This window comes from Mustela nivalis (genome assembly GCF_964662115.1).
Source record: "Mustela nivalis genome assembly, chromosome: 12".
Lineage (NCBI taxonomy): Eukaryota > Metazoa > Chordata > Mammalia > Carnivora > Mustelidae > Mustela > Mustela nivalis.
In genome coordinates this window covers 30,056,464-30,200,642 of record NC_139031.1, presented here as the reverse complement: position 1 = coordinate 30,200,642, position 144,179 = coordinate 30,056,464, and positions in this window count along the sequence as shown.

Here is a 144,179-nt window from a genome sequence, read left to right as displayed (position 1 = left end):
AGTGGAGACCATGGTTTAATGAGGGCTCTTAAGAAAAAGAAAAAAGGGATTTCATTAATTGTACTTCACTAAAATGTATAAGCTCTCTGTTCAGTTTATTTGCCTACAACACACCCTTATACTCAATAGATACTTATTAAATACTAGATGAATGCAAAAGTAAATGAATGAGTGAACTGTAAGCTCTAACTGCTACAAAAATCATTTAAATCTTGGACAACATTAACAGAATTGCAGGTAATACAACAACAGAGGAGACAGCCCTGGTCTGCTCTCTAACACTGACCAGAACTGTAGTAGGGTTTTTTCTGAACAATGTACTTAGAGTGGATGTGTAAAGCCAGATATTCAAAAGGAGGTTGCCAAAACAGTGATGACACTGAGAACCCAACAGGAATGGCAGAAGATGTGACTGGAGGTGAGGCAGCAGGGTCACTGTGTTTTTTTGTTTGTAGTTTGAAGTTTTTGTTTAAATTCCAGTTTATATACAGTATGATATAAGCCTCATGTATTAATAAATATATAATAAATATATAATATATAAATAAATATATAATAAATCTATAGTACATATAAGTATATATTTTATAAATATATACACTTTATATAAAACAAATATATGATATATTATAAATATATATAAATATTTATAAATATGAAACACCCACATATAAAAATGGAAAACACACACACATATGTATGTGTGTGTGTATATATCTGTGTGTGTGTGTGTGTGTGTGTGTGTATTTATATATATGAAATGGAATATTACATACCTCATCTTCTTTACCTCTTTATCAGTTGGTGGACATTTGGGCTCTTTCCATATTTTGGCCATTGTTAATAATGCTGCTATAAACATCAGGTTACATGCGAATCACGATGTTTGTATCCTTGGGTGAAATACCTAGTACTGCAACTGCTGTATTGTAGGGTAGTTCTATTTTCAATTTTTTGAGGAACCTCCACACTGTTCTCCAGAGTGGCTGCACCAGTTTATATTCCTGCCCAACAGTGCAAGAAGGTTCCCCTTTCTCCACCTCCTTGACAACATCTGCTTTTCCTGTGTTGTTAATTTTAGCCATTCTGACAGCTGTGAAGTGACATCCCCTCATAGCTTTGATTTGTATTTCCCTGCTGATGAGTGATGTTTAGCATCTTTTCATGTGTCTGTTAGCCATCTGGATGTCTTCTTTGGAAAAATGTCTGTTCATGTCTTCTGCCCAATTTTTAACTGGATTATTTGTTTTGGGGGTGTTTAGTTTCATTATAGATTTTGGATACTAATCCTTTATCTGTTGGGTCATTTGCAAATATCTTCTCCTGTTCTGAAGGTCGCCTTTTAGTTTATTGATTGCTTCCTTTGCTATGCGGAAGCTTGTTATCTTGATGAAGTCCCAATACTTCATTTTTGCTTTTGTTTCCCTTGTCTTTGGAGATGAGTTTAGTAAGAAGTTGCTGCCTATATTCTCCCCTAGGATTATGATGGTTTCCTTTCTCACCTTGATGTCTTTCATCCATTTTCAATTTATTTTTGTTTATGGTTTAAGAAAATAATCCAATTTCATTCTTTTGCATATTGCTGTCCAGTTTTCCCAATACCATTTATTTATTGAAGAGATTGTCTTTTTTCCAGTGGAGGTTCTTTCCTGCTTTATTGGAGATTAGTTGAGCATAGAATTATGAGTTCATTTCTGGGTTTTCTGTTCTGTTCCGTTAATCTATGTATCTGTTTTTGTGCCAGTACCATACTGTCTTTATTACTACAGTTTTGCAATAGAGATTGAAGTCTGGAATTGTTATGCCTCTAGCTTTGCTGTTGTTTTTCAAGACTGTTTGGCTCTTTGAAGTCCTCTGTGGTTCCATGCAAATTTTAGGACTGTTCTAGCTCTGTGAAAAAGTCTGGTGGTATTTTGGTAGGGATTGTATTAAATGTGTTGAGTGCTTTGGGTGGTATAGACACTTTAAAAATATTTGTTCTTCCAGTCCAGCATGGGATGTTTTTCCATTTCTTTATGTCTTTTTCAGTTTCTTTCACAAGTGTTCTGTAGTTTTCAGAGTACAGATCTTTTACCTCTTTGGTTAGATTTTTTTTTTTTTAGGTATCTTTTAGTTTTTGGTACAATTGTAGATGGAATCAATTCCTTGATTTCTCTTTCTACTATTACATTATGGTGTATAGAAGTGCCACAGATTTCTGTATGTTGATTTTTTATCCTGTGACTTTGCTGAATTCATGTATCAGTTCTAGCAAAGGTTTTTTTTTTTTTCATATTTGCTTTTTTTGAAAAGATTGCTCTGGATGCTGTGTGATGACAGATTACAGGGTTGCTGAAATGATGCAGGTGGACTAGTTAGAGGCTATCCAGTTTCCCCAAAAAACATCCTTGTTACATTGGCACCCTAAAGCTTTAGCTTCCTTTAGTTTAGACAAATTGCCTTCCCTGTTGATTTTACCACTTTCATATCCTGTAATTCTATCTTCAGCTCTTCCACTATTCTTATGAGTGACGACGTCTTCCTTAATCTTCTTTCTGGAATAGAGTATAGCCTAAATTCTCCAGCTGCATCTACTATCTAGAAGCATTCTTTGCCCAAGATATTTAGTCTGTATCTCATCCTTTTACAAATGTGTATCCCATGAAGAAGCATTTCTTGCTATTTTATTTTAATTGTGGGTCACATGGTTACCAGGTAAAATATAGGACATTCAATTAAATCTGGAATTTAGATAAACAATGAATACATTTTTAGTTTGTCTCCAAATATTGGGGCATACTTATACTAAAGTATAGAGTGTACAGTATTTCAGTTATGTTGGTACTAAACATTATTTTCTGTTTATCAGAAATTTAAATGTAACTGGCCATCCTGTTTTTGTTGTTGTTGATAGATCTGGCAACTCTAGGGGGTAAAAGCAAATGAATTTCTACTAATCCAAACCATGAACCTGAGTGACTAAGCTTTCATTTCATGATTGGTAGGAAAACAGTGATACAGACATAAATCCAAATATGTAGTAAGTTAAAATTGAATATTACATTTGACCATATATAATCATTATTTTTCATATAAAGAAACATTTTTAGTAAGTGGGTGATCAGTTTTTTACTTTAAGTAAGATTGAATAAAATATTTAAAGAACATTGTTTTGGAGGGAAACCTGCCCAGAATCTCACATTTGTTAGGTTCAAACCTGCCTTCAGTAAACACCTCACTTGGACCATGTTTTGTTCTGATTTCTGTTCTTGATTTTCTCTGTTATTATGAGGGGAGATTTATACCACCCCTTGATGGAGAAATGATCCAACAAAAGTTCCTTAGGTATAAAGATATCTCTTTGTGAAAATTCCAGGAAGTTTTGTAAAGTTAACATAAAAATGTCTACTGTTTGCATCTTGCTTCTCTCTCCTTGTACTGTTCCATTTATGTTGTTTCTAAAACAAGCTGGCAACTTATCATATTGAAAAGAGGATGGAAGTTGTGCACTTAAAGAACAATTCAAAGGACATTCAGTGCCTTATTTTAATATAGAAACTATAAAATACTTATGAATAAAACATTTTATTTAACTTGAACATACAGTTTTATCAATGTAGGATATTTTGTAAAGCTCTGCCTCTTAAGCCTGCTAAAAATGAATCATGAGAATGCCAGTCCAGTTTGATAATAATTCTGAGAAGTTCTGTAATGTTTTTATGCAAATAGTTGCTCTTGCTACTCTGATTTCATGAAGATATTATTTATATCACTTAGGTAATACATGGGCATTTCGACTACTTCATAATGCATAGTATTAAAATTGTTACATATCAAGTAGTGCTTTGAAATTTCACTCTATTAGAATACTAGAAATATTTCAATTTATCAATTTAATGTATATAATGTATAAAATGAATTTTAAATGAAAATGAAAAAGTTAATTTTAAATGCAAAGGCAGTGTTAATTTTTTCACTATTATAGAGTCATGGTTGTGATGCTAAAAGCCCTTTTCTGCATTTTGGAATTTAATTTTTTATGGATATTGAACTATTATTATACCTTTAAAATTTTGGTTTCTATATGTGACACTTAAAACCTTGGGGAAACTATAATTATGCAAATGAAAATTAGAGAATCAAAGTAATAGGTTTTTATTAATATAGTATATTTAAGCTTATAAGCAGCTGCCTTTATGGCATCCAATAAGAAATTCTTTTAGGGCTGTGGGGTATAGCATATCTCTCATGAATGTCAGAGATGAGGGAATGAAGATGGATATATCTCAAGGTGGGAATGACTATAATTTATGTGCAATGAAGATTCAGCAGAATTTCTGCTGAATAAGTGGTCTTTTAAGGAGCAAATATTCAGTACATTGGGTCTAGGAAGTGAATTATGAGACAAGTTTGTTATAAAACCAAAACAAATTTTGAATCTTTAAATAAGGATCTGTATGCCTAATGGGTGGGCTCTGTTCACTTGCTAGAGATACATAGTGTCCCTGCAAGTTTTTGGCAGTGTTGGTGATGAATGAGAAATGCCAAAAGAGAACATTGAAAAATTAAACTGACACCAAGGAGGATTATGTTTAAGACACTGTAATGGAGAATTGATAGAAGTACTGTTTTCTGTGTAGACTGAGCATGGCTGAGTTTCATACCTCTCCAAATGAAATTTGGTCAGTATTCCTTTAGAAGAGCCAATCTTAAACAGAATTGGGTTTTAAGTCACTTAAGCAAAAGCCAGTTTGCCCAATGACCACTTTACTTGTTGCTTGTGAATGTATTAGTTTCTGTTGACCGGTTTTCCTTTGACTTCGTAAAATCTTTTAAAGTAATATTTAATGTGTTTCTCCCAGCCATGTGGAAGTAGCTGGAGACCTAGGGACAGTCAAAGAGGGAGATTGAAGGGGAGAGGAGCATATTTTTGTATATAGGTAATTCTTACCAGCATTGTCTTTGTGAATATATTAAATACACTTTTATTCTTTATTAATATATTCCTCATATATATTTATCTAAAACAAAGAATTATTTTATACTAAGTAGAATTGATCTGTTAGAGAATAGATCATTATAAAAATATTTAGAACTTTATGTCACTAAATAGTATGTTCACATGTATTAATACTATCTTATGAATATTTTAGAATATCAACAATTTCATATGGCTCATTCTAATTTTGTTGTTCTGTCCCTCAATACCTGCATGTCCTTCTCTATTTCTCTCTCTCAGCCGCTGTTCCACCTCTTCCTTCCTTTCAGTGTTCTGCTTCTTAAAAAGCTACAATGAAGAGAAAATGAGAAGATATAATTACACTTCTCTATGTGTATATAGAATGTATTTGCATGTTATAATTATATATGTATATTATAATTAGAAGATTAGAAGAAACAGGTGAATTTGGTGACTTACATATTGGCTAGCTTCTGTGGAATCCCACACTGGTTGAAGGAAGCTGTATGCCTGTATTGGCGATTTATTCATCAGGATTCATGATTTTAATGCAAGATTAATTTAGAGTTTTTATTACTATTATGCAAAATTTGTAATACTGCTGTGGATTTGACAGTTTACCCCTCATTGAAAAAAGAGATCTTATGCAATGTGTGGGGCTTGGGGGGTAGGAAAAGAATAAATGAAACAAGATGGGATCGGGAGGGAGACAAACCATAAGAGACTCTTAATCTCACAAAACAAACTGAGGGTTGCTGGGGGGAGGGGTGGTGGGGTTATGGATACTGGGGAAGGTATGTGCTATGGTGAGTGCTATGAAGTGTGTAAACCTGGTGATTCACAGAACTCCACCCCTGGGGCTAATAATACATTTTATGTTAATTAAAAAAAAAAACTTAAAAAAAAAGAGATCTTACACATTAATGCATAATGTATGATTAACTTTCATAGTGCTTGTGTGTATGTGTACAGCCAATATTTACCTAGTGTGATAGGAGAAAGCAAGCTAAAAGAGTGGAGAAAATGCATACTAAAGTAAAGAACATATAGAAAAGTATTCATATTATTTTTGCATACAGTTTATGATTTTTCAAATAATACATGCCACTCATTATGTAAATGCTGAAATTTGAAGAAGGAAATTTCTTTTATTTTCTTTAAGAGGTTTAAGGAAGTATCTAATAAATGTATATATCAAAAGCAGTGTGTTCCCTAATACTTTGTATAGCATGGCCTCCTCAGAGTTTCCCACCCATGGGGTGATTGAGTATACACTCTTGTGCTGAGAACAAACTTGTTTGGTTATCCCAGTGTACATTAAGAATATGATTATATTCTATATGTGACATGATGGGAGGGACACAGGAGACACTGACTAATTGGCCCTAATGATAAATAATTTTGCTTCAGGTTTCAAGGATTGGGTGATCGATCACCTCTTTCATTCTGATAACTCCTAGGAAAAGTCACTGAAAGACTGAAAAAGAGCTGCTTTTTAAAAAAATTCTTAAATTTTTTAAATTTTTATTTTTTGAGAAAATGAGTTACTGAGGGGGTAGAGGCAGAGGGAGAGGGAGAGAGAATCTGAAGTGGGCTCCATGACCAGTTATAGAGCCTGATACTGGACATATCCGGGGATCATGAGATCATGACCTGAGCTGAAATCAAGAGTCTGATGCTTGACTGATTGGGCCACCCAAGCAACTGTAAAAAAAGAGTTTCTTTCTTTTTTTTAAGATTATTCATTTATTTATTTATTTGACACAGAGAGTGAGATCACAAGTAGGCAGGGAGGCAGGCAGAGAGAGGCGGGGAAGCAAGCTCCCTGTTGAGCAGAGAGCCAGATTCAGGACTCGATCCTAGGACCTTGAGATATTGATCTGAGCTGAAGGCAGAGACCTAACCACTGAGCCACCCAGGCACCCCTCCCCCCCAAAAAAGAAAGAGCTTCTTAGTAACATTTATGTATTCTGTTTTATTGAAGTTCACAGAATAAGGATTGTGTTCGAAAAGGTGACTGAACATTGTCAGGGACAACTCCTCTGCTTCCATCACCTGAAGTTATATATGATAGGTAGATGCCCTGAGCAACATACAGAGAAGCTTGTTGTACTGAGACTCATTGGGTAACAAAGGAGGGTATTAATGGGTGAATTTTTTCATTGACTAAACCAGAAATGAAATCTTCTGAAAGAGCTAAATAGTTGGTAGTCTGCTATTTTCTTGACTTCCAGCTCTTCTATTACCTGGCAGTTCATTTTAAAGTCAGGAGGTAAGAATTGACATTGATCATTTCACTAAAAAGAAAAATGCCTCTAATTTGTTAAAACTTTGGTCTGGATGATGAATATACTGAATTGCAAAAAAAAAAAAATCAAGAAAAGGCAATTTGTTCATTTTAAAGGCATATAATTACTTAGATTGACTTAATAAAATAAAATACTCATATTTATTACTAGATAGTAGTGATTCATGAAGCAGTATATTTATCCACCAACCTATGCAATCAGGTTTCAGCTTCCACTGCACGTGCAGTTTTGAATTTACAACACCCATAATATTCCCTTAATGTTTGGTATTTTTTTTTGTAATAAAGGAAATTTGTTATTTCCTATTTCTTTGCTAATTTCTTAGTTACTCTTTATGACCAATGTGGTAAAAGTAAGTTTTAGTTCACTCCCTTTTTTAATTCATCACAAATTTCAAATTTCTAAAATTACAAAAAAAGATCAGTTATTATACTATAATTGTTCTTAGTATTCACTAATGTGTCATTTACAATAATGTCCCAGTGTTTATTTTAGAGAATAATAATCTACTACTAAACAATGACAAATAGAATATGTGTATCAATAGTCAGAAAGGTTATCTTCAACTAAACAGTATATGACTATAATTGTCTAAGGCAATATGCACTGCCACAAAAAAGGTTTTCTTCCAAAGTATTTTTGCAGTTTTGAAACAGTCGTTGCTTCTAGAAAAATAAACCATCAGGTTGAGTTAAAAGATACAAAATTTGTTTTCCCTGTATCTCCTAGTCCTCTGGTTTATTCAGGCCACTCATTAAAAAAAAAATCCAGATGCAGTGTCTTAGCATTCATATACCTTACTTGGAAATGTTCTTTGGTGTTTTACCTAATATCTTTTGTTTTGGGGTAACATAGAATAGAGGTTACATTTAACGGATATCAACCAATGTTTGCCTCCCTCTCTTACTATTATTCTGAGCACTTGCCACTTGCTCTCATTTTTCATTGGCCTGGCCAACTTCAACTCATGCTGGACATCACCCTTTTTGTAAGGTTATGAAGAGTCTTAGATTTTGCTCAACTTGTAAGCTAACAAGTCATTTTGCCACAGTTTCATGGGTACTGGTAGAATATACGAGACTCCTGAATCACAGACACATGCTAGTTTATTATTCACAGTAATATCAATGACCAGAATAATACTGTTTTCTTATGTCAGTTCTTAAGCCCCAGTTACTCTCATGGTGACATGATGAGTACGGTGCATTAAAAGAAAGGAATGCTGAGTTTAGGAAGTCCTAGTCTTACCCAGAGGGCTCTAAGAAAACATGCACAATATTTGTCCCAGAGGGTAACACTATGTTTATTACATTAGATAGCAAATAAAGCAGCTCTCTCCTATGCAGGGAGTTATTAGTTCATATTTCAAGGCTGTGCATTATTCAAATACCCTTGAAAAGTTGTCCGGAACAAAAGGTTATTAGTATCCTGCACCAATGGATAGTTGTATCCCAATAGACTCTTGCCTTCCTCAGTATTTTCTCCAACGATGTCATATCTGGCAGCCTTTTATTGAAGTTTTGGTGATAAAAGGGAGCTAGAAAACAGTTTTTTTTTTTTAAAGATTTCATTCATTTATTTTGACAGAGAGAGATCACAAGTAGACAGAGAGGCAGAGAGAGAGAGAGAGGGAAGCAGGCTCCCTGCTCAGCAGACAGTCCGATGCGGGCCTCGATCCCAGGACCCTGAGATCACGACCTGAGCTGAAGGCATCGGCTTAACCCAATGAGCCACCCAGGCGCCCTAGAAAACAGTTTTAAAGTCAATCTTCATCCACTGTTATTAGCAATTTATTTACCCACCAGAGAGTGTTTCCTTTGTCATGTCCTTTGAATACTTCTCTCATCTTACCATTTTCATGGGGGCTTGTTTTTGCTCTGCTTGGTTCTGTTTATCCTCCTTCTTGGGTTATTTCCAGAAAATCAGAATTTCTCCTTTTAATTCCACAGAGCATTTCAGCTTTCCCTTTGTTTTACCCTCTTTCAAACCACAGCTTGAGCCATAACTGAGGTACTGATGGAGCAGTAACCCACCACACTCAAAGAGGTTTATCAACTAATTTCTAAAAATAAACAAAAGTACCCCCCAAAATAAGACAAAAGGAAACAAAAAGAAATAGAAGGTACCACCTCAAATTCCTATTGAAATTATTTTGAAAGTGAAAAGCACTACATTTAGTGAACCTTGAACTAACTCTCAGACCCCTCTTTGTACTGACAAATAGTTTTAGGCAACTGAGGACAAAGGGTTCTTCTAAACTTTAGCTTTAAGGCATTGTTGTGAGACATATCCTATACTTTTTTGACCTTTTAATTGAGGAAAGGAAATTTACATTATAAACTATTAGTATAAAATAGAACTTTGATGTTATAATGTGGAAATGACCTGTCTCTTGAATAATGTGATCATATAGTCAATTTTGGTTCTTACGTGTTCCCTATCTTGGGAGCCATTTTCTTTTATTATGTAGGTCCAAGAGATATTTTTTTTTCTCTTGCTTGATAAACAGTTTAGGTGGAATTTATTTAGAAAAAAAATCCTTGGTAAAATTACAAAAGAAATTTATGTTACCCAACATTATTGTAAGGTATGTTATCCATATTCAAATAAGTAGGTAAAAGAGAAATTGACTTTTAATATACATATCATGTTAGTGGCTCAGTTGAAAGTAAGATTAATAAGTTATAATTTCTGATTTACTTTTCTCATCATCAGGTAAGGTTTATTTCTTCCAAAAGGCAAACAAAATAATGACAGACTTTTTTTTTTTTTTTTTTTTTGCAACTAAGAATTGAGGAAATAAGGGAAAATGAATCTGGTTTGCAAACTACAGTTAAAACATACACAAGTGAAAAATTAAATTCAAATGGCTTAGGGTAAGTGTCTTTAAACTTCATAAACAAGTTTTGTACATCAGTTAAATGATGGGTGGGTAAAAGCGTCTCTATTTACAGATCTTGGGTATCAGCCCTTTGTCAGTAGTGTCATTTGTGAATATCTTCTCCCCTTCCATGGGTTGCTTCTTTGTTTTGTTGACTGTTTCCTTTGCTATCCAGAAGCTTTTGATCTTGATGAAGTTCCAAAAGTTCATTTTTGCTTTTGTTTCCTTTGCCTTTGGAGACATGTCTTAAAAGAAGTTGCCGTGGCCGATGTTGAATAGGTTATTGCCGGTGTTCTCCTCTAGAATTTTGATAGATTCCTGCCTCACATTGAGGTCTTTTATCCATTTCAGGTTTATCTTTGAGTTATGATGTAAGAGAATGGTCAAGGTTCATTCTTCTATACATAGCTGTCCAATTTTCATTTGGGAAGAGACTTCCTTTTTCCACTGGGTATTTTTTCCTGCTTTGTTGAAGATTATTTGACCATAGAGTTGAGAGTCCATATATGGGCTCTCTACTCTGTTCCACTGTTCTGTGTCTGTTTGTGTGCTAGTCCCATGCTGTGTTGGTATCACAGCTTTGTAGTAAAGCTTAAAATCAGGCAAAGTGATGCCCCCAGTTTTGTTTTTCTTTTTCAACATTTCCTTAGCAATTCCAGGTCTCTTCTGGCTCCATACAAATTTTAGGATTGTTCGTTCTAGCACTTTGAAAGATGCCGGTAGAATTTTGATCAGAATGGCATTGAAAGTATAGATTGCTCTGGGCAGTATATACATTTTAACAATGTTTATTCTTCTAATCCATGAGCATGGAATGCTTTTCCATCTTTTTGTGTCTTCTTCAACTTCTTTCATGAGGAACTCCTCAAGCTCAGCACTCAAAAAACAAAATCACGTCAAAAAAAGGGACAGAAGACATGAATAGACACTTCTCCAAAGAAGACATGCAAATGGCTGACAGGCACATTAAAAAATAAATAGCATTGGGGCGCCTGGGTGGCTCAGTGGGTTAAGCCGCTGCCTTCGGCTCAGGTCATGATCTCAGGGTCCTGGGATCGAGTCCCGCATCGGGCTCTCTGCTCGGCAGGGAGCCTGCTTCCCTCTCTCTCTCTCTCTCTCTGCCTGCCTATCCATCTACTTGTGATTTCTCTCTGTCAAATAAATAAATAAAATCTTTAAAAAATAAATAAATAAATAAATAAATAGCATGGAGGACAAGGGGAGTTAGAGAGGAGAAGGGAGTTGGGGGAAATTGGAAGGGGAGGTGAACCATGAGAGACTGTGGACTCTGAAAAACAATATGAGGGGTTTGAAGCAGCGGGGGGTGGGAGGTTGGGGGAACCAGGTGGTGAGTATTATAGAGGCCACGGATTGCATGGAGCACTGGGTGTGGTGCAAAAATAATGAATACTGTTATGTTGAAAATAAATAAAAAAAGAAACCTTTGATAAAATATAGCATCAATTTAAATTAACATAAAATGAACAGCATTCTCACAATAGAAGAGAACTTTCTTCATCTGATAAAGGATAGATGTAAAAGTCCTATAACAAGAGAAGGTCATCCTTATGCTTAAAAAAATCCAAGAAAATTGAGACAGGATGGTGGGGAAGTAGGAGGAGGCTCCGTTTCAACCTGTACCCTAAAGTGAGCTGATTACCTACCAAAGAACTCTGGTCACCCATGAAACCAGCCTGAGATCAGAATTATACACGTCTGGATCTCTACAGGGGCAGAAGACGCCAGTGGGCAGGTAAAGCAGAGTGAGAACGTCTGACTGATATCGGAAGATTAAAAAAAAAAAAAAAAGTGTTCATCATTAGCCATCAGGGAGATTCAAATCAAAACCACAATGAGATTCTACCTTACAACAGTTAGAATGACCAAAATTAACAAGACAGTAAACAACGTGTATTGGAGAGGATGTGGAGAAAGGGGAACCCTCTTACACTGTTGGTGGGAGTGCAAGTTGGTGCAGCCACTTTGGAAAACAGTGTGGAGATTCCTTAAGAAATTAAAAATAGAGCTACCCTAGGACCCTGCAATTGCACTACTGGGTATTTCCCCAAAGACACAGATGTAGTGAAAAGAAGGGCCATCTGTACCCCAATGTTCATAGCAGCAATGACCACAATTACCAAACTGTGGAAAGAGCCAAAATGCCCTTCAACAGACAAATGGATAAAGAAGATATGATCTATATATACAATGGAGTATTATGTCTCCATCAGGAAGGATGAATACCCAACTTTTGTATCCACATGGACAGGACTAGAGGAGATTATGCTTAGTGAAATAAGTCAAGCAGAGAGAGTCAGTTATTGTATGGTTTCACTTACTTGTGGAGCATAAGGAATAACATGGAGGACATTAAGAGAAGGCAAGAAAAAGTGAACTGGGCAAAATTGGAGGGGGAGAAGAACCAAACTGAGGATTTTGGAGGGGAGGAGGGTGTGGGGTTAGGTAAGCCTGGTTGTGGATATTAAGGAGAACAGGTATTGCATGGAGCATTGAGTGTGGTATATAAACAATGAATCTTGGAACACGAAAAAATAAATTAGAATCAAAACAAACAAATTAAAGGCTCTGTATTTATATATTGCTCCCAGTATGGCAAACTGTTCATTTCTTATTCACGAAATCTCTACTCTTATTTTGGATGCATTTAGAACATAATTTCTTAGCAGCCAAATAGAAAATAGTCAGGAATATGTAAACAATAAATTAGTTTAGATTGAACTAACTGGTCATGAATTGAGAATAATTAAATTACTTAGTATTGCATCATCTTGCTAAAACCATAGGGAGTAATTCAGTAAACACAGCAAAGAGAATAAGCTGTGATTTAAACCGGTTATAAATATAATAATTTATCACCAAAGAAAATTATTTATAGCAGTGATGACCTCAAGTTTCTCTTGAATCATATTCACACAGTATCTTCTCTGTTTCAGTGGGGTGATAAATGTAGTCTTCTCATACTTTTCAAGTAAATACTCTTAAATATGGTGACATAGTAATACACCTTGCAGTTTCTGGTATTTAGTAAGGGAAAAATAAACATTTGGTTTTCATTACCATTGCTTACACAATTTTTAAACAGTTAACTGTTAATAAAGCTTTGTATTAGAACTGTGGAAAAGTCAAATAATTATTCAAACCTTATGTAACTTTTCCAGGGTATTTTTATTTTTAGCATTTTTAATGAATAACTTTTCTAAATTAATTGGTTGTACTGTGTCCTTGGTGTTAATTAATGAGAGCTCTGTACTGAGTATTTTTTCATTTTTGGCACAGTTATAGGTGACATTTGGATTTTGGTTTGTATTTGTTTAACAAATATAAATGCAAGAATTTCTGAACAAAAATTCTTTCTGTTGGAATTCTTTCTGTTGGAACAGAAAAACTGAATGTGTGTTTCTTTTAGAAGGCAGGGTATAAAGTACTACCCACTGAAAAAATTGTGACTTGAAATTAGCATCTCCTTTCATAGTGTGTCACAGGAACATTTGTTTCTTCCTGACCTTACTACTTGGATTTTTCTACATACCCTTATTCATATTGTACATTTGAATATATGAGTCAAAAAGTAATTTTACATATATATATTCATATATATATAAAATTCTGTTTTACTCGTATATTTAATCACTTACCCTGATCTTCCTTTTGCTTCTGTCACTGAATCCCATTCACCTTTTAATAGTTGAAAATGTTATCTGCTTGTTTTTTTCTTAATTTTTTTTTTAAGATTTTGTTTATTATTTATTTGACAGACAGAGATCACAAGTAGGCAGAGAAGTAGGCAGGGAGAGAGGGGGAAGCAGGCTCCCTGCTGAGCAGAGAGCCCAATGACCTGAGCCGAAAGCAGAGGCCTTAACCCACTGAGCCACCCAAAAAAAAACTATGCTTGTTTTTTTCTGATGCAGGTTTACTTCTAATCTTTAGTTAGTGAATTTTGGACTATGAAATTTGTTTCCATCTTTAACTGTTATTCACAGAACTCTCTATGAGGTATTTGTTCAAAAAATTATTGTTTTGATTTTATGACTCTCCAAGTTCTTGATTCTTGCTTTTTTATATGGCAACTTTGGGAATTTGATGGTGCATTTATCTGTGTTATTAATATACCCATAGTGAGAGAAGAGGGCACAAGAGAGGAGTATCTATTTCTGATAAGTGGATTCTCACTGATATCCCAAGTCTTTTTCCGTTTTTCTCTTTTTTTAAAAATTTTTTTAATGAAATGATGCATGCTCATTTTAAACTCAAATGCATGCTCGTTTTAAATTCTACATTTTTCTGTTGTTTTTTGTTTTCATTTTTTTAATTTAAATTCAATTAATTAACATTCAGTGTATTTTTAGTTTCAGAGGTAGAGTTCACTGATTCATCGGTCTCATGTAATAATTGGCGCATATTACATCATGTGCCTTCCTTAATTTCTATTACCCAGTTACCCCAACCCCCACCCCTCCCCTCACTTTCTTTTCCTTTTTTAAGATTTTATTTTTAAGTAATATTTGCATCTAACATGGAGCTTGAATCCACGACCCTGAAATCAAGAGCCCTATGCTCCACTGATTGAGACAGCTAGGTGTCCCTCTCTTTCATGATGCTTATTCACTTTGTGCCTGTATTTGGTAGTGAGAATATTGCAAATCGAGCATGGAAGAGGTAATTTCTGTATACGAAATGATAGCATCCTATTTTCAGAATAAAAGAAATCAGTTCATCAGTTAGTTTTTTTCTTATATGCCATACCCATGGGGTTACTAAATATTGGTGTTTTAAAGTCAGTTTGTAGAAATGACCCATTTTGTTAGCCATGTGGAAGTATTAAACTAGCAGATTTTTTATTTGATGTGGCTATTTTCCACACCAAATTTTAGTAGAAAGATATTTAGAATTTTTAAGCCTGACCATAGCAGTTGTGAAGTCTTTACCTCACAGGCCTCAGAGAAAAACTGCCTTCCAGACATCACATTTGATGCACAGTCATTGTGATCTCTGAGGGAAGTTGTAGTGAATGCTTCAGGCTCTGCTGGCTGGTCATGCTCTTTCACATAATTTTGTTGCTAGAACAGATGCCTCATTCATAGGTCTTTTTATCTGAGACCCTGGGGAGGGGATCCATGTCAGGCACCTCCTGAGATTTCCTTAAGGGGCAGGAGAGGAACCTGTATAAAAAAAATCCACCTGTCCCCATTCTGACTCAGGATCCAGTACTTTCCCACTCTTAAACCTTCCTCCTACCCTACTTCCAGCCCATACGATTGCCTTCCCTTTTTATTTGGGACTCCCTCAGTAGTGAGGTGACCTCCACATCTATGCTGATCCACCTGATCCTTGAACAGTATGACTGATCTGTGGGGAGAAATAGGACAGGGTAATCAGTGTTTTTTAGGATATAGTGTTAGACTCTTATTTACTCACTGCAGTGATTAAAGTCTTCACTCACTTATGGTTTGTTTTTTTAATAGGCTCCTCCTCCACCTGGCAGCTCAACTCTTTCTGTCCTGGCCCAGGCAACTCTTGACGATTATATGATATATATATCTATATAGATAGATATAGATATATAGATATACATATATAGATATACATATATCATATATATGTAATAGAAATAATTCAATATGTACATAAAGATATACATTTAAAAATCATCTATTTATCTTGGGGCACCTGGGTGGCTCAGCCAGCTAATCATCCAACTCTTGATCTCAGCTTAGGTCTTGATCTAAGGGCAGTAGGTTCAAGCCCTGTGCTAGGCTCCATACAAATTCATTTTTATATTAAAAGGAATTTGAGCTTAAGTAAAGTAGCTCATAGTTTGTTCATATCCGCCTTTAAGTCAATTATATTTTCTAAATTAAGTGGTTTATAATAATTTAAATTTTCACTAATATTAAAGAAGAGTCCAAAAGAAGATATCCTATATTAACCAAGCTGAGCTGGTGATTTCAAAATAAAATAATTAGGGGTGCCTGGGTGACTCAGTTCATGACTCAGTTGGTACAGGCATTGTCTGACTCTTGATTTCGGCTGAGGTCTTAATCTTAAGGTGGTGAGATTAAGCCCCATTTTGGGCTCCACTATAGGCGTGGCACCCGCTGAAGGTTCTCTCCCTCCTTCTCCCATTGCCTACCCTCAAAAGAATGAAATAATTAGAATTCAGTTGATATTTTGCATTTTTAGGTAGCTAATAGCAATATTGCTGTCATAGATTTAAAGAAAACAATTATATGTGCAAAAACTTAGCTTCTTTCAAATGTTCTCTGTTTAAATTAATGAATTATTAACTGTTGAGCTATTTAAGGGGAATAATTTAACACATTTTTAGTGTTTACCATGTGTATGGCTATAAACATGAAAGTTAACATTGTCTTCTATTGCTATCCCAATTTTGTATGATTATCCCTCACCTTTTTAGTTTCACTCACTTCATGTTGCTACTGACACGGCTACCTAGTTGATCTCTCTCTTAATGAAAATCTGAATCCGTTGTTTATTTTTTATTTTTTTTAAAGATTTTATTTATTTATTTGACAGAGAGAGATCACAAGTAGGCAGAGAGGAAGGCAGAGAGAGAGGGGGAAGCAGGCTCCCTGCTGAGCAGAGAGCCTGATTCGGGGCTTGATCCCAGGACGCAGAGGCTTAACTCACTGAGCCACCCAGGTGCCCCAATCCGTTGTTTATTTTAAGCTGGAAATATTTTGAAAGCTTTCAGACCAAATCTGTTTAGCACAGGACACTAACACTCCCTGACCTACCCCAGTGCTCACTAGTAGCCTCATCATTTATGATGTAGTAACGAGAGACCACTGGGATTATGTCACACTTCTACCCTCTTGCTCTTTCTTTCTTTCCTTTTGAAAAATCTTTGTTCTTCCTTCTTCTGGCTTAATTTATTTTCACCACACCTTCAGAAAACTTTCCTGAATCCCAGTTGGAATAAGAACCCCAATCTCTGCTTACACAGGACTCTTAGCATTTCTCTGGTTGGTCGGGCAACAAGCCTAACTGATAGTCTTGGCCTCAGACTGGTCTGGGTTTGATTTTACAATCTGCCCTTTACTATTTGGATAACCTTTGCCTCTCTACAAGCTTCCCCTTCTTCATCTATAGTTGGGGGATATTTATAATAATAATAGTACTTATTGCATAGAACATTCAGTGAGTTAATACATGTACTTTGGCTTAGGGGTGCTCTCAGTCAATTAAGCCTCTGACTCTTGATTTTGACTGAAATCATGATCTCAGGGTCTTGAGATCAAGCCCCATGTCAGGCTTCGCTTTGAGCATGGAGCCTGCTTAAGATTTTGTCTCTCTTCCTCTGCCCCTCCCCACCTGCTTGTGCTCTCTATCCCTCTAAAAAATAAAGAAGTAAATAAATAAAAACAAAAAACCAAAAAAGTACTTTGGCATAATTCATTACACAACTTAAGCATGTAATAGTAACACCATTATTATTATTATTATAGTATCTGTCTCCTACTAGATTGCTTTCTCTTATAAGACAGGGATCCTCTTTGCTTATCTCTGATTCCTCTGTGCACTGTTCTGGTTCATAATGTGAAGTCAACAAATGTTCGATATTTTACCAGATTTATCAGCTTTAAAGTATAATAAGAAAATAATATTAGTATGTTTTTAAATTAATATCATGCTCATTCTACTGTAGAATGGCAGTATAATGAACTTTTCTTTTTAGGGACGATAGAAGGTCAGCTTCTCCTACTATTTTCTAGGGTAATCTCTCATGAGTAATCTTCCACTTCCCTCAGCCATTTGTAAGGTTTGGAAGAGAAGTAGCACCACGATACTTTGAGCAGTCAATTAAGTGACTGTGATCACTTCTGAATATTTAATTCTATACAAAAGTCAAAATAAGCAATTAGAAAAAAAATCACATTCAAAGATCTCAAGGTTTATGCATTTTTCATTTATCCAAAGTCAGTGCTGCTCAGTAGAGTAAATCAATTTTGTTGAATATTACTTTTGCATCTTTTCTTTAATAATACCATGTTTTTGTAGTGAAGATGGGAGTGGTGCTGAATGGCAATGAGTCCCCTCGGCACAAATCCAGGATTTAAATTTAAAATCTGAATTAAGTATACTAGATATAGATAAAGATTTACTATAAAATTCCATTACCTCAGAATCTAGGAGAATAAAATATCATTAGGTATTTTTAATAATGCCATGCCTTTTCTAGCCATTTTTGTACAGCTTTATATTTCCTTTGTTTTCCATTTTCTTTGCAGCAAGCATTCAGCATAGAATAGTAGAATACATAACTTTATGATGCGTATCTATAGTATTTCATTTTTCATAAAGCTATGAGTGATTAATTTTAAAGGATTTGCCATTCTTCTATAATAACATCTAATGTATAGAAGCTTTGGTACTTTGAAATTATTAGAAAAGATACTTATCAAAAAATAAAGATATTTATCATCTTGTTATCTTGATTCTAACATTTCTGTATCTTTCCCATGCATGTGTCTTGACATTTCAGTTCAGTCCCATAGGGAAATTCCTCTCTGCCCTTTCCTCTGCTTAAAACTTACAGTGAGTTTAAAAGGAGCCATGGATACAGAGGAAGTGCTCCCTTGGAGAATTTAACCATAGTTAATAATTTGAGTGCATGATACATATTTTAAAGGAAGATGTGTGTAGCACTGCAGGACATAACATCAAGTGAATGTGAAAAGGAGCATTTCATGAGATACTCAGTGGGATGGCATTTGCTGCTTATCTAAATAATGTCATTATAATTTTTCTGTTCTGTTGAGGTTTATCAGGGAATGTTAGAGTATGAACTTCGGATTTAATCTGCAATGGGTTCCATACCTCCTGGTATTGCTTTTTACCTAGAGAATTACCTTGGCAAGTTAATTTAGGGATGGTTTTGAGTAGTGTTCCAGAAGTTGTGATTGTAAGGAATCCTTAATCATTGGATGTAAATTTTAAGGTTTCTGGGAAGATCTTATTTTAACCTACCTTATCTCATTTATGTGTGTCTGGATTAAAAAAAAAAAAGAAAGGGATATATTTATTGAGTGTTGTAGACAGAGAAAAACTTGGGACTAACCATCTGCTTGCCCATATTCTCTTATCCTTTCCCAAAAGCAAGGTAGTTTGTGGCCTGAATGTCTTCCTCCAGATTCTGTGGCTGGTGTGTTTTCAGTTTCTTTTGAGACAAAGACTATACTAATCTTAGTTCCTCCCTGCCAAAGATACTACCTAAGAAATACTGACTCGTTAGGGTGGTTTCAGAGTTTTGTCTAAATAGGAAGTACACAACAAATGCATTATTCTCCGTTTCTGACGAGGCTTTTATGCTAGTTCTTACCTCCTTTCTTTTACTATCAAAAACAGTGTAATCTTTCTGGCATGCCTGGGTGGCTTACTTGGTAAAGCACCAGTTCTTGATACCTTTATACCTTCCACTTAGTTTTGCTATGAATCTAGAGAAGGAATCTTTACAGATTAAATTCTATAAAAATATAACAAGAGTAATATAAATATTCTATATTTTGATTTTGAAATTTCAGAATCATCCTATCCATGATTTAGAATAGAGTATAAAAATATAATAAACCTTCATCTTGTCCTGACAAGAATTTTCTATTCAGAATGGTGAGTTAAGATATACTGACTGTGTTGAATAGTAAGAGAAATATAGTTTTAAATATGCCTTTTGAATTTAAAGAGTTAAACAGTTAAATTAGTGATAAAACAATATTATCAGAGGGAGAAAATATTAATGGTGTAGGACAGGGATCCCTTACCTTGTTTATAAGGAAGTCAGTAGGAAATTCCTGAAGTTGACAAACCATAGTTGTATAATGATATTATTTCAAGATGTGGAGGTAATCAACAAACTAACTAAAAAACAAAAGATGAAAAAAGTTAACTCTAAGGGGAGAGGAAATTGAATTGGGTTGGGGGTGAAAAGAAGAAGATTTTGATGGGAATTTGTCACCCTTCATTGTAAATATTTCTGTGTTTGACTATATGATAACCACCTATGGCATATATTACTTTAACTTTTAAAGAAATGAATGATGCAGCTCATTTTGAGAGGATAAATAATTGCTAGAAATGTGTGTCTGTCTGTTTGGATCTATGTGTATTTGTTATATTTTGGTCAAGTCCTCTAGTATAGTTAATAACCTGTTTGAGGAATGAATCTATTATAAAAACAAAACAAACAAGTGTTATAAACTTCTCACATTATATATTAAATGAGAAGAAAACAATGAATTTAGGGATTCAGGTAGCACTCACTCACTTTCAAGCTAATTATTTAAGGAAAATATTTTTCTGAACTGAAGGCAACAATCTGATAGCATATTTGATTATGTTGAATATCATCCAGCTTCTGTGTGTAGGAATCATTTGAACATAACCAGGCAAATCCATTCATTTAAAACTTCTTGGGAAACACACTTTATTGAAACTTTGAGTGCCTAATTGAATAAAAAAAAAGTTTAGTTGAATGATTCTTCTTTTTTGGGAGTTGCTATATGGTATTTAATGTTTGGGGGCAGTTTGACATCAGAACTATGTCATACTCAGAATATGATTTTATATATACGTATGTATAGAAATATTCTCTCCTTAAACTTTTAAGACATCACTAGGGGGCGCCAGGTGGCTCAGTCAATTGAGCCTCTACCTTTCCAGGGTCCCGGGATCCGGCCCCGTGTTCTTTCCAGATTTTTTCTTATGATTGATTTCTAGTTTTATACCATTGTGGTCAGAAAAGATGCATGATATAATTTCAGTCTTTTTTAATTTTTTGAGACTTGTTTTGTAGCCTAATGTGCTCTATTCTGGAGAATGGTCCATGTGCATGCAGTTAGAAAGAATGTGTATTTCACTGTTTTGGATAGGATATTCTGAATGTATCTGTTAGGTCCATCTGTTCCAATGTGTCATTCAAAGCCACTGTTTCCTTGTTGATTTCTGTCTGGGTGGTGTATCCATTGATGTAAGTGGGGTGTTAAAGTCCCCTACTATTAATGTATTATTAATGGTTTCTTCCTTTATGTCTGTTAATAGTTACTGTGTGTATTTTGATGCTCCCATGTTGGGTACATATATTTTTTTTTAAAGATTTTATTTATTTATCAGAGAGAGAGGGAGAGAGCGAGCACAGGCAGACAGAATGGCAGACAGAGGCAGAGGGAGAAGCAGGCTCCCTGCTGAGCAAGGAGCCCGATGTGGGACTCCCAGGACGCTGGGATCATGACCTGAGCCGAAGGCAGCTGCTTAACCAACTGAGCCACCCAGGCGTCCCTGGGTACATATTTATAGTTGATATATCCTCTTGTTGGCTTGTTCTCTCTGTCATTTTGTAGTGTCCTTCTTTGTCTCTTATTACACTCTTTGGTTTCAATGACCTTGTGTAACATTTACAGAATGTGTAGCATTTACTCCATTTACATTTGAAGTAATTATTGATAGGTATGTACTTACTGCCATTTTGTTACTCATTTTATGGTTGTTTTGTAGTTTTCTCTGTCGTTTTCCTCTCTTGCTCTTTTCCTTCATAGTTCAATGACTTTCTTTTGAAATAGGCATCCATTCCTTTCTCTTTATTTTTTGTATAACTTGCAGGCTTTGATTAATTGTTACCTTTAGGTTCATATATAACATGTTATGCATATAATAGTCTATATTAAGTTGATGGTTGCTTAAATTTGAGTTCATTCTAAAAACACTAAATTTTTACTCTCCCCTCTCCACATTTTATGTGTATGATGTCATGCTTTACATCCTTTTGTGAATCCTTCGACTGATTTTTATAGATAGAATTAATTTTACTGCTTTTTAAAAATTTTTATTTACTTAAGGTTACCTAATTAATGTATACAGTATTATTAATTTCAGAAATAGATTTCAGTGACTCATCAGTTGTATGTAACACCCACTTTGGTTTCTGTGCCATTAAGGGCCAGTCTGGGGCTGCCATGGGCTTACAGTTGTGCAATGTCAACTGTCAGATCAGATGCTAGCCTTCAGCCTTTTTGCCAGGGCTGCAGTGGCACTGAGCTACAGGGTATTCTCCCTGCCTTGTCCCTTGAGGGCTTTTTGTAGGTAGGCGGAGCCTGCAGAGAAACTAAATGCCAGACTTTAGTTTCTCAGTTTTTGTTGTAGTAGCTCTGTTCTTCAGGGTATTATCCCTGCCTTGTTCCCTGAGAGGCTTTATTTGGTGGGCAGGGCTGGTCATCAGAGCAGATGTATGCCCCTAGTTCATCTGCTGGGGCTGCAGATGGTACTCTCTCTCGCTGCCAATTACAGGATTCTGCTGCTGGGGCTGCAGCCAAACTGGTATATGTGTGGTTGTCTTCTCCTTTCCCCAAGGCAGGAGTCACTTTGGATTTGCACTAGTCCCTGCTAGGGCTGCTCGCAGAATTAGACAGGGACAGAATGACATTTTAGGGAAAATACTCATTGATGTCCTGAACTGAACATGAAGGTTGTTTGATAAGATTTCATTATGGAAGTACCTCCTGACAAATATATTGGCTAATGATTTAAAAAAAAAAAAAGTGACTAAAATAAAATACATTAAAATTGTATTGAGCATTAAATGAATTTGTACAAATTACCTGACTGAGAAGTCCAGCTGCTGCTATCTCTGGTATTTATCCAGGGGGAATCTCTGTCCAGATGTCCACATTTTTCTGCCTCTCAGATCATGCATGAGGTTTTTGATAGGTGTTATATGCTCCCTTGCTCTAATGATATGCTTTGAAGCATTATATTTAGGGGTTGTTAAAATTTTTGTCTGCCACTTTCATAATATGATTAATGCAAGTGAATAACATTTAGCAAAAAGTGTGTTTAAGGGAATCAAAATATGAAGTTAAATTTTGACTAAGCCATTAGCAGCTGCAGCTAAAGTAATAATACAGTATGAAAATGACTTTAATATTTCTGAATGCATGATAGCTAACACCCAAGCTGGGATTAGATATTCCAGTATGTTGACTCCTAAACCTAAATAATATATAAAATAGAATTATTTACTATTAATTACTAGAGTAGTAGTAGCAGCAGCTTAAAGCTCAAAGGATTTGGTGCTATTATGTATGGTTCTAGAGAAGCCCATTTGTACTTCTGAGGTGATGACCCTCAGCAATTCTTATCAGACATGATCCTACTGGACATCTTGCTCTAGGTTTATCAGTCATTGTTCTATGTCAGAAACACTTGTCTTCTACTAGCCTCCCTGCAGGAATGGCAAATTGAAACACAGTCTTAATGAACTAGAAACATTATATATATGCTCAGGCACAACCCCACCATTTGCAGACATTTGGATACATTTTTTCCATTTCTCTTCTTTCAGGAAGCCTTGTAACATGGTCACTGAGTCAGACATGTTCAAATTCTAATGGCCTACTTGGTACCTCTATACCCTCAAAAAATGGTTAGCCTCTTGGAGGCTATTACTTATTGGTAGAAAATTGTAATTATACATATCCTATGGGGTTCTTGTCATGTCTGAAAGAAATGTGTGGTTAGCAGTATTTGGCACTGAGTGGAAACTATTAAATGTTAGCTATTGTTTTATTTTTTTCTTCTTTCAATTCCTGCAGATATTACCTAGAGGCATCTATTATAGTCTATCAAGGCAATTAAAAATACATGGAATAGCTAATAGTTACAGTTGATGCATGAAAACTTCATCTAAAATGAACCACTGGGTTAAAGATAGTCGATAGTGCTTGTACTAAAATATATCTTTAAATATACACTTGTAAGATGTCCATTTAATGTAGATGGACATTGTACTGATGCAGTCATTTGATAAAAAACAATAGGTGGGTAATAAAAGTATCATGCATATAAAAAGCTGTCACCAAGTTCTGTATTCTATTTTTCTTCAGACATTATTACTTTCAGTATTTTGAAAAGGAGCAGCATTTAGTCTCTAATATGCCACTGAAGTAGAACAAACTTCTAGTGAGTGTTCAGATGGTTAAATTGTTTTAAAAATCTGTGATAAATATATTTAGGTCCTCTTTGATGTATTTTTTTTCCCCTGCAAGTGATTTTTGTCCAAATGTGCTTTTGGTATTCATTTTCATGGCAACTAAAATGCTGTCACAGTGTTCCCAAGATGCTGTCAATGTGGCTTTGTAGTAAATAACATTATAATGTCAGTGCACGACTAAGGAAGTGACATGATGTCAAGAATGCACTCAGTGTGGTTGTATCATAAATTCAATGGAAAATGCATATTTATGGAGACCTTCTTAGGATGTCAGAGGAGAGTAATGCAGATGTTATATTACTGAGTGAAAAGAAATCAAGGCAGAGAATCTTTGTTAAAGATGATGTAAATTCTACTGAATAAAGAGAATTTCAAGTCATGGCAGTCAAGGTGCCTTCGGATTATAAAATGCTATTACATTTCCCTTGAGGACTCTGAGGACTAGTTACACCCTGGCTGCCAAAGCCTGATGGTTTAGGTCCTGATAGGGTCAAAGGATGTGAATTTCAGGCTCCTTTTAACTTGCATTTCTTAGAGTGCTAGGTAATTTCTTTCTTTATGAAGGAAATGAGGCACTTAGGCTGCAGTAATTCTAATGCTGGCCCTCTGTGAAGATTCCTTTCCTCCACTCCTCTCTTTCAGAATGAGAAGAATGAAACTGAGGTCTTGAAACTTGGAAAAATAGACATATATTGTCAGTGGGAAAAGAGACGGGGTAAGTCCAGTGGAGATGAGGTCTGAAATAAAAGACCAAGGCAAGGAGCTACATATCTGGATTCACTAGACAACTAGTTATTCGGAGATGAAAGACCCTAGAACAGTGTAAACAATCATTAGGACACCAGTAAATTGAACAGATTTTCAAAAGGAAATGACAGAAAGCAATAAAGATAAAGTTTACTTTGTATTTATCTGAACAATGTAAGAATAATGACCTTCCTTGATGAGACTGTGTTATTACTGATTACACTTTATTCTCGTTCTGGTCAGAAGCACTTTGGCTCCTAACTAAAAAGTGAACTCCAGATTATAGAAAATCATCATCAGTATGTGGTTTTGTTTGTAAGAAAGGCTGTAGAGTATTGAAAGATCAGTAAAATCCTTTCTACTTATATTGAAGATGAGTTATGTAATCTTTATAGATGAATGGATGTCAATTCACTTATTTTAAGAATTTTAAGTATGATATACCCCCCCCCTTTTTTAAAGTATGTTATACCCCTTGTTGAAAGGGGTATAGAAATGGGAAAGAGCTCTTGGTGGCAAACTGAAGAAGAACAATAAAATAACTGAGATATCTAAGAGAAAATAAAGCCAAAACCTTTTGAAACCTATTTTCTTCCTCCTTTCCTCCCTTCTCTGTTTCTCTTGTTTCTTTCTTTCCAGTCATCTTGGAATCACAATTTGAGGTGGATTAGCATGGTTTAAAAGTAGTTATAGTAAAGAATAGCACATTAGCAGAACGAAAATCTATAATGGGGAATAAAGTGGAACCAAAAATTGGATTTAAAATATAGAGCTAATGAACCACATGTATGCTACAAGTGAGCCATAGTTTAAATAGCAGTTGTCATGTTACAGAAAATATGTTTATTTCTGTAACTGATTTGGTATTTCCCATCCTGCCATTTGGGACATACATAAAATTGCCTGATAATACCACCTTCCCCATTCCTTGGCCAGTGGAATACAAAACCCTCCCTAGATTTTTTTTTTCATGAATCTGTATTTTTTAATTTTAATTTATTTTTAATTTTTTTAATAAGCATATAATGTATATTTATCCCCAGGGGTACAGGTCTGTGAATCGCCAGGTTTACAAAATTCACAGCATTCACCATAGCACATACCATCCCCAATGTCCATAACCCCACTTCCTCTACCTCCCCCAAGCAACCCTCAGTTTGTTTTGTAAGATTAAGATTCACTTATGGTTTGTCTCCCTCCCGATTCCATCTTGTTTCATTTATTCATCTCCTACTCCCTTAGCCCCCCACGTTGCATCTCCACTTCCTCATATCAGAGAGATCATATGATAGTTGTCTTTCTCCGATTGACTTATTTCACTAAGCATGATACCGTCTAGTTCCATCCACGTTGTTGCAAATGGCAAAATTTCATTTCTTTTGATGGCTGCATAGTATTCCATTGTATATATATACCACTTCTTCTTTATCCATTCATCTGTTGTTGGACATCTAAGTTCTTTCCATAGTTTGGCTGTTGTAGACATTGCTGCTGTTAAAACTAGGGTGCACGTGCCCCTTTGGATCACTACCTTTGTATCTATAGGGTAAATACCCAGTAGTGCGATTGCTGGGTCATAAGGTAGTTCTCTTCTCAACTTTTTGAGGAACCTCCATGCTGTTTTCCAGCTTGCATTCCCACCAACAGTGTAGGAGGGTTCTCTATTCTCTGCTCCTTGCCAGCATCTGTCATTTCCTGACTTGTTAATTTTAGCCATTCTGACTGGTGTGAGGTGGTATCTCATAGTGGTTTTGATTTGTATTTCCCTGATGCCGAGTGATGTGGAGCACTTTTTCATGTGTCTTTTGGCCATCTGGATGTCTTCTTTGCAGAAATATCTGTTCATGTCCTCTGCCCATTTCTTGATTAGATTATTTGTTCTTTGGGTGTTGAGTTTGCTATGTTCTTTATAGATTTTGGACACTAGCCCTTTATCTGATATGTTGTTTGCAAATATCTTCTCCCATTCTGTCAGTTGTCTTTTGGTTTTGTTAACTGTTTCCTTTGCTGTGCAAAAGCTTTTGATCTTGATGAAATCCCAATAGTTGATTTTGCCCTTGCTTCCCTTGCCTTTGGCAATGTTCCTAGGAAGACGTTGATGTGGCTGAGGTCGAAGAGGTTGCTGCCTGTGTTCTCCTCAAGGATTTTGATGGATTCCATTCTCACATTGAGGTCCTTCATCCATTTTGAGTCTATTTTCATATGTAGTGTAAGGAAATGGTCCAATTTCATTTTTCTGTATGTGGCTGTCCAATTTTCCCACTACCATTTATTGAAGAGGCTGTATTTTTTCTTTTTCTTTTTTTTTTTTAAGATTTTTATTTATTTAATTGACAGAGATCACAGGTAGGCAGAGAGGCAGGCAGAGAGAGAGGAGGAAGCAGGCTCCCTGCTGAGCAGATAGCCTGATGTGGGACTCGATCCCAGGACCCTGGGATCATGACCTGAGCTGAAGACAGAGGCTTTAACCTACTGAGCCACCCAGATGCCTCGAGGCTGTCTTTTTTCCATTGGACATTCTTTCCTGCTTTGTCAAAGATTAGTTGACCATAGAGTTGAGGGTCTATTTCTGGGCTCTCTATTCTGTTCCATTGATCTATGTGTCCGTTTTTGTGTCAGTACCATGCTGTCTTGATGATGACAGCTTTGTAATAGAGCTTTAAGTCCGGAATTGTGATGCCACCAACTTTGGCTATCTTTTTCAATATTCCTTTGGCTATTTGAGGTCTTTTCTGGTTGCATATAAATTTTTGGATTATTTGTTCCATTTCTTTGAAAAAAATGGGTGGGATTTTGATAGGGATTGCATGAAATGTGTAGATTGCTTAGGTAGCATAAACATTTTCACAGTATTTGTTCTTCCAATCCAGGAGCATGGAACATTTTTTCATTTCTTTGTTTCTTCCACAATTTCTGTCATGAGTACTTTATAGTTTTCTGAGTATAGATTCTTAGCCTCTTTGGTTAGGTTTATTCCTAGGTATCTTATGGTTTTGGGTACAATTGTAAATGGTATTGACTCCCTAATTTCTCTTTATTCTCTCTTGCTGTTGGTGTAGAGAAATGCATCTGATTTCTGTGCATTGATTTTATATCTGGACACTTCACTAAATTCCTGTACAAGTTGTAGCAGTTTTGGAGTGGAGTCTTTTGGGTTTTACTCATATAGTGTCATATCATCTGCAAAGAGTGATAGTTTGACTTCTTCTTTGCTGATTTGGATGCCTTTAATTTCTTTTTATTGTCTGATTGCTGAGGTTAGGATTTCTAGTACTATGTTGAATACCAGTGGTGATAATGGACACCCCTACCGTGTTCCTGACCTTAGTGGAAAAGCTTTCAGTTTTTCTCCATTGAGAATGATATTTGCGGTGGGTTTTTCATAGATAGCTTTGATAATATTGAGGTATGTGCCCTCTATCCCCACACTTTGAAGAGTTTTGATCAGGAAGGGATGCTGTACTTTGTCAAATGCTTTTTCAGCATCTATTGAGAGTATCATATAGTTCTTATTCTTTCTTTTAATAAAAGAAAAATTAATAAAAGTGTTGTATCACATTGATTGATTTGTGGATGTTGAACCAACCTTGCAGCCCTGGAATAAATCCCACTTTGTCGTGGTGAATAATCCTTTTAATGTACTGTTGAATCCTATTGGCTAATATTTTGGTGAGAATTTTTGCATCTGTGTTCATTAAGTATATTGGTTTGCAATTCTCTTTTTTGATGGGATCCTTATCTGGTTTTGGAATCAAAGTGATGCTGGCCTCATAAAATGAGTTTGGAAGTTTTCCTTCCATTTCTATTTTCTGGAACAGTTTCAGGAGAATAGGAATTAAATGTTTGGTAGAATTCCCCTGGGAAGCCGTCTGGCCCTGGGCTTTGTTTGTTTGGAGATTTTTGATGACTGTTTCAAGCTACTTACTGGTTATGGGTCTGTTCAGGCTTTCTATTTCTTCCTGGTTCAGTTGTAGTCATTTATATGTGTCTAAGAATGCATCCATTTCTTCCAGATTGTCAAATTTGTTGGCATAGAGTTGCTCATAGTATGTTCTTATAATTGTCTGTATTTCTTTGGTATTAGTTGTCATCTCTCCTTTTTCATTCATGATTTTATTTATTTGGGTCCTTTCTCTTTTCTTTTTGATAAGTCTGGCCAGGGATTTATCAGTCTTATTAATTCTTTCAAAGAACCAGCTCCTAGTTTAATTGATTTGTTCTATTGTTTTTTTGGTTTCTATTTAATTGATTTCTGCTCTGATCTTTATGATTTCTCTTCTCCTGCTGGGTTTAGGCTTTCTTTCTTGTTCTTTCTCCAGCTCCTTTAAGTGTAGTTTTAGATTGTGTATTTGAGACCTTTCTTATTTCTTGAGAAAGGCTTGTACCACTATATATTTTCCTCTCAGGACTGCCTTTACTGTATCCCACAGATTTTGAACTGTTGTATTTTCATTATCATTTGTTTCCATGGATTTTTTTCAATTCTTCTTTAATTTCCTGGTTGACCCATTCATTCTTTAGAAGGACGCTGTTTCGTCTCCATGTACTTGGGTTCTTTCCAAATTTCCTCTTGTGATTGAGTTCTAGCTTCAGAGCATTGTGGTCTGAAAGTATGCAGGGAATGATCCCGATATTTTGATACCGGTTGAGACCTGATTTATGACTCAGGATGTGATCTATTCTGGAGAATGTTCCATGTGCACCAGAGAAGAATGTGTATTCTGTTGCTTTGGGTTGAAATGTTCTGAATATATCTGTGATGTCCATCTGGTCCACTGTGTCATTTAAGGCCTTTATTTCCTTGTTGATCTTTTGCTTGGACGATCTGTCCATTTCAGTGAGGGGAGTGTTAAAGTCCCCTACTATTATTGTATTATTGTTGATGTATTTCTTCGATTTTGTTATTAATTGCTTTATATAGTTGGCTGCTCCCACGTTAGGGGCATAGATATTTAAAATTGTTAGGTCTTCTTGTTGGACAGACCCTTTAAGTATGATATAGTGTCCTTCTTCATCTCTTATTAAAGTCTTTGGCTTAAAATCTAATTGATCTGATAAAAGGATTGCCACCCCAGCTTTCTTCTGAGGTCCATTAGCATGGTAAATTGTTTTCCACCCCCTCATTTTAAATCTGGAGGTGTCTTTGGGTCTAAAATGAGTTTCTTGTAGGCAACATATAGATGGGTTTTGTTTTTTTATCCATTCTGATACCCCTATGTCTTTTGACAGGGGCATTTAGCCCATTAACATTCAGGGTAACTATTGAGAGATATGAATTTAGTGCCATTGTATTGACCGTAAGGTGACTGTTACTGTATATAGTCTCAGTTCCTTTCTGATCTACTACTTCTAGGCTCTCTCTTTGCTTCGAGGATACCTTTCAATATTTCCTGTAGAGCTGGTTTGGTGTTTGCAAATTCTTTCAGTTTTTGTTTGTCCTGGAAGCTTTTAATCTCTCCTTCTATTTTCAATGATAGCCTAACTGGGTATAATATTCTTGACTGCATGTTTTTCTTATTTAGTGCTCTGAATATATCATGCCAGTTCTTTCTGGCCTGCCAGGTCTCTGTGGATAAGTCCACTGCCAATCTAATGTTTTTACCATTGTATGTTAGAAACTTCTTTTCCGGGCTGCTTTCAGGATTTTCTCTTTGTCGCTAAGACTTGTAAATTTTACTATTAAGTGGTGGGGTGTGGACCTATTCTTGTTGATTTTAAGGGGTGTTCTCTGTACCTCCTGGATCCTGATGCTTGTTCCCTTTGCCATATTGGGGAAATTCTCTCCAATATACTTTCTGCACCCCTCTCCCTTTCTTCTTCTTCTGGAATCCCAATTATTCTAATGTTTTTTCTTCTTAGAGTGTCACTTATCTCTCGAATTCTCCCCTTGTGATCCAGTAGCTGTTTGTCCCTCTTTTGCTCAGCTTCTTTATTCTCTGTCATTTGGTCTTCTATATCACTAATTCTTTCTTCTGTCTCATTTATCCTATCAGTAAGAGCCTCTATTTTTGATTGCACCTCATTAATAGCTCTTTTTATTTCAACTTGGTTAGATTTTAGTTCTTTTATTTCTCCAAAAAGGGCTTTTATCTCTCCTGAGAGCGTTTCTCTAATATCTTCCATGCCTTTTTCAAGCCTGGCTAGCACCTTGAGAATTGTCATTCTGAACTTTAGATCTGACATGTTACCAATGTCTGTATTGATTAGGTCCCTAGCCTTTGGTATTGCCTCTTATTCTATTTCTTTGTGGTGAGTTTTTCCACCTTGTCATTTTGTCCAGATAAGAGTATATGAAGGAGCAAATAAAATACTGAAAGGGTGACAAAGACCCAGGATAATGCCAAATCAGAAGAGACCCCAAATCGTGGGATGGAGAAAGGGGATAAAAAGAAGTTCAGAAAAAAAAAATTTTTTTTTAAAGAAAACAAAGAAAAAATAAAAAAAAGAAAAAAATATGTATATGTATTAGATAAACTAGTTAAAAAACGTTAAAAAAGAAAACGGTAGGGGCACCTGGGTGGCTCAGTGGGTTAAGCCGCTGCCTTCAGCTCGGGTCATGATCTCGGAGTCCTGGGATTGAGTCCCGCATCGGGTTCTCTGCTCAGCGGGGAGCCTGCTTCCCTCTCTCTCTGCCTGCCTGTCTACTGTGATCTCTCTCTGTCAAATAAATAAATAAATAAATAAATAAATAAAAAGAAAACAGTAAAAGTTAAAAAAATTTAGCAGGAGAAAATAAAAATTTAAAAAAAAATTTAAATTAACCGCAAGACTAAAGAATCATGGGGAGAAAGCCATGAGTTCCGTGCTTTGCTTTCTCGTCCACTGGAATTCTGCTGCCCTCCTTGGTAGATGAACTTTGTCTTGGCTGGATTTCTTATTGATCTTCTGGGGCAGGGGCCTGTTGTAGTGATTCTTAAGTATCTTTGCCCAAGGTGGAATTGTACAGCCCTTACCATGGTCTGGGCTAAGTAATCTGCTCGGGTTCCCTTTTGGGAGTTTTTGTCCCCTGAATGCTTTCCGTAGAGTTCCTGAGGACGGGAATGAAAATGGCGGCCTCCCAGTCTCCAGCCTGGAGGAGCCAAGAGCTCCGGGCCCCACTCTTCAGTGCACTCTCAGAGAAAAGAGCCCTTTCACTCCTGTCTCCCTGGCCTCTGGCCGCACTCCAACCTCACCCAGCCTGCGACTGGTTCAAGATAACCCCGAGCTGAGAGCTCAACTCCTCCGATTTGTCTCTGTAGCCGACTTCTCCACTCTAACACCTGTAAGCTCTGCAACACTCAGACACCCCCGATTCTTCTGTGACCCTGCAGGACCTAGGGCCATGCTGGCTCTGCATGGGTTTCACGCTGGTTTAGCCTCTGGAGTGATGTTCCTCAGTGGAGCAGGTTTTGAAAAGTCTTGATTTTGTGCTCCACTGCTTCGCTGCTTGCCAGGAGCCGGCCCCTCCCCCCATGGTCTATCTTCCTGTTGCTTTGGATTCACTTCTCATTTGGTCCTACCTTTCAGAAAGTGGTCGATTTTCTGTTTCTAGAATTGCTGTTCTTCTCTTTGATCTCCTATTGGATTTGTAGGTGTTTGCAATGGTTTGATAAGCTATCTAAGTGATATCCTGCTACCTGATGTAGTCTCAGCCTGCTACTTCTCCACCTCTTGACTCCTCCTCCCCTTCCTTAGATTTTTGAGAAGTCCCAGAGGGGTTCTATTTTGTTTTAAATTGTTAGAAAGACTTTTATTTAGGGGACTGTATCTGTGGAGGGTTTGAAGGAGGGAAGAGATTGGGCTTAACTTCAAATACAACAAGGAAAAGCGAGGATTTATAATCAAGTAGCTGTGGCTGTTCTAACAAGATTTTTTGTGAAGGCAAGGCAGGGTGGTTATATATTACCTGGGGAAGGTTAGGCATGAACAATTTGATCAGATGTGGAAGATGGGTATTTGATAGGATTTCTGTAGAAAAAGGGTGATGTAAAGATGAACATGGGTCCCCAGGTGGAGCACAGTATAGGTATACGACATCATCCTTAAACTTCATCTATCAATTGACATTTAGGTTGTTTCCATATCTTGGCTATTGTAAGCCAGCTTCTTACCAGTAGAATTTTAGAGTTCTATAGGTTCTTTTCATTTTGTATTGTCTCTGACCCTTTCAATGAAAATTTCCAGCATTCTTGTTGATCTGTTTTTAGAAGAACTTGCCTCAAAGTTCTCCAGCCACTCCCTACTCCCCAGTCCAAAGCTACTTACTACCTTATTCTAAAGCACCCCATTTCCATGTACCAATATCTGTAATAGTTTTCTATTGCTATGTAATAAGCCATAACAAAATTTAATGGCTGAAACAACAAATATTTATTATCTCAATAAATATCTGAGGGTCAGAACTCTCGAACAGTTTAGCTGGGTAGTTGTGGCTAAGTTTTCTCATTAGGGTGCATTCAAGAGATTGACTGTAATTACAATAATATGAAGGGTTGACTAGGGCTGGAAAATCTGTGTTAAAAATTACACATGTGTCTGTTGTCAAGAAGCTTCAGTTCCATTTTGACTCTTAGAGGAAAGCCTTAGCTCCTCACTACATGGGCCTCTCCACAAGTAAATAACTATATGAGATGGCACCCTGGCTTCTTCTAAAACAAATGATCTGAGAGACCCAGAGAAAAGGAGAGGAATAGGGAGGTGAAAACCAGAGCCCGTTTAGATCTAATCTCTGAAGTCATGCACTATCACTTCCACTTTATTCTATCCATTAGGGTTTCCTGAGTCCAGTCCACACTTAAGAGGAGACAGTTAGTTCTTGCTACTCCAAAAGGAGAGGAGTATTAAAGAATTTGTGAATATTTGGAACACCTGGGTAGCTCAGTTGGTGAAGCATCCACCTCTCAATTTCGCCTCAGGTCATGATCACAGGGTCTTGGGATCAAGCCCTGTGTGAGCCTCCATGCTCATTGGGGAGACTGCCTGGGATTCTCTCTCTCTCCCTCTGCCCCTCCCCACTCTCTCTAAAGTAAATAAATAAATCTTAAAAAATAATTTGTGAACATTTTAAACCCACCAGCCCTATAAGTGTTTTAGATTTCCTTGGTGTTCAATACCTCTTTTTTCTTGCCCATTTTTTCCTTTTGGAATGGGAATGTCTATACTATGCCTGTCCTACTATTGTATTTTCTAAGTACATAACTTGTTGATTCAACAGATTTGTGAATGGAGAAGAATTTTGCCCCAGGATGAATCATAACCTAAGTCTCACCCTTATCTGATTTAGATGATATTTAGATGACATTTTGGACTAGGAATAGATGCTAGGTTGGGTTATGTCTTTTAGAGTTGTGGGATGGAATAATGTATTTTGGATGCAAGAAGGACAGGAATTTTGGGGGTCAGAGTGTAGAATGTTATGGACTGAATTGAGTCCCTCAAATTTATATGTTAAAACTTAACCCCCGATATGACTGTATTTAGAGATAGGCCCTTTAAGGAGGTTATAAGGTTATAAGGTTAAATGAGGTTATAAGGTTAGTGCCCTAATCCAACTGGACTAATGTTTCTGTGGGAAGAGGAAGATACATCAGAACTCTATCCAAATGCATATGCAGAGAAAAGACCATTTGAGAGAAGAGCAAGGGGGTTGTATGCAAAAGCAAGAAGGGAGATGTCTTAAGAAACCAACTCTGCTAGCACCTTGCTCTTAGACTTCCAGCCTTCAAAACTGTGATAAATAAATTTCTGTTGTTTAAAAAAAAAATAAAATAAAAAATAAATTTCTGTTGTTTAAGCCCCTCAATCTTTGTTTTTATGATAATCATAGCAGACTAATACAAAAAGTTTTCATTTTTCTAGGGTAAATATCTAAGAAATGGATTGCTGGGTTATGGTTATGTCTAATTGAATGAGAAAAAGATTATTTTCTAGACTGCCTGTAACATTTTTCATCCCTACCAATAATATATGGAATCTCAATTTGCTTTGTATTTTCACCAGCCCTTGATATTGTCAGTATTTTATGTCAGTTTATACACCATTCTGATAGGTATATAATAGTATCTCATTGTGGTTTTAATTGGCATGGTACTAACGGCTAATCATGTTAAACAGTTTTATCAGCTGATTTACCATTTTTGTATTTTCTTTGTGAAAAAATTTTTTTTTCTTTGTGAAATTTTTATTCATGGCCTTTTCACAATTTTTAATTGGTTGTTTACTTTCTTATTGTTATTTCTTATTGTTGCATTTTGAGCACTTGTATATACTGGATAGGAGTTCTTTGCAAATATGTTCATCATAGTCTGATGCTTATGTTTCCTCTAAACAGGGTATTGCACAGAGCTAAAGTTTTAAGTTTGATGAAATTTTCTTTATCAATATTCATTTTACTTTTTACTTTTATGATATTACACCTAAGAACTCATCACCTAATTCTAAATCATGAAGAATTTCTTAAATGATTTTCTCTAAAAGTTTTAGTTTTCTTTTTTAGATTTAGCTCTATGATTCATTTTGAGTTAATTTTAATATACAGTATAAGGGGGACGCCTGGGTGGCTCAGTTGGTTAAGCGGCTGCCTTCGGCTCAGGTCATGATCCCAGCGTCCTGGGATCGAGTCCCGCATCGGGCTCCTTGCTCGGCAGGGAGCCTGCTTCTCCCTCAGCCTCTGCCTGCCATTCTGTCTGCCTGTGCTTGCTCTCTCCCCCTCTCTCTCTCTCTGATAAATAAATAAAATCTTTAAAAAAAATAAAAAAATTAAAAAAATTTAAAAAAATATACAGTATAAGGTTTAGTTGGATATTTTTTTGCAAATGATGTACAACTGGTCCAACATTATTTGTTGATAAAGCCTTGTCTTTATTGAATTTCTTTTGTGTATTGGTCAAACATCAAATGGCCATATTTATATGTGTCTATTTCTGGAATCTATACTCTGTTTTTTAAATGAATTTTTCCTTTATTAAAATTCATTAGCTACTTTAATTCCTTTACTTTTTCCCTCTTTTTTTGACTTAATTATCCTTGCCCATGACATTTTTTAACCTAATAGATTTTATAATCAAATTACACAAAGAAAGCTCATATTTTTTATTTATATTATAAAAACCACATGGATCAATTCATGGATAGTTTATGATTCCTGTTTTAAGTCTTCTAACTCATGAATATGGTATGTACCTAAATTATGTATGTCTTTTAAAAAAATTATTTCACCAGTATTTTATAGTTTTCAGCATATACATTTTATACAAATTTTATTAGATTTATACCTATACATTTTTTGTTATGATTATTTTACGTGATTTTATTTTGCAATTTTCATTTTTTCAGCTCTCATATATTTACAAAATGACCACTACTACTGTCTTTTTTAAAGGAGCAGGCTTATTGATGTGTAATTGATATTTTGAAAACTTTACATATTTTATGTATATAATTTGAAGAGTTTGTATATATGCAAACACTCAAAACCCCACCACCAGAAGCCAGGTAATCGAGATATTCATCACCTCCAAAAGTTTCCTTATGTCTTTTTGTGTGTATGTTTGTGGTAAGAACACTTAATACAAGATCTACCATCCTAATAAAATTATAAGTGCATATATGGTATTGCTAACTGTAAGTACTACCACTCCATTCTTTTAATTTGTTTTAGGAAGATATATCTTTTTTTCATTCTTTTATTTACCCAAATAGTTTTACTTTAAGTGAGTTTCTTGTGGACAGCATATAGATTGTATTTCTAATCTCTTCACATAATGTCTGTTATTTAATTGGTTTTTTTTTAGACAATTTATTATAATTACAGATATGTGGGGCACCTGGGTGGCTCAGTGGATTAAAGCCTCTACCTTTGGCTTAGGTCATGATCTTAGGGTACTGGGATCGAGCCCCGCATTGGGCTCTCTGCTCATTGGGGAGCCTGCTTCCTCCTCTCTCTGCCTGCCTCTCTGCCCATTTGTGATCTCTCTCTCTGTCAAGTAAATAAATAAAATCTTAAAAAAAATAATTACAGATATGCTTGAATTAGAGTTGTTTTATTACTTGTTTTCTATTTATTCCCTCTGTTTTCCATCCCTCTTTCTATTTCCTTTTATTTTTTGCTTCATTTAAAATTACCTACAATGATTGTGACTTTATCTCTGTAATTTTTAGTATTTTCTCTAGTAATAACAAAATTCATATTTTACTACACACAGTCTATTTTGAACTAATATTTTACCAGCTTAATTTGTGTGGAGAAACCTTACCACCATATAGGCTCTTTAGTCTTTTGTATTATATATACTTACGACCATATAGTTCTTTATTTATCTTTTTTATTACATATGCATATTTTGAAAACTGCATTGTGCACTTTTCTTATTTTTGCCATCAACAATTCAATGTATTTTAAAGAGCCCAAGAAGATATATTCATCTATAGTTTTACCAATTCTATTATACTTTCTTAATTCCTGGTTTGCCAAGACTGTTTATTTTGTTTTTGTTTTTGTTTACTTCTGTTGGTATCATTTACCTTCTGTCTTAAAAACTTCCCTTAGGGGCGCCTGGGTGGCTCAGTGGGTTAAAGCCTCTGCCTTCGGCTCAGGTCATGATCTGAGGATCAGGTCATGGTCCTGGGATTGAGGCCCGCATCAGGCTCTCTGCTCGGCAGAGAGCCGGCTTCCTCCTCTCTCTCCACCTGCCTCTCTGCCTACTTGTGATCTCTGTCTGTCAAATAAATAAATAAAATATTTAAAAACAAAAAAACAAAAAACTTCCTTTAGCCATTATTTTAGAGTGGGCTTGTTGACTAGTGATCCTTTTAGAAATAGACCATAAACTGGGGCTTTAAATACTTAAAAGAAAAAAAAATAGATGGTAAATATATGAAATATGAAAAAATCGCCTAAAACTATATTTGGCACAGTTATTACTCACAAGTTTGTTCTGAATTGGAAACAGCAATTTTTATATGAGATCACTTTCAAATTTATTTAGTCAGTATTATATCAGCTTACATTACAATTGTTGATACAAGTGATTATACTATTAGGAAAAGTAAAAAAAAAAAAAAAAAAAGCAAGATCATCTATATCCATAGCATAATTTGACGTAACATTCTTATTTTACATATTTTAACACCTTGGATTTCTTTTTCAATATTATTCTGAAGTAGAAGTTGCCAAATATTTTCAAAATAGTTTCTCAGTATTTCACTGATGCTATCCAAATCATAGTAAATATGCCAAAATATTAAAGGCTACATTGCAGTCTGAAATGTTTCAATCTGGCATTTATATATTTTTATTTGCCATATATTTAGTCTACTTTTCTTATTCTTGGTGCAGAGGTTATACTAAAACTATATGGAATTTAGTCCCTGAACTAACGTAGAAATGAAAGCATTAGCTGTAGCTTCTTTTCCCTACTGGGAAAGTTCCCCAGGTGAGTGTTGTTTCCCTTGTCACCAGAAGGAAAGAACTAATAAACTCCATGTTTCCTAAGGGATAAAGTTGTAGGGAGTGGAATTTAGGAGAAATATCATAAAAGTGCCATATTAAGGGTTCCATTTTTAAATCTGATAAGGTACATGGCTAACCCAGGAAAATATGACATAAATATCTTTTTTTAATCTTTTTGCAGAATTAACAGTTACCAGTTTCTAGTCTCAGAGGATTATTCTTTTTTTTTTTTTTTAAAGATTTTATTCATTTATTTGTCAGAGAGAGAGAGCGAGTGAGAGCGAGCACAGGCAGGCAGAGTGGCAGGCAGAGTCAGAGGGAGAAGCAGGCTCTCTGCAGAGAAAGGAGCCCGATATGGGACTTGATCCCAGGACGCTGGGATCATGACCTGAGCCGAAGGCAGCTGCTTAACCAACTGAGCCACCCAGGCATCCCTCAGAAGATTATTCTTAAAAATACATACTTAACATTTAAGAAGTCAAAACATAATAACTATAGTGGTTCTTAATCACTAAAAAAACTGTGCATGGACTTATGAGCATCATCAGCATTTATTTTCTCATTCACACTATTGGTAAGAAATAATTATAAGGATAATTTTTTCATAGTGTCATTATGATGATAAAATAAGTGAATAAATGTAGTCTTAAAATTGTTCCTGATAAACAGCAAGCCACAGAAGTAATGTTTATTGCTGTTATTTTTTTTCATGCTCCTATTTCTTTATATAATGAATTATCAATAGTTCTGAAGTATATGTGAGATGGTATTATTATTTTATATATTTTTTAGAAACAATGATTCACACAACAAGGCTCAAACACACTACAACTTAATTTGATTATAACGAGAAAATAAATATCCTGATTAGGTAAAAGCCTCCCAAAAAGTTCAGTTTCTTAGTTCATCAAGCAAGCTATGTGACTTGTAGACACATGCACACACAAAAATAGTCATATAATTCTTTATACAGTTTTCATCTCATTTAGACATTCTGTGGACAAGCAGGTGAACCTCATTTAGAAATCAGAAATTAGTATGTAGCAGTTTGCTTGCTTAAAACTTCTTCATTGGTAGTGAAACTAATTAATCATATCCATTGAGCTAAAAGTAGGCCAAAGGATAGTAGGATATTCTAGAACAAGGAGATAATGTCATTCACTGTTTGTTGTAGAAAGCTCTATTCAGAGTGTTACCATGTAACTTCTTTTGTAAAGTCTCATTTCAAGGTGTTAATAGTTTAATATCACCACCAGGTGTATTTTTTTTCCTCATCAGACTTTACTGAGATGCAATTTACATAGAATGAAATGCGTAGATTTTATAGATAAAGATGAATGAGTTTTGACACACTATACAACATTATGTGACCCCTGCAAACAATACATTACACAATACCTTTCCATCATCCCCAGAAGACCTTGTGTTTTGTCATCTTACTTTACTCCCAGTCTCAAGCAATCACTGATCTGATTTTTGTCACTATTATTATAGTGACACACACACACACACACACACACACACACTTATGTATATATGTTTGTGTGTGTATATGTATATATACATATGTATATGTATATGTATATGTATATCTGGAATTACATATAAATGGATTCATACAGTGTCTGACTTCTTATACACAACAGCATTTCTGAGATTCATCTATGTTTTTATGTGCATTAATATTCTATTCTGTTATTGTTGTTCTATAGTCTCTCTGTGTATAAATAGACCAGTTTATCCATTCACCATTTGGATTTGAGTTGTTTCCAGTTTGGAGCTGTTTATGAATAAAGCTGCTGAGAATATTAATTTACAAGTTTTTTTTTTTTTCCTCTTTCTTTTTTTTTTAAATTTTTTATTTTTTATAAACATATATTTTTATCCCCAGGGGTACAGGTCTGTGAATCACCAGGTTTACACACTTCACAGCACTCACCAAAGCACATACCCTCCCCAATGTCCATAATCCCACCCCCTTCTCCCAAACCCCCTCCCCCCAGCAACCCTCAGTTTGTTTTGTGAGATTAAGAGTCACTTATGGTTTGTTTCCCTCCCAATCCCATCTTGTTTCATTTATTCTTCTCGTACCCACTTAAGCCCCCATGTTGTGGTGATGCAAGTTTTTTTTTTTTTTTAAGATTGTATTTATTTATTTGAGAGAGGGAATGAGAACACAAGCAAGGAGTAGAGGGAGAACGAGAAACTCAAACCCGGGGCCCTGGGATCAAAACCTGAGCCAAAGGTAGACACTTAAGTGACTGAGCCATACAGGCACCACCATTTTCAAGTTTTTGTATGTACATATACTTTTGTTTCTCTTGGACAGGTATGTAGGGATAGAACTACTGGGTCATACATAGTAAGTATATGTTTACATTTATAAGAAAGAAATTCTCAGAGTGATTGTAACCTCACAAACAATAAGATAATTTCTCTTACTCTGTGGCTTCCTTTTACATTCTTACAGTGGTATCTTTTGAAAAGCAGAAGTGTTTTTATTTGAGAATATCCAATTTATCAACTTTTCTTTCTTTTATGCTTAGTACATTTTCTCTAACTTAAGGTTGTGAAGGTTGTTTCTCATATTTTCTTCTACATGTTTAGGTGATTTAGCTTTTATATTTAGGTCTGTGTTCTGTTTAAATATGATTTTTCAGTTTGGTGTTTTCTTATGTTTACCCAGCCTACTTTTAGCACTACTTAAAAAAATTTTTTTTTATATATAAATATATATTATTAGCCCCAAGGGTACAAGTTTGTGAATAGCTAGGTTTACACACTTCACAGCACTCACCATAGCACATAACCCTCCCCAGTGTCTATAACCCGACCACCCTCTCCCTAACCCCCTCTCCCTGGCCACCTTCAGTTTGTTTTGTGACATTAAGAGTTTCTTATGGTTTGTCTCCCTTCCGATCCCATCTTGTTTCATTTATTCTTTTCCTACCCCCAAGCCCCCCATGTTGCATTTCCACTTCCTCATATCAGGAAGATCATATGATAGTTGTCTTTCTCCGATTGACTTACTTCACCAAGCATGGATACTAGTTGCATCCATGTCTTCACAAATGGCAAGATTTCATTTCTTTTGATGGCTGCATAGTATTCCATTGTGTGTGTGTATGTGTGTGTGTGTGTGTGTGTGTGTATCACATCTTCTTTATCCATTCATTTGTTGAAGGACATCTAGGTTCTTTCCATAGTTTGGCTATTGTGGACATTATTGCTATAAATGTTCGGGTGCACATGCCCCTTCGGATCACTACGTTTGTATCTTTAGGGTAAATACCCAGTAGTGTGATTGCTGGGTCATAGGGTAGCTCTATTTTCAACTTTTTGAGGAACCTCCATGTAATTTTCCAGAGTGCTTGCACCAGCTTGCTTTCCCACCAACAGTGTAGGAGGGTTCTCCTTTCTCCACATCCTTGCCAGCATCTGTCATTTCCTGACTTGTTAATTTTAGCCATTCTGACTGGTGTGAGGTGGTATCTCATGGTGGTTTTGATTTGTATTTCCCTGATGCCGAGTGATGTGGAGCACTTTTTCATGTGTCTTTTGGCCATCTGGATGTCTTCTTTGCAGAAATATCTGTTCATGTCCTCTGCCCATTTCTTGATTAGATTATTTGTTCTTTGGGTGTTGAGTTTGCTATGTTCTTTATAGATTTTGGACACTAGCCCTTTATCTGATATGTTGTTTGCAAATATCTTCTCCCATTCTGTCAGTTGTCTTTTGGTTTTGTTAACTGTTTCCTTTGCTGTGCAAAAGCTTTTGATCTTGATGAAATCCCAATAGTTGATTTTTGCCCTTGCTTCCCTTGCCTTTGGCAATGTTCCTAGGAAGACGTTGATGTGGCTGAGGTCGAAGAGGTTGCTGCCTGTGTTCTCTTCAAGGATTTTGATGGATTCCTTTCTCATATTGAGGTCCTTCATCCATTTTGAGTCTACTTTCATATGTGGTATAAGGAAATGGTCCAATTTCATTTTTCTGCATGTGGCTGTCCAATTTTCCCAGCACCATTTATTGAAGAGGCTGTCTTTTTTCCATTGGACATTCTTTCCTGCTTTGTCAAAGATTAGTTGACGGTAGAGTTGAGAGTCTATTTCTGGGCTCTCTATTCTGTTCCATTGATCTATGTGTCTGTTTTTGTGCCAGTACTGTGCTGTCTTGATGATGACAGCTTTGAAATAGAGTTTGAAGTCCGGATTGTGATGCCACCAACTTCGGCTTTCTTTTTTAATATTCCTTTGGCTATTTGAGGTCTTTTCTGGTTCCATATACATTTTAGGGTTATTTGTTCCATTTCTTTGAAAAAAATGGATGGGAATTTGATAGGGATTAGCACTAATTTTTGAAACAAATCTTCTTTCTCCCTATGTTGACATCTTTGTCCAAAATGAATAAAAGTTTATGTGTCCATCTATTTTTGGAGTCATTAATGTTCTTTTTAATGTGGATGTCTATTCTTGCCCTCACATGAAATTTTTTGACTATTATAAATTTTAAATTGTTAAAATTAGGTACTGTAAATCAACTCTGTTCCCTTTCAAAATTTTGTCTTTTTAGCCAATTTTTATTTGCTTATAATTTTAGAGTCTTGTCAATTTCTTTAAAAATCACTGAAATTTTGGTTGGGATTACATTAAATCAATATATGGATTTGCAGAAGAATTAATATGTTAGCCACAACTGAAACTGCACAATTTCATGAATATTGTATCTTTCTAATGATTTAGAACCTCTTTAATTTTTCTTATCAATGTTTTATAGTTTTCAGTTGTTCAGGTTGTTCACTGTTCTAATGCTACGTAACATATCACCTCAATGCTTAAAGTTTCAAAGGAGCATTTATTTTGTTCATGAATGTGCATTTGAGCAAAGCTTAGAGGAGACAATTTATCAACATTCTACTCAATATGAGTTGTAGTGTCTTAAAGGCAGGACGTTGGAATCATTTGAAAGCTGATCACTCTAGATCTTGCAGTTGTACTAGCGGTCACCTTGATGTCATCTGTGGCTGTTGGCCAAATACTGGCACATGTCTTGTCTATGTACTATGGGATTCTTTACTAACTTGTGGCTGGGTTTCAGGAGAGATGTAGGTCAAAGGTTAATCCTTTTTATGATTTAGCTTTGAAAGTCGGATAGCATCATTTTTATCAAAGTCTGTTAGAGCAATTCCAACTCACTGCCTATAGGAAGGAAGCACAAATCTCTTAGTGGAAGGGGTGGTCAAAATCACATTTTAAGAAACACTTGTAGTGTCAGATATATTGTTGCATTCATTTATGAAAATAAAATCTACTTTATTGGTATAGAGGTCTTTTCCATGTTTTGTAAGTACTTAAAGACTTGATAAATAATTATTTAGCTTATAAATAATCAAATTTTTGTTCTAGTGCTTATAAATACAATTATCTTTTTGTACCTTTAAAAAAAATTTTTATTTATTTGTCAGAGAGGGAAGGAGAGAGAGAGAGTATAAAAAGGGGAGCAGCAGGCAGTGGGAGAGGCAAGATTCCCTGCTGAGCAAGGAGCCCAAAGCAGGACTCCATCCCAGGACTCTGGGATCACGACCTTAGCTGAAGGCAGATGCTTAACTGACTAAGCCACCCAGGCATCGCTGTCTTTTTGTATCTTAAGATACAAAGAATGTTTTAAATATATTATTTTTTATACATTTTCAAGAGTAGTTTTAGAAACGAAAACCTAAGTGCAACAATAACATGAACTGGATTTCAATGAAAATTTCAGCAGCCTACAGGTGACATTTTGGTGAAACCAGGGCTACTATGTAGTTGTCCATTTACCCTACATACATTGGGCTCTAGCCACTCATTTAAATTGTTACCTGCTTGTTTTGAAATGAAAATGGAAAACTTTCTGAATCTCCCAGAGAACTTATATTATCTTATTCATATGCATAGGTTTTATATTGTACAGATAATAGAAAATTTCCTGTTTAAAAGTGTCAGGAAAGGGGCACCTGGGTGGCTCAGTTGATTAAGGCCTCTGCCTTTGGCTCAGGTCATGATCCCAGGATCCTGGGATTGAGCCCTGCATCGGGCTCTCTGCTTGGCAGAGAGCCTGCTTCCTCCTCTCTCTCTGCCTGCCTCTTTGCCTGATTGTGATCTCTGTCCTTCAAATAAATAAATAAAATCTTTGAAAAAAAAATCTCAGGAAAATCTTGATTTCTGTGTAAAGATATTACATATATTTAGCTAATTGGAAGTTTTGATTTTGGTTAAATATAATAAGACACAAATTTGTTTTTTTTTTTTTTTAAAGATTTTATTTATTTATTTGTCAGGGATAGAGGGAGAGAGAGCGAGCGAGCATAGGCAGACAGAGAGGCAGGCAGAGGCAGAGGGAGAAGCAGGCTCCCTGCCAAGCAAGGAGCCCGATGTGGGACTCGATCCCAGGACACTGGGATCATGACCTGAGCCGAAGGCAGCTGCCTAACCAACTGAGCCACCCAGGTGTCCCACAAATTTGGTTTTGATTCTGTAGGTTTTGGTGACTTTGGATTATAAAAATAACTTATAATTACTTTAATAATTATGACATAATTCTAGCTGTTAAAATTTCTAGTCCATTCTGTTTCAGAACATCAGTCTTGTGCAGTCCAGTCTATTTCTCCATTTCCCATTTAGCTTTGGAGAATGGAAATTAGCAGAAAGGGGCAAAGATCTCACTGTTAAGTTCATATCTGCTGCAGTCGTCAACCTAATAGATGTCTAAATGTGAATCCTTCTGTGAGACATAAGTGATTTTTTTCCTAGGCTCCCCATAGGGAACTTTGCACTGTACAGTGTGAGAATAGACAGTGCACAATCCTAAATTTTAGGGACCGATTTACAATTCTTCCAGCTTTCTACACTTATGTTTCTTACCACTTCTTTGTCCTTAATATGACAATTTTGAGTTGGTTACCTTCTAGGTGTTCCATCCAGCATTGCTATCATCCATATTGTTAACTTGTTTCACAGGAAATATATCACAGGAAATTAATGTCAAGCAAATGGTATAAATTCAGTCTATCATAATGATGCCTTTTTTTTTTTCCCATTGTAGAATGTTTTGATCTGCTGTATTCTTTTCTCTATTTCAAGGTATGAAGAAAGTACCACATTTATATTTAAGGGGCCCCAATGTCTGAGTGATTTTCTTGGAGTCTCTCAGCTTTCACTTGGTGGGGAATAATTCTCTTCATGAAGGAAAAGGCAAAAACCAGCATGCTCTTTTTGGGTTGATAATCTTGCTACTGTGAATTCCTTCATTTACTTTGTAAATTTTAAATTATCTTTTTATGTAAGTTGGAGGTAGGTTATGGATGGTGTTGCAGGATGCAGGACTGTTTTAGTCATTTAAAAAAAATCTCGGTTGAAATGTCTTGTCATTCTCTTTAGAATATGCAGATACCTTGTACTTTCTGCCCTTAGTTTTTGTTCTTTGCAGAAATACTGTGATGGCATAAAATGTTCCACTCAGAATTTTGTTATTTAGTTTATAAGATAAAGTCCGCTAACAGAGACTGAAAATGATTTCCCTACACCCGTCATTTACTTTTTTTATTCATGTAAATTTGTATCCCCTTCTACATTTAACACATTTTTCTATGTTAAGTAATCATTTGTTTATTAGTCTTACTGTTTTACCATGTATCAGTATATTTCTACAATATTAGTAAAATTAAATTCTAAATGTTGATAAAAGTTTAGCACCATACCTCTAAAAGTCTCATGAGTGTACCTCAACGGTGGTTGGAAACAATGGAGCATATTGTATTGACTAGGTCATAAGAATCAGCAGAAAGAATAGTTGAAAGGATATAACTAGATCTAGCTTGGTTACGTTCTCGTTTCATGACCTTTATTTAATCAAATAAGCACTCAATTTCTTCCTCTATAAAGTGACCCTTGGTGTCACTACTAGTTTTTAATAGCACAATATGAAGTTTTTCAAGAATTTCTTTACTTTTGTAAGAAAATAAATTTTCCCAGTATTTAAGAAAAATTCTCAGTGTTTAAAAAAAAAACAATCTTTGTTCTCAGTAGTGTAAGCTTCACTGAGACTAACCTGGGCCATGCATTTTTTTAAACAACTATTTTTTAAAAAAAAAATACAAAACTGTTTCATACACATTTTTATTCATAGAACCAGCTCAGTTCCTGAGAACATAGTGGGTACATAATGCATGCTTATTAAAAGAAAGAGTGAATAAATAGATATATTTCATTAGTGGTGAAATTCTAGGATCTTCCCAGTTTTCTATTATGAGTTATTAGTAATTTTCTCTAAATAAGTGAATAAATTTATGAATGAATCACTGATACGTTTTGGTTGTGATTCATTATTAAGTAAACAGTATCAAATTCACTCCCCATCAAATACATGTGTACAAGGTATTTAGAATAAGGTATTTTATTATTATTTTATTAATAATTATATTATTATTTTTTAGTATTAATATACACCAACTGAAAAGTATGTGTGGGTTGTATGTATGTGCATTAGCGATTGTGTATATGAAGGAATGTTAATTTTATTTCAGTCCCCCTGAAAGTATCTTTTTAAGTGTGCTCTTTTTATTTAATAAAAGATAACTTTAGGAATCTTTTATCAAGTGAAAATGGATTATGGCATTTGTATCTTGTTCTCCTTTGGGTGCTTCTAACCCACTTCCATTTACCATTGCTTTGCTGGGTTGTGGTTATTGCTTCCTGACAACTAAAGGATTATTTCTAGAAATTAGACTCCAGTAGAGAAATGGACATATGATATTTCAAAAATAAGTCCTTTGTGACCTACGCAATTCAGTACTATCGTAGGATTTATAACAACTTTGTGGAGAAGTATCAATAACTTTAACTTGATTCTAATAATGAACACTTTGTTTTAATGAAGAAAATTCCACCTATTTTATGTTCCAAAAGGCTAACGTTAGAAAGCTGTTTACTTCAAGGTATATAAAGGAGTCATTCTAAGCATTAAAGTCAGAAGAAAATGCATTGATCCTGAAAGTTGGCCTAAGGCATCTCCTAAAAACTATCATAAATCCCATTTGTATTTATTTTTATAGTTCATCTCAGCAGAATTTTTCTTAAAAAAAAAAATAAATAAATAAAATGTGATTGACGTTCAATCCAGTTGTCAACTCCTGAGCTTCAGGCTAGAATGTCTTTAACCTTGGGAGGTAAACAATCATCCTACTTCTGTAAGTCTACAGAATTTATAACCCTTTCCTCTACTTTCTCCAAGAAGGTTAGTCTTATCTCAGAAAGTAGAACCTTGCTTAGTGAATGAGTAAGCTTGATAGTTTAAGCCCTTTATATGTTTTGGTTTTGAAGATTTCAGTCTTTCCTTTCTCTAGTAAAGTCAGCTCTTAAAGGAGTCCACTGAATCCTATTAATCCAAGGTTGATACTAAACCTTCCATAGTGTTTCTTTATTGGTCCTTAGGATTTTGTTGTCTTAGGAACTTTATCTTTCGTCTCTTATTTTATTATTATAGGAGGCACTTCAATAAACATTAACTCCATACCTGATAAAAAAGTTTTTTAAATCACTCCATTTTCCTTCCTCCAGCCTCAGACATTACTCATTACAGTATCTTTAAACAGCCCTCCATACTAGACACAGATGGCTTTTTAATTTCAAGACTGATTCTGGGGGTAGAATTATGTTTTCATATCTAGAAACATAGCATCTGGGAATTCGCGGTGTTTTAGGTTAATATTGCTTCCCAAAAGATAATATGGACTGTCACCAAAGTGATTATTTAAAGATAAAAGAGACATGAATGCTGTGCCTATTTTGAAAAGGAGGTACAGTAGAGAATAATTTATTCTCCTAGATATATTTAAATAATATAAAAAGAAAAAATGAATATTTTATTGTACTTGTATAAGGACTGATAGGCAGTAGAATGGAAGAGTCCTCAGATGGACACTTGGTGTGTATAAAATATTAATTTGTGACAGATCTAAGTTTAGGTAATTAATATAAAATAAAGGAAGAGTTGTATATTAATTGGAAGTGGAAGGAGTAGGTTTTTTTAAAAAATAAATGAGAGCAAGAAAATTGAAAAAATATTTGGAATCATAACTCTCTCATGCAAATGGTATATTTCAAGTAAATTGCAAGTAAATAAAAACATAAACGTAAAGCAACAAACAGTAATATAGATGATTACTTATTTCATCTGTGGATCATAAGTGTTTTTAAAATATGTCATCATTTGTTTCGGTCTCAAGGGGGAAAAGATATGTAGTTGCAATTGCATAAAGTTATAAAGCTGTGTGCTTCAAAAGTTGACATTTTTTAATATATAAAGTTCATATAAATCAATAAGACAAAAACTACTTAAGGACTGATACAGAGACTATAAAGACAATGAATAGAAAAATTACAAAAATGGAAATACCTATTACTAATAAATATATGGAAACTTGTCACAAATATAGTAAAATATTAAAATGAACAACAGAAAATAAAAACAAAAGTAAGATTCTAAAATTCTATTGAATTAAAAATATGTTTAAAATGAAATAATGCAAAAAAATAAAATATAATAATGCTAATGAAGTCATGGTGAGATAGTTCTGTATATACTACTAATGGAAGTGTAAATTAGAACAAAGTTAATTTGAAAGAAATTTGGAAATGTGCGTCAGTATTTTAAGTGCACCCGCTCTTTTTTTAAATTTAATTTTATTTTTTCAGTGTTCCAAGATTCATTGTTTATATACCACACCCAGTGCTCCATGCAACACCTGCCCTCCTTAATACCCACCACCAGACTCATCCATTCCGTACCCTCTCCCCTCTAAAACCTTCAGTTTGTTTTTCAGAGTCCACAGTCCTTCATGTTTCATCTCCCTCTCCGATTTATCCCAATTTCACTTTTTCCTTTCCTTCTCCTAATGTCCTCCATGTTATTCCTTATGTTCCACAAGTAAGTGAAAATACTTACTTAATCTCCTCCATTCCCATCCGTGTTGATACAAAAGTTGGGTATTCATCCTTTCTGATGGCTGATTAATTGTACCAACTCTTTTACATACTGATTCTTTTCTAAGGCTCTATCCTAAAGACATATGCAGAGGAATATATCCATTATAACTTATTTATAATGAAAAAATCACAGAAATAATTTGGATACTCAATACTTGAGTGATGGCTATAGTGTGGTATTCCAATATGAAATAATAATATCTAGCTTTTAATTAAACATATTTATGAAGACTATCTTATTGAGATGGAAAATGTTCATGCTATAATGTTATATGAGAAGAGAAGGATATAGCATGCTGTGTGAATATCCATAAAGATATTTTTGTACACATTTCCGTTCGGTAAATCACAGAAGTATAATTATCATGTATTCATATTTTAATGCTTTCCATACATTTTGCCTGATATCTCTGTCCAGAAAGTTTATGGTAAACTTCACTCTTACCAAACAGTATGAATGAGTATCCTTTCATATATATATGTCTGTTTTCTCTAATCAAGGTTGAGTCTTTTTTCATGTTTGTTTATGCTATCGTGAAAAGCAGTGCCTTATTATTTTTAATTAAATTTAAATGAAGGTTTACATATTTCATAAATCTTTCTGTGCATATATAGGTTGCCTCTCTGGGATTTATATATTTTCCACGTGTTTTATTTTTTCCTGATTGGTGAGACTAAAATGTACTATTGAGAACATGCCTGATCACAAAGTTAATCTACAATTTCATGTGAGTCAGAGTTTAATAATGGAGCTTGAGTTACTTCTGATTGATCCAGCATGTTCTTGAAATTACTTCTATTTGCAAGGTACTCTTTAAGATGCTTTTTGGGTCATGCATCTGAGTATGGTATAGTTTTTTACCAAAACTGGCTATAATAGAAACTGAGAAATAGATGTAAACACAAAGTACTAAGTCTCTGCAGAGTCACCTCTTAATACTTACTTTGAATACGAAGGATAGTCAGTTTATTCTTAAACTGAGTCTTAAAGGCAGCATAATGAAGGTTGTTCCACTGAAGAGAACATGCAGTGAGAGACAGAACACCTATGATGAAGCCAAGGGGTTTGTGTCCTGGAGAAACCTGGTTTTCAACCCCTCAGTCCAAAAGGTTGTGTTCACCTTGCAAAGTCTCCACTATATTGGTTATGGGCTCTCAGGTGCCAAAATTGAGATACGCTATAACATCAGTGTGCTTAGGAGTAATTGTATTCAAGGTAGCTAACTTATTATCAAAGCTCAGAAAAACCCAATTATAAAAGCAAAATCAGGATCTCAGTTTATTCATTTATAATAGAAAATGCAAAAGCAGATTAGATATTAGTGTTGTTCAAACCAGTGCATTCACTAGTAGTTAGTGTGCTCCATCAAGTGGCTTGAATACTCTTAGAATGAATCGAATCAGAACAAGGGCATTAGTCTTGGGATTTAATGTTTAATAACACTATACTACAATAGGTATGTTCCTACAAGTAAAGACCAGTATTTAATTCTGTGCAAAGCTTTTGGGAAGTTCATATCTGGGCCCTGGTAGAAGCTGAGTGCCTTTATATAGAACACCAGTGAAACCTGCACATTGACTAGCCCATAAGTTAACTAAATATTACTTAATATACCTAGCCACAGGTTTCAGCAAGCAAAGAGATATTTTATCATTAAATTGAGTTATATAATATTTAAGCAGATTCTGAAGGCTCAAGTAAGTTTCAAAAGCTGGTAACTGATACTCCCTATGAACCTCTTCATTGTCTCTTGCCGTATTTCCCTTAATCCTTTCCTTCCTAATTGGGAAACTATATTTTCAAAATCTGATTGACAGTATTAGAAACCAGACATAGCAGATAAGTAGTATTGGGAAATAATTATTCATGACATTTCTGCTATCTTGGATCAGGTTTTTTTCTGGATTTTCTTTACAAAGATGTTTATAGAGCAATAACCTTAGAAAATAGAGATTCTCCCTCCAGGACAGAGGAAAGATTTGATTTAGAATGGTGATAATGAAGACAATATCTTCCTCAAATGCAAAGATGAGGAAGATTTCCTAGCAATTCCTTAGAACATTAGGATTTACTAAATTTGGAGTTTCTTAGCCATGACACAGATTTACTGTGTGTACAGCTTTCAGTAGGGTCACTCATGACACCTCTGTTGTATTTGGAGGGCAGAGGCAACCAATATGAACATAAAACTCATGCTGGTTGCAGTGATGTGAGTAATGAAGTCCATGCCTCTGACTAAAAAGTCTTGTCTTCTGTTACCATGAAAGTTACTGTGAACCATGTCTTCTTTTAGCTTAAAAGTAGGGGGAAATCTCAATTCCTTTAAAGATATTTTAAATGTGGAGGACCAAATCTAAGAGAGTACTGTAGTTTCTGTCACTGATGGCTGGACGTTTTGTCACTTGGTTTTGTTCATGTCTGGGAAGCACATTTACAGTGAAACCATTAATGGGTCTAGAGAACGTAGTCATCAGAGCAGATTATAGAGAGATGAAAGACTAAATCATGTGTTTCTTGAGTTTAAAATTTCAGCAAAGTGTCCAGCTTTAAATGTATGGAAAGCTCTGTGTATGTATGTCTCCTCTGTGAACTAGATAAAAGTATGGAACACCTGAGTGAATTTAAGAATCGTCTGCCTAGGGTGCCTGGGTGGCTCAGTGGGTTAAGCCGCTGCCTTCGGCTCAGGTCATGATCTCGGGGTCCTGGGATCGAGTCCCACATCGGGTTCTCTGCTCAGCAGGGAGCCTGCTTCCCTCTCTCTCTCTCTCTCTGCCTGCCTCTCTGCCTCTCTCTGTGAAATAAATAAATAAAATCTTTAAAAAAAAAAAAAAAAAGAATCGTCTGCCTAAAAAAGTGATAAAGCCTAATAGAGTAGATGCCTTTCTAAAATTATTTTATAATCTTCTTCCAGAATACACTTGGTTATAACATGTATCTTCAGCCAAGTAGGCATTTTAATAGATAACTTTGCTATTTAATATTCCACAATTATATTTTTGTTATAGAATTAGTATTTGCCTTAGCTAGTGGCTAAGCAATTGCCAAAACCTCTCAATTCTATCTTATCATGATCTCACAAATCTGTCTTTTTTGCTTGATTTGTATTGCTCTACTATATAATTAATCCTTTATTGCTTTCATTTAGATAATTAAAAGAACCTCTAATGACTTCCTTGTTTTTTTTTTTTGTTTTTTTTTTTTTTTATCTCAACTGTTGTCTCCTCTGTGAACTCAAGATACTCCATTCTTATGCAAGATTGATACTCTTAAATTCAGCTCTGGCCATGTCATTTTTGTTTTTAGGAACCTTTGAAATTTTTTTCACTGCCTAATTCATAGACCCTAGCTTAACTAGATAATCAGGGTCCCCCAAAAGTGTGGTCCCTGTCTTGGATTTCCATTAGGATTTCTTACCTCAATTTATTGAACATTGTTCGTCTCTGAGACACTTTGACTATGTGAGAATTTTTCTTTTGCATTCTGGTTTATGATGCTAATCTAATTTTTGCTCTTTGAATTGTTACTGATTCTTTGCTACTTATTAAGATTTCTGTTTATTTCCTCACATTATGGACTTCTAGAAATTAAACAACTTTATTAAACTTTACATATATCAAGGGCCTATTATGGTGTCTCATAAATAGCAAAATTTACATAATGGATGAACAAATTTTATTATACTATAATTGTTATGTACAAACATTAAGAGTTACCAGACTGGTCTTATTAATTAACCAATTGAATTTACCAGTCTTTATGTTTACAAGTTATGTCTTAATATATAGGTATCTGCATACATATAAGTGTGTATATAGTTTTATTAGAAATCTCTGTATACTCTAACCCTAAGAGGTCAACATCATTAATTATCTAGGCGTCACTATTTTATTGCCTGAATTAACATATGAAAGTAATGGAGAATGGTTTAAGCTTTATTCTGAAGTGAATTAAGGAGAAAATATAGATGAAATATAGCACCAACTTGTGTTTTTGTTAGATGGGAATGAGACATGATTAGAAAATGCAGGAAATCATGCATGATTTAGATATGTGCAAATCTAGACAAACCTTAAATATTTTCAGAATATTTCTACATACTTTTTCTGAGGGGGTGTCACATAATTAATTTACAGAACTAAATGGATGAGACTGTCTAAAGTGTATATAATATGTGCTGTTGTTTCACCATACTTTTAGCAATAAAGCAGTTCACATAGGTAGTCTTTACTTATGCTTTTTTTTTCCTTTTTTTTTCTTTTTAAAGATTTTATTTATTTATTTGACAGAGAAATCACAAGTAGATGGAGAGGCAGGCAGAGAGAGAGAGGAAAGCAGGCTCTCTGCTGAGCAGAGAGCCCGATGCGGGACTCGATCCCAGGACTCTGAGATCATGACCTGAGCCGAAGGCAGCGGCTTAACCCACTGAGCCACCCAGGCGCCCCATTTACTTATGCTTTTAAGTCTCAAAATAATCTCATGAATCTTAGGAGGAAGCCTGATTAGATACTGAATACAGTAGAAAAATAATGAAGATTCTTCTGATGTGAAAAGTGAACATTCAGCAGTTTTGGAAAACACTAGAGATTCTCAGTTACACTGTAGAAGGGTTAATTATAACAACTGCAGTATTTTCTATGGAGTATTATTACATATTTAAATGGAACCACTTGACTGTTGCTCTTTCCTTTAGGTCAATAGATTCATTATTAGGAAAAGTAAATTTTGTCAAGTTATTTGTAACAACAAATTATAAACATTGTTCTGTTTTACTTGAGATGCATATGATATAGTAAATACAAATATCCGATACAGTCTCTTATCAGTGTCAGTAATTCTTTATTAAAGAATTCCTTAGCACATAAATTCTGGTTATATTATTTAAAAATATGATAACATAACAAATTTAAAAAATTTTTAAAATCTGATGATAAATATTCTCTGTGGTTAAAAAAAATAGTGCCATCCTTCTGAATTAGGACTTTGTGTTTTTAGCAATGTAATGATTCTGTCATTAAACTAATAATGAAAAAACGTTATTTATTGACTCACCATTCAATCTCAGGTTCTTTAAATAAATAATATATAATCTTCAATAAAGCCATGCAAAACAATGGTTAACATCCTCTTTTTAAAGATTACAGAAACTGTCTCAAAGGTGATATAACTCATTTAAGATCACATAATTAAGTGGTCAGATCAGGCTTTGAACTGATATCTGTCAGGCTGTTTGATTTGCTTTTAAGCTTGAATAGAGCTAGTGTATAGTGACCCGTGTAATGTTGTTGTTTGTTAAGAGAGTGCCATTCTGTCTGCCTGTGCTCTCTCTCTCTCTGATAAATAAATAAAATCTTTAAAAAAAAAAAAAAAAAAAGAGAGAGGCTCTCTTGCAATAGGTGAATTTGAAGGCTTTAAAATTTTTTGTAGGTATGGGTTCGTATACATTTCAAGCCAGGTGTATTAGTCAGGGTATTCTATGGGAAATATCTGTGGCCATTCAGGTTGACACATAAAATTAGCCATAATATCAGGACAAATATAAATTCCTTTTTAAAAAAGACTTTATTAACTTATTTGGCAGAAAGAGAGAGAGAGAGAGAGAGAGAGAGAGAGATTGCACAAGCAGGGGGAGTTGCAGGCAGAGGGAGAGAGACAGAAGTAGTCCTCTGAGCAGAGAGTGATGTAGGGCTCGATTCCAGGACTTGATCCGAGGGGATCATGAACTGAGCTGGAGGCAGACACTTAACTGACTGAGCCACCCGTGTGTCCCAACAAATACAAATTCTTGAAAACTATCAGAAGTCATTGCCTTGAAAGAGTATAAATTTTAATGGAATAAATAAGAGGAAAAAGATAATAAACAGAAATATATAGAGATAATAAATAGGTAATAAACATAGGCACCAAGTAAAGGGCAAGAATATTTGTGTTTTAACTTATTTACAATAAGGTATAAATGACTATTGTATTAAATTAGGGTTGATTAAAATATTCCAAAAGAAATTTGTCTTTTAAAATTATCCACTTGGCTAATCTAAATCAGTGCTCTGAAACATTGGATTTATAGAAATCTTGTTTTCTCACCTCTTTCATAGGAATAATGTTCTCTAACATCATGTGTGTCTTTTTTGATAATACATATTTAACATTAATTCCATTATCTGGAATATACATTTAATAATCAAAATTTAATCAACTATTTGACTTCTGAATTTAAGTACTTGTTGATGCAAACCTTCAGTCACTTTAAAAAAAAATTACATGGCAATCCTTTTGAAAATGTTTTTATATAATTGAAGATAGATGTATTTCTAATATTCTACTTAAAAATGTTCTTAAAGATATTAAAATCCCCCTTGTGTTATAAAAAATAAATTTCAATGATTTTCAGCATATTCTTAATCATTCCATTAAAAGATTTAAACAGAGAGCTATTTGAAATGGTAGAAATGAAATCCATTTTAGAAATTAGTTATTAGTAAAATATTATAAACATGTTTTGTTCCCATAGTATAACAGTTCAAAACATATTTTCTTTTTTTTAATTAATTAATTAATTTTTTATTTATTTTCAGCATAACAGTATTCATTATTTTTGCACCAAACCCAGTGCTCCATGCAATTTGTGCCCTCTATAACACCCACCACCTGGTTCCCCCAACCTCCCACCCCCCCCCCACCACTTCAAACCCCTCAGATTGTTTTTCAGAGTCCATAGTCTGTCATGGTTCACCTCCCCTTCCAGTTTCCCCCAACTCCCTTCTCCTCTCTGACTCCCCATGTCCTCCATGCTATTTGTTATGCTTCACAAATAAGTGAAACCATATGATAATTGACTCTCTCTGCTTGACTTATTTCACTCAGCATAATCTCTTCCAGTCTTATCCATGTTGCTACAAAAGTAGGGTGTCTTAATGGCATTGTCTTTGCCCTCAAAAGACCTTTTAAAGTCCTCTTGTAGACTGAAAGTTCCTTATTGTTGATCATGAAGAATACATTTTCCAAAGGGGGTTGATAATTCCTATTCATAATATCTGGTGAGGAAAGAAAGATTCTTAGTGTATTGGATATGTCATTTGGCTTGCGCAATGCAACGATTATATCTATAAATATCACTGATATATATATCTGGCTTTTTCACACTCAAAAATACTTGCAATTAGTACATGGACCTTTTCAAAGATGTTTTATAATCATGAAAACACATTTAAGCTTATTTTTGGTGAATGTGTTTTTATCTTTCAGACTCTCTTCTTGGTCAGCATGCAGTCTTGACTTTCAAAGCAGATAGTAAGGACAACCAATATTGAAGTTTCAGTGATGATTTAGATCAGGTAAGAACTTTCCTTTTGGTGTTATTTCTGTTTCACAATAAATTCTGTTGTATACCAGTTGCTTCAAAACTGGCATTTAAAATATTTTCCAACTATCAAGTTCATCTGTCTTAGTAATCCACTGGTCTGGTGATATGTTATGATCTCATTTCTCTCCACTGAAAAAACAACTTCACTTTTTAGCATTCATGTGTCTTTTAAAAGCAAAACTGAATTTTCCTATAAAACAACACAGAAAGTTTTAGAAATAGAAGGAAGTGGAGTGGTAAGAACCTCATGTCACTAAGATGGGAGAGAGGCCAAACTGAGATATATGAAAATACATCTGTATTAAAATTTGTATTATATGTTTGTGAAACATATGTTTACTAAACATCCATGATGGACATGAAATTGATGTGAAATAGAGAAAAAATGAGAAAAGGTCCAGGTTTTTATATGGTTTTTAGGAGAGTTTTATAGAATAAAGAAAGTATGTGTAGACATAACTAATACACAAGGCTGAATTTGAGTATTTCCAAAATTTAGATACATGTAACAGTTCATGAGAATTTAGGGAGAAAAGAAAATGTCTTTTTGCTGATTTATTTCAGTAAGAATTTGAAGTTTCATTAAACATGCTCCCACCTTCCGATCTGTCTATTCCACCATTCCGCATCCTCACCAATGTCTGTTGTTTCCGGAGTTAATTTTAGCCATTCTGACTGGTGTGAGATGGTATCTTATTGTGGTTTTGATTTGTTGTATCCTTGGGGCAGAGTGTAAATCCCATTTATTCTTATTCAGCTATCATTGCCATAGCTTCTCAACATAGAAACAAGTAAATATCAAATAATTAATGATAATAGTGTATTTGTAATATTTTATGGTTGTTTGGTAGATATTTATAATGAAAACAGATTATATATTGTTCTGGTTTATTATAATTGTGTATTATGTATTTGTAGTTTTCCTTGGTGTCAACTATGAAATCATAATAAGGAGTTAATAAGTCTTATCATTAACGTGACTTTTTTCATAAGTTTGATACACTTTTTTAATAACATTCCTAGTATAATATCAAAAAACAATGTCATAAGAGTAATGTGGATAATATACCTACCATCAAAATAAACTGACAGTGAAACTTAAATATTAATTTGTGAAAGAAAATTTTGTTGTGTATGTAGTTTGATATATTTTTCAAGATAATGTGAAAGATTGAAAAGTTGGATAGCAACTATACAGAATAGCAAATACAAAATTTGCTATACAGAATAGCAAAAATTATAGAAGACATTAAAGACAAATAAAAAAATAAAATTCATTTCTGAATAATGACTCCATTGGTAAGAAATTAAGAAGAATTGGGTTAAACATTGAGCATAGAGAACTCGAGGACTGATAAATGACTTTTCTGATAGGATACAAAAAATATCTCCACGCTTGCTATTAAAGCCTTTTTTTATTTGAATAAATTAACAAGAGAAATCTCAGGTTTGGGGATGATCTGAAGGTCAGAGAAATATTCTCAGTAAACCCACAGACTCTCAGTACATGACTAATTATTTTGGTGGCCAATGTTATTTTAAAATAGTTTTTAATTACTATAGTATTAAAAATGGAGGGATAGGCTTCTAGAAAGTGAGAGTCCTAACTAACTTTAGAAAGGAAGTTAATCTCATAACCTGAGATGATAAACCTTACATGCTTGTAAACAAGCTCAGCACATGTTCTTAATATTAAAGGAATTAATGATATATGTTGATATAAATTTCTAAAGGATAAAGACACAATATTGTAAGGATGAAATATTTAATCTCAAATTTACTTAATCTTAAAATAATTATTAGAAATCTGTAGGCTTATCTCTTCTTACCTTCCTTATTGTTTTGGTTAATATGAAATACTTATTAAATAAAGAGGTCATATTAAATTATATCTTCTGTTCCATACCTTCCAGGAGATGGCACTACTGCACTTTGTTTTATAGTCCTTATAACAAATCTATAAGCCAAAGGTTATTTTAGCAGTATATTATTTAATATTGAGTAAATTAAACATTCTGTTTGGCCCACTATATTATCTTCAATTATTTGTATTGCACGTTGAGATTATTAGCTATTTCTTTAGGTCTGTATTAAAAGTATGAAGTGTTCTGCCTCAAGGTTATAATATATAATTTTAATGAATGATGTGTTTCATCTGGCAATTAAATTGAAGAGATAATCTAACTTTTTAAAGTAGAACATAGAAGTATTTATTAATCAAAAGGTTATAGGTTGCATGTTTAATAAATAATAATAAGCTACAACAGTGCTAGTAAAGATCAAATTCAACATGATTTAGATTTGAGATAATGTTAAAGGTACCTGGAACTTCATCCACTATTATGTAGTTTTTGTAGTCTTAGTAGACATGCATTTCCATATAAAGAATATGGCTCACATTAATAATGTATGAATTGAACCCTTTTCATAATACAGCACCTAAAACCTTTTTTGATATTTTAGCTTTTTTTTTATTGCATTCTACTGTATTCTGATATGACCATATATAGGGCATTTGCTTGTTAAACATCATAAAAGAAGTTGGAAACTTATTTATTAGTATAGCCCAGAGACACGCTCATTTAGCATGAGGTCTAGATGGTGGTCATATGATTATAAAGTAAAAGTTTTGAACTTGAGGAACTCAAAGTCTTAATGTAGCAGGTGTATAAACTTATATTAGTTTGTTAATTTTTTTGTGATGCTGATGCTTGAGCAGATAACGAGCTTGTTTGTTGCTTTTTAAGAATTTGACAGGTATCTACAGAAATCTTTAGGGGTCTCCAAAATAGTAGTTATGGTAGTCAGGAAGAATAACCATTAAAACATCCCTCAGGAACCTTCTCCATTAAAAAGAAAAAAGAAAAAGAAAAAAGAAAGTCCCTACTCTCTAGAAAATGAGACTCTGCCAGAATTCAATTCTGACTATTAATCACAAGGAAATTCCTTCCCAATTCAGCTTTCTCCAGTCTTGTCTCATCTAAGGGAGATAAAAAGAAAAATATAGTTAGTAAGAGGGGTCAGGTTTTCAAGAATATAAATCAGGAATGCTGGGGCCGTTGAAGACAACAGAAGGCTGGGAGAAAAATAAAAGCAGTACATTTGGACACTTGTGAAGGTCAGATCTGAAGATAGAGGCCCAATGAAAGACTGAGAATTAATTAGGTGAATATCAAATGCTTTTCTTCCCCCACAATTTACTACCACACCAACAGACTTCTAACATTATAATGGGGGATAATGGGGGATTTCCGGTAGAAGCTGCAAGATGCATACTCTTTCTGAGGAGAGCACAAAGGGAAGCCTGATGTCAACAGCAGAGATAAGAATGAGGACACAACAGGAATTTGAAGGCTCTGGAACATAATGCTAAAATAAACATTAAACATAGTCCATCTTCTAACTGGATTAATGTAAATTCTCACACTAAAAGAATTGTAACTTTGTGAAGTGATAAATGTGTTATTAACTTCATTGTGATTATTTCAGTGTGTAAATAACACATATATCACTTCACATAGTTACAATTGTTTTAGTGTGAGAATTAAAAAAATATATATATATTCATACACTGAAATGATCACCACAATCAAGTGTGTGTGTGTGTATATATATAAATGTACGTATATATATAATCACACTCTACACTTTAAACAGAAAAATGTTTTTTTTTAACCTATGTCCCTGTTATCTATATAGCAGGTTCATCTTTCAACAAAAAAAGAAATCCTGCCACAAAACAAAGCACATCCCCCCGCCAACAAAACCAAGAAAAACAAACAAACAAAACAGAACCACTCTGAAGATACAAAGCAGTTGTGAGAACCAGGCGTGAGAACCATGACATAGATACTGGAATTATCAGACAGGGAATTTAAGAAGCTGTGATTAATATGTCCAGGGCTCTAATGGAAAAGTAGAGAACATATAAAAACACATAGTCAATGTAAGAAAAAATAGAGATAGTCTTATGAAGAATTAAAGGAAATTCTATAAACCAGCAGGAAAGAAAAATGTTTTAGATGTACTGTACCACCAGTTAGTAGACCTTACATAGGCAAGTAAAGAATTAAAGAATTTGAAGATGGGTTAATAGAAACATTCCAGACTGGAATGTAATGCAAAAAGAATCCATTGCTAACAGACCTCACTCACAATGTTACAAGAAGTTTTTCAGGCAGAGTAAAAATTATATGGGTCAGAAACTTGGATTGAATAAAAGAGGGATAAGCATCAGAGAAGAAATAAAGCTAAAATAAAATAATTATGTTCTGTGTTATTTTTCACTGATCTAAAACATAATTATTTTAGCATTAATAAGAACAGCATATTAAATGATTCTTGCATATGGGTATATGAAATGAGTAATATCAATATTATATGAACAAGAGGGATATTAAAAATACTATAATAAAAGGTTCTGCATAAAAGGTACACTGTAGTATTTAGAGTAGTATTACACTACTTGAAAGATTGGTTAAAAATATGTATAAACTATAGGGCATCCACTAAAAAATGCTAAAAAGGAGTATTTATGAACTAGGACAGGATATATGCGAATTTTGCACAAAAATGGTCAATTAAATGCAGAGAAGACTGAAAAAGGGGGGTAAAGAGAAAATGAAGGGTAATAAGGTATGACTTCAGCAAGATGGGAAAATAGGAATTTTCTGCTTTTGTCCCTCCCCAGAACATTGATTTTGACAACTACTCATAGACAAGAATACTTTTTGGGAGTTTAGGATTCCAGCATACCACTGGAACAAAAAAATCTGAGAATACAGTTTTACTAGATGCATTTCATCTTTACCCCAAGGCAACCACAGTTCAGTGCCAAGAGAAACCTCCTCTGCCCATAATTTCTCCCATGTGGGTAAGCAAGAGTATAGTGAGTGAGTACTTGTTTTCTCATACTGTATGGAATGATGCTCACAAAATCCACATCTTTCTCATCAAACCCAGAATATGGAGAAGTTTGGCACAACTGAGAGAGACAGGAAGATACTGAGAACAAGGAAATGGGAAGTTATACCAACCAAGGATCAGAACTTAACAAAGGGCCAGAAATCCTACTAACTACTTTTTAGGCACTATCAGTAAGCCTTCAGATGCCGTGCCTGTGTACCCTACAGCTGGGCCACGGGCACACTCAACTCTGTATACACCTCAACCACACACCTGTGGCTGCCTTCCCATATTCAATCTCATGGATAATGAGTGTGAGTCTTTGTAAATGGCTCATGAGCATATTCTGAATGCCAGTCCCACTCTGAGATTAAAAGAATGCAACACAAACTTGAGTATTTCAGGGCACATTCTAGGGTAACAAACTGGAAACTCTCAGCACCAGGCTTGGCTTTCAGAATGGAGACATGGCATACAAACCTTAACCTCGCCCTTCCTGCTCCCCCTTCTAAATAGGAACAAGAAGTATGGAGCAGGTGTGCCTACAGAAAAAGCAATGAGAGAGCTTCAGAAACCATATCTGAGCTGACTTGTGAAGAAGTTTGTCTCCTGAAGCAGCAGTAAAGCTCAGAGAAGGAGATTAGTTCCTTTTTTAAATAGGAGAACAAGGCAAAGAGTTCAAAGAACATGATAAGTCAAGGAGACGTGACATCACCAAATAAACAGCAATCAATTTCAAAGAAGTAGAAATTATCAATTGATTCACAGAGAATTGAAAATAATTATTTTAAGGAAGCTCAAAGAGCTATAGGAGAAAACAAATATTTAAGTAAAATCAGGTAAAAAAACATGAACAAAATAAGAAGCTCAATAAAAATCATAAAAAGGAACCAAACAGGCATTTTGTAGCTGAATAAAATTACAAATGCCATAAAGAGCTTTTTATAGCAAACTCGATCATGAAGAAGGAGTCTGTAAACTTAGAAATTATTTGAAATTATTTAAAAAAACAGAAGAAAAAGAACAAGAATGAAGAAAACTTTCAGGATTTCTTAAACACCATAGAAAGAGCTAATGTTTGCATTGTTGGAGAACTGAAAAGATTGAAAGAAAAGAGCAGAAAACATTGAAAGAAATAATGGTTGAACATTTCCCATTTCTGGGAGAGATATAGAAGTCCAGATACTTGTCTATTAAAAATCCTCAAACAGGTTGAACCCAAAGAATACCTCACTAAGACACATTATAATCAAACTCAAAAATCAAAGAATTTTGAAAGCAGTAAGAGAAAAAAGGTAGAAACATTTCTCATATAAGGGAACATACATAAATCTATTAACAGATTTCTCAGCTGATGGATTGCAGGACAGGAGAACCTGGGTTGATTATGTTCAAGGTGCTGAAAGAAAAATAAATGCAGCAAAATAAAATAAAGCAAAATAAATCCAGCAAAATTATACTTCAGAAATGGAGGCAAGATAAACACTTTCTTAGATAAACAAAAGCTGATGCAGTTCATCAAACTAGACCTACTTTGCAAGAAATACAAGAGGGGGTTATTCAAACTGACATAAAAGAATGCTAAGTAGTAACATGAAAAGATATGACAGTATAGAAATCACTAGTATATAGTCAAGTTCAGAATACTTTGTATAAACCTCTTTTATCTCTAGTATAAAGATGAGAATAATAAAACTAAAATACCAAAAATAACTATAACCACAATAATTTGCCAGTACATACACATACAAAAAGATGTAAATTGTGACAACAAAATCATAAAATGTAGAAGGGAGAAGTGTAAGTATGGGGTTTTTGTATATGAATGAAGTTAAGTTGTTATCAGCATAAAATAGAGTTACAAGATGTTTTATGTAATAAAACTCATAATAAGAACAAAGTGAAAATGTACAGTTAATACATAGTATTTAAAGAGACAGGATATGAGCATATCACTATAGAAAATCATAAAATTCCAAGACAGGAAGAAAAGAACTACAAAACAGACAAAAATCAACTGACAAAATGACAATGTTAAGTCCTTACCATTAATAATTACTTATTTTAAAAATATAATTTCTTTAAATTTAGATGAATTAAGTTATCCAACAAAAGGAGTGGCTGGGTACTTAAAAAAAAAAAGTTACAGTTTAATGCTGCTTACAAGGGATAAACAGTGACACAAAATAATAGTAGGGAAAAAAGTAATGTGGAGACTTCAATACTTCAGTTTCAACAATGTGTAGCTCATCCAGACAGAAAATTAATCAGGGGGGCGCCTGGGTGGCTCAGTGGGTTAAGCCACTGCCTTCGGCTCAGGTCATGATCTCAGGGTCCTGGGATCGAGTCCTGCATCGGGCTCTCTGCTCAGCAGGGAGCCTGTTTCCTCCTCTCTCTCTCTGCCTGCCTCTCTGCCTACTTGTAATCTCTCTCTGTCAAATAAATAAATAAAAATCTTTAAAAAAATAATTAAAAAAAGAAAATTAATCAGGAAATATTGACTTGAACTACACTTTAAATGGACCTAATACATATACAGAACATTCTACCTGATAGGTGTAGAATGTACATTCTCAAGTGCTCATAGAATATCCTCCAAAGTTGAACATATGTCAGGTAACAAAACAAGTCTTAATAAATTTAGGAAGATTGAAATTATATCAAGTACTTTTTCTTTCTTTTTTTTTTTTTCTCAAGTACTTTTTCTGACCACAGTGGTATGAAAGTAGAAATCAGTAAGGAGAAATACAAAATTCTCAAATATGAAGATATTAAACAATTTGTTAGCAACCAATGGGTCAAAGAAGAAATTGAAAGAAAAATCAAAAAATATATTGGAGCAAATGGAAATGGAAACCTAACATAACAAAACATATGGAATATAGCAAAAGCAGTTTTAAGAGGGCAATGTATATGGATAAATACCTTCATTAAGAAAAAAGAAAATTCTCAAACAACCTAACTATACACTTCAAGAACTAGCAAAATAGACATAAGCTAAGCCAAAATTTAGCAGAAGGAAGGAAATATCAAAGATCATACCAGAAATAAGTGAAATAGGACTAGAATAATAATATAAATGATCAAGGAAATGGAGTTCATTTTTTTGAAAAAAAAAAAAAAAAAAAGCACCAAATTGAGAAAACTTAATCTAGAATAAGAAAAAGTGGGAGAAGATAAATCATATAATAAATAAATAAAATAAAAAGTGAAAAAGGAGACATTGTAACTAACAACATGAAATACAAAACATTGTAAGAGTAAACAGTTACACACCAACAAACTGGATAACCTAGAAGATATGGATAAATTATTGGAAACATACAACCTACCATGACTGTATTATAAAAAAAAAAAAGAAAATCTGAACAGACCAGTAGAGGAGATTGAATTATTAATCAAAAATCTCCCACCAAATAGAAGTCTGGGATTGAATGGATTCACAGATGAATTCCACCAAACATTTAAGAAGAATCAATGCCAGTTCTTTTCAGATTCTTCCCCACAATTGAAGAGGGAACACTTAAAAACTCATTTATCCAGCCAGCATTACCGTTATACTAAAGTTAGGCACAAATATTATAAGAAAAGAAAGTTATATGCCAATATTCCTGATGAACAAAGTTGAAAAGTCCTCAGCAAAATATTAACAAACCAAATTCAACTTTACAGTAAAAGGAACATATACCATGATTAAGTCAAATTTATCCCTAGGATGAAAATATGGTTCAGCGTTGGGGTGTGGGTGGTTCCATCAGTTAAGTGTCTGCCTCTTGATTTTGGCTCAGGTAATGATTTCAGAGTCCTGAATTCACGTTAGTCTCCATGATCAGTGGAGAGTCTGCTTAAGATTCTCTCTCCCTCCTCCTCTTTCTTCTTCTTCTTCTTCTTCTTTTTTTTTTATTTTTAAGATTTCATTTATGTATTTGACAGACAGAGAACACAAGTAGGCAGAGAGGCAGGCAGAGAAAGGGAGACAAAAGCAGGCTCCCTGGTGAGCAGAGAGCCCAATGTGGGGCTCGATCCCAGGACCCTGGGATCATGACCTGAGCCAAAGGCAGAGCTTTAACCCACGGCACGACACGGGTGCCCCTCTCTCTCCCTCCTTCTGCCCTCCCTGCCCCCTACATGCTCTCTCTCTCAAATAAATAAATAAATCTTAAAAAAAAAAATAAGAATGGTTCAACATCCCCAAGTCAGAAAATGTGATATAGCCATGAAAAAATGTACTATAAAAATCCTTTTATCATCTCAATAGATGCAGAAAAAATATTTTATAAAATTTAAAACCTTTTCATGAAAAAAAAATGGTCTACAAATGAAGTAAAGAAGGAATGTACCTCAACATAATAAAGGCTATCCTGACAAGCTAGTAGTTTACATCTTACTTACTTACTTATCAATGGTGGAAAACTGAAAACTTTTTCTCTAAGGTCAGGAACAAAAGTGCTCAGTCTCACCACTTCTGTTTAATGTAGTAATGGAAATCTTAGCCAGAGCAATTATGCAGGATAAAGAAATATAAGTCATCAGAGTTGGAAAAGAGGTAAATGTTGTCTGTTTCTTGATGACTTGATCTTACATAGGGAAACCCTAAGAACTCAAATAAACTGTTAAAACATAATCAGCAAATTCAGTAAAGTTGGTTGAATAAAGTAAAATGGCAAAATCTTAGGGTTTAAATGATTTTATACTCTGCATTTACCCCATGCTCTGAATACTGAATGGATATGAATGATTCAACAGTCCAGATTTTTACAGAGTATGCATCTATTTCTATCATTATTTGTTTTTTTTTTTTTAACCTTTCATCTTTTTAAATATATTTTTTCAGAGCAGATAAGTTTAATCTTTTCTAGTGTGGATGTTTTCTCTTTTTGAGTTTAAAATTAAAAACCTTTACCAATTAAAAAAAAATCATTTGGGGCATAGAAAACAAATATATAAAAACCAATTGCATTTCTGTACACTAATAATGAGCTATCAGAAAAGGAAATTAAGAAATAATTTCATGTACAATAGTATTAATATAATAGAATACTTTGGAAGAAATTTGTTTTTTTTTTTAAACATTTTTTTATTTATTTGAGAGAGAGAGTTTGAAAGAATTAATGGGAGAGTGGACAGAGGGAGAAGCAGACTCCCTGTGGAGCAGGGAGCCCAGTACAGGACTCAATCCCAAGACCCTGGGATCCTGATCTGAGCCAAACAAAGGCAGACGCTTAACTGACTGAGCCATCCAGGTGCTTCTTTGGAAGGAATGTAACCAAGGTGAAAAATATTCAGTTGAAAATTATAAAATATTGATGATACAATTATAGAAGCAAATAAACATTCCATGTTCCAGTAATACACACACACACATCTCCCATGTTCATGGATTGGAAGAATGAATATTGTTGAAATATCCACTTAAATTGATGTACAGATTCTACGTAATGTCTGTCAAAACTCCAATGGCATTTTTCTCAGAAATAAAAAGTCATAAAATGGAAAAAAATGACTACACAAAAGACTTTGAATAACAAAAGCGATACAGAGCAAGAAGAACAAAGCTGCAAGCATCACACTCTTTGATTTCAAATATATTTCAAGGCTGTACTAATCAAACAGGGTGGTACTGCCATACACATAGATGCATAAACAAGTTGAATGAAATATATAATGCAGAAATAAATCCTTGCATATAGGGTTAGGTAATCTTTGAAAAAGATGCCAAGAATATTCATAGGGAAGCTTTGTAAAAGATCATGTCAGGAAAGCTAGATATCCACATACAAAAGAATAAAGTTTTATTCTTACACCATACATAGAAACCAACTCAAAAAGAGCCAAAGAATAAATGTAGGACCTAAAATCATAAAATTCCTGAAAGATAACATACGGAAAAAGCTCCTTGACATTGGTATTGGTGATTTTTTGGCTATAACAGCTTTTGCAATGAAAACTAATATAAACAAGTAAGACTACATCAAACTAAAAAGCAGTCCCACTTCTGGGTGTATATCCAAAGGAGGTAAAATCAGTATCTTGAAGTACAGTATCTGTACTCCTCTGTTTATTGCAGCATTATTCATATTAACCAAGATGTGGAAGCAATCTAGGTACTTGTTAGTGGGTAGTAGATAAAGAAGATGACCAGCTATGTACGTGCCAGTCTTTGGACAAAGGATAAAGCACAATAGTAATGGAATATTATTCAGTCATACAAAAGGAAATCCTGCCATTTGTGAACATGGATAAGCTGGAATATATTATCGTAAGAAAATAAGGCACAAAGACAAATAATTCATGATTTCACTTATATGTGAAATATAAAAAGTCAGATTCACAATAGTCGAGAGTGTAATGGTGGTTATCAGAGGCTGGGGACTGGAAGAAGGGAGGAGGTGTTGTTAAAGGGTACAAACTGAGTTCTAAGATAAATAAGTTCTGCAGACATAATGTACAGGATAGTAAATATAATTAATAATAATGTATTTTATACTTGAAGTTTACTAAGAGAGCAGATCTTAAGTATCCTCATACAGAAGACTGTTAACTATGTGACATGATGGATATGTTAATTACTTTGATTGTGGTAATCATTTCACACTGTATTTATATATTAAAACATCATGTATTGTATTCTTGAATATGTGCAATATATACTTGTGAGCCTTATATCAATAAAGTGGATGGGAAATCAAATGCAAGAAAATAAATAACTGTTACAAATATGCTATATATTTAAATATATCAATAATTATTTTAAATATGAATTGTCTATACCAATTAGAGTTGATTAATTGACTATAGACAAATATGTATTATCTATAAGAAATCCACTTAAATATGAGGATTCAAAGAAATTAAAAGCAAAGAGATGGAGAAATGTATAGCATGGTAACACTAATCAAAAAGTTGGAATAGCTATGTTAATTTTAAAGCAAATTTTAGAACAAATAAGATTATCAGGCTAAGGAGGAACATTATATGATAATAAAGGGATCAGTTCTCTAAGAGGACATAATTTTTTAATGTATATGTAACTAAGAAGATAGAATCAGCATATGTGAGGTAAAAATGTATAGAACTGAGAAGAAAAAATGGTTAAATCACTATTATAGGGAACTTCAACATTCCTCTTTTTGTTCATTGGCAGATCCAATAGGTAGTAAATTTGTAAGGATCTAGTGGAGCTGAACATCACTGTCAATCTACTTGATTTAGTTTCTATTTTTAGAATACTTGTACAGTGGAAGAATATGCAGTATCTTCAAGCTCATGTGAATACTTACCAAGATACAAGGCACATTCTGAGCCAAAAGATACACTGTAACAGATTACAATAACGGAAATAGTACAAAGTATGATAAAGTACAGAGATTTAAAGTATAGAGATTGAAAATAAAATAAACTGTCTTTATTTACAGATAACATGATTGTCCATGTAGAGAACTCCATATAATTTATAGGGAACTCTCCTAAGTATTAAGTAAGCATAGCAAAGTTGCAGGATATAGGCTAATATACTAACATTATAGGCCATCAATTAAAAATTGGAATTTGGAATTAGAAAAATGACAAAAGAGGTAGGGTTGCCTGAGTTGTTCATTCGGTTAAGCATCCTACTTTTGGTTTCCACTAAGGTCAGGACTTCAGCTCCAAGCTCAGCTTGGATTGCCTCTGTTGCCCTTCATCTGCCCCCTGCCCCAAAATAAATAAATCCTTAAAAAAATCCTAACATATAAATCAGTCTACTCAACATAGGAGAAATCATGGTGCACATTTTTATGTATTCTGATAATACCTAAGAGCATCTGTTGGAGTTCTAGAACTACATTGAAAGAATATCCAGTAATTTCTTCTGCTCTTTACAAAATCTTTGACAAATTTTCCTGCCAGGGTCCTACTTGTCACCGTAAATTATTTCCAAAGATGATTTTTGATTGTAAAACTGCCATTCTCATTAGATTTGTCCTGATTATTTCATAGATGCACTACTATTCTTAATTATCCATATAGCTTTTCTTGAATTTGTTTTACAAGGATAGAACCATAAACAACTGATTAACTTCTAAGGCCATAGAATGAATTTCTGTCTAGAATTTTTCTTCAGAAATCTTTTGTGGGATTTTTTTAAAGCCTTTATTGTTATCTAGTCAGATTACTAGCAACAAAATCCCTGGAGGGGACCATTTTCTTTCTTTCATTTTTAAAGATTTATTTATGTGAGAGAGAGAAAGAGAGGTCATGTGTGATTGTGCATGAGTTGGGGGAGGGACAGTGGTAGAGGGAGAGAGAGAATCCTCAAGAAGACTTCCCTATGAGCGTGGAGCTCAGTGCAGGGATCAATCCCAGACCCGGAGATTATGACCTGAGCTGAAATCCAGAGTCAGGTGCTTAACCAACTTAGCTACTCAGGCTCCTCAAGGGAAATGTTTTCACTAAATTTTAATAATAGTACTTATAAATATGAATGAGTTATATTCTTTATGAGACCTCCAAAATTTGCTAAGTTACTATCTTGTGTGCAAATGACCTTTCTCATCACTTTTAAGAATAGGATATTATAAGCCAACTACTAGGCCAGCTTTCCTGGAGAATATATAAGCCTTGACTCCATCTGATTTTTGTATGCAGATTTTATATTCTGAAACTTTATTGAATTTGTTGATTACTTCTGAATATTTTGGTGGAGTCTATAATTTTTTGTTTCTAAGATCATGTCACTTACAAATTAAGATAATATTATTTCTTCCTTTATAGTTTGGATATCTTTTATTTCTTTTTCTTGCCTAATTGCTCAGACTATGACTTCTAGTATCACAACAAATAGGAGCAGTGACAGTGGGCACACTTGCCTTGTTTTTGATCTTAGAGGTAAAGATTTGGTATTTCATCATTGATTATGATGTTAGCTGTGGGCTTCTTATATATGGTCTTTATTATGTTGAGGTATGTTTTCTTCTGTTCCCACTATGTTAACAGTTTTCATCACAATGGTTATTCAATTTTTTTTTTACTCTGTTGAGAGTGTCATAGGATTTTTATCTATCTATTAATGTGGTATATCAAATTTATTATTTTTGGTATGTTGAACCATCCTTGAATTTCAGGTATAAAATGCACTTGATTGTTCTATATGATCCTTTTAATGTAGTAATGAGTTTTGTTTGCTAGTGTTTTGTTGAGAATTCCTGCATTCATATTTATCTGGAATACTGACCTGTAGTTTTCTTGTGGTGTTCTTATCTGACTTCGTTATCTTTGTTTTCTGTTTGCGTCATTGTAAGAGTTTTTTCCAATCATCTAACAGAACAAAACATAATGGGTAAATGGTATTTATTATTTAGCATATGCAGTTGGAACCTAATTAACATTAGATTTAGCTGGGTTGATGCATAATGAATTATTGGAAAATGAAGTAAGGAACAGACCTTACTTAAGCTTTAGTAATGTTATTAGTATTTATTGAATTATGTTTTATATTTTCTAGAGGTAAATTTATTTTTGTGACAGAATGAATGAGTTTTACCACACAGAAGTACCCACAGACTGAAAATTTATAATCACTTTAAGCAGAACTAAAATGGGAGACCTAAAATTAGCCTTCATCTTTACTTTGAGTTACAACATTATTACAACATTAATATTCAGTCATGGTACACTCTGTAACCTCTTATTTGAACTGAAAAAAAAAAAGCCCTTGAAACTCAAAACAGCAATATTTTAAGCAATATTAAATGAAGAATGGTAGTTGATAGAAAATATTTCACTTCTTAATTATGAACTTGATGTACAACTTAATCAAAATAAGTGACCCACCAAACCCTTTTCATATTTTTCTCTTGAATATAGGTTCTGAGTACCTTTTTTTAAAATGTGGTCTTTTTTTTTTTTTCCCGAAATAACAAATACGACATTGAATTTTTTCAAGATTTATAGCACCTAGTATCTTTAAGAGTACACTTACAATTTAAATGGCTACCACAAGAAATGTATTTTTAGAAGGATGGTTTAACTAGATGGCAGGCAATTAATCTTGAAAAAGGAGACTAATTAAACAGTTTTCTTTGTCATAAATATGCTCTCATTGTTTTGAAGAGCAGCATGTTACTGCTACTTCTATAATACATCACAAAACAAGTCAGTAAAATTAAATTATTATAGTTAGAGTGGGGTAGTGTTAAAATACTTGCTAACTAGAACATAAAAATTAAAGTATTTTCAACTATTTTTAAAGTTGTTTTGTGAAGGGAGGGGTAATATGGGGGAGAAGTAGGAGACTCTGTTTCAAATGGTCCCCTAAAGTGAGCTAAATATCTACCAGAACACTCTGAACACCCATGAAATCAGCCTGAGGTGTAAGATTATACACTTCTGGATCTCTATGGGGACAGAAGACATCAGTGGAGAGGGTGCACCTTGCCTGGATCATGGTTGATATATTCAACTATACATCCCCTCAACCACCACTTACTAAAATGACTAGGAGGAGGAGCACCCAACAGATGAAAATTCAGAGATTGTGCCCTCTGCCACAGAATTATTGGATATGGACATAAACAGTATGTTGGCAAGGGAATTCAGGGTAACAATTATCCAGGCAATGGCTAGGTTGGAGAAAACCATTAGAGACAACATAGAATCTCTAAGGGTGGAATTGAGAGCTGACCTGGTAGAAGTTAAAAATATTATCAATGAGATCCAGTCTAATCTAAATACTTAACAACTAGGGTAACTGAGACAGAAGATAGAACTAGTGATCTAGAAGACAAACTGATAGTAAAGAAAGATCAGGGGAGGCTTGGAACAAATAGCTTAGAAGCCATGAAAACAGAATTAGGGAAATAAATGATGCCATGAAACATAGCAACGTCAGAATTATTGGGATCCCTGAGGGGGTGGAGAAAGGAAGAAAACTAGAAGATATAGTTGAACAGATTCTGGATGAAAATTCCCCCAATCTTGGGAACAAAACAAGTGTTCATGTTCAAGAGGCAGAAGGGACACCCCCCAAGATCTATAAATCCAGAAAGACCTCCAGACACTTAATTGTGAAATTCACGAATCATAATTTTAGACAGGAGGTCCTAAGGGCAGCCAGAGGGAAGAGATTCCTTATGTACAGAGGAAGGTCCATCAGAATAGTGTCAGACCTGTCCACAGAAATCTGGCAAGCCAGAAAGGGCTGACAAGACCTATTCAGGACATTAAATGAGAAGAAAATGCAGCCAAGAATACTTTATCCAAGACCAGCAAGATTAAAAAGAGTATGTGACCACCAAGGCAGCACTACAAGAGATATTAAGGGGGGTTCTGTAAAAGAAGAAAGAACCCAAGAGTGACATAGAACAAAAATTTACTGAGGCAATTTGTAGAAACAAGGACGTCATAGGCAACACAAAGTCAATAAAAAATGTATCTTTCAATAATCACTCTCACCATGAATGGCCTAAATGATCCCATAAAATGGCACAAGGTTGCAGACTGGGTAAAATGACAGGACTTGTCCATATGCTGTCTACAAGAGACACATTTAGAAACTGAAGATACATCCAGACTTAAACTGAAAGGATGGAGAACCACCTTTCATGCCAGTGGGCTTCAAAAGAAAGCTGGGGTAATGATTGTCATATCAGATAAATTAGATTTTTAAGCTAAAGACTATAGTCAGAGATACAGGACACTGCATCATTCTTAAAGGGTCTATCCACCAAGAAGATCTAAAAATGTGAACATTTATGCCCCCAGTATCGGAACAGCCAACTACATAAGCCAACTGTTAATCAAAATAAAGAGTCATATTGATATGAATACATTAATTGTAGGGGAACTTAACACAACACTCTCGGTAACAGACACATCATCCAAGCAGAAAATCAATAAAGAAACAAGATCTTTGGGCCAGATGGACCTCATAGATATATACAGAACATTCCACCCTAACACAACAAAATACTCATTCTTCTTGAGCGCACATGGAACTTTCTCCAGACTAGACCACATACTGGGTCATAAATCAGGGTTCAACTGATACCAAAAGATTGAGATTATTCTCTACATATTCTCAGACCACAATGCTTTGAAACTGGAAATAAACACAAGAAAAAGTTTGGAAGGAATTCAAACACTTGGAAGCTAAAGACCATCCTGCTCAAGAATGTTTGGATCAACCAGGAAATCAAAGAAGAACTTAAACAATTCATGGAAACCAATGAGAATGAAGGCACATCAGTTCAAAACCTATGGGATATGGCAAAGACTGTACTAAGGGGGAAATACGTAACCATCCAAGCCCCACTCACAAAACTTAAAAAATCCTGAATACACCAGCTCTCTTAACACCTTAAAGAACTGGAAAATCAACAAGTTAAGCCAAACCCACACACAAGAAGGGAAATAGTCAAGATTAGAGCAGAGATCAATGAGTTAGAAACTAGAGATACAGTAGAACACATCAGTGAAACTAGAAGATAGTTCTTTGAAAGAATCAATAAGATTGATAAACCACTGGCCAAACTAATCCAAAAGAAAAACAATCAGGGTTTTGAAGGGATGGGGGGTGGGAGTTCGGGGTACCAAGTGGTGGGTATTATAGAGGGCACGGATTGCATGGAGCACTGGGTGTGGTGCAAAAATAATGAATACTGTTATGCTGAAAATTAAAAATAAATTTAAAAAAAGAAATTAAAAAAAAGAAAAAAAGAGGACCCAAATTAATAAAATTATGAATGAAAGGGGAGAAATTACATCTAATATCAAGGAAATAAAAATAATTATCAGAAATTATTATAAACAGTTATATGCCAGTACGTTAAGCAACCTAGAAGAAATGGATGCATTCCTGGAAACCTATAAACTTCCAAGACTGAAACAGGAAGGAATTAACAACCTGAATAGACCAATATCTAGTAACAAGATTGAAGCACTGATCAAAAATCTCCCAAAAAACAAGAGCCCAGGACCGATGAATTCCCTGGGGAACTCACCCAAACATTCAAAGAAGAAATAATACCTATTATCCTGAAGCTGTTTCAGAAAATAAAAACAGAAGGAAAACTTCCAGACTCTCCCTATGAAACTGGCATTATCCTGATCCCTAACCCAGGCAAAGATCCCACCAAAATGAGAATTTCAGACCAATATCCCTGATAAATATGGATGCCAAGATTCTCAACAAGATCCTAGCTAATAGGATCCAACAGTACATTAAAAAGATTATCCACCACGATCAGGTGGGATTTATCCCTGGGATGCAAGTGTGGTTCAACATTGGCAAATCAATCAATGTGATAGATCATATCAATAAAAAAGAGAGAAGAACCACATGGTCCTCTCAATTGATGCAGAAAAAGCTTTGACAAAATACAGCATTCATTACTGATTAAAACAATTCAAAGTATAGGGAGAGAGGAAACATTCCTCAACTTCATAAAATATATCTATGAAAACCCACAGGGAATATCATTCTCAGTGGGAAAAGCTGACAGCTTTCCCTTTGAGATCAGGAACACGAAAAGGATGCCCCTTTTGCCACTGTTGTTCAACATGTACTAGAAGTCCTAGCAACAGCAATCAGACAACAAAAAGAAATAAAAGGTATTCAGATTATCAAAGAAGAAGTCAAACTCTCTTTTCACAGATGACATGATACTTTATATGGAAAACCCAAAAGACTCCACCCCTAAACTACTAAAACTCATACAGTAATTCAGTAATGTGAAAGGTTGCAAAATCAATGCACAGAAGTCCATTGCTTTCTTATACACTAACAATGAAAATATAGAAAAGAAATGAGAGGATCGATTGCATTTTCTATAGCACCAAGGACCATAAGATACCTGAAGATAAATCTAACCAAAGAGGTAAAGGATCTGTACTCAAGGAACTACAGACCACTCATGAAAGAAATTGAAGAAGACACAAAAAGATGGAAGAGCATTCCATGCATGGATTGGAAGAATAAACATTGTTAAAATGTCTATACTGCCCAGAGCAATCTATACTTTCAGTGCCATCCCGATCAAAATTCTACTGGCATTTTTCAAAGTGTTAGAACAAACAATCCTAAAATTTGTATGGAGCCAGAAGAGACCCCAAATTGTTATGGAAATGTTGAAAAAGAAAAACAAAACTGAGGGCATCACTTTGCCTGATTTCAAGCTTTACTACAAAGCTGTGATCACCAATGCAGCATGGTACTGGCACAAAAACAGACACATAGACCAGTGGAACAGAGTAGAGAGCTCAGATATGGACTCTCAACTCTATTATCAAATAATCTTCAACAAAGCAGGAAAAAATATCCAGTGGAAAAAAAGAAAGTCTCTTTAGTAAATGGTGCTGGGAAAATTGGATAGCTATGCATAGAAGAATGAAACCTGACCATTCTCTTACACCATATACAAAGATAAACTCAAAATGGTTAAAAGACCTTAACATGAGGCAGGAATCTATCAAAATCCTAGAGGAAAACATAGGCAGTAACTTCTTTCACATCTGCCACAGCAACTTCTTTCAAGACACATCTCCAAAGGCAAAGGAAACAAAAACAAAAATGAACTTTTGGGACTTCATGAAGGTCAAAAGCTTCTGCACATCAAAGGAAATAGTCAATAAAACAAAGAGGCAACCTACAGAATGGGAGAAGATATTCACAAATGGCACTACAGACAAAGGGCTGGTATCCAAGATCTATAAAGAACACTTCAAACTCAGTACTCAAAAACAGATAATCATGTCAAAAAAGGGGCAGAGACATGACCAGATACTTCTCCAAAGAAGATATACAAATGGGTAACAGACACATGAAAAAATGTTCATCATAATTAGCTATCAGGGAGATTCAAATCAAAACCACAATGAGATACCAACTTACACCAGTTAGAATGGCCAAAATTAACAAGACAGTAAACAACAAGTGTTGGAGAGGATGTGGAGAAAGGGGAACCCTCTTACACTGTTGGTGGAAATGCAAGTTGGTGTAGCCACTTTGGAAAACAATGTGTAGATTTCCTTAAGAAATTAAAAATAGAGCTACCCTAGGACCCTGCAATTGCACTACTGGGTATTTACCCCAAAGACACTGATATAGTGAAAAGAAGAATATCTATAGTAAAATTATTATTAAATTATTATTATTATATATAAATTATTATTATTATTAAATTATAGTGAAATTATTTTTCATATAGTGAAAAAAAAGAATATCTACCCCAATGTTCATAGCACCAATGGCCACAGTCGCCAAACTGTGGAAAGAATCAAGATGCCCTTCAACAGACAAATGGATAAAGAAGATATGGTCCATATATACAATGGAGTATTATGTCTCCATCAGAAAGGATGAATACCCAAGTTTTGTATCAACATGGACAGGACTAGAAGAGATTATGCTAAGTGAAATAAAACAAGCAGAGGGAGTCAATTATCATAAGGTTTCACTTACTTGTGGAGCATGAGGAATAACACATTGACATTGGAATACTGAATATTGACATTGGGAGATGGAGAGAAATGAGTGGGGGGGAAATTGGAGCGGGATACAAACCATGAGAGACTATGTATGTACTCTGAGAAACAAACTGAGGGTTTTGGAGGAGGGGAATTGGGGGATTGGGTGAGACTGGTAGTGGGTATTGTGGAGGGCATGTATTGCATGGAGCACTGGGTGTAGTACATAAACAATGAATCGTGGAACATTGAAAATATTAAATTAAAAAAATTAAAGTGTTTTCATTATACAGAACTTGAGACATTTTGGAAAGAAGAATCCCATAGTGAGCAAAATATTTTAAAATCTTTGTGCCTCTGAATTTACACATTCAAACATTTGTGATATTATAAGTGTTTTAAAAATTGTTTAAAAAATATTGTTAACAGTGCAGCATATGATACATAGAATATACAAAACATGTTAATTGACTTTCTGTTATTGGTATGGCTTCTGGTCAACAGTAGGCCATTGGTAGTTAAGTTTTGGGGGAGTCAAAGTTATCTGGATTTTTGGCGGCATTAGCCTTTAGCTCCCCTAATCCTTTCATTGTTCAAGGGCTAAATGTAGGTGTACTTTGAGTCACTCTGGGCTCTGGGCAACAAAATCTCAAAACTACATTTAATTTTGAAAATCTTTCTGAATTTGAGGGTTACCAATAGTTGCTATATGTTTAGAGAGTTTTAATTGTATTACTTTTGACTTTCTCTGAAGATAAGAAATAACGTTAATGATGTTAAAGGGATGTGACCTTGGAAGACTTACTTTGATAAACATATATAAAAACAATCCATAACAAGCATTCCAAATGTAAATTCCTACTTCAATAGTATTTAAGGGTGATGTACTTTCTATTCTGAAATAATATGCATGGCAGTTTATGCTCTTCATAGCTTTACATGTAATTATAGCTTAAGGAAAGTTTGTTTTATCCATATTGCCTCATGTTATCCTTATTAGGTAGGCTTTTTTATTTTTTTTAATTTTTGTTGTATAAGGAAGGAAACTGTTTGTGAAGAGGTAAAATAATTTGCCAAAATTCACATAAGACAGAATACTGAAACTGGATGTGTCTAGTTTAGTACTTTGCTATAGAAAGTGTGGTCCATACACTAGAAGCTTTGGCATAATCTTGTTGGAAATGCAAGTCCATACTTCAGATCTCTTGATTCATAATGTGCATTTTAACAAGATGTTCATGTGATTCTTTTGTATATTAAAATTTGAGAAATACTGCTTAAATATCTGTCACATTTGTTCTAAATGTAGATTTTAATATTATTCAGATACGGTGAGACCCATAGATCATGAGACCATTGCCTTTTGAAAAGATAGTTTGTTACTCATAGTTCCCAAGGGGAGGTAACATACCTGCCATACAGGGGACCACGCAGAGAGGCACTGAGGTCATTCAGGAGGCACAGGAAAATGAGGGGAAAATATGGACAAGAACCGTTATTATGGCTTCCTTGGGAAAAACAAGGGAGGCAGGATAAGCAGGATTAGGGTTGGCTTATATGAGTAATGTCAGTGGGATCCCAGTATAGAGGCTGTCTCTAGTTGTCGGGCACCTGGCCCTGGGGTGAATAGTGGTTTAGAGTATAAGAACCCTGTAAGGGAGTTGCAGGTATGACCTCAGAATTGGTTATTTTGCTTAGAAAGCCATGTTCCAAGGTGAATCTTTTACTATTTCTCGGAATTAATTTAGCTCTGGGAGGGGTAGTCTCTCTAGGGTCAGCAAGGACCCAAGATGTGAAGGCCTCAGAAAAACAGAAAATAAAAAGGGATGATTATTGCATTTTGACATAGAATAAGACCCTATCATAATGTAATAAGCAGAGTCCACAAAGCTTCATTTTGAAAAAAATGGAGATGCATTTACTGCAAAGTTAATAAAAAGACCTAGTAAGCCTATCCAACTACCCCTTGGAATTTCCAAAGGTCTGGCTGGGCAGATTAAATCCTTTCAGATTATAGTTACCACTGTGACCACTGCCTGGAGGTAGCTCTCCGCTCTGGTTTATTTCTTTATGCATGGAAATTGTTCTAATTCGAGTGACTGCCAGCCATTTCAGGAGCCCAGCAGCAATTCCAGCAATAACCCCATGAATTGGCTTCCATTTCACTGGCTCAATACTAGAATTTGGGTGTAGAAAATACTGAAGGCACAGAACTTATCCTCTCTTACTTGGTTTGTCCCCTTCTTGCTTCAAGCCTACCAGTCCTCACCAAAAGATAAAAACTAAGAAGCTTTTGGTTTATTCCTATTTGAGGATGTGGGAGATGAATAGAATGTAATTGCCAGTCACATTATATATATCAGAATTAATGAGGATGGGGGAAACTATAGAGTCACGTGGCTTCAGCTAAAGAAAAATAGCAATGTTATCCAGTTTTTGAGTACCTACTATTATGGTAGGTACTACAGTGATGTTAATCTATTTAGTCTTAACCAATGATTGTGAAAATTGAGGCTGGAAGAGATTTAGTAATTTGACCAAAATTATTACATGTTGACGAGTGTGTTAAATATCATGTCCATCTGACTTAAAAGCCCATGCATTTCCTGTAGGCACATCTTTATGTCACAAAGTGGATGACATTGCTTAAACAGTATGTATTATAAGAATTTTTCTATCTTTATTAAAAAAAGTGCTGATCTCTCTGTTCATGGATTCACTATGTTAGCATGAATAAGAGATAGGATAATTTCCTGATTCTTCTGAAATGGCTAGAGTTTAACTTTGTTTTAGATCAGTTTACTTTACTTTTGTCATATTCAAAGCTAAATTATCAACTTAGAATGTTTCCAGGACTGCCTTTGCTTGGCTCATCTAGGTTGATAAATGTATGTTATAATTTAGAAATAACATTTAAATCAGGACAAAAGGAATTACTGTGGAGATGTCTAAATATGGGAGAGAGGAGTATATGTGTACTCGTAAAGTAATACTTTAAATTTTCATCACTTTTATTGATACATGAATTACGTATGGTAAAATTAAACAATTATACATATGATTTAATAATTTTGAAAAATACATGCTGTCATGTATGTTTGTCATATATATATATGTTTGTCAGGCATATTGGCCTAAGCTAACATTTATCTTCTGCTATAAAGGAGAATCATATATTTTCTATGTAGGTAATATATTAATCAAGATTTTTGTAATACTTAAAACTTACACATTTCCTGTACTTCTAGCATATTTGTTACTCATAAGCTTTTAGAACAACTCAGTGCTATGCCTATTTAAATTTCTCATGAAAATGTTACTTATATGGCAGATAAAATGCATTACTATGGATAAAGAATAATAGATTACAACCACATTATAATAAGTTGTCAAAGAAAGGTAAATGTTATTAATGCAAAATATGAATATCTTACTAAAACAACATTTAGATATAACACAGTAATGCAAGTTGTTCTCAAATTTTAACTTCTATCAGAATTACCTCAGAGTCTTATCAGACTGGTGGGTCCTATCCCCTTTTCCAGATGAGGTTGATATTGCTGGTCATGGGACTATACCTTGAAAGCAATTCATTAGATATTTTTCTTTTCTTTTTTTTTTTTTTTAAATTTTATTTATTTGAGGGGGGGGCACGAGCCAGGAGAGGGGCAGAGAAGCAGACTCCTCACTGAGCAGGAAGCCCAATGTGGGACTCAGTCCCATGTTTCTGGGATCATGACCTGAGCCAAAGGCAGACACTTAATTGACCGAGCCATCCAGGTACCTTGGATATTTTTCTTTTTGAGCCATTTAGCAATGTGTCAAAAATATATTCCTGATGTCTATATAAAGAAACTTTGTTAATATGCTGTCATTTAAAAAACTGGAATAAGTAATAAATTAGTTGTTTAAAATAATGACAGAAAATAGGTGAATATAATTTTGTAGAAAAAAAACACACAAAGTTTAAATAGGTGAATATAGTTTGTAAAGGAAACAGAACAAAACAAAACACAAATCTCTAAAACAGTATGTAGAGATTTCAGGATAATCATTCCATTAAAATAATTTCTCAACAAAATGTTTTAGTTCCATAAGGCTCCTGGGTGTTTCAGTCTGTTAAGTATCTGCCTTCTGCTCTGGTCATGATCCCAGGACTCTGGATCAAGCTTCACATTGGGCTCCCTGCTTAGCGGGGAGTCTACTTCTCCCTCTGCTATTCCCCTGCGTGTGTTGTCTATTTTTCTCTCTCTCTCTCAGACAAATGAATAAAATCTTTAAAAAAATTTTAGTTCCAGAAACATAAGTAGTAATATCTGAAGGCAATTCAGAACATTATTTGATGATTCATTGTTTATATAACTCTTCTGAAGAAAGCTGTTCTCTTCCTTTAAGAAGTCCTAAGGAGGGACGCTTGGGTGGCTCAGTTGGTTAAGCAGCTGCCTTCGGCTCAGGTCATGATCCCAGCGTCCTGGGATCCAGTCCCACATCGGGCTCCTTGCTCCGCAGGGAGCCTGCTTCTCCCTCTGACTCTGTCTGCCACTCTGCCTGTGCTCGCTCTTGCTCTCTCTCTCTCTCTGACAAATAAATAAATAAAATCTTTAAAAAAAAAAAAAAAGAAGTCCTAAGGAAATACTTTATTTACTTTGATTCTACTCTCCCTGTCTCAGAACATTTAGATTTATACATATTAATTTTTTTCTGTCAATTTTATGGAAAATATTATCTTATATCTCATTATATAATTTTTGAACTTCTAGCTTTCTTTAGAAGATTATATACTAGATTAATTGGCATAGAACTTCATGTCTTTCATTTTATTCAAGTATGCTTGAAGTAGTTGTCTCTAAATAGATAATTGAAGAAGAAATTAATTTTCCTTTTGGGGGTATTTTTCATAACCAGAAATTAATAAAAGCTAGGGTCCAATTTTAATTACATGGAAATTATTTGGAATGAAATCTATAAAGTGATGCCAAAAGCATTGCTATAAAACAGTGACTTTCTCATTTAAGAACATGCTATTATCTTTCATTTCCTGTGAGATCAAACCTTCATACCATTCTTACTAAACTCCACTTCTCTGAAGCTATCCTACTATACTTTCAACTATTCAGCAGTATTCTAGATGTGATGGTTTATAAATTTAAATGAATCACCCTTTATCTCTGCAGAACTTGAAGTGTATCTCTGCTTTCCTCTCACACATCAGATGTTTTCTGTTCCCTGTCTTCACTTAAAAGTAATTTGTTGGTTACTGAAGGATTATTTCCAGTTCTAAATGCTCCAGGAAGCCTGCCTTTATAATTCCCAACAATATGTTTCTCAGCTTGCTAACTTTTTGTAGAGATTATTTTATTTGAAATATATTTGGAATCTGGTTATATTGAATATTATAGGTCTTTTATTTGCTTTAAAACTCTTTACTACTACATATGCGTATATATTGCTCTCAAGAAGTGTATTAATCTCTCATAATCCAGTATTATGTGATATACAGTGTTTGTGTCTTCTGTAGTTCTTAGCAGTTGCCAAAGTTTGGAGTCATCTAAAAAACTAAAATTGATTTAGGAATTAGCCTGTTCATGTAAAATGACAGATGAACTAGAATCATTTAGCTGGGGAAAAATACAGTTCTTTAAAATTAAAGTGCTCTTTTGTGTGTTGAAAGGGAATAAAAGAAAATAGACTTAATCAGTGATATGAAACATGAGTGATAGGACAAAGAGGATTGAATCTTTTGAAATCAGTTTTTAAAGAGCTTGTGGAAGCTCCTTTGTCAGTTTCTAAAAGTAGAGAGTATTTCACCTCCTGAAATTAATTCCATGTAGTTCTCTCTGAGGGGAGGAGTATTTATTAGTACTCTCTCAAAGTCTGTCTTTTCCTACAGTTATATCCTTTAAACCTATTGTAGAATTGCTATTAACTTGGTAAAAAAAGTGAAAGGAACTGAATAAAAAATGGTCAAGGTAACTTTCTGCGTATTAAATTTTATCTCTAAAGTTACTATATGATGTGTTTTTAACATCCAGTGCATGATTTGCATAATAACACAAAGAAGGCTGGCAGCACAGATTTTCAGTTCCTGTGACCTAAGTCTGCTTTTTATTCTATAATACATAATAAACTGAAAATTATTAATTAAAAAGTAATTATTGCTAGTGTAGATGAATGTTTAATAATGAAGACTGTTTCCTGTTTGGCTACAACAAAGGGAACACCAGGATTGGAATTATCTTGCAGTTTCCAGAGATTTAATGGTTTTACGTTTTGTCCTTGAAACCGTACAGTGCTTTCTTTACTGAATATTATGATACATATTTGGTCAAATTTACTCAGAATTCTTTTATGTAAAAATTTTTGATGCTTTATTTTGGGGTGTAGGCAAAATGACAGGTAAATAAATAAATACCCACCTAATTTTCATTCACATGAACACATTTGGAGGACTTGTTGCCTTTTTATTATTTATGGTTAATTGAACCTACAATGGTTATCATGGCAAAACGTGCCGTTACTTAGCAACGTAAGGTAGTATAAACCTTAGTATAGTTTTATACTACCTATAAAACTTAGGTTTATAGGTAGGGTATAGGTAGGGACACATTTGTGTGCCACATTGGTATTTTGTCCTGGGTGGAGTTTGGATGTTGTTTAGCATCACATGGGTAGCATGATACACTGCATGAATTAGACAAAAAGCACTCTATAAGATAATTGCTTTCAGATCTAATAGCTCCTGGCATTGTTAACTGTTTGATATCAAATTTATTCGAGTTTTGCTAGTAAAAATCCATCTGCTTTCAGTAATCTGAATACTTATAAACTATGCTTTAGTAGTTAGAATAAATGTGTATTGTTCGTTTGACAAATAAGACTGTTAATGGTAGGTGGCAATGTACCTGGGATAAAGTCAGAAAGAAAGCATTGATTAGTCCTTGATGGCAATGCTGAAAAGTAGCTGGAAAATTTGAAGAGAAATTAAAAAAAAATAAAAATAAAATTTTTTGAGTTGCTGAGTATAGGGGTAGTATTAGAGGTTTGGGGTTGAAATGTAATTATGTGTAAGGAAAAGTGAGAAGTGAGATCATAAATGGTAATCTTCCCTACACTACTTTGTAGGCGAATAGGAGTTTCTGGCTAGTCTAGACCTTTTTTTTTTTTTTTTTTTTTTTTCTGGGAAAATGCTCCATCCGCAGTGATAACTGCAAGGTTAGCCTGGCTTCAATACCACATGACCTTTTCTTTGGCCACATGTGGTTGGATCAGTGTGGACACCTGAATCAAGGTCAGTTCAGTTTTTTTTATTTTTTCTTTTTTTAAAGACTTATTTATTTATGTTGTGCCTGAGTTGCTCAGTCAGTTAAGCTTCTGCCTTCGGCTTAGGTCGTGATCCCAGGATTTTGGGAATGAGCCCCACATCGGGCTCCCTGCTCAGCAGAGAGCCTTGCCTCTGTCTGTCCCTCTGACTGCCATTCTGCCTACTTGCGCACATACTCTCTCTCTCTGTCAAATAAATAAATAAAATATTTTTTTTTAAAAAAAGACTTATTTATTTGACAGTGAGAGAAATAGGGTGAGGGGAAGGGCAGAAGGAGAGGACCGAGAATCCTCAAGCTGATCCCCACTGAGCATAGAGGCTGGACCCTAAGATCATGACTGGAGCTGAATTCAAGAGCCTGCCCCTCAACTGAACCACCCGGGCACCTCAAGGACAGTTCAGTTTTATGTAGGTAAGCAGGAACAATCTGATTCTATCTCAGAAAATTTTAATAAGATACAGTGTAACTTGGAGCCCATGAATGGAACTCGAAATGGAGGAAGGTATCAAACCACTCACTCATTCTGGATATTGAAGTTGGAGTTTTGAGAACCCAGATCTTCACTCTACACATTAAAAAAAGCAATACAGTATGAACAACTGTATGTCAGCTTGGTATGAAAAGCAAAGTTTTCTGAGGAAAATAGCATTTCAGTGCATTTTTTATATTTAGTTATGTAAGTATGTATATATATATATGCATATATGTCTATAGATATACATTTTTATAAACTTCCATAAAATATTGATAGTAAATTCTGTTTTAAAAATCTTTTGGTATGTTTTACTCAGATTATGTTGGGCTAATGTAACAAATTAAACCTCAAATATCATCAAATCATCACATCAAATATGACTTTAATTCATTAAATTTTTTTTTCTCTGGAATGTTTGATGCATTTTAGTGGGGAATTAGATCCACAGTCACTCACTAACCCTGCTGATGTTCACTCCAGTGCCTGTTACCTGATCCATTTGAAACATCAGTGCCATAGGCAGGTCTTCACCGGTTTGGCTTAGAAGAGATTCAGGACATTCATTGGTCATAATTAGTTACATGGGCCCAACTAACTGCCAAATGCCTGAAAACCTGGAAGATTTTTGTTGTTGTTGTTGCTTGTTTTTTGTTTTTTTAAAAAGAAAGAACATGGAGAGGCACCTGGGTGGCTCAGTCAACTAAGCATCTCCCTTTGGCTCAGGTCATGATCCTGGGATCCTGGGATTGAGCACTGTATTGGACTCCCTGCTCAGTGGGGAGTCTGCTTCTCCCTTTCCCCCTGCCCTTGCCCCTGCCCTTGCCCCTGCCTGTGCTCTCTCTCTCTTTCTCTCAAATAAATAAGTAAAATCCTAAAAAAAGAAAAGAAAAGAAACAACATGGAATGTTTTTCAAACTGTCTCACTATAATACTGGCTCTGGTTTCTGTAGAGTTGGAAGTTCTTGTCCTAACAAGAGTTAAAATTTAAGCATGTAACTATGCAAGTGTTCCTTGAGATGCTGCGAGGGCCCTTTGAAGTTCTTGAGCTTATAGAGACTCGCAGATGAGGAGAGAGTCACAAATGGCAAAGGTAATTGACACTGGTTATTAAGAGGAGTCAGGCTCTTTTTACAAAATGGAGATCATGGATACATGTGAAACTTCAGTGATTTTGCAGGTGCCTCCTGGTACTCCTTTACCCCCGTGTAACTATGAATGGGCACATGTAACTGCAACCTGAGAAGTTTACAATAATAAAATGTCCCTAGACATGAAGGTTTTATTTACCATCAAGTAAGCCACCCGGACCTTATTTAGGCAATAGCTGAGGAGCAGAGGGGAAAAATTATTCTGACACTTACTAAAATGATAAGGAAGACTTTCTTCAAGTCTGTTGCAGTAGGGGAGAGAGATTAATTGAAACTTCAAATATAGCAAAGGCAGCTGGGGATTTACAGCCAAAGAAGAGAGTAAGGAGGGTCAATAGATGGAAAATTACTAACAGGAGATATCAAGGGTAGGGAGATTCTTGCTAAAGCAGCAAGAGGACTCCTACAGAAAGCAGGTCAGGGACTTATACGTCAAAGGTAACAGATGAGGAACTTGGTCAGATCTTGGATGATAGATACCAAAGGTGCCTTTGCAGGATTCTTGGCTAAAGCTCGACTTGGCAAGGATGGAAGCAGAAGACCTGTTCGATGTTTAGGTAGAAGAGTTTTTCGAGCTTAACTAAGTCTGCTCAAGGAGAAAGACTTTTTCAATGGGTAGTGGAGCAGGGAGAGGACAAATACCAGTTGTAGTCCTGAAATACACCATAGTGGTAGTGGAGATATAGTCAATATCACTAACCTCCATCTTCTGATATTCTTTTTAGGAAGCAAAGCCAGTGAGATCATTCCCATACATGTTTGGATGATCTGTGTAGTACTCTGGATGAGCTCTGGTAGTCAGCAAAATGTGCCCTTCAGATCTTTTAATACATGGAATGCCAATGTCTGATGATCTGAGCTGCTCTCTTCTGAAATCCATCACTGCATTTATGCTTCTTTTATGTTTCTCATGGGCTGCCACAAGTGAGAGACTGAGTATAACATGGAAACTAAGGCAGCCCTATCCCTGGGAGAGGCAGGATTGCTCCAATGGGCAATTTTGGTTCAATAACTTCTAGTCAGTCTTGTCTGACTTTCTTAGACAGCAGTGTGTTTTAAGACTCTTCTACCTAATCTTTCTCCTTTCCCTCTTCTTCACAATGATCAGGACTACACTGTGGTCTGATGTCTCCACAAAGTTCTGATGGCTTTTGCCTCATTTTTCTCCCAAGCATTTTCCCTAACAAAATGCTTGTGTAATAGATCTCATCCTGGTATCAGTAGAATGTGAAATTGAAACCAGTGAAATTGTAGAAGGCTGTTTTGTGACCTAATATCTTTCTGAAATTCATTGAGTACTAGTAAGATTTTCAAACTGATTTTTAGGCTCGTTCCTTTATTGTAAACCAGCAAAGGAGCCAATATATGTTTGCAGACATTCATGGAGCAAAGTTAAGATATCACTATGAACAAACACTGGAGCAGAGGCGGGAAAACAAAAAAAGTTTCTGGAAAGGATGCCATATTTCCACAGATGATAAAATTGATGCTTAAAATTGGTTTTCCTTAAATTGTCAAGTGGTAGGTGAGCTCAAACTGATACTTGGGTTGAACGTGGATGGCATAGATTAAATATTACATTAGGTTATGTAGACACAGGTAAATACCAGCGTAAATAATCATGTAAGGTATTCTCGGAAATTTGGATATTCCTGTGGATTTCAGAAGCAGACAAAGTAGTCTAAATACTTGTAGGTAAGAAAGTAGCAATGAAAGATGGCCAACTAGAGCTGAAGAAGCACTGAGAATTTAAAACCTACAAGATTAATGAGATTAACAAGATTAATAAAATTAATAAGATTAACAAGATTAATAAAGAAGACTTTGTCCTTTTCCCCAGCCATGACCTATTTCAAATTATAGTTTTTCTTTTTATAATATTTTTTTAATTTTTCTTTTAAATGGTGCCCTTTATATATACTTTAATCACATGTTAAAAATACTATCTACTTGCAAGTCTCACATCTATTGGAAATTTATTTCTTATTATTTTACTATATTTAAAACTAATTTACATGATGACAGTGCTCTGTACTTCACATGTCACATAATATACAAATTAGAAAAGTCTAATGCCATTTACATGGCATCCAGTCTAGTTTTGTTTTGTTTAGAAAAGTCTAATGCCATTTACATGGCATCCAGTCTAGTTTTGTTTTGTTGATCAGGGAAAATACTGAATACTTGAGAAATCTGAGAAATGGTAGAATACATCTAATGTCTAGTAGGCTATGATATGTTACCTTTTTGAAATGAATAGTAATGATTCTTAAACTCTGTCTTAAAATTTATTTTAATTTTTTCAGTGTTTAAAAAGCCTACTTGCAGCTTTTATTTATTTCATTATTTTATTTTATTTATTTTATTTTAATTCCAGTGCAGTAAACATACCATTTACTTTATTTGCAGGGTTTTTTTTTGTTTTTTGTTTTGTTTTGTTTTTTTCGGCTTTTAAAGGTAACACAATGAATGCGAGGTTTGTTTATGAAGCTGTATGCCCGGTAATTGCTGGTAGTGTTTTGGAGGAAAAATTATATAAATTTCACTTTTTTTTTTTAACTTTTAAAACTTATTGAAATGTAGTATGCATGTAGAGAAACATAAGGAAATATAATGTTTAATAGATATGATTACAAATTGAACCCCGCTGACCATCAGCAACCTTATGAAGAAACAAAACATTTCTGGCAATCTCATCTCCCTTCCGTCATTGTTTACCCCAAGGATAAAACAAAATGGACATCTCAAATGCATAAATTATTTTCACCTGTTTTACACTTTATATAAGTGGGATCAAAGAAAAGGAGGTGGCAGAGGAGAAAGCAGGTATAAAAATTTTTAGAACTAAAAAATCATTCTGGCAAGATTGAAGAACATAGAATCAATAGAATTAACTGTTTTTATATACTGTCATGAACAATAGGAAACTGAAATTAAAACTTATACTTTGTAAAGACTCAATTTTATTGTATGTGATTATACCTTAATGAACTTGAAATAGAAATAAAAAGTATAAATTGGCTTTGGTTAATTGGCTTTGAAATCAAATAGATTCTGCCTCTTTTATTTACTGGAAGTTTAAATATAATGTTTTATAAATTTAATTTCCCTAACTGAAAATAGGGTTTAACAAAATATTACCTGTGACTGCCTTACAAATATGCTAGGATAAATAAACATTGACTGTTTGTGGACACATCACATACATGAAATAAATATTTGCTATCTTTTATATTTTATATAGATTTTTAAAATTTTATATAGATCTTTTACATGGCTCTCTATAGTGGCTTTAAAGTTTTTTAATCAGAAATATATCTCTTTCAGTTTCCTTGGCTATAACATAAAGTGAATATTCATCACAAAGATTAAAAAAGATTCTTGTCATAAGGAGTTTCAGATATAGCAGTACACACTTTAGAGAATGTAGGATGTTTAGAAATTTTTGTTCTAAATAACATTAAAAAGTTTTCCTAACAGAAGTATGCTTCAATCTTTAGGCAAAAATAATCCAATCCTTTCTTTCTAACTTGGTAATACGTTTGGTAATTAATACTGTATAATGTTATAATTAATTTACAACTTTAAAAATATTAGACCCTTCTGGGAAATTTTGAGATACTTTACAATTATTAATCAAGATTTAGTTTTGCTTGAATTAAATTCCACTGGTGTGTTGAAAATAAAAAGAGAAGAAGCTTTTACTTAAAAAATTTGATTATGCTAATATGGATAAGTAGTAGTAATGAAGGTTTTGGTATATTTGTAATTAGATTTTAATCATATGGATTCATTTTACTTGCTCTCCAAATAAATCCTCTAATGGGATGTTTTCTCCTTAGAGTGTAGTCTTTATATTAAACTTTCTTCAAGATGAATAAATCTCATAATTAAGTGAATTTAATAATCAGCTCTGATTGAATACATTAAAATGAAATGTACTTTTAATACTTAAGTAATTAAGATATGTACATTTCCTGGATTGGTATGAAGAACGGATTTGCTTTTACATTCTATGGAACAAACAGTCTAGTAGCACATTCATTTCTTGGCTCTCAGGGAAATTAGGGGAAAGTCTACCTTTTGCCATTTTTATATTCTTTACCCATATGTCCATAAATATGTGCTACCTATTATTTTGAGTCATGAAGAGAAGAAAATTCTCATTCCAAAAGGGTCAATAATGGGAATTTTCTCTAATAAATAAGGGTAAATATCGTGGATATTTTCAAGTTTTGAATTGTTTTATGTGGACATTTAAAATTTTCTAACTAAATCTTTTCCATATCTAGTTTATAGTGCTGAATTGTATGGATTATTTATATAGGTGCTTACCTTAAGGAATTAATTGGGAAATAAAAATGAATGTCATTATATTTGATTCAATTTGTTAATATTGCATTTCATTTGCAAAACACAAAGTGACAAAATATATATTTAAATATCATCTATCTATATCTGTTTTTCTTTCTGTCATCATCATCTGTCCATTCTTGTATCCATCCATTCATTCATCTTCAATTTTGTGTAAATTCTGAGGAAGAAAGTCTTATGGTGCATATCAGTCTTGTTCTGGACAAGAAAGAGAAAACATACAACACTTTAAACAGAGAAACACAAAAGGATTATTAAGCTTTGTTAGGAGCATAACAATTAAAATGGAAAGAGAACTCTGAAAAATATATCAGGGATTAAGAGTTAGCATACTTTGGTCAGCACTGAGAAAACTTATAGAATTGATGAATTATTATATTGTACACCTGAAACTAATTATATTTCAATTAAAAAATAAAAATAATAAATACCCTAAGGTTGAAGGAGGTGACCTGGGAATGGACAAGAGGGGGGGTGTTCAAACCTTCTTAAAGAAGCTGTGGTTGCAGCTCACTGTGTTACAGAGATTACTGGGTAGTTCAGTAGTGCTACCCCATAGTCATCAGGCAAGGCTGGAACAATCCTCTGTGGCACATATCAAATGAGGCTGGCAGCAGGCATTTGAAGGGAGTCAGGTTACTGTTGCCAGTACTGCCAGCACTGAGAGCTGTAAAAGCATCCCTAGGCAGGAAACCTGTGTCCTATGTGTTGTTTGGGCAGGCTGATGGGCAGGACAGATGTTGGGTGGCTGCTCTTCTTGAAATTTTGTTTTTGTGATTAAAATATATGATTGCATGGTTTTCTAATATCTTCTGAAAAATTATATTCTTCAAAGACACGTATATTTCTAAACCATATAAACCTGTTGGCAGTTCTTATTTGTGTCTAAAAATAGACTGATAATGGCTGTAGTTACCTGGATTGAAAACATGAAATTGTCTTTGAAGTCATCTCATAAATAACAAATGTGGCTCCCTATGTTGTCTTAACTAAGTTAATATAAATATGTAAATTTTTATTACAGTTGAGAAACACTCTTTTATTGAAAAAACTTAAGACATATTCTTCTGAACCCTCTTTTAACTTGTCTTGTCCATGGGCCTTTGACCTGCCTAGTTCATTTGTAGAAACAATTCTGTTAAGTCAGTTTAAAGATCATCCTTTACCAAAAATATCAAGTAAATAATAGTATAGAATGGTGACAAAAGTTATACAGGTGAAATATGGTATATAAATATTTGAAGTATGAACACACTAGATAAAATTGTATTCATGAGCCTACTAGTAAAATCCAAAATCCTCTGTAGGCCAAAGCTGCTTTCATAATCCATACAGCCTCCCTATTGTAAGTTCTCCCACGATTCCCCCATATCCACTCAATATCCAAGTCACAAAAGGATTTCTTTCTTACTGAACATGGTATGTAGCTTTATGCATCCCTGTCTTTGTTATTGTTGTTTCTTCTGTCTGGCCTGGCCCTGTGGCAGATTCAGTGAATTGTTTCTTTCCATATCTATTTCATCTTGAAAAGAGGTGATTGAGAGGGTATAAATTCTAGTTGACATGCAAGCTAGATCCAAGGAATCAGAGGCTTCTCCTGTGTCCTGAGATGTATGCATTGCTTATCATTCCCACAGGGATAACCATTTTCAAAGACATAGTCTTGAGAGAACAATGTTTTGTTGAGGCTGTCCTGACAGTGTGTGTGACTGAACCTTTAGAAGGCCTACATCAACTGTAAAGATTCTGGTGCATGGATGCGGAGATCTATTTGTCTACATGTAAAACAAGCCTTGTATGTATGTTCCTTTGCTTTCTAAATCGCCAATACCCCCCCCCCCCAAAAAAGATGGGATCCTTAACCCTGAATATCTGATCAAATTCCTGATCATTACTCTTGATACCTCATAATCCTGGCCTGCCTTCAGCAAGAGTTTCATTAAGTTGGTTTAACAAGAATCTCCCTATCCTTGATATTCCCACTTAGTAATTTTCTATGTATTGACCTCACACTCTGCTCCTCAGCTATAAATTCCTACTTATCCTTGTTGTATTAGTCATTGAGCCTGTTCTTTCTCATGCAGTGTAATATGTAATATTCTTGACACCTATCATGATAGACCTGAATAAGTCTTCTTTGCCAATACTAAAAAGCATCAGAATAATTTTTTTCTTCAACACAGTTCACGTGTTTACTTAACAAAACAGTTATTTCTGTTGGTAAGATATTGAATTGAAATATGCTATCCATATTCAGTTGAAGTATAAATTTCAAGATCATTGGGTAAGCTGAAGACATAATTAGATATATTGCATCTACTTCAGCAATTTGGTATTTATTCAGAAGTTCATAATTTTATGTAATTAATAAGATGCAGATGAGTAGTTGGCAGTAATTTAGTTAAGCTATACAAAAAATCTGTGTTGAATGGGTTGTTTTATTCATTGTTTATAATATCACTTTACATGTCTGGAATTTTAATTATTATTAGATTAATGTCATTATGTGATATAATAGCAATGTCATAATAGAATGCTGAATGACATAGGCATGACTGTGTAAGGCATATTATTATTATGTGGATATGTATTTGTGACCTTTTAAATTAATTTTAATAATGTTTTTATTTTAGTTTTAGACCTATAAAAAAGTAGTAAAGATGCTACACAGAGATCACATATGCCTCTCACTGAGTTTCCCTTCATTGTTCTTGTATTAATATAGTAAATTTGTCATAATTCATGAATCGTGTATCAGGACATATTATTATCAACTAAAGTTCGTTTTTTCTCAGATTTCCTTCTACTTTACCTGATTTTTTTTTGCTGTTTCAGAAACTTTTCCAGAGTACTATATTATGTTAATTCATCATGCTTAGTTCCTCTTGGTTGGAATAGTTCTCAGGCTTTCCTTGTTTTGGGTAACTTTGAGAGTTTTGAGAAGTACTATCAGGTATTTTGGAGAATTCGCCTTATTTGAGATTGATTTTCTGTTTTCCTCAGCATGATATTTTAGGGTTTGAAGACAACAGAAATAAAATGACATTCTTACCTTATCATTTCAAATTTACCTGTTATCCATATAACATCACTTTTAGTGTTCATCTTCAATACTTGATTGAGGTAGTGTTTGTCAGATTTCTTTACTCTAAATTCCACCCCTCAATATTCCATGCTCTTCTCCTTGAAAGGAAGTTGGTGTACATGATCTACATTTAAGGAGTGAAGACTCATGCTCCACCCTCTTCAGGGTAGAATATCTGCATACAGTAGTTAGAATTCATTTGCATGATAAATTTGGCTCATTTTCCCCCCTCTCTGTCTGTCTCTATGTTTGTTTGTTTGTTTCTTTCTTTGTTGGTCAATATGGACTCAATAGATATTTACTTTATACTTTGGATTATAGTATAATATACATTAATTATTTTTTCTTCATATTGTTTCAGCTTTAGTTATTGGGAAATATTTCAGGTGACTCCTCTGTGTGTTTAACATAATCATTATTATCATCATAAGGCAAAGGCATCATAATCATCATTATGATTCCTTTTCTTCTTCTTTTTTAGTTACACTTTCGCTTTCTGGAATTTTAAGATATTCTAGACTTATCTTGTGTACTTCCTACCCCAGTCCTAGAATCAGTCATTTCACCAAGGACTCCTGGCTTCATTTGCTGGAGAATGGTATTAGAAACCAGTATCTAAGTGCTAAATCTGTTCTTTGCTACTGGGGTAATTTTGCTTGTAGGTATTTCCAGCTGACTGAGCAAGAAGGTACATGTGTATATAACTTAAGTATACAGGTGGAGCTTCACTTATGATGGTTTGGCTTACAGTTTTCCAACTTTATGATGATACAAAAGCAATACACTTTCAGTGGAGACGTACTTTGAATTTTGGTCTGTTTTCCCAGGTTAGTGATATGCTGGGATTATGGACATTGGGGAGGGTATGTGCTTTGGTGAGTGCTGTGAAGTGTGTAAACCTGGTGATTCACAGACCTGTACCCCTGGGGATAAAAATATATGTTTATAAAAAAAATAAAAAATTAAAATACAAAAAAAATAGAATATTTTATTGATGACTTTGTCTTTCCATCATAAACATTAGTTACTGAACAGGTCTCTGAAACAAGGATGCCCATGGCAGTCCCATGTACTCTGCAGTAATCAGTAACGGGCTCTACTTTTATGGACTTTGTGTAATCTGTTAGTTTCATTTTCCCCATTCTTTCTCTTGTAGATTTTGCTGGTTTCAGAATTTTGGCTACTTATAATCTGCTTCACTTTACACATAATTACCTAGAGGATGTGCTTCAGTTTTTAACACATCAGTTTGGAGGCTGTGCTCTAGTCAGTTAATCTGAAAAAAGCATAAATCTGAAAACCAGAGTAAGTAAGGCATTGTAGGCACCCATTATGAAACTCATGAAGGATGTCTTACATATCAGGTTTCAGTCTTTCAGTGATAAATGTTAGTAGCAGTTTTAATCACTATTTTGAGTCTGGTAAACCAGAAGCCTTGAGTTTAGTTCCTTTTTTTCTTTTTAAGAAATGCATACTTTGAGGTATTTTGGAAAATTAACATTTTTTCATAGGAATTTTTGCAACTCGTGCAGTATTTCCCTGACTTCATGTTTAGAAGAAATTTCATTTGGAAAGTTTATCACTCATTTTATTATTCTGCTAGTATTTAGTGCTGACCGATCCTTGAACTCTCGGTGACTATGACCAATGCAGCTGGCTCATGTATTAAATTTTTTTAAAATGACATTTTTATTCTCTAAATGGTGCTATTGATTAAACTGGATCATTTATTTTTATTTTATTTATTTATCACATAGCCAGGATTAACATGCTAAACTTAGTTTCTGAGTTTAGATTGCTATTAACAGGTTATTCCCTCTTAAAGCTAGCTGGTGTTTGCTGAAGGAATTCATGCTCCTAAGTATGTATATAAAAAATAATTCCTAAATCAAAATCTAAAAGATGAGAGAAAAAATATGAGTCATCACCATTTTATCATCTAAGTGAGGTCCCTGGCAGGATTCAGTTCAAGCATCTTCTCTCCTAACAACTTTTCCCCCATTTCCTTGAATGGGTCTTTTACTGGTAGTCCCACAAATCCTTCTTTCAGCTTTTTTCCCTGCTTTAATTGTCTTGTTTTCTCCTTACTATACTTTTGCTTTTCATTCTTCCCCTTACTACCTTTTAACATTTTTATAGGCAGCATCTTTATCATCTTCATATTTCTAGCAACTTGTCTAATGCCTCCCTCATAATGAGTTCTTATAGTAAACATTTTTTGTCTGAACCTCAGCTGATCAGATTTATGATTTTAGCAAGTTTTTATGTTGTTTCTTAATGAGCTTCTATTAGAGAAAGATGAAAAATACATATAGAAGAAAATGCAATACAAATAGGCCATATACAGATGTAGATTTCATAGATAACAAGTAATTACGATAAATAATATGTACCATCCATGCAAAACTCATGGAATATGATGTCCATTTACTTGCTTTCTCCATGACACATCAAAGAAAATTCTAAGTGCAGAATGAGATAAGAATACGGCCAGGTCAATTACTATTGAAATTGTGATAATCGAACATTTCAATAAATTTTTCTAATTTTTTCAAAATGAATATAAAGCCAAAGCTGTTTTATTGTTATAGATGGTATAGAATATAAAGATGATGTATTTTGGGGAAATTTACAGAGAATAGAACTAAATTCTGTCATCTTTATTTGGGGAATACATAGTATAAGGCTAAAGCAAAATATAAATAGCATTTAAGACACTTCGTGTTTTAGAAATCTTTTTTTCTTATCTAATAGTGAAGTCCTTAGGATTCATTTGTTGCATAATTTCTGTGAGCCCATGGGCTAAGAAATGGGTAGTACACCGACCGTTTATTCCTGGCACTGAGAATAGTTTGATAGATTGTGGTGAATGAAACATTTTCATGTTTGTTTATTAATTATATTTCCTTTTACATAAATTATCTGTACACATCACTTGTCTGTTCTTTCTATTGAGTCAGTGTTTTCTTACTAGCTTAAATAACACAAACCTTAAACATTTTATATTAAGAGGTGCTTGGGTGGCTCAGTTGTTAAGTAGCTGCCTTTGGCTCAGGTCATGATCCAGCGTCCTGGGATCGAGCCCTGCTTCAGGCTCTCTGCTCAGTGCGAAGCCTGCTTTTTCTTCTCCCACTCCCCCTGCTTATTTTTTCTCTCTCTCTTTCTCTGTCAAATAAATGTATAAAATCTTCTCAAAAACATTTTTTACTTTTTAAAAAAAAATTTTATTAACATGTAATGTATTATTAGCACCAGGGGTACAGGTCTGTGAATCGCCAGGTTTACACACTAATAAAATATTTTATGTTAAAAATATTTTTAAATTTAAATTTTATTTTTTCAGTGTTCCAAGATTCATTGTTTATGCACCACACCCAGTGTTCCATGCAATATGTGCCCTCCTTAATACCCACCACCAGGCCCTCCCAATCCTTCTCCCCCTCCCCCCTTAAAACCCTCAGTTTTTTTCTCGAGTTCACAGTCTCTCATGGTCTGTCTCCCCCTCTGATTTCTCCCAACTGACTTCTTCTCTCCTTCACCCAATGTCCTCCGTATTTTCCTTATGCTCCACAAGTAAGTGAAACCATATGATAATTGACTCTCTATGCTTGACTTATTTCATTCAGCATAATCACCTCCAGTCCCATCCATGTTGATACAAAAGTTGAGTATTCATGGAGGCATAATACTCCATTGTATATATGGACCATATCTTCTTTATCCATTTATCTGTTGAAGGGCATCTTGGTTCTTTCCACAGTTTAGCATTGTTAAAATGTCTGTGCTGCCTAGAGCAATCTATACTTTCAATGCCATCCTGATCAAAGTTCCACTGGCATTTTTCAAAGTGCTGGAACAAACCCAAACTTTCTATGAAACCAGAAGAGACCCTGAATTGCTAAGGAAATGTTGAAAAAGAAAAAACTGGGCGCATCACATTGCCTGATTTCAGGCTTTACTACAAAGCTGTGATCACCAACACAGCCTCGTACTGGCACAAAAACAGACACATAGACCAGTGGAACAGAGTAGAGAGCCCAGATATGGACCGCCCAGATATGGACCTGCAACTCTGTGATGAAATAATCTTCGACAAAGCAGGAAAAAAATATACAGTGGAAAAAGTCTTTTCAATAAATGGTGGTGGGAAAATTGGACAGCTATGTATATTTTTGGTTTTTACTTTTAATTTAATAGGCTGTTTTCTTCATGTTTTTGAAGAAGTTTATTAACATTTTTCATTAGATTTTGTGGAACTTTAAAACCCTTGGATAATAAATCTGTTGTATTCTTTAATATTTTGTGAATCACTTGAACTGATATGTCCCTGGATTAAACACTAGAATAATTAAGACAATTAATAATTGTAGTAATTATTAATTCTTGATTATTATAGCATTAACATTATTTTTGTTTTTTAATTAGACTTTTAAGAGAGTAAAAGAAATGCCTAAATATTTGAGTAAAGGTGAAAATGACCTTAAAAATCCATGAAATGTAATGTTGGCAAGTATAGTAGCCACTTTTTAATGTGTGTCTAGCCCATGATGACCCCCTCTTCACTTAAAGTGGTACTGCCTCCTCCCACTTTCCAACTAATGGTCCTTGTCAGTCAGGTTTGTATCACATGATGTTACATACTGACAGGTTGGACTAGGCTATTCTCCTGAACTTAAATTAAACAGCTGGTTTGGCAAACTGACCATCCTTCAAGTGTATTGGCAAGTGAAAAGGATGCATTGGGGAGTCCAAGAGAAACAAGGAAGAAATAGAGGGACAAAGAGAAAGAATTAGGTTCTTAACAAAGAATTTGGGTTTTCCAATTTCACAATCCTCTCTCTTTCTTAGGACAGGTCTTGGTGTGTCGATAACCTCTTATCATTATAAAAATTCTACTTGCACAATGATTGTTACAGAAAAAAGCTTTGACAAAGACACTAAGGATGGTGAGGATTCTGGCTATAGCCTCCTAACCAAATCCATAGATTTTTGTATATTGCTTTCTACCTCACTCTGAGAATTTATTGTTGAACTGTGTGTGGGGGGAGTGGTTTCCATGAATTAGCATTTCTGGAGATAATAACTTCAGTCAGACTGTAAGAAAAAATAATAAAGATCTATATTCTGGGGACAGGTAGGCAGTTCTTTGGGTCAGAAATCCTATCAGCTTGAAAAGACTAGCAAACTCTTCCCGTGTGAAAATACAGTCCCTAGCCTCAACAAGAGAGAGTTCAACTATTCTGTTGTGGAAGCAGAAAAGACTGTGTGATTCACAAGTTTTTATTTTTTTCCTGCATGTAGTGTTTAATAAATATGAATTCAAGTCGTAGATATGGGTAGAATCTAGTAAAGAGAGATTGGTTTTACTTTTGAATAAAGAAAATCTATGGTGTTTTCATAAAGCTCCTTACAAGAAATTCCATTTAGTATGCTACTTGTATTATCTAGTATATTTGCTCCAGTTATATTTGCTTTAGGCCCAGCTTTTCCTTGTACATCTATAATAATTTATTATAGGTGTTTTGTTTCATTTGACCCAAAATTCATTGAGGTAAGAAGTAACATTTCCTTTTTATTTTGGCTGAATATTAGTGAATTAGCTAATTTTATGTATTATAATACATAATTATGTAATTTATGAATTTATGTATTCATTTATTCATGTTATAATTTATAACTTTACTCTTCAGCCTTTATAATGACTTATTAAATCTGCTGACCTAGACACTTGAGAATGTAATGAAAAGTCTTCATGTTGGTGATCCTGATTACACAATTTGTATTCATCAGTGCTGTCTTAAACCAAACACAGGAAGGAATCTTGAGATACTTGTTGGGTTCTTTACTCTTTTAAGGAAAGCTAAGCATATGCAGTTATCTTTTATTAGGCTTCATCATGAAAAAAGGATTTGATAACTTTGTGAGACTATAATATAGACTAGTCATTATTCAGAAGTTTGTATTTTGGATATCAAAGCAGTGGCCAATACTTATATTGTAGAAGAATGTCAACATTGCAATTATGATAATTTCCTAAATGAAAGTTTTCTGGATTCCTTATAGGTAAATTTTTTTTCAATAAAGTTCTCAAAAATGTAACTCTTGAGTACCCAATTCTGATGTATATTATGGTTTAAGAACAGTTCCAAGCCAATGAAACTGAATTATAATGTATCATAGATATTAAATTAGCAGCTTTTATTTCAAGTGTTGTCATAAAACGGGGACAAGATTCTTTCCACAAGATCAGGAAAAAGATACAGAGCATGTTTTTCAAAGAATTTTCATATGTCCAGACTTATCATTAGTTTAAGAAGGAGTGTGCTATCCTACATCCCCTCTTAGGATCTGAAGGATGTGGTGTAAAGCATCTGTACTTAGAGAGACTACATTAACACCACACCTTTGAAGGAGTGTGTATTATTAAGAAACATCACAGAGAGCCAGATCATTGGCTATCAGGTAACCATGAGGTAACGTATTAAAGTAAATCTCAGCAGGTAGAGTTTAGGACAGGTTGCCTGAGAAGACTGAAGAATTTCCAGTGGTATTCAGTATGTATTGTGCAGATTTAGAGCAGTTAACCCATAGTAACTTAGCACCAACAGAGTACTTTTATCACTTTAATTCATCTGAATATACTCTACAAGCATTACAATCTACATGTTAAGTAAATGAATTGTAAATAAAATTTCCGAAGGCCTGCATAACTCCTTCCGTTTTCTTTATAATCTCTAGAAATGTTTAATGTAAACACAAAATAGGGCGCCTGGGTGGCTCAGTTGGTTAAACACAAAATAATGAATCCTATGGGACTTATTTTGACTCTTTAATGAAAGTTCTATATATATGTATTATTTTAAACTCCTTAGTACTTTCTCTTTGTCAAAAACCTCACCCATATTCACATAAATACTTTAACTTTTGGTAAAATTGTGATTACTAAAATGCTCTAAAACTGCTTTTAAAGACTAAAATTTAAGACAGCTATCAAAAATACTACACAAATCAAACATTAAGTCAAATAGTTTGAATACTAAATTTAACCATGTAGATGCACTGATGCTATAAAACAAGAAAAAAGGAAAAATTACTATTTTTTATATTTTCTTATTTCAAAATTTATACTTCTGAAGGTTAATTTGATTTTTTTGTGTGTATTCATAGGGTGGTGATTATAAGTCATGGAAAATAGATGAAGATAAAACATCACATTTTGTTTTCAACTAATTTCTGAGCTTTTGTGTTTATTTGCAACTGACAATAAAATTTTCAAATATATAGATGATGATTTTTTTTCCTAGATCACATTGTGACTAGTCTCCAACTCAAAATGGAAATAAAAAAAGTTTCTGTTATATAATATTTAAAAAAAAAAAAAAAACTTTAGACACCATTTTTTAAAAAAAACCTAACCCTGGACTGATACAAAGTTAGGCTTAAGATATGAGCATAGTGATATAGAAGAGGCTATTAAAGTAACTTAGGAAGAGAATAATGGTTTACTTTTGAAAAATCAGGACAATGGGAGTAGTTGAGGACTTCTGGCTGACCATGTAAAGATAATTCTCATTTTCTGTTTCTTATTTCAAGAAGGAATCATTTATTCTTCCTAAAGATCCTCTGACCAACAGCTTGTAGAATATGTCAGATATAAGTAAATGTAGAGCATAAGATTCAGTTTGTGATAATTGACATTAAGAGGCTTTTGCTAAGGAGAGATTAAGAAATGTGAACAAGAGTACACTTGACCTCCCATTGAGTGTATCTCTAAGTAAAGCAAGGATTATTCATAATTGCTTGAAAATCCTTATGGAAGAAATAAAATGCAAAGTGGAATTTAGTATATAGTTAGAAAGTCACAAATAATTTCAAAGTTACCATATTCATAATAGCATAGGAGTAGAGAAATCCATAATGACTGAATAATAGTAAAATTTCTTTTATTGTAACTTAAATGATTAAAATAATTTTGCAGCCAAAGTTACAGGAATATTTTTAGGATTTAATTAAAGATTTAAATTAATATTGATCCATAGTTATATGTATTATCTTCCACATACATTTCAGTAAATAATAATGTCTTTATGCTGGATTCAAAAGACCAGTGCTATGTGACAATGGGGCTTTATTGTACTAGGGAAAGCAAATGATCTTTATTTACATTCAGGTACCAAGTATAGGGACTTCTTTGCTCTACTGGTTGTATCTCACTTAGTCTTGATAAGCCTGAAACCCAGCAAGTAAGTACTTATACTCATTCAGTAGGTATTATGTGGCAGGCATTATACTATTATCATCTCTGTTTTTAGGAGAAATTAAAAGACTGAAATCTATTTTTTTTTTCAATTTAGATACAAACCTAAAATTTTCTAAGGAAGTCATGTATTCTGAAGAGTAAAAAGGGGCACACTCCTTGTCTAAAATTTCAAGACTGACTTTTTCTTGCACCTTATAGAATTGAAGTTGTAATTTTTTAAGGTGAAAATAGTTGACTATTGGCAGTTTCGTTATGGTTCAGTGTAATAATCTTTAAGGGCACTTAAAAATCTTTTATATCTGTTTCTTTTCTGAGTATGTAATATTTACATTAGAGTTCTGAAGCAGGATGTAATTTTATTGTTTTCTATGTTCTATCATTTATTTATAATTAATATGAAGTATAGTTTGGTAGCTAATTAAAATTCTGTGTAAACATGTCATTTTATTTGATGTCATGATTTTATTACTGTTAATTCTGCATGGATAACTCTTGGTATTGGTAATAGAATATATTTTTTCTTTTGGTTAGATCACTCAGAGTTTATTACTTTGTTCTGAGGACATAGTTTTTAAAAAAAGGCAAGAAAGGAGTTTTAATAGTGAACCTCAACAGAATTATATTAATACAGATGACTTTGCATTTTACATGTCATAACGCATCTTCCATAACTTAGATATTTTAGTGCCTTAATACACAGGGTGGAATACCTGGGTGACTCAGTAGTTAAGCATCTGCCTTCTGCTCAGGTCATGATCCCAGGGTCCTGGGATGGAGCCCTGCATCTGGCCCCCTACTTAGCGGGAAGCCTGCTTCTCCCTCTCCCATTCCCCTTGTTTGTGTTCCCTTTCTCATTGTCTCTCTTTCTCTGCCAAATAAATAAATAAAATCTTAAAAAAAAATACACAGGGTACCATGGAGAGACAGATTGTAGTGTTTCTTAGGATGCAGAGTTAAAATGACTTATTTAAGCATATCCTAATTCAGGGCAGAAGTGGAAATATAATTAAGAAGTACTTCTGGTTAACTTGGACCTAAACTTAATAAATAAATATGTATTTTAATTTCATTTTATGCACTGTACCTCATATTAATCTTTAAAAAAGAAGCTGGCAGGTATGTGATCAGTAGGGAGTTGAATTTTATATTTTAAAAAAGTCTGTATGGACTAGATTTGAATGTGAAATATATTTACTCTAACCACCTAGGTATAGCTAAAGCAGACTTTTATCAAAATGTCCTGTTTTTTAAAAAAAGAGTAGACCCAAAAAGTAAACAAAGTATTTTAGGAGTTATTTACTCCAAATTCTTAAAAATGCGAGGATCTTATCTAGTGCATTTCTGACAGCCTGTGCACAAACACTAAAGACATCAGTTTACAGCCTTGAAGGTAGTCTGCATCTCACTTAGCAGTTCTGGCAGTTATTTCTGTCTCTGTAATTCTGATCATTGTTGAAGAACACATGAGAACAGCAGAGTAGAAGTCTGCTTTGCCTTCTGTGTGTTAATCATTCACTCATTCACCCATTAAATTCATTTATACTTAGCCAAATGGCCAAAATGCATATTAGACCCTGACTGTAGAAATGGTTATTAAAAATCTGTGCCCCTAAAAATAAGTGAGTCAGTCAGACAATATGATGAATGCTAGGAAGTACATTCAGAGTTGTCACAGAAGCTAACAGGACTGCTGATTCTCATCAGTGAGGTTGGATGTCAAGATAGTCTTCCAAGAGGAAAAGGCCTCTCCCTAGAGCAGCTATTTCTGATGTAGACAAAAGGAGAGCAGGGGTTTCAAAGAGGATTTTAATTTGCATGCAAATTGAAGTGAATGGAAGTGACATTCAGATGTTTTAAAAAGAGGTTATTGCACTCATCCATTTTCTCTTTCCGGATCTATGTTTAGTTTGTTTACTTATTAGATGGTTTGTTTTCAAGATACCTTTATTAACTTCCCTCTGTGACAGTTTAAGTTTTCAAGAAATGTGGTATTTAAACAGGACAAAGTTATCTGCGTATCCAGAGTGCCTTCAGATTTATTGGCAAAGAGTCCTGTTAAAACCACTTAAACAGAAAACAACAAACAACTGAAAAACAACAAAAATATTGAACTGAGTGGTTTTGTTGAGCTAACATGCAAAGAGTAATATACCATGAAGTGTAAATATCTCACCACATGTTTATTTCCTTATTGTGTAGATGTGACTCTCATAATTTAGTGGTGTTTCTAATGCGGATCTGGCTATGGATGATGAAATGGAAAATTTTTAAATGCTGATTGAGCAACATGTAAATTAAATACTTTTTTTTTTTTTTTTTTTTTTTTTTTAACATGAGTCTCCTAGTGACATTCTGTAGGGGCAAGGTAAAGGAGATATTTTTTTGGAGCATACATTCATTGATTTACTGAATTTCTCACCTGGTCCACGTCAACCCTATGAAGACCCAGTTTGATGTATTTCTCTCATGCTGAAGCACAAAGACTTAAGAAATAAGAGGTAGTTGAGAAAAGAGAGGGAAGCAGGGTGAGAAAATCCATGCTGCAGTGATAAGCAACTTTCAGATAGCAGAGTGGCTGCTGCACATTTATGCCATCATTAGTCATAGGTCATTCGACTTTATACCTGCTCACACTGGGAACTAAAAAGGGTAGAGTCATTGAATCCAGGGATTCAGAGTAAGCACAAAATTGACCATCAGCTTCTGACTGTTGAAGATGTCATCTTGTGTGACTCTTTGATAGCAGTGTCAGAATAGACCTTTAACTAATCTTTGTACATATATAAGAAACGTTTTTTCTACTTACTAACCAGAAAATCCTCATATTAACCTATATAAGAAACAATATTTGCATAGTACAATTCTGAAAGCATTTGGTTTTTTGTGTGTGTGTGCCTTATTTAATATTTAATTTTGTATCAGTAGTCAGTGTATCCTGATGGTTAAAAGCAAGACCCCACCTGCTTCTTAAGATTCATACGTCAGTTTTACTACTTAGTACCTGTGAAAACATGCCTTGAGCATATTGTTTAATATTTCTGGGTCTTAGTTACAGATAAGGATAATGGCCAATTTACTGAGTTGTGACCATTTCACTGGGTATGTAAGACAGCTAAAACTCTCTGTGGCATATAATAGATGTTCAATTTAAATTCAAGCTATTATTGTATATTGACTCATTTAGTTGTTTCATTTCTGGATATGTTACTGTCCCTCCCTAACTGGGTCCATGGCTGCTATGGGAAAGGATTGTGGTGGTCATATAACTTCACCCCAACTGTAGATGGAGTTCTTACTATATGTGGGCTTGCTTGGAACCTTGCTTTGCTAATCAACAGAGACAAAACAACAACAACAAAACAAACAAACAAAAACCCCAAACTGTAGACTGATTGAGTGATTGGTTGATTAACAGCCTGACTGAGTCCCACTTGTCTATTTTTACTTTTGTCACCTATCATAGCCAAGAAATCATTTCCAAAAGCAGTGTCAAGAAGACTTTCCCTTGTGTTTTCCTTCAGGAATTTTACAGTTTCAGGTTTTACTTTGAATTGATTTTTGTGTATGTTGTTAGATAAGGGTTCATTTTCATTATTTTGTATGGGAATATCCAATTTTGCCAGTACTTTTCGTTGAAGAGACAATCCTTTCCCCATTGTGTATGCTTAGCACACTTACTGAAATTCAATTAACAGTATATTTGTGGCTTTTTTTTTTTTTTCTGGGATCTGTATTCTCTTATCTCGCTCTATATATTAGTGGCTAAATATATCAGCACCATACTCTCTTAATTGCCATAGCTTTCTAAGATATTTTAAAATCAACAATGGTGATGCCTCTATTTTGTTTTTCTTTTTCAAGATTGTTTTGGCTGTTTGGAGTCTTAAGTGGTATATATCCTTGAGGGAATGGTATCTACAAAAATTATTTGGAACTCTTCTACACTGAAGATTTGTCTGTTATCCCCATTCATTTATTTTGTCATTTATTTCAGTATGAACTCATGGATTTTATCTTGTAATTTACAGTATTTTTATAATTGTTCCAGTATTGGCTATTGACAGAAGGACACAACTCCTGTGTCCTTTAAATATATCCTCATTATTGTGAAGTTTTATTCTGTTTTTGTTTGTGTGCTTGAGCATGTGTGCGTGTTGTGTGTCTGTATGTGTGTGTGGATGTGGATGTTTGGAGCACTTCTTTACTTTCTGGCCCAACATGAAGCTCCACATGGTCCAGACTCATTTTTTATGTTTCCTGCCCAAGTTGTGGAATCAGCCATTTATCCAAGGATCCCTGCTTCCCTTTACTGTAGAACAGTATTAGAAACCAAGATCTGGACAATAGATATACTTGTTGTCCCTTGTCAGATTATTACAACATATTACAATGTACGTAATTTCTCAATTTAGTAGCTATTGCATCTATATAAATTAAGAATACATACAATTTTTATCATTCCATTTAAATTTCTCTATAATCATGCGAACCAAAAGTTTTCAGAAATATTGAACATTCAGTAACTTGCTCACTAATATTACTCTGTAAGATATATAATATTAAATAGATATAATGTTATTAACATTACTGCTAATTTAATGAGAAAATCTTTTTATACCATGAAAAATAGAAAATGAAATATTTAAAAATATTTCAAATTTTAAAATTTCATATGTATTTTAATGTAATATAAACTTATTAAATAATAAAACATGTATTGTTATTAATATATAATATTATTAATTATATATATATATATATTCCTCTTATTTCTCACCCCTTCCTTCAGAGCTATTTCTGAGGCTGTTATTTCAACATAGATCAAATAGCAATGTTTCAAATTTTAATAGGCATAAGAATCAACTGGGATTCTTATTCAAACTACAGATTCTGATTTGGTATGCTAGTGTTTTCTTTTGCTGTGTGACTAATTACCACAAACTCATGGCTCAGAGCAACACATATTTATTATCTTACAGTCTCTGTGGGTCAGGATTATGAGTGTGAGTTATCTGTCTTCTGCTCAGTGTCTCAACAGGCGGAAATCAAGGTGTTGCCAGGGGCTGCAGTATCAAGTAAAGCTTTGGATCCTCTTTCAGACTTGTTGGTTGTTGGCAGAATTCTTTTCCATGTGGTTTTAGAACAAAGAACCTCAGCTCCTAAAGGCCTCCCACTATTTCCTAACATGTGGTTTTCCTCATGAGCCTTTCTTTCTGGCAAGCAGGAATGCATCTCTGCTTCTTCAAGTGTCTCTGATTTTTCTGGTTCTGTGGGTGTACTTTGGTGAAAATTGCTTGAGCCACACATTTAATGACTTTTTTCTTTCATATTTTACTTCAATAGAAGTATAACCTCATAAAAAATTTGCTTTAAGGGGGTATGTGGGTGGCTCAGTTGGTTAAGTGGTTGCCTCTTGATTTCAACTCAGGTTATGGTCTCAGGGTGGTGAGATCCATCTTCCCTCCTTCCCTGTGTGTGTGCACGCATGTCCTGTTTCTCTCTCTCTCTGAAATAAATAAATATATCTTTAACAAAACTATCTTAAGACTTAAAGTATAATGATTTTGAATTCTAAAAGGGAATATAATTGAAAAAATGAGAGTTTCTAAAAAATAATTTCAACTCTCAGTAGAAAAAATTATAATGAAAAAGAAAATCATCTAAAGAAATTATTGGTGCTATATTATAAGCTCAGATTGTGAAACAAATGCTCAAACTTCACAAAGAGTGATATATAAATGTTGAAAAACATTGTATGTTGTGCATTGGAATTCTTGAGGCTCTTCATAAAGATTCAAAATAAATTGAGGGTTTTGAAAAATGCCAAAACAACTAAGTATGTTTGAATCCTTAGAAATCATAATAAAATGGACCAAAAAAGGCAGTGGTGGTATAATCTGATTTATTAGATAAAGAGCAGAAATGTATTATTTCTGTGACTTCTTTTTTATGCTAAACACATCACTGTTTAAATATGAAAGTAAAGCATATACATCATATACATGGTAAAACAGGACAGAAAATATGAGCTCAGGAGCAGAATGCTCTACATAGGAGACTGGTGCTGGCTGTTCAATGAGAATGTCAAATGTTAATTAGGAGTGCTTCCTTGTATAAACAGAATGTAAATATGCTATTTAAGTATTGTTCTTTGAGGCTCTCCTGGATGATCCTTTGAAGTCAGAACTAAAGAATAAGGAAAAACCAAACTGCTTAAAGTTAAGAAGAATGAATGTGTGAGTGTGTGAGTTTGGAAAAGACTGCCATGGGCTCATTTTAGGGGAGACTAATGCCCATATCTTAGGCATACTGTACAAGGTATTTCTTCACTGAGGTGAAGATTGTACTATATGACCCTTCTGTCTCTCAGAGGCTGTGATTGTGTTTTTTGTACTTTCTCTTTATTATGCTACACTGCTAGGAGTGTAAAGCCTGAGGTGGTTTTAAATTACTTGTCCAGATGCTAGTTTCTGATTCTCAGAACAGTAGCTGATTGTGGCTGTTGACTTAGTTTTCTGTTCAGATGAAAGTCTTCAATTTGATTATGTTAGGGCTATCTCTGTTGGGGAACCCCACGCACACAACAACATTTTAATAATATGAAACACAGAGATGATAGTAATTACCCTTTTATGAACTAAAGAGCAGCAACCATCCTGTCATGTTTATTGTCCTAGCTTTACCTGCATTTCACATAGCTTGGAGTAGCACTCTATGTGATATTTTAACATTTTTGATACATTGATTATATGAAAAGGTGTTCTTCCTTGAAATAATTTTATTCCCTACATGTCTGTTCTCTTTTTCTGTTCTTCTACATGACATTAGTTATTTAGTGTTTATAGCATAAAATGCCCAGAGTACTTTTTTTGTTAGGAAATAAACACACACATATACACACATTTATACACACACATTCAGTCTCAATCTCTCACATACATACACACATACCTCCTTCTTTTCTTAGTTAGTTTTGGTTTCTGATTTCATCTTTCCATTGAAAGTACTTTAAAATAATTATTTAAACCAGTATACTTAAGTATCAAACACTGAAGTTATACATCAGGCATTATTTTTGGAAACAGTATCTCAGTGTTCAGTCATAGACCTACTGAGTAACTTAGGTAGGGACATGTAATAGGCTGCCTTTGTTCTGAATATGGTATCATGTATTAAATAGCATACTGAAAACATTGTATGTTGATGATATATCCTGGTGATGACAGACTACAGTTACCAAAGTTGCTTAGAATAACAACATTTGACACTTCATTTCACATACTTTTAGTTTTTTGTGTGTGTTCTTGAGTTTAGTTTTGTGTTCTATCAATATTAAATTGTCAGTAATTTGAGATATTGCTGTCTGGAGAGGAAATATTTGTACTATTGATTAGTTTTAACCAACTTTCCCCTCCGCCTGACATGAACAGCTAATTTCTGAACTGTTCTCTTTAGAAAGGCACTTTCCACTGCATGTGTTCAAATGATTTTATTTAGAAGTCTACAATGCAGAATAAGCTCCTTTAACTATTTCTGCTAATATGATAGTCAACCCTGGAGGATATGTCAGTTAGTGGATCATAGAAATGATTTCTTTAATTGGTGAAATGAGTGTTGACGGTGTGTGAATCACCAGAAATAGTGTACAAGAATTACTATCCTTGCAAGAATAGGGGTGTAAGGATGTATCCAGCTCTCTAATCTGCACCATTTGGAATGATGCCCTGGGCTTATTATTTCAAACTGGTTTTGTGTCCAGAAACTGACTCAGAAGGGTACTTTCTCACATGACTCTGTAAATGCTCAGCTGAATTTTACCTCTAGAATATGGCTGCACCTGCCTTGAATGAATTTTTCATACAAGGTGCTGTCATAGCTTCCAAAGAACAAAGAACTGTAACTGCATTGAGATTAGAGAACACCTGCTACCCATGTATTTTGGATAAGTTTGTTGCTAAGATATGTGGTGGTATTCCATGTGAAAATTGGAATAGTAACATTATACACAATAGGTTGTCAGTGGGGAGGCCAATATTCATTACCCACCTCTATAGAAAGGACTGACATTTACCAAAAAGAACATAAGTATGAATCATCAAACTGCCTTAGGTTCATGTGCAGTGGGGAACAATATCACAGAGAGTATTTCCAGTGTAGATTGTTCTGGACATCACTAAAAAGATGATAAGACAACATATTTATGATATTTACTTAATCAATAACCATCCTTGAGTCATTGAAAGTGAGTTGTTTTAGTAACACTTTAATAATTTTGACAATATAACTTAAATGTGCTTGATAGTAAAATTTCAAAGTTCCTGAATAAACTTTTCTCATTTAATATTCTGTTGTTACCTGCTAGGTATGTAATAAAGGAGTTTGCTTTAGGAGAAGAACAACAAAACAAAACAACAACAACAAAAGGATCCACCCAGTCCAGGACCAAGCAAAACAAAGCAAAACTAAAAAACAAACAAACAAACAAACAAACAAACAAACAAAAAACCCGTGAATTACCACAGCTTGTTGTAACACAATAATAATATTACTTAAACTAACTTCCAATGGTAAAATATTCTTTTCTGTCATAACCCTCAAATATATAAATAGTGTTCTGTTAGGACAGTTGTTTATTTTATAACTCACAAGTGTTTTTAGTTGACGTGGTGAAGCTCAGCAAAGATTTACCTACCAGGAAGGCTTTGTTGCCCCAGCTACTGGGAGTATGGTCAGTAGATACCCTTCATCCCTCAGCCCCCTTGAGCAATTGTCTAAGGTTCAGCGAACTATTTTGCAGAAAGTCATGCCTCCCATGTGCAGCCCACCCACCATGGTATAAGAGATAATAAAGTTAGTTATTTGAAACCAACCCAGCCCAACTCTGATGGACCTTGCTTGCTCCAGAGGTTCCCATGGAGCCAGAGGAGGCAATTACCAGCTGGCATTGTATTTGAATTTGTTCACCTACTCAAATCTGCTCTTTATCTCTTGTATATCTGTTGACCCCAAAGGCATTCTCTTATAGGCATTCTACACATTGAATTCCATCTCAAATTCTGCTTCTTGGAGATCCCAAACCTGGACACTACTCTTATTTTTTCATCCAGTGTCTTAGTTTTTGTTGTTGTTGTTGTTGTTGTTTTTGTTTTAATATTTTATTTATTTATTTCAGAGAAAGACAAAGAACATAAGCAGGGTAGAAGGAGAGGGAGAAGGAGACTCCCTGCTAAGCAGGGAGCCCAACATGGGGTTCGATCCCAGGACCTAGAGATCATGACCTGAGCTGAAGGCAGACGCTTAACCAACTGAGCTACCCAGGTGCCCCCAGTGTCTTAGTTTAAAAAGTGTTTTTGTGTGTTATACTTCATTAATCAGAGGTATACACATGTGTAGTTTTCTGGAATTAATGTATCTTCTCTATTCTTGATAGGGTTTAATTAGAGCATACATAATAGTTATTTTATAGGTAATTATAGTGACATAAATTTGGATATTTTATCTTCTTAAATAGATGTATGAAAATATTTTATTCTTCCCCAACCATACTGTTTAATTATGTCTCAAAATATAAAAACTTAAAAAATTCAAATAATTTACACTCGATTCGAAATCACTGGAAATCCTTGTTAAAGTGTAGATGTTAGAAACCCATAGAGATAAATCAGCCAAACAAGTTATGCTTTAGGAGACATGTAGAAGGGAATTTTAAGGTACTAAAATACTGAGCAGCATATGGAAACTTCTGAGAGATGTTCCCTTCTTTCTGTGGTGAGGAGTAATGGAAGGGGGCGTGACTATATTGTAATGTCCAATGCTTGTAGTCTGCCCTGCAGTATGCATTGCTCCTTCTGTGAAGATACGTTCTATAAGAAGCACATTTTGTCTGTTTAATTTTATCTATTTCATCTTCTTTTTTAAAATAAGATTTTATTGTTTGGATTGCAGAATGGTTAGAGACTTCAAAATTTTATTAAAAACATACTGTTTCTTTACTGTATATTTATTGATGCTCTGCTGAGTCTAAATAGCAATATATGCTGGCTCCTGCAAAATCAATTAACAGATTATCCTAAAGTTAAAATATGCTTCCATTTTTGGGGAACACCTGGGTATCTCAGTTGTATGATTGTCGGCCTTAGACTCAGGTCCTGGGATGGAGTCCCACATCAGGCTTCTTGCTCAGCTGAGCGATGACTTCTCCATCTGCCTTCTGCTCCCCGTGCTTGTGCATTCTCTCTCTCTCTCCCTCTCATACATACACACACAAATAAATAAAATCTTAAAAAAAACAACAACAAAACCGAAAACAAAATATGCTTCCACTATTTATTTATTTTATAAATGGTGGGGAAGGGGGGTAAAGGGAGAAGAAGAAACTTTTGCTGACTTCACACAGAGCATGGAGCCTGAATTTGGGCTCTGTCTCACAATCTTGAGATCCTGACCTGAGTCCAAAACTAAGAATCATATGCTTAACTAACAGCCACCCAGGAGCACCCTATGCTTTTAGTTTTCTGTAAAAGATGTAATCAGTGATCTATGTAAAAATGATTATATGACCCAGTTTACTTTCTCCAATGGAGATAAAATAATAAAAATGCCCTTTTTATTTAATAGAATATTCTGAAGATCAAAAATAGCGAAAATACAATGTAATACATGTGTAAGGGTATATATTAGCATATATTAACATAAAGTATTGGGTAGTTTACTATTATGAATAATGATTTGATTAGCTTCCTAATACATGTCTTTCATTTGTTAATTGCCTTTTAGTGAAGAAATCCTACTTAAAGTCTAACCAAATATTTTGAGGTTTCAGTTTTATTTTTCTTGTTTTTTCTTCTATGAAATGTAATGAAAACATGTCAGTGAAACTCAAATCATTCTTTAACTATTTGTAGAAACTCATTGTTTCCTTCTGTCTGCTTATCTCAAAGCTTGCCAGCTGTAAATCTTTTTCATTTTTCTCATTGGTACAGTTTTCTTTCTGAAATAATTCCCTTGATATTTTTATGGATCTCTTTAGTTTACTTTAATATACACTTCAAAATGAGAAACAGTGCTTATATTCCTGGAGCGGAGAGCTCTCAGCATCTTTTTGTGTGGTCTTGCATAATAAACCTTTTCTTTTCTAGAAGAGCAACAACTCCATCCAGATTTTAAACAGATATGAATCTTGGGCATTTTGTTGACAAGCTTAGATTAGTTCCTATCTTCCCTAACAATTAGCTTATCTTAACTTAATATTGATTATGAGATGTAACTTTATTGTGTGCCCATTTTTTTCTTATTGTATCAGTTTTTAAATTCTAAAATAATACTTACTGATAAGTGGAAAATTTAATGGCCTATATTGTTTCCTATAAAGCCAGTTACTGATGGACCTAATTAATGTCAATGGCCTATTAAATAAGCATGTTCAGTTCTTCTCTTATTCCTATACATATATTTAGATATACACAAAATGACTGTCATTTTTGCTAAAAAAACAAAAAACAAAAAAAAAATACAAAAAAAACCAAACTGGTGCTAAGCAGACTTTACATTTTAATTATCAACCTGTCCTCTTGAAAAAAATAATTAAAATGTAGCTATAGTTCACTCTATATTTCTAAAAAAATATGTAGTATGGTTTAGTTGATATTTATTCAGTATTTCCCTTATTGATGGATACTTAGGTAATTTTTACTCTTTTTTGTTTGCTTTTCATTTTTTTTTAATTTTTATTTTTTTTAATTTTTTATTTTTTATAAACATAATTTTTATCCCCAGGGGTACAGGTCTGTGAATCACCAGGTTTACACACTTCACAGCACTCACCAAAGCACATACCCTCCCCATTGTCCATAATCCCAAATATCTTCTCCCATTCTGTCAGTTGTCTTTTGATTTTGTTAACTGTTTCCTTTGCTGTGCAAAAGCTTTTGATCTTGATGAAATCCCAATAGTTCATTTTTGCCCTTGCTTCCCTTGCCTTTGGCGTTGTTCCTAGGAAGATGTTGCTGTGGCTGAGGTCGAAGAGGTTGCTGCCTGTGTTCTCCTCAAGGATTTTGATGGATTCCTTTCGCACATTGAGGTCCTTCATCCATTTTGACTCTATTTTTGTGTGTGGTGTAAGGAAATGGTCCAATTTCATTTTTCTGCATGTGGCTGTCCAATTTTCCCAGCACCATTTATTGAAGAGGCTGTCTTTTTTCCATTGGACATTCTTTCCTGCTTTGTCGAAGATCAGTTGACTGTACAGTTGAGGGTCTATTTCTGGGCTCTCTATTCTGTTCCATTGACCTATGTGTCTGTTCTTGTGCCAGTACCGTGCTGTCTTCATGATGACAGCTTTGTAATAGAGCTTGAAGTCCGGAATTGTGATGCCACCAACGTTGGCTTTCTTTTTCAATATCCCTTTGGCTATTCGAGGTCTTTTCTGGTTCCATATAATTTTAGAAGTATTTGTTCCATTTCTTTGAAAAAGATGGATGGTACTTTGATAGGAATTGCATTAAATGTGTAGATTGCTTTAGGTAGCATAGACATTTTCACAATATTAATTATTCCAATCCCGGAGCATGGAACATTTTTCCATTTCTTTGTGTCTTCCTCAATTTCTTTCATGAGTACTTTATAGTTTTCTGGGTATAGATTTTTTTGCTTCTTTGGTTAGGTTTATTCCTAGGTATCTTATGGTTTTGGGTGCAATTGTAAATGGGATTGACTCCTTAATTTCTCTTTCTTCTGTCTTGCTGTTGGTATAGAGAAATGCAACTGATTTCTGTGCATTGATTTTATATCCTGACACTTTACTGAATTCCTGTATAAGTTCTAGCAGTTTTGGAGTGGAGTCTTTTGGGTTTTCCACATATAGTATCATATCATCTGCGAAGAGTGATAGTTTGACTTCTTCTTTGCCGATTTGGATGCCTTTAATTTCTTTTTGTTGTCTGATTGCTGAGGCTAGGACCTCTAGTACTATGTTGAATAGCAGTACTGATAATGGACATCCCTGCCGTGTTCCTGACCTTAGCGGAAAAGCTTTCAGTTTTTCCCCATTGAGAATGATATTTGCAGTGGGTTTTTCATAGATGGCTTTGATGATATTGAGGTATGTGCCCTCTATCCCTACACTGTGAAGAGTTTTGATCAGGAAGAGATGCTGTACTTTGTCAAATGCTTTTTCAGCATCTATTGAGAGTATCATATGGTTCTTGTTCTTTTCTTTTATTGATGTGTTGTATCACATTGACTGATTTGCGGATGTTGAACCAACCTTGCAGCCCTGGAATAAATCCCACTTGGTCGTGGTGAATAATCTTTTTAATGTACTGTTGAATCCTATTGGCTAGTATTTTGTTGAGTATTTTCGCATCTGTGTTCATCAAGGATATTGGTCTATAGCTCTCTTTTTTGATGGGATCCTTGTCTTGTTTTGGGATCAAGGTGATGCTGGCCTCATAAAATGAGTTTGGAAGTTTTCCTTCCATTTCTCTTTTTTGGAACAGTTTCAGGAGAATAGGAATTAGTTCTTCTTTAAATGTTTTGTAGAATTCCCCTGGGAAGCCGTCTGGCCCTGGGCTTTTGTTTGTTTGGAGATTTTTAATGACTGTTTCAATCCCCTTACTGGTTATGGGTCTGTTCAGGCTTTCTATTTCTTTCTGGTTCAGTTGTGGTAGTTTATATGTTTCTAGGAATGCATCCATTTCTTCCAGATTGTCAAATTTATTGGCGTAGAGTTGCTCATAGTATGTTCTTATAATAGTTTGTATTTCTTGGGTGTTAGTTGTGATCTCTTCTCTTTCATTCATGATTTTATTTATTTGGGCCCTTTCCCTTTTCTTTTTGATAAGTCTGGCCAGGGGTTTATCCATTTTATTAATTATTTCAAAGAACCAGCTCCTACTTTTGTTGATTTGTTCTATTGTTTTTTTGGTTTCTATTTCATTGATTTCTGCTCTGATCTTTATGATTTCTCTTCTCCTGCTGGGCTTAGGGTTTCTTTCTTGTTCTTTCTCCAGCTCCTTTAGGTGTAGGGTTAGGTTGTGTACCTGAGACCTTTCGTGTTTCTTGAGAAAGGCTTGTACCGCTATATATTTTCCTCTCAGGACTGCCTTTGTTGTGTCCCACAGATTTTGAACCGTTGTATTTTCATTATCATTTGTTTCCATGATTTTTTTCAATTCTTCTTTAATTTCCCGGTTGACCCATTCATTCTTTAGAAGGATGCTGTTTAGTCTCCATGTATTTGGGTTCTTTCCAAACTTCCTTTTGTGGTTGAGTTCTAGCTTTAGAGCATTGTGGTCTGAAAATATGCAGGGAATGATCCCAATCTTTTGATACCGGTTGAGTCCTGATTTAGGACCAAGGAAGTGATCTATTCTGGAGAATGTTCCATGTGCACTAGAGAAGAATGTGTATTCTGTTGCTTTGGGATGAAATGTTCTGAATATATCTGTGATGTCCATCTGGTCCAGTGTGTCGTTTAAGGCCTTTATTTCCTTGCTGATCTTTTGCTTGGATGATCTGTCCATTTCAGTGAGGGGAGTGTTAAAGTCCCCTACTATTATTGTATTATTGTTGATGTGTTTCTTTGATTTTGTTATTAATTGGTTTATATAGTTGGCTGCTCCCACGTTGGGGGCATAGATATTTAAAATTGTTAGATCTTCTTGTTGGACAGACCCTTTGAGTATGATATAGTGTCCTTTCTCATCTCTTATTATAGTCTTTGGCTTAAAATCCAATTGATCTGATATAAGAATTGCCACTCCTGCTTTCTTCTGATGTCCATTAGCATGGTAAATTCTTTTCCACCCCCTCACTTTAAATCTGGAGGTGTCTTCGGGCTTAAAATGAGTTTCTTGGAGGCAACATATAGATGGGTTTTGTTTTTTATCCATTCTGATACCCTGTGTCTTTTTACAGGGGCATTTAGCCCATTAACATTCAGTGTAACTATTGGGAGATATGAATTAGTGCCATTGTATTGCCTGTAAGGTGACTGTTACTGTATATGGTCTCTGTTCCTTTCTGATCTACCACTTGTAGGCTCTCTCTTTGCTTACAGGACCCCTTTCAATATTTCCTGTAGAGATGGTTTGGTGTTTGCAAATTCAGTTTTTGTTTGTCCTGGAAGCTTTTAATCTCTCCTTCTATTTTCAATGATAGCCTAGCTGGACATAGTATTCTTGGCTGCATATTTTTCTCGTTTAGTGCTCTGAAAAATATCATGCCAGCTCTTTCTGGCCTGTCAGGTCTCTGTGGATAAGTCAGCTGCCAATCTAATATTTTTACCATTGTATGTTACAGACTTCTTTTCCCGGGCTGTTTTCAGGATTTTCTCTTTGTCACTAAGACTTGTAAATTTTACAATTAGTTGACGGGGTGTGGGCCTATTCTTATTGATTTTGAGGGGCGTTCTCTGAACCTCCTGAATTTTGATGCTTGTTCTCTTTGCCATATTGGGGAAATTCTCCCCAATAATTCTCTCCAATATACCTTCTGCTCCTCTCTCTCTTTCTTCTTCTGGAATCCCAATTATTCTAATGTTGTTTCTTCTTATGGTGTCACTTATCTCTCGAATTCTCCCCTCGTGGTCCAGTAGCTGTTTGTCCCTCTTTTGCTCAGCTTCTTTATTCTCTGTCATTTGGTCTTCTATATCACTAATTCTTTCTTCAGCGTCATTTATCCTAGCAGTGAGTGCCTCCATTTTTTATTGCAACTCATTAATAGCTTTTTTGATTTCAACTTGGTTAGATTTTAGTTCTTTTATTTCTCCAGAAAGGGCTTTTATATCTCCTGAGAGGGTTTCTCTAATATCTTCCATGCCTTTTTTGAGCCCGGCTAGAACCTTGAGAATTGTCATTCTGAACTGTAGATCTGACATATTACCAATGTCTGTATTGATTAGGTCCCTAGCCTTTGGTACTGCCTCTTGTTCTTTTTTTTGTGTTGAATTTTTCTGTCTTGTCATTTTGTCCAGATAAGAGTATATGAAGGAGCAAGTAAAATACTAAAATGGTGGCAACAACCCCAGGAAAATATGCTTTAACCAAATTAGAAGAGATCCCAAATTGTGAGGGGGGAGAAAGGGGATAAAAAGAGTTTCAAAAAGGAAGAAAGAAAAAAAAAGAAAAAAGAAAAAAAAAAGAAAAGAAAGGAATTAACAAAAGGAAAACAAATAAGAAAAATATAAAAAGAAAAAATATATATATTAGATAAACTAGTTAAAAAACGTTACAAAGGAAAAAGTAAAAGTTCAAAAAAAATTTAACCAGGAGGCGAGAAAAAAAACAAAAAATGAAAAAGAAAAAAATTAAATTAACTGCAAGACTAAAAAAAAAATCACATGGCAAAAGCCATGATTTCTGTGCTTTGCTTTCTCCTCCTCTGGAATTCTGCTGCTCTCCTTGGTATTGAAACCGCACTCCTTGGTAGGTGAACTTGCTCTCGGCTGGATTTCTTGTTGATCTTCTGGGGGAGGGGCCTGTTGTAGTGATTCACAAGTGTCTTTGCCCCAGGCTTAATTGCACTGCCCTTATCAGGGGCCAGGGTGAGTAATCCGCTCAGGTTTGCTTTCAGGAGCTTTTGTTCCCTGAGCGCTTTCCGTTGAGTTCCGGAGGACGGGAGTACAAATGGCGGCCTCCTGGTCTCTGGCGGGACAGAGAGCCCGGGGCCCCACTCCTCAGTGCGCCCTCAAAAAACAGTGCCCAGTTACTCTCGTCTGCCTGACCTCCGGCCGTGTTCCGAGTTCACCGAGCCTGCAACCGGTTCAAGGTAACACCGAGCTGCGAGCTTACTGTCGGCTCTGTCTCTGTAGCCGGCTTTTCCGTTACAATACCCGCAAGCTCTGCGACACTCAGACACCCCTGATCCTTCTGTGACCCTGCGGGACCTGAGACTACGCTGACCCCGCGTGGGTTTCGCCCCAGTTTAGCCTCTGGAGCGATGTCCCTCAGCGGAACAAACTTTTAAAAGTCCTGATTTTGTGCGTGGTTGCTCCGCGGCTTGCCGGGAGAGGGCCCCTCCCCCCGGGGTCTATCTTCCCGTCGCTTTGGATTCACTTCTCCGCCGGTCCGACCTTTCAGAAAGTGGTTGTTTTTCTGTTTCCAGAATTGCTGTTCTTCTTCTCTTCGGTCTGCCGATGGATTTTCAGGTATTTGCAATCTTTAGATAAGCTATCTAGCTGATCTCAGGCTAGCTGAAGTAGTCTCAGCCTGCTACTTCTCTGCCATCTTGACTCCTCCCCCTGTTTGTTTTTCATTTTAAAAATGTTTTAAATAATAACCCTTGTATTTATCTTTAAATAATGTTGCTTTTATTACTGAACGATACATTCTCTAAATGAGATTACTATGTCAAAGATTATCTCTATTTTAGTTTCTCAAAGTCATACTATGTTGTATGTTTGTAGTCAAACAAAGCCTGTAACTATTCTTCTAAGTGGAATTTTTTTTTCCTTTTAAAGCCATGTCTCTCTCATTCAGTATACATACATTTGGCTATGATGTCAAAATATAGAAGTATGCAGTTGTGTATATTAAATTCCTTTAATTGAATGTTTAATCATAGTAGAACACCCAGACGTTTGAGAACATTTCTTCCATCACCAAACAGATATGTTGCTTTCTGTCTTTTAAATTGTTTCTATGGTCACTTAATTTAAGGGTATAATAAGGATTTCAGGAGTAGCCAGAGGTATTCACTTCACACAAAATTGAAGGCCCCAACACATCCTCTAAAACTATAAATAAAAAGGAGAATAAAAAAACATACAAATCAAATGCATTCAATATAACTAGAAGAAATAGAGTTCTACAAATTTCAAGTTATCTCTGGTAGAAAAAGTCTGAAAAGAACAAAAGCTGCGGAGGAGAGAAAATAAGGAAAGGCAGAGTTAAAGTTTGAAATAAATACACCCCAGAAGAAGCTCTCATTTAGTGAAAAAATATAGAAAATGCTCTTTAAAAAAACAAAGAAAACAAGAGGTAATACTTAAATGTGAGTAAAGGATTTGTTTCTTAACATGAGATTTATCCTGTTATATGAAGCAGACAAAACATATATGTGAAAATAGTTTGCAAGTGGTTCAGAACACTGATCCCTGAGTGAGGAAAACAAAATGAATCCTCCAGTCGCCACAGTTTACTAACTAAAGTGAGTTTTGAGGATATACAACAGAGAAGGGAAATAGAGATATTGTCCTGAGTTGAGTAGACAGACTTGAGACACAGGTCCCAGCAACTTGAGTTCACATGGTGAAGTACTGAACTGGAGGAAGGAAAAGAGAGAGAGAGAGACATAGAGATAGCTGTGGAGAACCCCTTGTGAGTCTTCACCTAAGTAGTCACCAGTGAGTACATGTGAGGTCTAAAGAAGGTCAGGGAAATTTACTCAAATAGTTCATATTTCTGACAAAAAAATCAAAATAATCATTCATGGGACATTAGGTAATGCACACAAGTTTTTTGTTGTTGTTGTTTTTCATCAGTGTTTGGGCAAAATTAGCCCTAAAAGACTAACTTGTCCTTTTATAATAAAACTTAAGATCAAACTGCTTCCAAGTAACTCGATTCTATTTTATTTTATTTTATTTTTTAAAGAATTTATTTATTTATTTGACAGAGAGAGATCACAAGTAGGCAGAGAGGCAGGCAGAGAGAGAGGAGGAATCGGGCTCCCTGCTGAGCAGAGAGCCTGATGCAGGACTCAATCCCAGGACCCTGGGATCATGACCTGAGACGAAGGCAGTGGCTTAACCCACTGAGTCACCCAGGCGCCCCTCAATTCTATTTTAGAACAAAGCATGAGAATATTTTACAAGGAACAAAAGTATCATACACACAATGATGTGAAATTCACAATGTCTTGTATCCAAACAAAAACTAAAAGCCAAGAATGAAGGTGGAAAATATGAACCATGAGGAAGAGGAAAAGCATTCAATAGAAGCAGATACACGAATGACACAGATAATTATCACTGTTATATATGTTCAAGTGGGTGGGAGAAGGAATGAGCATGTTAATCAGAGATATAGAAGATGTAACAAGAACCCAAAGTCCTACAGATATGAAGTAAAATATCTTAAAAATAAAATAGTTGAGAATAATATCAAATTAACCCTTCTAGAAGACAAATTTGGTGGAGACATAGTAAGACAAACTATCAAAATTGAAACTCAGAAAAAAGACTGAGAAAAAATGGCCAGTATAAGGGAGCTGTGGGACAACTCCAAGTAGCCAGAAATGCATGTAATTTGAGACCACCTGGGAGAAGAGAAAGGGTAGAGAAAAACATTTCAAAAAATGGCTGAAATCATCTGAATTTAATAAATGCTATAAACCCACAGTTCTCAGCGGTTCTACAAACCCTAAGAACCACAACAAAATAATGAAAGCACATCTTAGTGAAATTTCTTAAAACCAGTGATAATGAGAGGATATTAAAAATATCAAGAAAGCAGAGAAAAGAAAGATAATTTCTCATTTGAAAAGATACAACCAGAGAAACAGTAAAGAATCCTCTTCAGAGTGTTGATATGAAAACACAATCAACTCAGCCAAAATACATGTCAGAAATAAGGGTGAAGTGAAGATATTTTTGGATACATAAAAGCAGAAAGAAATCATCACTACAAAAATGTTAATGGAAGTCCTTCAGACAAAGGAAAATGATATCGGGTGGAACTGAATTTACATTAAAGAATGAAGAGAAACAAAAACATTAAATAATAAAAATAAAGTACATTTTTACCATTTAAAAATCTCTCAATGAGGTAATTCGCTTGTTAAAGCAAGGTTAACAACAATATACTTTGGGGTTTATAACATAAGAGTTTGGGGCACCTGGGTGCCTCAGTAGTTAAGTGGCTGCCTTCCACTCAGGTCATGATCTGAGGGTCCTGGGATTAGCCCCGAATTGGGCTTTATGCTCAGCGGGAAATGTGCTTCTTCCTCTCTCACTCCCCCTGCTTGTGTTCTCTCTCTTTCTCTCAAATAAATAAATAAAACCTTACAGCATGAGCAGAGTTAAAAAGTATGGTAACAATTACACAAAGACTGGAAGCGGAAAATGGAAGTGCACTACAGTTAAGATTCTTATACAGTATGAGTAGGTACACTATTTCTTGGTGGTAGACTTTGATAAGTTAAACATATACACTGCAAAACCTAGGTCAATTACTAAAATAGGGGAAAATGAATTATTACTAATGAACTAATAATGGTATCATAAAAATTACTCGGTTAATGCAAGAGTGTAAGGAAAAGAAGGTAAAAGGATCAAAGAGCAGGTGGGAACATAAATGGCAAGATGGCAGACTTAAACCCAGGCATGTAAGTAATCCTATTAAATTTAAATAATCTGTAACATCTGAAAGTCGGGTTGCCAATTTTAATTTTTAACTGTACGAGGTACAAAGGTATGATCCTTACAAGAAATCTGTTGTTAAGATTAAGAAACAAAAGTATGATAAAGATATACCATGTTAACACCAATCAGCATAAATATGAACATTTTTACTCATATCCAACAAAGTAAGTTTCAGAGCAAAAAAAAAAAATTTTTACCAAGGATAGAGGACATAGCCAGTATTAAGTATATTATATATATTGGAGCCTACATACACACAAAGCAAAAACAGATCTGCAAAGAGAAATAAGTAAATCTTCATTAATCATTGGAAATTGCATTACTCTTTTCTCAGTGACTGATAGAACAAGTAGAAAATTAATAACATCTTTAAAAGAATTGAGTGGCCATACAAAAATTCCCCAGATATTAGGAAACTTAGCAGTATACTTATAAATAACCCAAAAGTTAAAGAAAAAAAATGTGGAAGAATTGGGGGAAATATGAAATAAATGAATATAAAAATATGTTACAATATGTGGGATATATCAAAAGCAGTACTTAAAGGGAAATTTGTAACACAGAACACCTCAGGTTCTATATTGTGGAATTTGAAAACAAAGAGCAAATTAAATTCAAAGGATGAGAAAGAATAAAATGAAGATGTGAATTGAACAAAAAGGAAATCAGTAGGGACTGCAATACATCCAAACTGAATGAATCAAAAGGCCTATAAATTGAATGGGAAGAAGTAAAATTCTTATTACTTACAGATAGTATGTTCGTCTGTCTGTGTAGGAAACCTTATGGACTCTGTTAAAAATCTAATAAGCTTCGTTAGCAAAGTTGCAAAATGCATCATAATTAAATAAAAGTTACCTCTCTGTATAACCAATGAAAAATTAAATATTGAAATCAAAACATTCACAATAGCATTAAAAATATTCAGTACTTCATGATGTTTCTTAAAAATGATGTGTAATACCTTCCTGGTGAAGTTTACTAGGCATTATTAAGAAAATATTAAAGAATACCTAAATAAAGGGATACAGTGTGTCCATTAATTGGAATACTCATTATGGTTAAGAGGTTAATTATCCTCAAATTAATCTATAGATCCAAATTTATCCCAATTAAAATTCCAAAAATGTATTATTTTGTAGAAATTGGTAAGCTGATTCTAAATTCACATGGAAGTGCAAATGTTCTGGAATAGCCAAATCAACTTTGAAAAAGAATACAGTTATGCTGTCTGATAGCAAAGCTTGCTAAAAGCTGTAGTAATCAAGAAAGTGTGGTTTCCACAAAATGAAAATATGGATTAGTGGGACAATAGGAAGTTGGAAAACAGAGTTGCAGCTACATGGAGATCCAGACCTTCATGAACTGATTTTTGGCCAAGATACACAGGCATTTCTGTGGAGAAAAGATAATATTTTAAACAGATGGACCTGACTCTGTATCACTGGCTGTCCTTTACAATCATCCTTACTGATTTCACTATATCCACCTGATTTCTTACCTTGGAGTGCCATTGTACTTGACCCTCAGACCACTGTTTATATCCATATTGATTCCTTTATTTCATCCAGTGTAGTGGTTTCAAATGTCATCCATTCATGATGGTGACTCTGAAATGTTGTGTACATCTTGTTTGGAATATAATCTGACTTTCAGTCACAAATATCTACTTGCCTCTCCAATTTGTTGATTAACAGGCATAATCAGTGCAACAAATTGAAAACCAAATTCCTGATCATGCCCCTAAAACTGTACTACCTGGCCTGTTTTGACCCTAGTTAATATTCCAATTTTATGTCCATTAGAATATACAGTTTATGAGGCACATGTTATTATGTTATTGGTTTAGGTCAGCTTTCTTGATTACTACAGCTTTTAGCAAGCTTTGCTATCAGACAGCATAACTGCATTCTTTTTCAAAGTTGATTTGGCTATTCCAGAACATTTGCATTTCCATGTGAATTTAGAATAAATTTACTGATTTAAAAATAACATAATATTTGTGAATAGTTTGACTTATAAGAAGCCTCCTTCCATCCTAATCTTTATCCTGTTCTTACTGATCTAAAGAAAATTTTCCTTCAGAGAATTTAAAATTAATACTAGCAACAGAGTAGGTCTGGTTTATCTCTGTAGTTGATTTGTCATAACAAAAATTATTTCATAGTTGTTCCATATAATGTCTTCTTGATATCTGTTTATGATGTAATGATTACTGGACTTGTAATATAATTAAGATTAACTATATTAAAGTTTCTATGTTGTTTATTGCTATTCACTTGCATATAATAAATCATAATAAAATACTTTTAACACTGGAAAAATAATTGTTTATTGGAATACTTTTGGCCTAAATAAGAATTTAAAAAGAAATGCCTCTTTATTTTTTAAAAATGCACTTTTGTTTTGTTGGTAAAACCTTTTTAGTTTTTGTTTTTAACATCCATTTTTTAATGATAAAATTATCTTCTCTTGATTTTTTTTCAATTTCTTCTCAGATGTCAGGCAGACTTTTAAAGGCTGTCTTAAAAATAAAGTTCTTCTTTAAGACTTATTTTTTTAAAAAGCTAATGTTAAAACAGCCCCCACTGTGGGAATGGTGGGTAGAATTTACATTCCTAGGATGGGGAGGGGCATAAGGAGCCTCTAATTGCCCAGATTTCGTTCACAGGTCAACTGGTCATCACGCCCTTTTGATGATCTCCTGCAATAATAAATTGCGATGCCAGAGAAAATGCCAATGTAGTATTGATAAATAACTATTATCTTGGTAGTGAATAAAGCAAGCTAAAAATTCAAGGTAAAAAAAAAAAAGCTAATGTGATTCTTTACAGTTAATATATCATATTTAGTGTGTCATGGATAGAAAAGACCAAGAGATAATCTATATCTGAAAACAGTTTTTAAAAATCTCTTCATGAAATTAGGATTTGACTTTTTTAATGGAATACAGTGAAATGTTTAATTAAATACAGGTAAGTTGAAGAACCAGAAGATCAAATTTTAGTTTTGTCACCTTTACTTCATATCCTCAGAATATGACATCTGCTGAAAACCTAAATTAAACCTCTGGCGATGTAGATAACACTGACTTCTAGTTGAGGGGCAAATGAGTTGAGAAATTGACTGTATGATCTCTTAGGTAGAAAGTACAATAATTTTGAGAGTTTGAGTGAGACAGCGAAGATGCTCTATTCCAAATTTAATGAATTCACTCAACTGCTAGAATTGTTTTTCTTCTAAAAGTTGGCTCTGGAAATAGAGAAACTTTCCAAAGTGACTAAACTCAGAGAGTACCGTATTTGTAGTTTTTTGATTTAGAGGAAAAAAAAAAAAGAATAAACTTCACCCTATTTTTTAACTTATTGCATGAATAGGGTGAAGAACTGTCTGAGATTTTTTACAGTCATTGTTAAAAAACCAAAGTAGTAATCTGTTAGTAATAAAAGCATGGCATATTTCTTAATTAATCACAAAGATAGGTCTCCAGGTATGGGATTGTGTAGGGTTTTCCCCTCCTTTTTCTTATATCATTTTGTTGCTATCATTGCCATTTTTATGAGGAAGTAGAGGGATGAGTTGGCTGATTAAGTGTTTGATAGTGAATTGTTTTACAGTTTACTCCTTTATTAATCAGGCTATTTTTCTTACATTTATAATGGGCTATATTTTCTGGATTCAAATGATATAACACTGTTTTTTTTTAAACCAAAGTCTTTACGTTTCTACATACTCTTCCATACTCTTCCATAGAACATCTTTTGAGGGGGGGCGTGTATAATTGGCGTAACTTGTATATGATCACGCTTTTCAGAGGTTCCTCTAATTTATATTTCATTCTAATATTGAGAACATTGTCACATATCAAAGTTTACTCAGATTTATCATTTCCTTTAATTTATATTTTTTTCTGAATTCTGTGTTGCTTATTAAATATAATTGATTGGAACTGATTGGAAGAATTGACATGAGCAATCTTAAAGACCAAAGATTAGACACAGTAACCATTTAATATTTGATTATTTCTTTTATAGTTTAACAATAACCCCCCAAAAGCTATTATTCAAGTAGCCATATATTTTTATTTTTCTATCAAAGTAATCCCTACATTGTGACATTTTTCCTGGAAAACTTCTCATTTCTATGCTGGTTTTTTTTCTTTCTTTCTTTTCTTTTCTTTTCTTTTTTTTTCTTTCTTCATCTTAGGCACCTTCTGAATGGGTCTAATTCTGCTTTAAAACAGCCAAGGACTTCTGTGGATATTTATCTCCATGCAAGTGGCTAACACAAAATACCTAATAATAATATTGCCGGGGCGCCTGGGTGGCTCAGTGGGTTAATAAGCCTCTCTGCCTTTGGCTCAGGTCATGATCTCAGGGTCCTGGAATGGGAGCCCTGCTCAGCAGGGGGCCTGCTCCCCCCCCACCTGCTTCTCTGCCTGCTGCTCTGCCTACTTGTGATCTCTCTCTCTCTCTGTGTCAAATAAATAAAATCTTTAAAAACACAATATTGCCAAACTTGACTCTCATCATTGTCCCTATGGCATTCCTTCATTGATCATTATACTGTGATTGCAAAACATTGCTTCACTGTACATGAAAAGGCAAGACTTACAAAGTCTTTTTTCATGTATGATGATAATGTTTGAACTCATGGCAATTATGAAAATAACTGATATTATCCAAATTGGATTGATTCTTAGAATTACTATTCACAATATTTTGGAATTACATAGGTTGGATGTGTAAGGATTATCTTCAAGTGTGGAAATTGCAGCTTCTAGGCATTAAATAATTGCTTTAAGATCGAACCATGGACAAAAAAGTGATTGCTTTATTCTAATTTCAGATGTGCTATATTACCTGAGAGTTGAATGACAGCATCATCAGAATGCCATCATTATGCCCATGATCAGTCATCTTCTCCAGACTTGTTTTTATAGTTGAGAAAATAGCATGTAGTCCAAATAGTGGCCTATATTCTCAAAGAAATCCGTGTTTAATCCAAATTAGTTATTTCCTGATATCAATTATATCTCAGCAAAAAGTCCTCATAAAATTAAAGTTTTTAAAATTTTAGATACAGTCTCATCTTCATATTTTTATTTTTATTTTTTATTTTCACACTTTTAAAAAGATGCTGATTAATAAAATATGGTTTCAAGTGAAATCTTTAGTTATTTGATTAAATTAATACTATACTAACATACCTTGTAACTTCTGCAAGAAAGAGTTGTTTTCTTTAATTACCTCTGTCTCTTTTATTACCAGAGTCTAAACCTCCATGGCTTGTAGAATATGAATTAAAAAACTTGTCAGGCCTTCACTTAGATATTAGATTACCTAAAATACATTTTGGAGGTAATACTGATTGAACATAGTAATGCACTGAATATGATTTGAAAATTAAATAGTATTCCTTGTTTTCTTTTGCCTATACTTTTTCTTTACTAATTTCTTCTTTTATGGCTTTTCTGTGTATCTTCTTCATCACTGTTATGAGTTGGAATAATCTAAGAAGGGCTGTTGATGTTATTACACTGTTGGTTTTCCATGTGTACTGTCAGTTCTCTGTTTTGGTTTTTTTTTTTTTTGCCTGTTTCAGATTATTATGATTACATTTGATCTCCACTGTGACTTATTTTTTATACTTCATTTCTTGTTTTTTTTTTTTTAAGATTTTATTTATTTATCTGACAGAGAGAAATCACAAGTAGATGGAGAGGCAGGCAGAGAGAGAGAGAGAGGGAAGTAGGCTCCCTGCTGAGCAGGGAGTCCAATGCAGGACCCGATCCCAGGACCCTGAGATCATGACCTGAGCCGAAGGCAGCGGCTTAAACCACTGAGCCACCCAGGCGCCCACTTCATTTCTTGTTTTAGTGAGTATCAGTGTTTACAATATTAATTAGTTATGGTCTCTCTTGAATATTACACTATTTCACATACAAGTACTCTATGCCAGTAGGCAATACAGTTCCTTCCTCTCATCTGTTGTGCCCTTTTTGGAAAATGTTTTATTTTTGAGTGCTATAAACCTACATTATATTTCTCCTAGCTTTTGATAGGAAGTAACCATTAAGTGAAATTAAGGAAAAATGTCTAGTGTGTTTTCATTTTTTAAGATATTTGTGGAGATCTACATTTCCTTGTGCAGGTATGTCTGAATCTTATATTCCTCATGCCCAAAGAACTTTAAAATTTCTTCAGGTATATGACTGCTGTTAACGAATTATATTAGTTTCGTTTGTGCCAAACTGTCATAATGACTTCTTCAGTGATACTTTCACTGAGTTTAGAGTTCAAGATTTATAGATAACTTAAAAAGGACTTTAATTATGCCAATTCATTGTACTCTGACAAGAAATCTGATAAAATTTTTGTGAGATTTCTGCCATGTGTAATTTATCTTTTCCTCTGATTGCCTTCAAGATTTTGTCTTTGTCTTGGTGTTTGAACTTTAGATATTCTATATCTAGGTCTTTTTAATTTGAGGGAGGGTTATTTATTTAACCTTACTGGAGTTTCTGTTATTCTTGACTCTGTAGTTTAACTTAATTTTGGGAAAATTCTCAGTAATTATCTTCTTTAATACTTCTGCTTTGTTTTTCTCTTCTGTTACTGAGAACAATTAATCATATGTTAAACTATTTGATATCTCCCACAACTCTCAGATGCTGTTTTTTTGTTTGTTTGTTTCTTTGGTTTGGTTTTGTGTTTCACTTATTTTTAGTTTTTTCCCCCCTGTTTGTGTTTCAGTTTGGGTAGCTTCTACTCACCTGTCCTTAAGCACGCAAGTTGATTCTTTGTGCCAAGTATCATGGTGAATCCTTCAGAGACGTTCTTCATATCTGTTACTATGGGGTTATTTTTTTAGAATTTTAATTTTATTCTTAGAGTTTCAATTTCCTATCTGTGCTTTCCATCTGTTCATACACATTTTTTTTCCTATCAGCTTCTTTATGTTAATTATAATTATTTTAAGTACCCAGTAGTTCTGGTAGTTCTAACAACTGGGCCATATCTAAGTCTGGGTCTGTTAAGTGCTTTCTCTCTTGATACTAGGTGATTTTTCTTGTTGTTTGTGTGTGTGTGTGTTTGTGTGCACACGTGGGTTTGTGCATGTGTGTGTCTTCTAGTATTTGTTTGAAACTTAAACATCACATGTTAGAATGTAGAGGCTAAGGTAATTTTTTACCTAAGCTTGAGTATGTTTTCTTATACTACTTTTTGTGCAGAAATTGAATTAATGTAGTTGGAAGTTGACCTCAATTTCAGTATTGCTGCTATTATGGTTATTTTGATGCACCACTGGCTTTATAATTTCTTTAATGTTAACTAGTGCATAAGACTGGATTGCTGAAAAGTTTTTGTTTTATTCTATCCACCACTTCCAGCTTTTTCTCATGATTCTCTCAGAGAGAATCTGTCTACATGCATTTGTCCTTCCCCAGCAGAAAGTTATTATCTCGATACTTGCTAGCTTGTACAGGGGCAGAGATTCTTTCTTTTCCTGCTCTAGACTCAGTTCCTGAGTCCCTAGGTCTCCATAATGGGGCTTTCTCTTCCCATTCTTAATGGTAGGAGTTATCTTGTGGCCTGGACAACAGTAATTTCATGCCTCTTTCTCAGTAGTAGAGGGTATGTTACTTCCCCTTCTCCCAGAAGGAGTAGGTCTTGAAATTTGTCTTAGGGTATAATAGATTTGTTTTTCTTTTAATGGCAGCTTAAAGCTTTTATCTCCTGGGAGTAGTAATCTAGGAAGGGCTTTTTGCAAGGCTTTATGTTTTTTTGCAGTAGGGCTCACTCATCTCCCTCAACCTGGCACCACTGATGAAGGCTTTATTTGGTACACAGCCCACATTCTTTCTATTTAACATTCAGTGATATTCTGTGAAGAGCCTATACTTGGGTTAAAAATGACTATATGAAATGGCTGCATTATATCTATACATATATTTGAATTCTTAACAGCTAGCATGACGGCCTGATCTTCCTCCTGTTCTTTGCTTAGCATGAATCTCCTGTCACTGTACCATTCTTTCTTAGAGGTACCTGTATTTCCTTTAAAGTTAAGCAAATGGCTTGACCTCCAATATCAGTTCTCATATATTTTCAGGGGAAGTTATGATTTTGTGTATTAACAAGTTTTTTGTTGTTCCACGGGGAGTGAAGATATTTTCTATACTCTTCATTTCAATAGGAAGCAAGAAGTCTGTGCCTAGCTTTTGAATTTATTTTGCCTCTATCTTTCATACTCCACTGCAGCTCTGTATCAGTTCAGTATAACCCGTGTCTGCCCCAAAACTTAGGAATCCAGTGTAAACCTAATGTGTGAGGTTCCTACTTAATCCAAATGAGAACAAAGTGTATCTACCATATGACATTTTTTTAAAGATTTATTTATTTGAGGGAGGGAGAGAGGGAGAGAGAGAGAGAGAGTGAACAGGGAAAGGCAGAGGGAGAGAATCTCAAGCACACTTCATGCTGAGCCCAGAGTCTTACATGGGGCTCTGTTTTACCACCCTGAGATCCTGACCTGACCCAAAACCAAGAGTTGGGCACTTTAAACTAAGTGTACCACCCAGGCAACCCTATCATCTGACAGCTTTAATTCCAGCAAGATTCAAAACTGATTCCTAACATCATGTCATATTCTTTTCTTTGGTATCTCATTTTGATTGCTTCATTGTCACAATCTAAATCTAAGTAACAACAGTTTATAGAAATTTTATATTTAAAAACCCATCTTTATCTTGTTTTTTTTGTTGTTGTTGTTTGTGTTTTTGTTTTAGTATAACCACACATAAATTGACACACTGAGTTCAAGGTTCTAAAAACCATTTAAAGGTGCCCGAGTAGATCAGTTGGTTAAGCATAGGCCTTCAGCTCAGTTTCTGATCATGGGATTCTGGGCTCAAGCCCTGCATCTGGCTTCCTGCTCAGTGGGAAGCTTGTTTCTCCCTCTCTCTCTCTGCCTGTGGCTTCCTCTGCTTGTGCTCTCGCTCTCCCCCTCTCTCTCTCTCTCAAATAAATAAATAAATAAAATACTCTTTAAAAAAATTTTAAAAAGGATTTGAGGGGGAAAGCCATCCTGGTGACCCTCAGTTCATCAAGGCAGCCAAATATTTATTTGCTCTCTAGCTCAAGAAAACAAATTAATCATTTCTCATGGCATTAGGTAGTTTGCTCAGTTCTGTGTTTTGCATGACCTGTCTCTTTCTGTGTAAGGTGTACGTCATTAAAAGTGAGCCTGCAGATAGTGTTAACATTCAGGTCTTTTGAATAATGTCTGGAGGATAGAAGAATGGATGCAAAAGTCATTTGAAATTCACCACCACCTTTAATTAGACTAGTTTAACCTTGCAGGCTCAAGTGAGTTTTTGTTAGTGTTTCTGATATGATCCTAGATATTAATTGAAGGGCTGAACAAAGACTGAGAATTGATGGGTCATGTGGCTCCAGAGAAACTGTGACCTCTTTAATAGTGAGGAAATGCATAAGGGCTATAGGGGAATTTTTTTCTAGCTTCCTGAAGGAATTTAGTATAGATTTGCTTAGACTTTTCCTTGGCTTAATAGTCCGTTATAGCTTTAAGAGCTAAATTATCTGACATAAGCAGAAGTTAAGTTCTCATTAGAACAAACATTCACTATGAGCCTATGCTACTTTGCATTTGATTATCATGCTTATTTTCTCTGATTAAAAATGATTCCTATGTTGAAATTGAATGGAAGGGAAATCTTACAGCGAGGGCATAATATTAGGCAAATGTTAAAACTTCTGTTCTTTAGATGGAGATTACTCCTTCTCAGCAGCATCTAGAAACATGCTGATTTATTGCTAGTTCCAAAAGAAATCAGAAATGTCTAAAACATGCTAACTTAATCACATAATGTTAAGTGTCTCTGCATTGGTGCTTACAAAAGTACTGCAAAGTCACATTAGGAAGAGATATTAAGGCACATTCAATATTCTTCTCTAGTTGGAATTACATTCTAATGACACAGTACTTATTTCAGGCATTTCATCAAGGATTGAAAAGTACATTACTGATAATGAAACTTTCTGTGTCCTTGCAAAAATTAGAATTTAGAGTAAAATCTCATTATTTCAAACATCAGTGTTCCAGAATTTGAAGAAATTTAGACAAGTATTAGAATGATGCTTAATCTCATACTATCTATAAGTGTTTGCTATACAAATGTATGTTCTAATAATTACTAACCTACTTAAGAAGACACACTTTAAACAGCCTTAGTTCCTTCAGAAAATCAGATTTAGTTAAAAGTAATCTGTAAACTTACAGATTATTTTTTATCCATTTAATACAGCAGATTCATAAAGGCATGTAGGCCATGCTTTTTTCACACAATTTTGGAGACAATTGAATATTTATATGATCAAGTCACATTATTTTTCCTTTTGAGTATACTATATTTTAGCTTTCTTATATTGTAGGGTTGTCCTTCAAATTGTTGACAGTAATTGAGTGTCATTTAATTAATTTTTATGTAAATATGGAATGATTTTTAGGGTACATAATTTCCCCCTCTCCTGTGTCTAAGCCCAATGACTAACTAAATGCAAAGTTATTAGAATTATTTAGTTTTTGTATAGTCCTTTAAATTCTTTTGTGTTGTCTCTTGAAATTGCTTTGTAGTCTTATTATATATACTTCTATGAGTGAGATTTCTATTGCCTTCATTGTAATGAATTCAGGGAATAAGAAAGGAAAGTTTATGGTAGACAATGATTTACTTTGCCTATGTTCCAGGATACATTCAGCTACATTTCTGGCCTGTCTTCTCACTCATTTAGTTATGAAATTGGTGAGTATGGCTAAGATTCTCCATACATTCCCCCTTTCATTTTTAGTAATAGAACATAAAATATATCTCAGGCATCGATGCATCCAATAAAGATGAAATTTACCACTTTTCATTGCAGTAGTTGTGATCATCTGAGTTTTTACTGATGAAGAATAGTTGCTTAATGTTTTAGGAAGTCATCTTAAAATGGAGGATGGGTTCTTTTTCTTTCATTTGTCCTTGTTGCCAGATTGAGTATAAATGAGATGGTGGTCCTATTATTATTGATATTTAGAAAGGTCATAACTTGTTCAGAATGAAAGCAAGGAGAATTAAATAGAGCTAGAGCACTCATGGAACACTTGTATCTGGAAATCTGCTATCCTGTGGATCTGTCTTGTTTTGACATTGTTATTTTGTATTTTACTGTGACAAGCACCCAAGCAAACTAAATGTTGCTGTGACTTTGAGAGAAGTTGCAGAGCATGCTTTTCTCAGCCTTTCCTTTCTCTGCCCCTGATTTGTAGATTTGTCTGCCTACAGAGTGGCTGGATTTGGGACTGCTTGCTCAAGGTTAGTTTGCAGATGTCAGCTGGGTTGGGACCAGGAGTAAATTTATCTAATTATGCAGCATAGGACTAAAAAACTTATTTAGCTGCAGATCTAAAAGCAGCTCTGAAAACTGCTTCATCATTAATAAAGTTCATATTTTTATCTCCATCTGCCCTGACTCACTTATCAGCTGTGTTGAGATCATTGTGAATTAGTAAAAATAATATAGCTATATACAGTAATGTACAGGTAAATGTTCAACAAACGACTTTCTCGGAATAATAGCCTTGCTTGTTAGTGTTGGCTGATTTTGGTGATTGAAATACCAATTTTAGTGACATCACTAAACAAATTGGACAAACTGTTACAGTAGCACACCATTATGCAGTATTTATGCCACACACATATAGGAGATGTAAATCTCAAGAAATTCTGTAATGGTAACACCTGATAAAAAAATCAGGACATTATGACTAGTATGAATTATCTTCCTATTTTTCATAATTTATTTGATTATTATAACTTTATATAATTTATTTTTTAATAATAGTTGTATTTAACAAGAAACTGAAAATTTCTGAAAAGTAAAAACTAGTTTTCAGGAGTCAGTATATCCTGGCTTTTACACTTATGCACAACATTGAAGAATTATACATTTTAAAGTTACTGTTTATGAAAATTCTATTTGTAAATATAATTTAAATGTCATATTCATAACAAATATTGCCCTGTTTTATTAATCTTTGTTGCCATGTTGCAACTTATTCAATACTAGTCAGAAGTGAGTTAATTAATCTCATGAACATGTAGGATGTATAGGTTTTTGTATCTTTCTTCTACATGAACAAAATAGAATGATTTCCTATATTTCTGTCTTGAAATATAAGTTCCTAGTATCCAGTGATTACCCTTAATAACATCCTGTAGTAATTTCTGATGTTTAGTTCCATGAATAGGGTTTCAGGTATGAATAGGAATAATATTACAAGCATTAGGTTGTAATTATTAAAATGCCTGGTTTATTAAGTTGATTTACATTTCATTTTTTTAGTAAGCAAGTACTATGCTTTAGTTATTTTTCCAAATCCATCCTTCATATTTCAAAGCATTGGTCAAAGTTCCTAGGAGTTGATCACTAAAGAAGTGGAAGTTTTACTCCTTTGATGAAGAGTTTCCATACTCTATCATTTAATATTATTTAATTATAATGAAGCTCACTTTCCTTATATGTAAAACATGTAAACAACAATGCACTGAAGTTACCCTGTAGAGATTAATTAGTTAAGAGAGGAATTAAGAAGTTATACATAGGTATTGACACTTTGGATTTGTACCCAAGGAGAATTTAATGTCAGAAGGAGGAGACATCTGGATATCAGGTCATAGCAGAAGAAGGTAATTGATAAAACAGTGAACAAAGTAATTGATTTTTAGACTCCTAGTCCAGAAGTGCATGAAAAGGTCAAGAGGTCCATTGTATTTGGTGCCTAAGGGGTAAACAGTGGTGCTAGAGTTCTAAAGTGTTAAATTAGGGTGGTTAGATTTGCCACCTCTAGTCATTAAAAGAAAACTATTTGTATCTGACACTTAGAAGAGATGTGGACACTTCTATCAATCAGAGAATGTGTTTAGACAATTGATGTGAATATAAAATGAGAGAAATCTACTTGTTGTGAGTGAGGGTATAGAAAAGAAGTTATCATCAGAATTTGAGAGTTGATGTTTCAAACTTTACTCTTGATTCCTTGACTGATCTTATGACTTTTCAGCTAATACTTAAGGCTTTGTTATAATAGAAATCTGAATTTATTTTTTTATAAGAATTCCTGTCAAGATCTTAGATCAAGGGATATGAATAATATATAAAAACTTACTTTTGCTATATGTTTTGTAGTATCTGGTTGTGCTGTTATCGTGAACAGTGTCAGTATCATGAGGAAAATGCATTTCATACTTATTTATTTTACTTTAGATGAACTGTTGCCCTATAAATAATTGATTTTACAAAATGGAAAATATTATCAAAGAATTAAGCAGATTCTCAGAGAATTTACTTATTCTCCTGGCAACTGGCTGCCATTGTCAGTGCATCAATCAGAGCTGCCAGCCTGCCTCTCCGTGCTGACAGTTGCTGGGGCCTGGTTTTCAGTGATGCCACTTGAGTCCAGTCTAAAACCTATGAAACTAAAAGTAAAGGTGATTTAGTGTTTCCACTTTCTTTGGGTAAAGAGCTGGTAGTGGAATTACTGGATGCACCCTGTGTTTATTGTGGCATTATGTATATAATAGCTAAAATATGGAAGCAACCCAAATGACCATTGATAGATGAATATATAAATAAGAGGCAGTATACATACATAATAGAATATTACTCAGCCATAAAAAGAATGAAATCTTGTCATTTTTTGATAACATGGATGGACATAGAGACTATTATGCTAAGTGAGATAAATCAGATAGAAAAAGACATGATTTTATTAAAAAAAAAAAACAAAAAACCGCAAACCAAAATAAATGATCAAAGTAACAAACAGATCTTAAATACCGACAACAAACTGGTCATTGCCAGTGGAGTCATTGGGTGGGGATGGGTAAAACAAGTGAGGGGATCAAAGAGGTAGAAACTTTCAGTTATAAAATAAATAAGACATGGAGATGAAAAATGTACTGTAGGGAGTATAGTCAATAATACTGTAATAGTGTTGTATGTTGACAGATTTAACTATACTCATGTTGGTGACCATTAAGCATTGTGCAGAATTGTCCAGTCTCCTTGCAGTACACCTAAAATACAATACACAGCATTGTATGCCAAGTATACTTCCATTTTAAAAAATGAACAACAACAAAATATTGATTCTTATTGCAGAAGAAGATACTTTACAGTTGGAGGGCCTTAACTAGTACATCTATCTGAAGTTCTTGGTGATCATGGCTGCCTTAAAGAAGAAACTAAGCATAGAAAGCCTCATGCACAGAAGACACAACTCTGGAATACCTGCAGGGGCCTTTGTTTAAAAAGAAACAAATGACCATCCATAGTACTTCTTGTATGCCTCTCTCTACATAATAACTGAATTGAATAACTAGTACAGAAATATTTTATGCTTATGAGAGCCAAGTATTTGAGTTGGATATCAGATGTTATTTCCTTTCTTCTATTTGTGCATCTAGGTGCTGCTTCTTTTCCATAGACAATTTATAAAGTTTCATGTGAAAGGACACAAGAACAGGGTGATTAGTGATTAGCCTCTAGGTAAGAAAAAAAAATAGCAAAATTTAAGATTTTCTTTTTAACCTTAACATAGGTAAATATACAACATAAGTTGTATAAGTAATGGGTTCATAAATCAATACTACTTACATCCTTGGGCCAGAAACCTAAACTCATTTCTGTTTCTACTTTGGAAAAACAACAATAAAAACAACAAAACCAAAACCAAACAAACAATGAACAAAATAAGCAAAAAAAAGAACAAGGTACCACAGTTATCTGGACTTTCCCCATTATGCTCCTTAGCTCTCCTTGAATAAAGATAACAAGTTATTGTAATATGTTAATCATAATTAATATAACTATTTCTGCACTGTGTCATGTTCTTTATCTAGAGTGCTATTGTTGTTCCTTCCCTGGCAAAAGGAAGAGAAGGTCCTGACAAGGAGGCCAGGACCTCAGGCATGGTGCTGGATCTCCTTACATAATCCCCTTTAGCCCTTGCAAGACTTCACTTTTAAGGTTTCTGACATCTGTTGAAATTTCAAAAAATGTCAAAAAGATGTATCCTGCCTTCAGAATAGGATACTTATATGTTCTGGCTGCCTATTGTTGTGTAAAAACTTATTCTAAAACTTAGGGCTTAAAATGACCATTGTGTTTTCATACCTTATAACTTTGTGGGTCAGGAATTTGGGACCTGCCTTAGCTGGATAATGCTTTTCCTGTACATGATACAGACTGAGGAAGATGCAGCTGTAAGATGGTCTGGAATGTTCAGAGTGGCTTCGTGCACATATCTGACTCATTATCTGGGAATTACTGGAAGGCTGGAGACACCTAGGATTGTTAAACAGAATATCTACATGTCACGGTCTTTCATTAAGGGCTATCTCAGCATAATAGGACACTTCTGGAGCTTTAGGGCTCCGGAAGAGATTGTTCATGAATTTGGAAGTAGAAGTGACCTGTGTCTTGGGTTCTGAGGATAGAGTGTCGCACTTGCTCTTTTCTATTGACTAAGCAGATACAGTGCTTCATAGATTTAAGATTAGAAGTAGATCTCTTCTCTTGGTAAACGTAAAATCAAAGAATTCCTGACCACTTATCTGTCACATTAGGTATTTGTGGGCATTAGTAGATGATATCATGCCTCAAAATGACCACGCCCATTTGAAGTCTCTACCAAAATGTTCTTTACTAGAAGGAAGAATAGGGGTTACTATCTAAATATTTTCAACCTGTTTATGGACAAACATTTCAAACAACATTATAAGGTCAATGATTCATATGTAACTTTCCTCAATAATCCTCAATCCATCCTCAGTTTTAAATCCTTTTCGGTAATCTCAGATCAACTGATTCCACTTTTGACTTTATAAATGTGGCTAGTCATTTCAGTTCTGTTGACCTCACACTCCTTAGGTCATATTTTTTTCTGCCTCAGTCTTTTCTATTGACAATTACTCAAAGCCAATAAATATTAGTTAAATGGATGCCTTCTATAGCGGAATTGCCTCTTACTATTTCCATAGATCAGTTTTTTCTTGCACCAGAATCACCTGGAGGAGGGCTTCTTATAACACACACTAAAGTTTCTTATCTGTGGTATGTCCCCAAAATACGCATTTCTATAAGTTTCCAGGTAATGGTGATGCTACCATTCCAGGCATCACCACCTGGCCTAGGTTATTTAAATTCTGATTGTTCTCTCTTGGTTACTTTTCTTGGTACTTTACTACAGTCTGTATTGCAAGAGATACATCTCCTCCTTTGGCTCTGAATGGGTTGTTCCTAGAAGGAATATTAGAGTTTAAATACAATAGAAATTTAGATTATCAAGAGGTATCAAAATATTTGACTTATCAACAAATAAATTTTGTATCTTCTCATTACCATTAATTATAAGCATTCTAATACATCTTGAATAACGATCAAGAGAGTGCAAATAAATTAGCTAATAAAAATATTTTTGGGGGCGCCTGGGTGGGTTCAAGCCTCTGCCTTCAGCTCAGGTCATGATCCCAGCATCCTGGGATTGAGCCCCACATCAGGCTCTCTGCTCAGCAGGGAGCCTGCTTCCCTTCATTTCTCTCTGCCTCTGCCTACTTGTGATCTCTGTCTGTCAAATAAATAAATAAAATCTTTAAAAATATATATATATATTTTGAAAAAAATTCTGTAGTATCTTTCCCAATGATTTTTGTTAGTTTAGTTTAGTTACAGATCATTGTTTTACACTTGGAGGGCACTTTTACTTTATTTTAATCCTTTGTCTAAATATTAAAGATTCTGCTTTTAAGTGGTTCTTCTACAAACTTTTACTTAGTGAGAAGGTCAGTATGGTTGTCCTTAGGCTAGTACCAAACTGTCTTGATTATTACAGCTTTTTACTAATTTTTGAAATTGGGAAATAAGACTTTTCCAAAGTTTTTTCTTTGTCAGGATTGTTTGGCTATTATGTTGCTTGAATTTCCATTGTTTGGAAATTTAATAGTCGATTGTCAGTATGTGGGGAAAGAAAGCTGAGAATTTGAAAATGATTATGTTAAGTCTGCAGATAAATTTTAAGACTATTGCCATCTTAATTATATTGTCTTCCAATCCATGAACATAGGGTGTTTTCCTATTTATTTAGGTCTTTATTTATTTTTCTGAAATATCTAATAGTTTTCAGGTAAAAGCATTTTTTAAGTTTTGTTTTTTATTATTTGACTTTCTAAGTTATAATGTCTTTTTATGGTATTGAAAATAAAGAATTATTAATTTATTTTTTGGGTTATTTATTTACATTATAGCAATGGAATTGACTTTTAGATATAAATGTTACTTCTTGTAACCTTGCTGAACTTGTTAGTCTAATAGATTAGTACTGGATCTTTTAGAATTTTCTACATGTATCATGCTATCTGCAAATAGAAATGTCGTTACTGCTTTTTTTCTAACCCAGTTCTCTTTTTATTTTTATTTTTTAAAGATTTTATTTATTTCTTTGAGAGAGAGTGAGCCAGAAAGAGCATAAGCTGGGGGAGAGTCAGAGAGAGGGAGAAGCAAACTCCCTACTGAGCAGGGAGACTGATACAGGGCTCAATCCCAGGACTTTAGGATTGTGACCTGAGCTGTAGGCAGACACTTAACTGACTGAGCCACCCAAGCACCCCTCAGGTTGCCTTTTTAAAAAATTTTCTTGCCTAATTTCCCTAGTTAGAATCTCCAGTGTAGAGTTGAGTAGAAGTAGTGGGAAAAGATGTCTGTCTTTTCCTTGATCTTAGGCAAAAACATTGTCTTTCTCCATTAAATATGTTAGTTGCAGATTTTCCTACATGCATTTGATCAAGTTAGGCAGTCTCCCTTCTATTCATCATAAAGTATTGTTAGATTTTGTCAAATAGTTTTTCTGTATCCGTTGAGGTGTTTGTGTGCTTTTGCCTTTATTCCATTGATAGTGATTGATCTCCTGGTATTAAATTAATCATACATCCCTAGGATAAATCTTTAGCCATATTATATAATCTCTTTTATATATTGTTGTACTTGGTTTACTGGTATGTTGTAGAATGTTTGCATTCATGTTTGTAAGCAGTATTATGTGTAGTTTTCTTGTGATGCCTATTGATTTTGGTGAGGAATGTTTACTGATTTTTTATTTTTTAAGAAAGTTTATGAAAAATTAGTATTCCTCTCTAAACCTTTGAAAAATTTATCTTTTGGGTTGGGATTTTTCTCTGTGGAAATATTCTGATTATTAATTCCATCTCTTTACATAATATATATATATATATATATATAGTTTTTATTTCTTGTTTTTATTTTTATATATGAATATAAAATACTAATTCTGTCTCTTCATAAATATTTTTATATTTCTTGTTCATATATTTTATATTTGTATTTTCTCTTCCTTTTTTATTTTTATTTTATTTTTTAAGAATTTATTTATTTATTTGAGAGAAAGAGATAGCAACAGAGATGGTGAGAGAGCATGAGTGGGAGAAAATGGAGAAGGAAGCTCCCACTGAACAGGGAACCCGACATGGAGCATGAACCAGGACCCTGGGTTCATGACCTGAGCCAAAGACAGTCACAACCAACTGAGCCATCCAGGTACCCCTATATTTTTCTATTTCTTGTTGAGTCCATTTTCATTGTTTATGTCTTTTTAAGAATTTATCCATTTCATCCAAGTTATTTAGCTTGTTGATATGTATTCTCTTATAATGATTTTTATTTTTGTGAGGTTGGCATTCATGTCTCTCTTATTCCTGATTTTAGCAGTTTTATTCACTTTTTTTTTTTTTTGGTTACTATATTAAAGCTTTCTTAATGTTGCTGATTCTTTCAGAAAATCAATTTGATTTTGTTAAATTCCTCTGTTATTTTTTCTATTCTCTATTTTATTTATTTCAAATTTAATCCTTATTAAATTTTTCCTCCTTGTTTGGGTTTTGAGCTTTTTCTCCAGTGCCTTAAAATGGAAGGTTAGGTTACTGAATTTAATTCTTTCTTTTTGATTAATAACAGCATTTGCAGTTATACATTTACCTGTGAGCACTGTTTTTATTGCATCCCACATGTTTTAGTATATTGTACTCTGTTTTTATTCATTTCCAATTTTCTTGTGTTTTTTTCTTTGACCCATTGTCTATTTAGGAGTGCACTGCCATTGTTTAATTTCTACATATTTGTGAGTTTGCGAAATTTCTTTCTTTAAAAAAAATCCTTTTATCGTAGTTGGAGACCATACTTTGTATTATTTAAATATTAAAAAATTATCATTTAAAAATTTTAAAGATATATTTACTTATTTATTTGAGGGGGAGAGAGAGAGAGTGTGAAGCACAAGCGAGGTGAGGGGCAGAGGGAGAAGCAGACTCCTTGGTGAGCATGGAGCCAAATGGGAAGCTCAATCTCAGAAGTCTGTCATCATGACCTGAGCTGAAAGCAGATGCTTAACTCACTGATCCACACAGGGACCCTTAAAAAATTATTGATGCTTGTTTTATGGCTAGTTTATGGTCTCTCTTGGATAGTGTTCCAGGTGAACTTGAGAAGAATGCTTTTCTGCTCTTTTGGGGTAAAGTGTTCTGTTAGTACTAGTTGTTCATAGTATTGTTCTATTCACTTGTTGATCTTCTGCTTCATTGTTCCATCAATTATTGGAAGGGCGTTATTGAAATCTCTGACTCTCATTGCTGAGGTGTCTGTTTCTTCCTTTATATCTGTCAGTTTTGCTTCAGGAATTTGCAGGGGTTGCTTGCTAGGCTCATAGTTATTTTTTAATTGTCATGTACATCTGATGGATTAACCCCTTTAAAATTATAAAATGCCTCTCTCTGAAATGTCTTTTTAATGTGTAATGTCACATATAGCCTTATAATGGATAATCATCATGTTCCTATACAACTGCTAATTTTTAAAATTCTAACCTTAGTCTTTTAAGTTAGTGCTCGGTAGGACTACTAGCTGTAAGTAGAAAGGCAATTTTGTAACATATTTTAAATTTAAAAGTGCCCTTGTTCTAACTAAATAGGATTCACAAACAAAGACAAATGCTATTTGTTCAGTGTGGTAAGTGAACAGTAGAAGTGTTTGTGTGGGTCCAAACCACACAGCTGAGTATATGCTTAATTCTGCATCAAGAAAATGTTTGTTTTAAAGATTGCTTATGGTAAAAGATGATAACTGATATGGGTCTTAAAGAGTATGAATGAAGAATTCCTCAATGGGATGGAGTAAGTAAGGTTTATGGAAAAGAATAATATGTGCAGTGGCACGGAATTGAAAATTTCAACACGTGATAAAGCATCAGGAAAGATAACTTTACTAAAATCTAATAGTGAATTGTGGTAACAGGCACAAGGAGGGACGTGATGTAGACTCTTTTTAGAGTAGTTATTTATTTCCACATTTATTGCCTTTTGTGCCTCATATTGTGAATCAGTCAGGAGAGGAAGCTATTGCTGAGATGGAACAGAGAGGTATTCTGAATGTAGATTTCAGGAATGACATGTCCCATTTTAAAAAATAACTCACCTTTTTTTTTTTAATTTTTTTAAATTTTATTTTTTTAGTGTTCCAAGATTTGTTATGTATTACACCCAGTGCTCTATGCAATACATGCGCTCCTTAATGCCTACCACCAGACTCACCCATCCCCCTAACCCTCAGTTTGTTTTTCAGAGTCCGCATTCTCTCATGGTTCATCTCCCCTTCTGATATCCCCCAATAAATTTTCCCTTTCTTTCTAATGCCCTCCATGTTATTCTTTGTGTTTCACAAGTAAATAAAATCATACTAAAATTGACTTTCCCTGCTAGACTTATTTCACTGAGCATAATCTCCTCCAGTCCCACCCATGTTGATACAAAAGTTGGGTATTTATCTTTTCTGATGGCTGAGTAATATTCCATTGTGTATATGAACCACATCTTCTTTTTTTGTTTTTATAATCCTGATATCTTAGTTTTATTTTACTAAAATACTATAGACAAGTTTAAGAAACAAGGTTAGAATTCATTGACCCTATTCTTTGGGACAAGTCTGAGAGACAAATATTAATGGTGAATTGGCAAAAAAAGAAAAACCCTTTTTAAATAAGCATTGCAGAAAAGTTCTGAATACCTAATATTAGAAATCTACTAGCAAACATATATTCTTGCTGGAAACTAGGATGTTAAACTATTAGTGTGTAATTTTTTTAAATTTTTTAATTTTTTATAAACATATATTTTTATCCCCAGGGGTACAGGTTCGTGAATCAACAGGTCCACACACCCCACAGCACTCACCAAAGCACACCCCCCACCAATGTCCATAAACCCACCCCCCTTCTCCCAAGCCCCCTCCCCCCAGCAACCCTCAGTTTGTTTTGTGAGATAGAGTCACGTATGGTTTGTCTCCCTCCCAATCCCATCTTGTTTCCTTTATTCTTCTCCTACCCACTTAAGCCCCCATGTTGCATCACCACTTCCTCATATCAGGGAGATCATATGATAGTTGTCTTTCTCTGCTTGACTTATTTCGCTAAGCATGATACGCTCTAGTTCCGTCCATGTTGTCGCAAATGGCAAGATTTCATTTCTTTTGATGGCTGCATAGTATTCCATTGTGTATATATACCACCTCTTCTTTATCCATTCATCTGTTGATGGACATCTAGGTTCTTTCCATAGTTTGGCTATTGTGGACATTGCTGCTATAAACGTTCGGGTGCACGTGCCCCTTTGGATCACTACGTTTGTATCTTTAGGGTAAATACCCAATAGTGCAATTGCTGGATCGTAGGGCAGTTCTATTTTCAACATTTTGAGGAACCTCAATGCTGTTTTCCAGAGTGGTTGCACCAGCTTGCATTCCCACCAACAGTGTAGGAGGGTTCCCCTTTCTCCGCATCCTCGCCAGCATCTGTCATTTCCTGACTTGTTGATTTTAGCCATTCTGACTGGTGTGAGGTGATATCTCATTGTGGTTTTGATTTGTATTTCCCTGATGCCGAGTGATATGGAGCACTTTTTGATGTGTCTGTTGGCC